The following is a 144179-nucleotide window of genomic DNA, read 5'->3' on the forward strand; positions in this document are numbered from 1 at the left end:
GGTGCAACCTATTAGTGTGCATATGTAAAGTGTGATACATCATATGAAATTATTTTTTTTCTACAGCTTTATTTTGCCATGTTTAACACATTTATTTCCTTGATGTGCTTTTGAGGACGGCCAGTTTTGGATCCTATTTAAGTTTTCCTTTATTTTCATATGTTAAGTATGTATTATTCTTGTCTGCTTGATGGGGGTGTTTCATAAGACTCAGTTTGAATTTCTGTAAAGCACACAAGTACAAATGCTAGTCTATTTCATTAAACGTTATCATGAATAATCAATACATTTGAAACTGAATTAGTTTTAACGGTCCATAAACAAACAATTAATATACTTTGAATTGCAGCAACAAATTCATTTGACTTTTCATATGTGTTTATTGTTAGGCTCATTCCTTGTGGGAGATCATATATAAAGTATATAGAGGGAAGTAAAACTGTGAATGTTATATGTATGATGCATCTCAACTGTTAATTAGAAAATTCCCTCACAGAAATTTTGAGAGCTAAGAGAACTGTTATGGCCGCTGCTGGGTCTGCCATCTCTGTCACCGTGGGAATCAAACCTACGACCTTGAGTTCAGACAGAGGTAATCAGACAGACACATAATTATCTTTGTCTGAGCACTGACATTCAGGTGACGTCATCCTGACTGTGTCTGCAATCACATAAAGTTACCTGTGTGAGAGGTAAGAGTGCACGCCCGCAAGTGTGTGGTTGTGTTTCACAGAGGCTTCAAACAGAAGTATGGGAGATATGGGTCAGAGGCTGATTAACTGCAGAGATATCAGAGGAGAGCCTCATTAATAAATGGGCCTCAGCTGTGGCTCTGCCCTGAGGCTCAGAGGTTGCCACAACGATAGACGGAGCCACGGCTGAAACTGACAGAAAAGTCGAGAAAGAAGACGATTTTCTACCGCGGCGCTGGTCTCACATTTGGGTTTATTCTGACAAAAAGGTATCTCGTATCAGAAAACGAAGCAGACTGTGAGTGTCCAGAGGACTTCCCCAACGTGTTGATGTATTTTTGGTGTTTCTAGAGTAAATATTTTGGAAACCCTTGTGAGTTAACTACATGTGTCCCTTCTGCTTGTCTCAGAAAATCTTTGTATTGGAGTCAATAGGCAGCAGGAATGGATCTGGCTTTACATTTTATTTTAAGTTCTGTATGTTGCCTGGGTCCTCTAAAAGCTGTAAGAGGAGTAGCAAACTGAAATTTGACCAGGACGATGAATAATAATAATAATAATAATAAATCCACAGGATAAAAATAGTGCAGATATCACAAAGTCAAAGGAAGCAGATTTGTTGAAGAATTTAATGATGATATATGTCAAATGATTAGAACATTCCTTTGAACGTAACTCAACTGAATCATAAACAAACCTGCAGTAATGTAAACTGTTGAGAGTTGACCCAGACTAAAAGGCCAGGCTGTCTGCCAGGCCTGGGCAGTAGGAGTGGGTGATATGCAGAAGATCTTCTCTTACACCATACCGTACATGATTTTATATCGCGATAACAATAAATATGGTGATTACAATGGATTTCTTGGAACTTTAAACCATTTATGGATAAAATATGTGGATGGGAATGCCTGTTTTTGGTTCCTCCAGTGACTTAAATACCTGACAAAACCAGATACATCATCACATTGATGCACATTGATTTGCAATATCATCTGCAAAGGTCTTATACAACAAGAGATAATTAAAGGCATAGCTACCTCAGTATAGCAAAGTCTCTACCAGCTGGCAGAGCGCTATTGTCTCACAGTACTCATCACATCACCCACCCCTACTGGGTTGATACAGTCAATATACAGTATTTTAATGGATGAAAACACATGCAGTGCATTTCATTTCATGTGTCTTATCAAATGGGAGGGCTTAATGTTTATACACCCTTAGTTCCAAGAAGCTAAGCCAATGAAATCAAACTCACCACAAGCATTTGGAAACAAAATCAAACAAAACTTCAATCTTGGTCTACTAACTGTTGGGGTCGAACAGAGTCTCTTCGGGGGATGATGGAGGGACGGGGTGAAAGGCTGGGTGAATGAGTGGAGAGGGGGGATGAGGCTCGGACAGGGGCAGTGGGTGGTTAGGTATGGGGGATCTAGCCTTTCGGAGCGGTGTACTGGCGCAGGAGAGAGGAGATGGCGCTGGATTCGGTGACCTCCTCCGGGAGGGAGCCCTCCATGTCTTTGATGGACGGGTCGGCTCCAGCGTTCAGCAGGAGCTCCACGATGTCGGCAAACTCGCAAGCGGACGCTATGGAAAAAAAAGAAACAACGGGAAAGGACAAGTTAAAAGGAGATGAACGACACGGAGAGGAGAAATTAGGAAAGGAATTAATGGCTACAGGAAAATTGGCAGATATTTTAAGCCAAGCTTTCGATACGGCTCTTTGGATGGTCAATCTGATGGTCCACCATGTTGGTCCAAAAACAAACATATCACCCATCTGATGGAGCTCCTTCCAGGCTGTTATGACAGTGTGCACCAAGTTTGCAGCAACGTGTCTCCTCCCTTTCTACATACTGTAGTCCAGTACGTACAGTGCTTCAGTTAATGAAAAGCCCATTTACAGGTCCAGTACTGACACTGGCCTGGACCTGTGGTTCCTCCAAACACTTCATTTCTGCCCCACTGGCAATTTGTGCCCTGCTAAAAGGGTCTTCTCTCTCTCTCTGTATATGGGGAGATAAAGGAGGTGGTGGTGGTGGGGGGGCTTGCACTTTCTTAACCCAGTTAGTGGGTCTCTACGTTCCTGATGCACCTTTCGCCCCTCTGGCACCCCACCCCCCTCCCCCCCTCTCCTCTCTCCCTCTGAGTGCTCTCCTCTGTCGGTGTCACTCGCTCGCTCTTTTTAAAGAGCAGACTCGCCATGCCGCGCCACGATCGCTGATGTCAGCAGCCGCAGTGATTGACAGCCGGGCCTTTTAACCTCTAGCCCAGGGGTGGCTGGCGGGCTGCGTGGCAGGGGTGTGTGCGTGCATGTGTGTGTGTGTGTGTATGATGATACATCGGAATGCATGTGTGTAGCGTGTGCGTGTGTGTGCATATGTTTGATTTGTGTCTATGAATGAATAGTACGAGTTGTGGAGGAGTCGAACCCTACAAGAATCACTTATCTTTCAGCCAAATCAGGCTAACAAAGCTTGGCTTATTTTTCCAGCCACGCTTGCAGTCCTCCTCTTGTTGATCTAAACAGTGTTTTATTTAGCCAGAGTGTGTGTGTGTGTGTGTGGGTGCACGTGGCGGCGGGTGTCTCGCCTGGGCCTTGAGCTGTAAAAAGTGCCTGGCCCTCAGGGGAGCCGTAGAGGAGGAGAACAATTTATGGTGAGCAGTAAACCCTCAATTAATCACTTGCCAGCCACTGTGGCCCTGTGCAAAGAGAGGTGGGAATGAATTTTCATTCTCTGCTATTTGTCTCTTGGAGTTCATCGCTTATGTTTATTAGTCATCTTTTTATGCCTCATCCATGGGGCTTCCTCTGCTGAGTGTGTGTGTGTGGATCTCTGGTAGTGGGTGATGCAACATACCCACTTCAATGCCACCAAGCTGGGGGACAGATGGTGCAGCTATCCACACACACACACACACACACACACACACACATACATGTACACACACACAGAAGCTCAGAGGACGGGGGAACCGCCCCTCAGGGACACGTGTGTTGGGGCATGAGAGGGTCAGGGGAGTCTGAGGACCACTGCTGATTTCCTCTGGGAGGCCGGGCGATTATTACACACACATACACACACACACAGACACACAGGCGCAGAACAGAACAAAACTAGGCACGTGCACACATACATACCAAAGGACACACAAAGACACAACACTCATCAACAGAGAGTAATGAGAGTAACTGGGTTAAAACCAACTGTAGAAAGTAAAGAGGGGGGGAAGAAAGAGTGAGGGGGGAAGAAGGACAAATTTTAAACATACGTGTGGCTGAGGAGTGTTTATAGGAAGAAAGCTGAATATAAATTGTTCTTTTAAAGCCAGTGTATAACATTTTGGACTGAATAAGAGAGGCCTCCTTACCATAATGTAGTGCCGTCTGTCCTTCGTTGTCCTGAAAGAACAATAACAAGTCTTTAACTCAACAGGCCGGTGACTGGGGGAAAAATAAAGTGTTCTGGAGAGTGCAGGCTCTAAGTATAGCATCAGGAATAAAACATATATATGCAAATCACTTTGATCATACTTCCAAGAGTCAACAGGAAAATGTCAGCTGCTGGAATACCAATTACCTCCGACGTGTGAGCTGTGGACAAAGGGTACCATGTTTTCATTGTACCGAAGGGGGATCATGAGATGATGAGATATTGATTTGAGGAACACGTGACCTGCAAATCAAACCTTTCAACTTGCAGGTGAGTTCCAGATCTGATCAAGCTGAAGCTAATAAGACTCAATTCATTGAGGTGAAGAAGCTGCTTCCATGTCTGTAACATGCAACTCAACCTGACGCTCATTCAGTAACTAGACGGTCTCGCTCTAAAAGAACTGGGCTGGTGTTATTTCACATTTTTCCTGTTGTCAACAAATCCTAGAAGAAAAAAAAACACAACAGTGCAGTTTGTTATATTTGTGCAGTTTCAGCAGAAAGGGAAGGAAAGAAAAACCTCCTGTTAATGACTCTGTAGTGTTCATGCTTTTTCCAAATAGACTAACTTAACTCAAGACTGCATCCTTACAGTTCAGCTCTGATGGATTAATCATCTTTCTTTGTTAATGACCAGAAAAAGGAAATTTGATACAATTTTGAATTAAGAACAATGAGCACAGTAGGAATTAAAAAGAGATTTGGTGCCACAAGATAGAGGACGGAGGAGCTGTCAGAAAGAATACTGTATTTCAAGAGTTATAAAATTGTGATTAATCAACATATGTAGACGCTAGGCCTCTAGATGTCTGAGGCCCCAGGTTTAATTGTGTTAATATATTCTTTTTTATAATAAAAAACTTTTATGTCGTTGTTTTTATTGTGGTATCTTAAAAATTGATGCCATAAATTGTTTTATTTTGCCATTTCATCTCCTTTATAAACTTCTTTAAATTAGTCGGCAATGGAGGCTTTGTGACCATGACGTGCAACAGCTCAGGGACAATAGAGAGAGGACCAGAAAATCTCTTGCGTGCACGTATGAGTGAGTATATGTGCATGTGCACATGCACGTTTGTCCTTTGAACCGTAAAAATCATACTTGGGGTCAAGGTGTCAGTGGTAAAGATATAACTCTTGTCAGAACTGTTGGATTGGAGACAGGGACAGGGCAAATGTGTGTGTGTGTGTGTGTGTGACTGCACAGGTATAATAAGACACAATATATGACAGGCATCATCAACAGGAGATTCACTTCTTAATCACTGCTCAGACCTGCCTTTGCGCCTCATAATGATGATAAATGGTCAAACTGTTGCCTCCACTCTACGAACAAGAGCAGCTGTTCAGCCAACTACAACGGCTTCAGATGTTCGGAGGCAGATTAAAAGCCAGCAGGCTCACTGACATTTGCTTCCATGCTGTAAAATGTCACCGAGGTGGAAATACTTCTAAATTACTGAAACTGTTATGGTGAAATTAATCATTAGTCTTTCCACCTTTGCCCTTATAAGAGCAGATCCTCTTGTGCACCTTCCTGTTGTGGTTACTTCCATGTCCTTCCTGTACTTTTAACCAATCCTTCCTCCCCTGTTTCATCTGACCTCCAAAGAACACCTCCCTCATCTCCCTCCTTTCATTACCACATCCACCTTTTCCCGCTCTCTTTCCCGTTCAGTCTTCTCTTCAATCTTGATCCCTTTTTCCTTTTCAATCCCTCCTTCTCGTTCCCCTCTCCTCCTGCGTCTCTTTTTTTCCCGTCTTCCCTCTCTGGCTGGGCCCAGCGCATAGTGATCCTATTGTTGTGTTTCTCTCTCTCTTTCTCTCAGGGGCAGCACTTCAGGGACCTGCTGATTGGATTAGAGCTTTCTATTCCCTCTGGATGGATCACAGAGCACAGATGCAAATCGCCACCAGCGTGGACAACAATGCTGTCTGTCTGCGAGTCGAATCGCAACCTGTGATGTACTGCGGACACTGTGTCTGTCTCTCGCAATGATGTAGAGCCTAGAGAAGAGCTGGCACAACTGAACCAAATTTAAATAGAACTGCTGAGGGGTGAAAAATTTCATCCTGGCGTTTCCCGTAAAATAAAAAGGGGAATTCTCCAAGGAGGAAAAAATATATTCAACTAATTTTCTCTTTGTTTTACTGCATAAAACACAAATACACAAACACACTTGGCACAATGGGACGGTGACAGATGTTTATAGCCGGGGCCAAGTGAAGACCTTGATGCACGTAAATACATACAGTTATAATTAAAGTGTAAGGGGTTTAAGCCCTAATCTGCAACGAGCGTTAATCTGCAGTTAGCTGCTCAACAAGCGCACACCCGCACTTGCACAAAAGCAAGAATGAGCGACCCATAATGCACCAGCAATAGAAGATAGCACAAGTATCTTTCTATTACTTTACATTACATTGAAAATAAAGCGGCAACTTTTTTGATGGCTAGTTTAACATTTTTGTATTTTGAAGATTTTTCTTTTGTTTCTCTCTTATTTCACATCACTGTGGAGTACATTTTAGCTTTTTAAAAAAATGATGTCTGAATAAGTCGGCTCACCCGTGACTGATATTTTCACAATTACCTACAATACTGTAAGTGAAAAAGAATTTCAGACATACAAGTCTCGTTGCCTGTTCATGTGGATGTCTGCGAGGATGCTGGTGCATGAGTGTGTGCAGCCTACATGCTTCTTGCATGTTCATGTGAGGGGTCAGCGGCCTGTCCTCTCAGCGTTCCCTAATGCCCCTGGATCCAGGACGCAGGCTTGATGGAATCACAGGAAATTGGATTGTCTTCCATTTGCTTTGGAAGCAGCCTGGAAGAGACACTCCTCCCTCCCCAGCTCCGACCCCCCCCCCCCGTACCTGAAGTTAGCTACCGTAGCCCCCCCCCCCCCACCTCCCTGGTGCACCCCTGTTTCCATCCCATTACCGAAGCATGTCGCACTGAAACCCCCTGCTTTTACATGTCATCCAAAGTTTCCCCTTGCGGTGCAGAAATGCTGGGCTGGATGTCAGCAGAGTGCTCAATAAAGCAGCTGCTTGCACAATACCAGCAGCAGCAGATCCAGCACAGTGTAGTGTATCACCCTAATGGGGTGGAGCAATATGCTTAGGAGCAGCATGGATAGGGATTGATCTATTAGTACTATTGCAGTTTTGCTGAATTTAACTCACACCGATCTATCATTTCTATCACACAAATGATGTGAAGCAAGATGGATGAAAGAGAATGAAAGGCGAATCCCGGATCTATAGAAAGAAATGGCAAACAGTCTTATTTCTGGTGTCTTTACAGATCTAAATAATACTGTAACAAGTCCAAAGAGAGAAAGAAACATCACAGACTAAATGTTGGTGTGTGGACGCGTCTGTGCAAAGATACATTACACATTTCCACTCAGATGACCCTGTAGTAATTCTGAAGTAAGAGTTCAAGATTGTCCAGATGACTCAAAGTCAGACTGAGGCCCAAGCAGGAGCAAATAAAAAGCTTGTCTGTGGCTCTGTTTTTCTACACAAAGGGACTGTCACAGATGTTGTGCTCATTTCTGGGGAGTGGTTCAACCCGTTTTCTCTGTCAGTCCGCCCCCACAGATCTCGGACACTGGGACCATCATACTCCAACATTAAAACAAGATCCGTTTATACCAGCTTTAAGAGGAGGCATCAAGGGCACATCAGAGGCAGAAACTCAACTCAGTCAGGGACACAAATAGGACACAGAGGTCTCCTGAGTCTGTGTCCACTTGAAACTAGGTTTCAATCTGTCTGTGTTTCATTCTGTTTGTCTGTGGCCGAGCCAGAGGGGAGATTGTGGGTAAAGGTTAAAGGTCTAAATCCACTACCAGCTGTGGAGTCTGCAACAGAGAGCAAGTGTTTATAGGACAGTATTACTCTGTAGAAGCTTTCATGTTTGCATACTAAGCCAATCCAAATGCCAACAGGGCTCAGTATATGGTGTGTCCTCTAGAAGCCGTTTTGCAAAACATTTTTTTCTTTACTACAGCTAAACACGTCTTTTGTTTGTTTGTTTTTTGTGTTTTAAAGAAGACGGATTTGCTTCTTCTTCGTGCTATCTTTTACATATCTACTATAAAAATTGTGACATTCTCAAGGAATTTACCATTATTGATTCATTATGACAATTATTTTGAATAATTAACTTACAGTATGTGAACAAACATGACCTTAGCTGGGATGACTGGCAGCTTTGCTAAGCTAAGTGCTTTAAACTGCAGTTCCTCCAATGGCCACAGGAAAACTGACTAAGGTGAAGGGCCTGTGAAGACGAGTCATGTTTGAAGATGTGGTTGTATCTTTCTGTTAAAACAGTTCCTATCAGCGCTGTGCAAACACACTCTTAAAAAGGCAAAACACGTTTGTTTTACCTGACACACACCATCGTATCTACTTCTTTGCCCCCGTCACGTCCTCTCTTCCTGCACCTCGCCACTTCTACTACCTCATTCTTTAACTTCTCCATTTCTCAGTCAGCTTTTTTTATTCCTCATCTTTCCGCTGCACTAAACTTTCTTTGGGTTTTTCTTCCTCTCTTCCTTTCCCCGCCTTCCCCTTTTCTCCCCCCTACTGTCCCTGACAGCAACATTAAACAAGTAGGGATAAATGGACAAGCAATTATGATTTATGATCAATGCATGCAGCAGCTGCTGACTTTTATAATGACAGTAGTTGGGGGAGGGGGAGAGGCAGAGAGGGAGAGACAGGGTGTATGTGTGTGTGTGTGTGTGTGTGTGTGTGTGTGTGTGCGTATGTGAGTGCGCAAATCAGTCTCAAGGGTGTGTGTTGGGAAGATGAGGGGTGAATCGATAGGCAACTGGGATCATTGGTATGCAGATTCCAGTGGATAGCATTATGATGAGCAGGTGCCATCAATCAGGAAGCAGGGCACAGATTTGAGCAAGATGGAGGAGAAGAAGACCGTCTTTCAGCGGCTCCCATATCTGTAACCAAAGCAGCTACGGCCACACCTCACACCAGACTTTACACACAACTTTTAAGTTCCATACTCCAGGTCTTTTACTTCTAGACCTCTAATTATTGATCACACACACTTTACTTTCTTTTTTTTTTTTTTTAGCCTTTTTGAAAGTTGTAACACACTTCATTTAAATCCCTGCGCTCACAGACGCTGTGTTCGAGAGCATCCTGCAGTTTTATGGTACCACTATCTGGAACCTACAAGGGAACAAGCTGAGAGTCGACTGGACTAATAATAAAACCTGAACCGTAGAAATACTGATTCTGATTATCCTGGTGAAAAAGTAACTGATAAACAAGAGAACTGAGTGGCAGGTTTTGAAGGTATAGGCCTTTTGCACTTGAGTTTTCCTTATATTTGCCCACTGGTGTTTTCATTAAGCTGCCCTGCTCTCATGGCTTTCCCAGTATGGCCCAGCCTGCCTACCAGAGCTGCCTTCATAGGCTCGTCCTTGACCGAACAATCCCCGTTTATCCCATATTCCATGTTGTAAACTGTTTTCTTGTCTGTGCACAACATCTATTGCACGTCGTCTGCCCGTCCTGGGTGAGGTACAGAATTTATCCTCAGTCGATGTGAGGGTCTAAGGGCAGAGGATGTTGTTATGATGCTATGTAAAGCCCTTTGAGACAAACTGTTTGTAAAAGTGGGCTATACAAATAAACTTGCCTTGCCTATGGTCCTGGTCCCCCCTCCCCCCTCCCACCCTCCCTCCCTTTCCCATTGTTAAAAGGATCTAGCGGCCGGGGCCAGCACTAATTGAATCTGGGTCTCCTCTGTGAGCAGGGAGAGGTAACCTTGCCACTCAGCGTGTGAGCACTGCCACCCACGGTCAAATTAGCCTGACGCCAAACCCACTGCCCTTCACACCTCCTGGGAGTGTCCTTCAGATGCCCCGGTGATTCCCCTCTTTCCCCTCCATACCTATCTGAACACCACGGTTTGGAAGGAGGGGTTTAAGGTACCAGAGCTGACAGGGGTCCTGGAAGATGCCAGGGATTATAGATATTTATTGTGTCGGTTCTTGCTGAGTTGGAGGAGGCCCAGAAGTGTAGTACACCTTAAATGTCATCCATCCTAACACACAGCCTACAGGTTGGGGGCAACGGTAACATGGGCATCTAAAGCCACAGCCAGTCTCAGTGTGAATGTGATTCTGAAAGGCTGAATATTCTTTTATCCAGGATACTCTGATATCCTCGCTTTCTCTGTTACATCCTGGCGAATCTTGCTTTTCCCTCCCAGCCTCCTTGTTTCTCTAAACCGCCATCTTTTACCCTGTTTGCTTCACGCACGTCTTCCTCCCCTCCACACTTCCCTCCCCTTCCCATGCTGCCGAGCTTGCTTGTTCCCGTGGGACACCTTAGCCTCCATTAAAGCCATCAGAGAGGAGGATAAGGTTGAGACTGAGAATTAACATCGCCAGAGGCCCCGTCTGTCCTCCCATGGCTCATCGATGATGTTTAAAAAGAAATATATGAAATAAATAAATACATAAAAGAGTGTAATATGAAAATCAATGGCCAGGCAGCAGGCGCTGCAGCTGAGGCATTTGGAGTGAGGGACTCATAAAGCTGAGTACTGCGGGAGACTGATGGAAGGCAAAACACTTACTTTGTTTATTCTCTCTCCTCACCCCCGTCCCCTCCCCTCACTGTCTGTATCCAGCTCTCACTCTCTTACTCTACCCTTCCTACCCCCGACCCCCATATCCACCCCCCACCCCCCCTCTGTCTGAAACGGTCGAGGACAGCTTTAATGCTCCTGACAATTTATGTGGACGGTTAAGAACGATGGAAATCAAATAGTTGAGTGTAGGCAAGGCCCAGTGAGTGGCCAATAAGAAAGAAACAACAGCTGATGATGGCAAAGAGGACTGTTACCTGCTGGAATGGCTCTTTAGGCTGCACTATTACTGTCAACTTGCTGGCCCTTTTCTGAGTGCTCATATTATAGATTCATAACTGTATCTGTGTCCGATAGGCCCTTTTAACACGGCACGGCAACAGCTCTCATTTCATCGAGTCCAGCTAATGTGCAGCAAGTACTAAATATGAATCCTATAAGAGCTGCTTACACCGCGCCTTGTAAAATGCCAAGTGCTGTGTGGTGTGTGGTGTCTATGTTGCCTTATGTGTGTGTGTATTATACTTCACCAAGGTGTGTGTTAAGATTAGATCAGAAACGTTAAGTCGATTTATCAGTTAACAGAATTAACAGGCAACTCTTGTCTTTACAAAGATAAATCATTAATCATTTGAGTCAAATATTTGCTTGATGCATCTTCTCCACTGAGAGAATTTGCTGCTTTTATCTCTTTTATAACATTGTTAAGTGAGTATCTTTTGGTTTTGGACTGTTGGTTGGACAAAACCCAAGGGGAAAGTGGGATGGGCATTTTTCAAAACTTTTAAAAGGCCTCTATCCATTCAACAAGTGCTCATCTCCCAAAAGAAAATATTAAACATCACAAAATGTCATAAGAGACATTACTCTCCTCTACATCATCAGCTGCACATACAGTTACACTACTATGCCATATGAAAATGCAGGAGCAATGAGTAATGCTTGTGCTGTCACTGGACCCATTACAGAGGAAGTGAAGGATGTCTTCCTTAAATATCTGTATTAGTGTGTGTACTCAGCTGTGAGTGAGTTTCGGAGTCCGGTATAAATCTGCACAGACATGAGTGTGTGGGAAGTTGGCACCTTTCTCATGCTGCAGGATGTGGATGGAAGGAAACATGCATTCACCCATTTACTCTGCCTTAAATAACCGTGCTTGTGTCTTCTCTGCAAGTGTCTGCAGGTGGCCAGTCTGGTTTAGGGCTGCAACTAACGATTATTTTCATTAACGATTAATCTGTTGATTATGTAAACGATTAATCGATTAGTTGTTTGGTCAATAAAATGTTAAAAAATGTTGAAAAATATCAATCAGTGTTTCTCAAACCACAAGATGATGTCCTCATATGTCTTGTTTTGTCCACAAACCAAAGAGATAATCAGTTTATTGTCATATAAGAACAAAGAAACCAGAAATATTCACATTTAAGAAGCTGAAATCAGAAAATTTGGACTTTATTTTCTTGAAAAACTACTCAAACCGATTATTCGATTATCAGAATAGTTGACGATTAATTTAATAATCGATTATTGTTCGATTAATCAATTAGTTGTTGCAGCTCTAGTCTGGTTACATTGTATTTGTCAATTTACATTATAGTGTCAATAGAAATTGTGACTATTGGAAAAAAAGCAGTTTAAAAAGCAGAGAAAGAAAAAATAACCAGCATTTTGTACTATGAATGAAATATCTGAAGACCACGGATGAAACAAAATCATATCAAAAGATCTTAATGCAGTCCTACTGACTGATTTACAACGTTGCCAACAATGGGCGACAGTAGAACAACCGGGTGTGAACAGGACGCATACAACACTACAAACGAAGGAGAACAACCACTGACAGTAGTCAGATTTATATTATCACTATGCACTGTATATCAGCACAGCATATCACGCAATTTTACAATAATCTTGTGTCTTTGTTTACTTTGTCCTATTTCTCCCTCTATCTTATTTATTCTCCGTTTCAGTCTTTGAATTCACAATATATTCCTTCTTCTTACTTTCCCACCTCGCTGCATTTTCTTCCTTAAAGACCCATGTATTCTGGGGGTAGGTTGCACAATTACACACACGCGCGCACGCACGCAGATAAACACGCGTACACACATGCGCACACACAATTATGACAAATCTTGCTGAATATTTGTTATGACTGGGCTGACTGAGCCATTAGTTATAGGAGGCAGTGCTGGGAAAGGGGAGGGATACAAACGTGTAATAATGCCTCCACCATAGAATTTCAATCAGCCACCATGGTGTGTGTGTGTGTGTTTACCGTTTTGATCACACAAGTAGTTGACACCACAGTAGAGGACAAAGATGAGAGGGTTCAGTGTTCTTTGTTTGCACCAACAGCAGCTTCTCTGCAAAAAGCTCAAAACGTCGACAGTAAAGACGCATCACATCCACAAAATGTGATTTTTGCTGAATGTTGCTGTTTCAATATGAAATGTAATAAATATTGGTACTGGTTTTTACTATGCCTTTTCATGAAAAATGTACATGAACAGATGCTTATGTTTACGATTTGTTCAGTTTGATTAAAATGGAATATTTTCTCTGACGGGCTTCTTGATTTGTGAGCTGGTGATTTGGCACGAGCTGTCCAAAACACTTTTTCTTTTGAGAGAAATCTGGAGCTCTTTGCTATTTGGTAAATTGCAGCAGTTCCTATTTGCAAGAGAGTCTGACTTTTTAGATTTTCACCATTAATTCGATATGTCTGCACATCTGCGTTACGTTATGGAAGATTCAAGGAATAGCAAGAGACAATGGTTTCCATTAAGAGCTGTACAAAATTGTCAGTGACTCTATTACCCTAAAAAAGGCCATTCAATGCTGATAAAAGAGCTGAAACCTTTGGTCTAATCACGGAATATACTCTAATGATAGAAAATGAATCTGGAACATTTTTAGAGCTGATTCATAGTTTCAGTCATTCATCAAATCAAATGCCAAATATTCTTCCACCTCTGTTTCTTTTGGACCCTTGGGTTTTAGGCCATTCAACAAAATCAGCAATGAAAACAGCTTTTTTTTTTTTTTTTGCCAACTTCTGATGCCTAATAGTTATAGACCAACCATTAATTATTAATATTAATAGTATTAATAAAACCATTAATAGCATAACACATAGATTAACTGCTAATGAAAATAATCATTAGCTGTAGCTGTAACTGCAAAGCAATGCCTTTGATTGTTTGAGACAAAAAGTCATAACAATCTGATCAGAAATAGGTTTTTATACTTGGATGCTTTACACTTAACGCACCACATATTTTCATTCTGTGCTGCATTGTCTTGTTATCAGCTTTCGTGCTGATGCTGAGATATCTACATCGTCATTATGACTTGTTATGTCAGCCGGCCTCACTTCTGGAGAACATCCCTTTGTTTCCTATCATTTGTCCCAACTTCATCACCGACAGCACATACAGATCAGTCTATTTCAAGTTTTGCGTGCAGTCATGAATTCACTGTTTGCCTCCCTTATACAGATAAATCAACAGTCCAAGTCCACCCACACTGCTCGCATCAATATCAAATCAATGGGCGCATATCCGAGGAGAGACGATGCCTTCACACATCAGCCAGACACTCTGACTTTGTCCTGAACACAAACTGCCCAGATACCGCTGCAGGTTCCTCATGCAGACCATGTGTACAGGACTTGTTGTGTGCTCTCTAGCCACCAATTGTAGGCCGCCCAGTCAGATATTTATTACTATTGATCTAGCTGGTCCTGGCTGGAGACTTTTGTTCTGCTACTCGAGGCTCTGACCTCAATTAAGTTATGAATTTCTATCTGATAGACTGGGAGCGCTTGGGGCCTGCCGTGGCCGTGCTACCACGCTGGATTAATTAGAATTAGCGGTGCTGCGAGTCGCCCTCCCCGCCTCATGGATCATGTTGTTTTAATACCAAGTAGAGGCGGAGAAGGCGGGGAAGGATAGAGCGAAGGGGACGGGAGCTTGGGGGGAGGGGAGAGTGATGAGGAGAGGGGAAAAAGAGAGAGACACAGATAGAAAAGCAACAAAAAAAAAGGAATGAGTCTAGTAAAAGCATGTGAGACGCAGCCATGTGCTTCAAACCTGTGCTGCCTCGTCCTCTAATCACCTGCTGTTACTTTAAGCCTTACCGATGTTTCCTTCCTGCCATTGTGTTTTGTGTTGTGCTAACCTGCATCTCACCTGTCCCTCCTCTTTGTCAGCCTAATCCCACCACCGTCACTTACCCTCTGAGTAATTGCTCTAAGTCACACATTGTGTACATCGACTATGGGCCGTTCCTGACCTTTGTTGTAGTCTGAGAAACACCTCTGAACCAAAGCCGGTGTGTTTTTCTGACTCTAGTTCCCACAAATGGGTACAAATGCATTTCCATGGCAACCTGAGAGCTTGTTGGGAGGGTCAGAGGAAGGTTTGGGATTTCCACCTGAAAAACAAAAGTTGTGTGTGTGTGTGTGTGTGTGGGATGGGGCTTAGCTGTGGGTTTGGGATTACAGCGTCTGGACAGGGAATGACCACAGGGAGAGCAGACACACACAATCACACACACACACGTCTAGACCCCTGACATGACACTGACTGCAGCCTCTGGTCATTTATTTGTCACATAACTTCACCACATTCCTGAGATTTTACCCATTTCCTAATGATCCATCTTCAGTTTCAGTGATTACTCTTTCAGAAGTTAACAACAGAAAGAGACAGGAGAAGTTGGGATGGTTCACACCAGGACACAAACCTACTTCCAAAAATAGGATCATCAAACGTTAATACCAGTTCCTTATTTTCCTTACTTGTCCTGTTGTTTAGTGTCTGTATTGTGAATTATGTGGATATGTCAAAATTTGTCTTGGTTTTCTATACGGCACACTAGGTCAGGTACAGACTAATATTTAATATTTCTATTACTGTTCATAGCACTAAGCAACCTTTACCAAACACACTAATGTATTAAATTTGTGACATTATGAAAAATATATATGAAAAAAAGAACAACTACAACTCAATTTTATTCTACTGTATCTGTTGTAGACACATTCAGTCTTGATGTAAAACATTTTTGATGAACCAGTTTAATAACTTTGAATTTGTGCCCCGAATCAGTTGAAATGTTTAGACTTTGTTTAATAAAGTAAAGTGTTAAATTTGCAACGTTAATTAAAGTTCACTCTTCACCTGGAAAAGTGCTCACAGAAAACAGAAAGTTGTAAGATCATGTAATATGATCAATATCTCTGTTACTACTGAGGGTGAGATGTTTTATCAATAGTAAAATAATGATTCAAATCAGAAAGTTTCTAACTAAATAAAAGTAAGTAAACTGAAGTGTAATAGAAAGCCCTGTTTGCCATTTCTTCTGTTTAAACACTGATACATTTATTTTGTTGAATTTGTTTCATTACTGTCATGATATGAAGGAATGTCCTAAACTTAAGCTTATTCCTCCTTAATGCTCTTAAATACATTCTAGCACATAGAATATAAGTCTGGTGTTTAAGCCTTAATTTCCATTATTACATTAAGTGAGGTTTTATTGTCATCTTTCCCACAGTTGCTGCTGTCTGCCCCACTTTCTCTGGATGTATTAGCTGAGGGAGCAGTGATAGGACGGGGGTGGGGGGAGTGGAGGCGGTGGTTAACCTAAAGTACCAACACCAGGGCCTGATCTACAGTTGGCAGGTGGCAGATCTGTGATCTGTGTATTCAAACACACACACAGCTACCTATTGTAGTCCCACCCTGCCTTGATCCAGGATTAACTATCAAACGAGCCTTTAATGCAGGTTACCAGGGTTTGGGAACAATTCACTAAAACAATCAGTTGATTAATTTCAAACGATTTTCCTCCTCTGCCAAGCAAATAATAATACTTTTTGTTTTAACTCTCGAGTCCCCCTCCCCTTTTTAATCAACAAATTAAGCATAAATCATGTTTGATCTTTATTTACTGGTCGCTCTGCAGTTGGTAGAGGTCAAGAGAGATTACTGGTCGCTCTAATAGCCCTGCAAACAAACCAAACATTCCTCTGTTCCTCTCACAATCTCCCATGCTCTTTGTTTCATGTGATAGCGGCTCTGGGCAGAAATAACAGACAACATAAAGCTACACATCAATTTATTCGTTTTTTTTTTTATAGTTTTCCAATACGGTAGAATTCCTTCTTTCATTTCCCTCTTCTCTCTCCTTCGCTCCTCTCCTCACTGACTTCCCCGGGAAGAAAAAAAAACACAAAAGGATGTTCGAGCAGGTTCTAATGAGAGGCATATCGCTCTGTAAGCTCTACATAGTGAGATAATTTGGCATTGCGACAGAGTGATATGATTTAGCTGACTATATTTTTCTCTCAGCCACCTCTTTGCCACCTCATAAATCTGCTCCCAGTAACGGCTGCTGAGGTCCAGTTTCTGTAATATTCAGTCTCCTCCACAGGCCGGCTTCCTCTGACACCTGAGAGACTGGCAGGTGGAGCAGTCCCAGTGGCCTGAGTTCATGCACTGATGTGATGTCTGCACTGTGACTGGATAAAAACCCTGCCTCTAACTTATTATTTTAACTTCACACACACTTATTTGGTCAAAAAGTCTCATTTTAAAGCAGAACAGGATTTGAATCATTAAAATCCATTCAAATCTCTACATTATACTCATCCTCTCTCTGTTATTCGTTCATTACATCGTCTATAACAAACCAAATAAACATTGTTTTTTTTCCCGGTGTGTTTTGATATGAAATGTAGAAGAATCAATCAAACAAACAAAAACATGTGCTGGAAATGAATTAGCAGTCTGTATAAATCCAGCTGTCCAATCTCACTACCTGGCCAGAGATTTATGTTCCCTACTTTCACTGCTGAAAACTCTTGGCACCTGGAGAAATCAATTCATATTTTAGTGATAGATACATGACTGTAAATATGCCGCATCTTACAAAAGGACAAAAGCCTCCATCTATACATCAATCCTCTCCCGTCATTATCTTGATATGGCTCTAAATCATCAGTGAAGTGTTTCGTAGTTATCCCACTGTTAAGTCTTTTATGAACCATTCGCCACAAATCCGCCCCCCCTCCCCGCTGCATTCAAAACAAAAGGGGCCACGCATGACCACAAAAGAGAAAGTCATTTGTGAAATGTCCTGATTATGTGGGTTGTGCAACGTAAAACAATTTGCCTGATTACTTCCAATTGATTCTGCCTTACAATTAAAGCCTCAGTGTGCAGCCCCCGTGTACTGCACTGTGTCGTGCCACTGGGCAGGGAAGAGGAGTAATTTCTCCGATGTGCAGCTGAGCCAGCTTACCGCCGGAGCTAAAGCCTCCTGAATGCAGCTAAACCTTGGGAAGGCTAAACACTCGGCTAGCTACCAGCTAACTCTGTCTGCTAAAGCCCCCGGGGGATTTGTCTGTGGCACAAAGTGAATTAAAGGTGACCTTCTGCAAAGGGATGGAGAGAGGGAAGAGGAGGGCAGTGGTGATGCTGAAGATGTCACTTTATTTGCCTTCATTCATTTTACATGTGGGCTGAGCAGTGGGACTAGGAAGTGTCATGATTTCCTATTACAAACACTGGAACATAGTGACGGTGCAGCGTGTGAATGTGCATGTAGCTGCATGCATGAGAGTCACGCTCCTCCATCACCACAGAAAAGAGTCCCTGCGTCCCACTCTGAAATGAAGTGTTTTATGCAGTCGCAGGGGTCGGAACATAATAACAAAACAGAGATCTGAGTTCTGGGACAGTTTCTGATCCACTCGCCCTCGATCCACAATATATTTTCCCCGTGGAGGGTTCCCGTCATCGATCTTTTGGAAGAGCTAAAAAGATACTACAGGCTGTTTCTGTCTATGTACTGTGCAGAAAACACTTCTGGGAGGAGTAGGTGTTGACTGTCCACAAAGAAACCGGTTGTTATAACTTTGTCAAATATGAGACATGGAAAATAAAAACTGGAAGATAAAACAGCCTGAGGTCAATACCTCCAAATGAACCATCACAGAGGAATATCTTGGCTTATTTGACTTATTTGATTTCACCTATATGTGCTAACTTGTTGTAGCTGGCATATCAAAAATCAAACTTCAAATCAAGGTTTCACCTGTTGAGGAACTATTTGCAGAACAATTTCATTTGCCAAAACCCTGGAACACACACACACACACACACACACACACACACACACACACACACACACACACACACACACACACACACACACACACACACACACACACACACACACACACACACACACACACACACACACACACACACACACACACACACACACACACAGCTCACCTGGCCGTTGATGTCTGCTTTGTGCTGCAGTAATACAGACACCAGCTCTTTGTGTCCCCTGTCACAGGCCCAGTGCAAGAGAGCTCGACCCTGCAAAGACAAACACACACATGCATGAGAAGACTCAAACAGAACCAGATTACCTTAATAAGGTGTGTAGAAAAGTCTGAAAGTACGATTTACACATTTTACACGATTGGAATGTTTAAATTAACTTTACTCTTTGCAACATCGTGTCTGTCCCATGTGAACAGTTATGAATGCCCCCCCCCCCCCCTAACTCCTGTGCCTCAAACTAAGCCAGACTTCAATCAGCTTCTTTGCTTCTAGACAAAATAAATTATGCACAACCATTCAGAACTCAGAGCCTTTGGACCAAAGCTCCATAATGATCTGTGGACAGAGTGATGAGATATGTGGACTGCCCGGTGTGTGTGTGTATGTGTGTGTACAGATGGAGTTGTAGGTGGAGCAAATTCAGACTGAAATCTTCAGGACAAATTGCAAAAGAAACCGGCACACATTCTGTAAATCTTGATTGATGTACCCAAAACGAGAGCAGCTGATCAGTCGCCCCTGACTCTATCCCACATGGACAGGGACACACACACACACACACATACGCACACATACGCGCACATACGCACACATACGCGCACACTCTCTCTCCTTAGGTCCAAGATCCTTGTTCTAATAAAACCACACAAGCTCATTTTTCAGTGAGGCCAATTAGGTAAAGCAAACTCTCTGAGTCCAGTTCTGTTGCTTAAATCATATTGATCACCGTGGCTGCATGTTAAAATGGATACTTATGAGCCAGACCAGAATACCAATAAGGTGCACTCTCTCTCTCTCTCTCCCTCCCTCTCTCTCTCCCTCCTCCAGGTGTGCTGCTGTTGACTGCTGCCCACATTTTCACTGAAGACCAGAGTTTTACTTCTTCCAACAGGACACCACACTCAGTCAGTGTTACTGAGCTATTTGCGGTGTTGCAGTGATTATTAAGAGCCTGACTGTGTCAAACAGAATAAGTGCAGCATTCAAAGTTGGGAACACAACCTTCACGGAGACATTCAGAGTCTTAGCCAGCCTCTGTATTTAGAAGAGAGGACATTAACAACGGTGTCTTCTGAGCAGATAGCGCTGCCTCTTCAGGGCTGAAACAGCCTTTTATCAGGGAGAGAAAAACCTCAGGTAACAAAATGTTAAGCACTCTTCTCAAGTGGGTTGAGTGTAGGCTTCTCTAAATTTGAGGAGGTTTGGAAAACTCCCACTTGCAGTAGCATTGCTATATAGACAGACTAGAAAATTGTGTGACATACATACGTATATGTACAGTACACTGTATGTGGAAAACAATGCATGAAGGTGTGGAAACCTCAATGCCTCCACCCTCTGCTGTATCTTCTGTCTCATCCTCTCTCTCTGGCTCTGTCCCGATATGCAAACTTGCGTGTTTGACTTCATGATGCAGAGGAGGCAAGTATGCAAAGATTTAACATCGTGTTTAACATCTGAAAAACGTTACCATGTAAAATATTTTCAGTAATCAATCTCACTGGTATGGTGCCCATCTCTTTAAAGCTTTAAATATTAAAGGCATCATTAAAAAGGTGAATGTCAAACTGTTTATTAATGGAACACAGATAATGTCTGGGATGATATTTAGTGGCAGGTTGTTTAGTTTTAGTGCACAAAACCTGAAGGTCGGCTCTTTGGGCTTGTTTGTCTTAGCTGCAGATACATTTAAACTGCACTTGATGAACCTGTCTAAGAAAATGTGCAGTAATGATGATGACAGTTTTTGTAGTTTGACTGCTGAAAGTTTTTCTTATTTATGATCTGAAAGGATATATATTTACAAAAGCTTTTGAGCTTACGCAACCAGGGGCGACATAGACTCACCACGGGATGAGTTCATTAACCGTGCAAATCATAATGAGTTCTCAAAGTCTTCTACACACTTGTAATCTTAATTGGTATTTAATTAGCATTGTTGGCAATGAGTTGACACCAGAAACATGTAACACAGGTGGACAACTGGTCACACGCCCCCACAGAGTCTAATGGGACACAGCCTCAGTCTGGGTCTGTCTCTTCTGCAGACCAGTCGCCCGTCGCTGATGTGGAACTTCACCATTGCCCTCTGCTGCTGAGCGGGCAGTACTGCAGGCGAGCTGGCGACCACACGCCAGGACAGACAAAAAGCTTTCTCTGCTGCTGTGGGCCCACAACCATCTGGTCTTTGACTGGAAAAAAAAAAAAAATTCACGGGCCGTCTGGCTGCTTATCTGAAGAACGGGCTGTGATGAAAGAGAGGCAGGGAGCGAGCCATTTGGCCTGGCCGATAATGAATCCAGGACAGAGGGATGGATTTCAGGGTCAATCCAGAAAACACCTAGCGATGCTAATAATAGGCTGTTCACACAATTCACACACCTCGGCCTGAGGAGCGGCGCCCCGTGCGTTTGTGGCTTCAGGTCACTGGAACCATTATGTAATGACTGCAAAAGACTATCCCCCAGTGACCTGTATTTTTCCTGATACTCCTCTGATCATTTTCACCTGCCCTCATGCACAAAGGGGGTCAGGGCGCAGGACACCCAGTCTTTCTACTGCTGAAAACAGTGAATGCGTCTCGTCATTGTCGGTTGCAGATGAATCCTGTGGTGAACAGTTGATTTCCCTACTCTACTTCTGCCGCGTTACCTACACGGTAATAATCTTTTCAAGTGGCACTATAAAAATTGCAACTCTCATAACGCCACCAGGACCATTTCACTCTGCATACTGGCTCAGTGCTGTGCTGTGCTGTGCTGTGCTGTGCTGTGCTGTGCGTGGTTACCTCTTCATCTTTAGTATTGACATCCACTTTCTGGGAGCTGATGGCCTTGTTGACGTGGTCGATGTTGTTTTCTCTGCAGTAGTCAAAGATGTTCTTATCCTCTTCCCTGAGAGACAGAGAGAGAAAGAAAGTGTTGGACCATCATTCATAGTCAAAGAATCACATGACTTCCTGACTTATATTTTAAGCAAATTCATCAGTATAATGTAGGTGAATTGAATTTTGTTTTTGATTTTAAAAGTTTAAAAAAAACAACAATTTACAACAACATTTCTTTCCACATGCAGTGTCCGTGTTATGCCAACACAATCACAAGCACTTTCTACAGAAGAAATACCCCCATGAAAAAAGTCTGCATGTTTAGTCTGTTATGCAAATGTCAAACTACAATCATCTCTATTGTACAGGCAGGCAGATGTACGCTGTGGCTCAAAACCAGGGCAGAATAACCCAAACTAGACGGCTAGAGAGCGGAGGGGTGTGTGGAAAGCACCTAGGTTACTACGGTATTTAGTCATCACACACACAAACACACACACACACACATAGCACCGTCCCAACTCTGATTATATCACTGTGTCTCTAATCACCTCCTGGCATTGGGGACAGGAATGAGTGGTGGCGGCCGGGGGAGAGTGGGAGGGGGTGAGGTGCAGCGGTGGTGGTGGTGGTGGTGTGGAGGGCTGCAGGGTGAGGGGGAGAGAAGGGGCGAAATCTCATTTAGAGCTTTACGCCTTCCCCTCCCGCTAAACCATGCCGGCCATTCAGATTAATTGAATTTAGTGCTCTATTGTCTGACAGAAAGCCCACATACCCGCCACTGTACCACTCCCACGCAGTAAGTCAGCCCCCCCCCCACCTCGCCTCCTCCAAGGCCAAATCCCCCAGTTCCCGTCTGTGACGCCCTCTAGTTCTGCCGCACTGGGCCTTAAAAGTGCCACACACCTGTCTGCAGCCGCACAGGGGCCGCAGAGGATTGTTGCCACATTAGGACTGAGGATGTTGTTTGGTTTGGTGGGGGGGGGGGGGGGGGGGGGGGTACAGTTTTGATTGCAGTGGTCTGGCAACAGGTAAATGCCAAACGTTCAACAAAACAGTGGACTGCAATCATACTTTACAGGTGCATCTCAATTAATTAGAATTTCATGGAAAAGTTTATTAGTAGTGTTAGTAATTCAGTTCTAAAAGTGAAACTAATACATTTTATAGATCAATTACACACAGAATTAAACATTTCATGTCTTTATTTATTTAATTTCTTTTAATTGTAATGATTATTGCTTACATTTATTGAAGACCTATAAATTCAATATCCTAAAAAATTACAAGAGACCAATTAAAAAGAGCATTTTTAATAGGAAACGTTGGCTGCAGATAACTATGTCCATCTATAATAGATGGACATATAGATTCTATGTACTCAGTTGGGGCTATTTGACTTGAACTACTTGAAATTGACTTTTCCATGATATGCTAATTTATTGAGATGAACCTGTACACCTCTCTGGAGGGGCTTTGTCAAATTTAAGAGAAATAAGTCATAGTAATGTTATCGGGACTAAATGTGTTGATAATCTAATGCAGCGGTACTCAATAGGCGGCCCGCGGGCCGCATCCGGCCCGCCGAACCTTCCAATCAGGCCCGCGACTGAGTTCTACTAGTTTACATATTACTGTATTTCTCGGGCTCCGTGCGCCTGTAAGTCAATGCGCTGGGACATGGAAACACGTGCGGAGCGTTTGTGTGTGCCTGTGAGGCCCTGCACTGGGATACAGAAACGCTGACGAACCCAAATCACCATGCGCGAGTGTTTGGGGAGCGGGCTGGACTGCAGGGTTTTCCCTGCCTGTCTGCAGAGACCGTGGGTGATTTTCACCGCCGTCTTGGTTCAACTGTGTGTGCATCATGCATGGGGGGCCGTTCAGATGAAGCGTCTTTTGCGCGCGCTGAAACCCATTCAATGTAGCCGCGCGTCATGCACGCTCACAACTCAAAAGCCGTAGCCGCGCGCATTTGATGAGACGCGATTGTTTTTGCGTGCACGTCAGCGGTGCACAGCTGCACGACCTGCCCCCCCCCCCCCCTGGTGTTGTGTCCCGGTGCCTTCGGCCTGTGTCTCTCCTACTGTTTCCCACTGAGCTCTGCCTCGTTTGACAGGTGAAGGAAGCCCGTGTGTGGAAAGACGTCGCCTCCGAGATGTAGAATGTGTATTATAGAAGAGAAACACACATTTCAGGACCAATGACTTGTATCCTCAGAACAGAGTCAGACATGTCCTGTGATGGTCAGCCTCCTTTCATATTTAAGCTGAAAATCACAGGGCATGTCTGAGGATACAAGTCAGCAGTGTAAAGCTCCAGCATGATATGTAAATGATGATATGATAATGTTAAGACATTTACAAAACACCGTGAAGTATATAAATAAAAATTATGTGCTTACAAGTAAAATAAACATATTTAAATTATTAGACGAAAAAGGTGAATTTAATTTCAATCTAGGCCTATTTGAATGTTCGGCCCCCAAGGTGTCTGTTAAGAAAAATTCTGGCCCTTCGACAAATGTATTTGAGTACCCCTGATCTAATGGGCCGGCTGCATTTCTTCATGCAGCCCCTGTTTCCAAATTGTATATATGCGTTATTAGAGGAACAGTGATAGGCAAGGCAGCTTTATTTCATACCAAGGGGCAACTCAATGTGCTTTATAGTCCTGATAAAGGGTTGGGTTTATATAATTGTGTACTTGATATATATATATTTTTAACATAGTTAGCATTGTTCTGTTTTTAATTGTTTACCATTTCATGACGTTTAAAATACATTAATTCATACAACCACCGGTTTGATGCCAAGACGACCAGTTAGCTCAGAGAATCCCAGTCAAGCTCCTCAGTGAAATCCTCTGACCTCCAATACAAGGCCAAACTCCATTCACATCTGGATCAACTATGACTTAGTTTAAACTACACCCACGAGGAGATAAAAACCTTTCCTGCCCATAATTGGCACAAAGTTCTTCACTGAACCTGTGCACTTTCTTCTCTTCATCTTTTCATCTGCGTGGCTCCTCTCTCTCACCTCGATCTTGCCTCCCCACTCCCACTCCTCCCTGCCATTTCCTCATCAGTCTGTGATGAATTATGAATAACTCATTACACTTTTATCACAGCTAGGTTATGTATGAGCACATTCATTTACATACTCCTGATTACCAGCACTATGTTTATTCATGAGGCCCCACACTGAGCCACACCCACTCCGTGTCTGATGGCCACGGTGACCCCAAGTGTCCCTGACGTGTGGCCGCCATCCGTCTCCCCCGGCAACTAATCAATAGGCCAGCTCATCAGTCTTTCATTGATGATCGGACAGGGCTGGCCTGACGGGCACATGACACACTCACATATAAAAAGCACACATACACACACAGCTAAGTATGTGATGTAAAGGTTATATAATATACACAATCACTACAATAAGCTCACATATGAATACACACACAGGTCACACCTGTATACAGGCTGTAGAAACACACACACACACACACACACACACACACACACACACACACACACACTCTTACACACAGCGGCTATAAACAAACAAATGATTAATGTGGCTCCTATAAACGTTGTGACATCAACAGCGCCGCAATGCATGCTGGGAAGGTCACAGGCTACTCTGTCTTCACAACAGCTGGGGTACCAAGGTTTTTGTATGTGTGTGTGTGACAGTGTGTGTGTATATATACATTATATGTGTGTATGTGTATGAGTGTGTGTGTGTGTGTGTGGAAGAGAGAAGGTGTTACGTGCTCACATGTGTGTGTCCAGTCTGGTGTACTGGCAGATATGTCCTTCATCCATCAGGCTAAACTGGCCACAGTAGTGGAGAACACTCATCTACCTGGCCTGAGCTTCACTGATCAACACCACGGCCTCACCATCCATCACACACACACACACACACACACACACACACACACACACACACACACACACACACACACACACACACACGCACACAATCTGTCATCACTTCCCCTATAGGACCCTGTTGGTCTGCACTCTCAACATGGCTGAGATCCATGGAAGTATGAGAAACAATGAGAACTCAAATAACTCAGCCGGCGGCTTCCAGCAAAGTGTCCGGACAACAAAACCTCCAGTGTTAATCAGAATGCTTTTTCAAGGTGGGTAAGAGAATTACAAATGTAGCTTTCAAAGCCTCCTCAATCACACACTGATCAGCTCAGTAGCCCAGGGATATTGCTAATCAATCCTGCTTTTGTCGATACACACGCCATCCACACACACACACACTCTGAGCCTGAGATGAGCACTGTGCAATGCAATTAACTCTCTGTCTGGTTAACAGGTGCTTAGCTGTTTAATATGGAGTGGGTCCGTGTGTGTGTGTGTGTGTGTGTTTTTGTGTGTGTGTGTGTGAAAGAGGAAATTGAAATGCAGCAGAGCAGTGAGTGTGACAGTTCCGGCAGGTTGTGCATGGATTTGGATGCAATCGCGGCGACGTATAGCGGCGAGTGTATGTTTATGTGTGCACACGTGTGCATAGGTGTGTGTACGTGCCATGTTAATGACTTCCTCCTTTGCCGGTTTCCCTCGGGGGCGCTCGCTGCAACCGGATATCACCGAGGGGAGCGCCGTTCTGGGAAACCTGCTGTACCCGCCTCCCTCTGCCTTACCCGGCCTGTCTCCATCGCCCCCCTGGACTAACCCTCCGAATCCTAACGTAATTAAAAAGGGAGAGACTCTGGCCGCCTCTTCCCAAGACTGTGCATACTAATCACATACAGCCATTTAGGAGGAAAACCTGCAGGATTCACACATCTCATTTTCATCTGCAAAAGAGCTCTTTTTTCATTGAAATGAAGATGAGGTTTTTCAGCTTGAGTAAGTCTGCCAGGCAGAAGTAAATGGAGAATATATTTCATTAACATAAATCAGAACTGTATGACGTCTCCAGACCCTAACTGCGGTTACGGTCTGTTGAATATAATCAAATACAGCGTCAAGACCATTGGTTAACAATGCCAGACTCAGACTGAGTTTACCTAAGCATTAAATAAGTGGTGATTCACAACTGGAGGAAAAAGCTGAGTCTGTTCGAGCTCCCTGGAGATCTGGTGAAGGCTTTTAAGACGCTTTGGCATCGGAAAACACAAACGAGACTGTGAGGTGTGCCCAGGTTCAACAACACATAAGTGTATGTGTGTGTGTGTGTGTGTGTGTGTGTATGAAACTCTTTCAGATGCTGCTGTCAGCCCCCGCGTAATCAATGCCTTGTCTGCGTGTGTTTGTGTTACTTCTGATGTACATACCTGATCATCTCCTCCTGGTATAGAGAGCTGACTGCTGCTCCTCCGAAGCCTGTTCTTCTTTCTGCTCCTTGTCTTTCCTGTCAAAAAAAAACAAAAACAGTCAGACATTAAAGCTCAATGTCTCCTCGCCGTTAAAACTCGCTCAGTGATAAACTGTGTCACAGACCTCGTCTAGTTTGGTTTATAGTTCTGCAGCCTGTGTTGCCGTCCTATATTGACAGAGGCACTGACCTTGCTGTTTTGTGTGCTTAAAGCAACACAATAGGGTTGGGTTAATCTATTCACCATGAATGGCTTTTACCTATAGACGCTCCCCTATGGGCCTTTGCAAAACTAATGCACAACAGACGCAAACTTCAAAATGTGCAGTTTTCAGAAACAAGCTTTAGACATGACCTCATTGGCAATAAATAACCAATAACAAACATGCGAGCAAACATCATCAAATATATTGCGCCTTCGTTTGTGACTGTTGTTAATCTTTTGTATCTCGATGGAATCCCATACTTCTTTGAGTTGGGCCTAGACTTTATTACCCGGCCTATTCTTCGCTGACCAACCTTGACTCACAAAAGAACCCACACAAATCTGATTTCAGAAAATGGGGGAGAGTGGGGAAGAACATGACAAGCGAAGCAAAACAACTGTGTGTGCACTTTTGGGACAACCTAATTCACTTCAGAAACTCAGAATATTCGCTGATGCACTGGCCCTGCTCCTCTGCAGTGTAATGTAATATAAAGCCAGTGTCTGCTCAACAATTGAGACAGGAACAGAGGTCAAATTCTGGCTATTATTCTCTCCCCTGCTTCTCTGTCTATGCACTCCTACTTACACCATTTTAACTGTGCCTCCGAAAGAATAGGCGCTGCCATGCTAAGGTGCTTTGTTAACGCTAATACAATCAGCTTCTTTTCGAGGGGGTGGGACAGGCGGGCGGGCGGGGGCATTTGCCGGCACTGTCTGCTGAGCTCTCTGCTGGCATTGTGGAGCGATGGGGCAGAGTCAGCGAGTACTGCCCCGCAGCATGGCTGAAGATAAAAGAACGTGTCAGGATTGGACATGCGGTCGACAGTGACACTATTAACGTGACACAAATATGGACGGAGAGCAAAAAAAAGAGGAGGGATAGAGGTAATAACAGAATGAAAGGGGGAAAGAGGAGGGTGGGGTAAAGATTAATAGAGGAAAAGCAGGTAGCACAGAGGTGGAGAACAATGTCGAGGGAGGAAAAGGAGAAGTAATAAGGAGGTGAGGGAAACCTCATGGAGACAAAAATGTGTGAGCAATCAGACACTTCTGTAGGTCACACAGAAATGTATTCTTTGGTTTTTCAATTATAGAAAAAACACAAGCTAATTTCATCCTGCTGGAGCTGTGCCTGTGAAGCATTACGAGAGTGTGAATCCAGCCCTGTCGGTTCGGGGACTGAGGGAATCCACAGAAACTGGTCATGCGTATGTGGCAGGAATCTTCAGGTGTGACGCTTTAAATATACAAAGTTACATGGCAATTAAAAATGGTTAACAGTTGCACTCATGCGAAGGAACATTTTTTTGTTATTTGACATCAATACTTAAAGTATTAGCATGTACTTAATTTTGGAAATCAACATCTATTTATTGGTTGCAACAACAAGATCATGTTGTTGAGACTTTTATATCAACCCTGCAACTTATATTAAAGCTTCAGCCTCAATTCTTCAGTTTCATTTTGAACGCCACAATTGTAATCTCAAATATAAATGATGATAGACAAAATTTAGAAAACAATTCCCTCAATTTTTTTTGCCTTCTAGCAGAATCTTAATTTGTAGGACCAAAAGTTTGTAAATTAATTATTTCAGACTTAGATCTGACACCAAGTTTTAGAGAGATGCTAAACTCCTACTGCTGCCAGCTTCAGTCAACTCCATTGCAAACTGAGCTTTATTTGGCTCAAAGCTGATACTCTCAATGACCAGCACCTTCATAATCTTACACAGCTCTCTGTTGGCGTTATTCAACACAGGCCCATTTCTTTAGCACACATTTTGGTGTTACCCATCATCCATGACAAGTCTGTTCTTCTCGGTGTTCTATTTATAATAATACTCTTCCCAGCTACACAGACGGCACAAAGTTGTTGTTGTAACTGAACGCTTGTGCCCCAAAGGACAGCCTGTCCATGGCAACACAACTCTCCTGACAGTCCGACGACTCAAACACAGGAGTGTGTGGAGATGTAAACAAACCCTCTTATGTCGCCATACACACACGCACATCTCGGCAGCCGTCATACTGTGACACTTTCTTGCATTATTCATATCCCAAAATGTCAGCTATTGAGGACGACAACATAATCTCCTCATGTATCTTTCATTCTACATGTACAGAACAAAGAGGCACTAAAATCCCTGAGACAAAATGACATAGTGACACTGACCTCTACTGACAAAAACACTGCATTGCATCTTAAAAGGCCAAAAATGACACTGGATGCCTCTAAATTTCTCTTTTTTTTCTCACCACGGGCCAGAGATGAGTTTTGTTATACTTGTACTAAGCGTTTATTTCAATTTTACATTCAATTCAAATGCTATGGCTGGTTTTGTAAATATGAAGTGCTAGGTGGGTGGTATTTCACACAAATTTTCATTTCATTTTCATTTGCAGGTATGCTAGTTCAGTGCAGGTTCTAGACAATATTCTCTGATTGAACAGAGTTGAACTTCTGCTTTGTCTCATCTCATGATATGCAGCAGGAGAAAAAGATTGCAGTGAGTGAACAAGTATGGATTTCATTGAGTCTGCTAGTTGCTTATCATATGATGTTTACATTACTCATTTCAGACGGTTTTATAAACCCTCCTCTTCCTACTCATATGAGAATGAGTCATTATTTTTTATCACTCTGCTTAATTGTACAGTTCTTCTATAATCTACTGTATCACAAGAACAATACTAAACAGCCTTATTACCTTCGTTCTGCCTTCAGGGTCCAACACATTGACACAGGAAATGTACTCTTGCATCGCCTGCTCTGCCTCCATGTCTCCAAGCTGCTTCCAGGCCTGCCTGTAATTACATGATCACAATTATCATCCTGATCATCATCACAGACATTTACATTTGCTGCAAATTTTTATTTGTAACATATGTTGTAATGATTTACAAAGTGTTTCAAAGTGGGTGAATGCAACAAAATAAAATGTGTACAAGACATTTGAAATGAAATTAGAGCATTTGATTAGTTCCTAGATTCATTTTATGAATGAGATTTACTAATGCACTTACTAGCCCACAGTAACAAACTCACCCAGTTATCACATCTAGCCTACAATATGTGCACAAACCTTTTATTGCAACCTGGTCACCAGGGATAGGCTACATACCATTTTCTCTGTCCTTCAAAATCAAAGAATCCAGGTTTTGGAGTATTGCACTTTCCCACTTTGGCCTGTGAACACAACGTGTATATAAGTTTATATGGTTCAGCTGGTTAACGAGGCCTAATAACATAAACTGGCAACAGTCAGCAGTGGGCCTATGTCATCGGTGAAACACCAGTGATTAATTATTAATGTTGGGTATTCCCATTCATGTCGCTTCTTCCTGTACACTGGTGCTTTAGCTGCACCCGATGGTTTAATACATAGTGACCAACGCCATCGCGGCGCCCTTCAGTCCGACACTCACCTGTTTGTAGCGCGCATACAGGTAGAGCAGCTGGTCCCTGCTGGCGGTCTGGATCAGATCCCGTACGCGGTCCGCTGCGGACTCGAACTCCGTCTCCAGCTCCTCTCCCTCCAGCCGATCCCCCATCTCCACGGCGCTGCAGTCAAATTTCCCCAGACCCAGGTCCGAGTCCGAGTCCGAGCCCGCTCCGCCGAGGGGCTCCCCGGTGTCAGGCCGAGCCGGGTCCGTACCTGAGCCCGTCGCAGTGTCCGGGGAGGACGACGGCGACCCAGAAGCCATTGTTATTGTTGTTGGTGGATGGCGAGCGGCCAGACACGACGCGCGCCCCGGGTCCGTGTGATAGACGTGAGACACAAACGGACGGCAGCGACCGGATAAAACCGATTTAAAGTATTTTAGCAACCGTTTCGTTAAAAAAAAAAAAAAAAAATCTGTTATCGCTGACAATCCGTGACAGTCGGATCTGTTTCACCCCATTGGTCCGTCTCTGGTACTGTCGACTAAAAGCTCCGGGGAAAAAAACTCCTGCTCGCAACAAAGGTTCCGGCTGCATGCAGGTTCCTATGGGTAAGAAAAATACACACACTCTGACACTATTTTTTGGTTTGTAGCCTTAAAGTGTAGCCTACCTACGGCCTGATTTTTTGTTTGTTGCTGCGGTTAGTTGCGTGTTGGTTTTTGGTTAAATCTGCAGCAATGTAACGCAGGAAGGCTAAGTTTTATTTGGACTTTGGCTAGCTGGCTTTACAAACAACTCCATCATTTCCTATCGAGTATGATACCAGTTCGTCTCATTTCAGTGTTTTATCCATTTAGCCTGTTCCTCTCCTGTAACTGACACGATATGTATCTGATGTCTGCATGTAAAAGCTTTAGTTTGACATCTGTCATGAGATCAGGCGTTTTGGCGGCACAGTGCATTAGCGCTATTTGTCCAGTAGATGCTACTATTGGCACAACGATGAGTTATCACATGTTGAGTCCATGCAGCAGACCAAGAGGCTGTTTCGCCATCACTCATGAGATTCACCCAAACAAAACAAAAGTGGACTAACTCAACATTCAACTCTCTGGGATGAAGTTTAATTCAGACAAGATGAAATCAAATCTGGAAGCTATAGGCTATTCTTATGACACACACGCACAGAGTGGCCCGATCACGGATCTTTTTAGTTTTGTCATTCCCATGCTGTAACTTGGTTGAGCGTGGACAGTTACTATACAATAATCTGCTTTTTCAGATCATGAACAAAAAGGCTCATCCTCCTTAAAGGTATTAGAGTAGGCTATACTTGTATCAGTAAGAATAACTTACACAACAGGGATCACAGTTGCAAATAGCCTAGAGAAAAGTTAGGAGAGAGATGAGTCAATAATAATTCTTAAAAAGCACATTTTCTGTCATTAGAGGTTATGCAATAGGGTAGCCTACTTGTTTTAATCTACAGTGAGTTGGACACTGGATATATTTGTGTTGAGCCATAAGATTTAACTGGATCTCGTTTTTCATTGCAGAGGCACAACAGCAGAAACACAAGTTCTTCAGACAGACAGCAACACCTCAGACAAAAGCTTCCGATTTATGAAGAGGGAGGGGTCGTGTCGTGGGGGTCCTGTCTGTGGTCTATGAGTAGAAGGTGAGGAGGGGGGGATCCCTGGTCGCGGCACTGCCAACACTTTTCGCAGGAGGTCCCATCACCGCCCGGTGCCAGTGCGCGCTCTGCTGACGCAACCACGTCGCTGTGGCTCAATGCGATGGCGGACCGCAGTGTCCCCAGACCTGCCCAGGGAGGGACGGAGCAAAGTCACTGAGCCACTTCCACCGCCGCCCGTCGACCACCTGTTAAAGAGAGAGGGGCTGCGATCGCTGGCGTCCCTCCCGTGAAATAGTATGAGGAACGGGATCTACTCGGAGTGCACTGAGCGCGACGAGCCAGAAGTGGAGTGAAGACAGGAGCGGAGTGCGCCGGGCTGACGCGCCGCATGTTGAAGCCAGCAGCAACTTGACTGACACAAACTAAAGTCGCGTCGACGGGCAAGGGGGGACAGCCGCTCTCGGATTTAACGGAGGTTTGAGGGGGACATTTGTTCCGGCAAAATGAAATTCGCGGAGCATCTTTCGTCCCACATCACTCCCGAGTGGAGGAAACAGTATCTTCAGTATGAGGTAAAGTGAAACTGATCTTCTATCTGGAAAAAAGAAAGAAAAAAAAAATCTTATTAAGGGTATGGACGAAAGTAGAAAATACATCCTATTTGCTCGGAAAGTATTCCAGGAAACTGGGAGATAACAGTTGATATTAACTATGGCAACACTGTTAAAAGCCTTTTTTTTTTTTTTTTTTTTTTTAAATGTACAGGTACTATATATTTTTTTCAGCCTCAGTGTAGCCTTGTCTTGAGAGCAATAAAGGACCGGGAAGATAAGGGATGCCCTATTGTTTATGGAAGGGAAATTGACTGCGGTTGTTAAGAGCCACAGGGAGCATTCAGTGTTTATTATTATTACTGTTTGCTGAGTTTACAACATCCAAATAAAATAGTTTACTGAACTAATGAATACCTTTTAATATTGGGGCAAAAAAAAGAAGATTTTTTTTTCTTTTAGCAATTCATAGCATTAATATCTAGAAAATGTTATAAATAATTTATTTGTCTTTGTGTGTGTTTTTTTTCTTCATATTTTCATTGAAAAACAAACATTGGTGTCTTTTGACTTTACATTTGTTTGTCCCATATTTTTTATATTTTGGCTCTGGTCCTCATATAGGAAATAAGCAAGCACACATAAAGGAAAGAACTGAGCCCATTGTTTTTTGCAGTAATTCTAACAAAAACACTTCTTATGCAATTCAGCAATGGCTGAATTAAAATTTGATTTTCATTATCTGCAGAAACCTAACTTGACACAAGGGCAATGTCCCCGGATTCAATTATTCATTATTGCATATTTCAAATTTGCATCTGTAATTATTCATCGTTCATTGAGTTTTGAAAAATAAAAAAGACAGTTTATTATATTTTTGCAAGATGAAACTGTGATTAACATTTTGCACAGGCTAACAGAAATATTTGTTTAAAAACCAAAGATTTCATCCACCATGATCTTCTATCTGGTTTTCTGGTGTCTGTGGATTTAGAGGGATCTTTGTGTGCACACATGGTCTTTGTTGGGTGCTGTACAGTATTTTATTTTCACACCCCAGTTCTTACTGGCTCTACATTAAGAGCTTTAGTGCAGACATGCAGTGACAGGACAGGCTGCTCTGTTCCATTTAGATCTATGAATTATAGACAAAGACCCTGTTCTCTTCAACCTCAGCAGCCTACATCCCAGACTCAACAGAGGCTCACTGGATTGGTTTTATTTTGGAAACTTGCCCTTCATATTACTCTAAAGTTATATAATAATACAGCAGACATTTAGATCTGTCCAGCCTGACATGAATGCTATGTTGTCATCAGCATCTAATAAAATCATCCTCAGGCAACATCATTCAAGATCAAAAAAATGAAAGAGATGTCTGATCATGCAGTGAACATAGTAGGAAAAGGACGGCTCTGCAGTATAATTTTATTTTAATTGGTGGTTAACACACATGCAGAGCCTTTTTGGGCTCTTTGTATGTACAGACTCCCGCACTGTGAGCCCAGGGACAGATGCATGGCCATACCAGCCATTTTACACCTCCAGTTTTCTCCTCTCACTCACTGACCTGAGATGGATGGCGATAAATTTTTTGTGTCATCTGCGTGTATTGATGTTCTTTGGATTTATTAGATAATAATCCTGAAGTGTCATCAAAGTTTTTATATGGTATTTTTGCAATATATTTGCTGGCAACTTCCATCCAAGGAACTTTAATTATTAAAAATGATGTGGATGATTACATGTTTATCCTTTTTTAAATGTCTAAGGACACTTAATAATTTTTTTTATCAGAAAAAGTGATTTTTGTGAGCAGGAAAGATTGATGAACAGTGTGAGTCTATATCTATGTATTTCTATGAGAAATGAAAGCAAAACGAGAAATCTGGTGTGAACACACACTTGATTCATGTAGCGGGAGGCGACGCATTCGTTTTTCTTTTTTCCTTTTTAACCATACCAAAAATCCAGCCTGTATAAACATATTGTTGTCCCATGTGTAGTCATTATAGATTTGTGTCGAACTGCAGGATTGCTCTCCTGTCCACACACTTTGTATTCTTCCCCAAATCAGAGAGTTTGCAGTGAGGTTAGGTTGTATATACAGTATTGGCAGCTACCTTCAGTCTTTGTCTGACCTCTGTAAACACCATTACCTTCTGAGTGGGTGGGTGGGGCAGAGGGAGCGGGGGAGAGAGCTCTCACCTACAGATGATGGACGTCTTATTCAAGGCTTTCATGCTTTGAGGAACTCGTCAAAAGACAAGGACAGCCATCAAGTTATTTCCAGGGAGTAAAGCCAGTTGACTTTGTTGAAGTGGGTCACTGAGACAAAACAGACTTACACCCTTAATGTCTCTCTGATGCGAAGCCTACGTATATACATCTTGAAGTACATTCATCAAACATTTCAGTTATTACATGCAGCGGTAGCCATCACCAACAACCCACTATGTATTTATAATGCATTAGATGTTGCAGTGGCCGCTGCAGCCAACACAGCTGCTGTTTTGTAATTCAGTTGTCTGTCTCTTACATGACCCAGTGACACATTATTCCATCGGCGCATGTTGTTTTTACCTCCATGCAGTAAAATGTGACTATTTGACAATTTCTATGTGTGGTCCATCCACATCCAAACTGAATATGATTTCAAGTGATATTCTGGTCTTTGTGTGCCAGTTGGATTAATTAACCCACTGACCACTTTTCACTCTCCTATTTTTGTAGCAGGCTATTGTGTGGAAATGTGTGCACTGCCCATTCAGATTGGTCAGCTGGTTTCTATGCAGATGAGAAGGATGCGGCAAAGTGGCTGTTCCAGTAAAGACAGGCTTTAGTTAGTATAAGGCACTTCATCGGAACATGTAGGCATTGACAGGACGATTGAGTGATCGAGTAATTAGGTGTGTGCTTTATCCTGTGGGATTGCAGTTATAAACCTTTATGCTAAACAGCTGTTTGGTATGGAGATGTGCATGTCCTGCTGATTCTAGTGGCTTGTGCCAAAGGCCAGGTGGTGTAGGTTAATAGGGGATGTAGGTGATAGTTATTAGTAAATATATATATTATTTTGTAGAAACTCACTAATTAACATAATTCACTTTCTTCTTCTCACTTTAATTTCTCTACATGCCCAAGGGTATCTCACACAAAGCGAACCTGAATGCATAACAGGATGTAAAATGTAAGGTATAACGTGGTAACAGCAGTATTTTAATGTGTGTTGTATAACGGAGAGGTAGAGCTGCAGGTGTGTGTGTGTGGGCGAGAGAACAAGGCCACTAATGCATTTATGTCTGCAGTCTAATCACTCGTGTAAGCTTAGACGAGGAGGAGGAGGAGGAGGAGGAGGAGAGTGAATGTGGAGACTCACATTTACAATTCAAAACCAGCAAAGCAACATTTCAGTGTGAAGATGAAAAGCAGGTGCCTGTGTGATTCCAGTGAGTGAGTGAGTGTTGTTTGTTCAAAGGTGAAGCCTTGTCTCTCCCTAATTAAGTTAAGTGATGTAGTATAAATGTCTAAACAAGCACAGTGAGCTTTGAATTGTGACAGACCTAATGGAAATGATAAACATAAAGCACGGCACATCATCTAGAGTGTGTACGGTGAACGTGTGATTTATCAGCATGTTCTACAATATGAACATTATGTATACAACAGGCATGGCAACTGCTGAGAACCCCCCCTTCCTATACCTCCCCCCTTCCTTCCATCCTCACCTCATCGTTCCTCCCCCACTGGGAGGACATCTGGTCCCCGACCAGACCTGCCCTCTGCTCCTCTCCTCCCCTCCCTTCAGCCTCTCCTCCCATCCTCTCCACTCCTCTTCCTACGTGCGGGGATCCACTTAGATACAGAGCCAGGGATTCAAGTGATCCACCATTGATTTGCTTTCTGTGCGAGTCAGAGATCTCTTCATAACAGTGCACACACACCGTGCGGTCTTCTCAAGCTCAGGATAACGACCTCAAGCATCGTAGAGAAAGACTTTGGCCATCTTGAACGTAAATATTTAGCTTAGTGTCCACTCGACATGTCACAGCGATCAGAGGATTGAATTCCATTAACAAAATTCAATCGACTGCACGCTCCGCAGTGTGAGTCTCGGTTGGACATAGTGACATAAGTGTGTATGTTTGGTTTAATGCATGGTCATTCAAACTGATGGCCCCATTAGGCTTGGCTTAGTCACTGTCTACAGGTTTCACCCCTGATTATTGCCAAGCCTGAAGGTTTGTCCCGATTCCCCAAAGAGCCACCCAGCCCTGCTTTCCCATCACTGCCATCACCATGGCAATGCCTCCATCTTAATGAACGCCTCCCTGTCTGGATCTGAATGTCTATTTCCCACCTATTAGGCAAGGGGGTGAGAGGGTGGGGGACTTTTTGTTCACCAGAGATTAGCTGGGACTGGGCCCTGCTCCAGAGCTGAGTGTGCTCAGTGGGTCTCCTCCTGCATGCGATCTTTATCAGACAAGGTAGAGACAATGCTACATGCACATGAAATGTTTACCTCCTGGATTCGGATGCAGTGTATGAGTCTTAAGTATCAACAACCCAGGCTGTTACTAATGCACAGCAGTTTCTGAGAGGTTTCCACCCACACAGAGAATTACTCACTCACTGTCATGTTACAACACCAGCAGCATCTATAGGAACCTGGACTGAGATCAGTTTAATATGCACAAAGGATAAGACAGATAAATATGAAGGCCATCATATATGTATAATTCATTTCCATGCAGGATGAGCTGATTGCTGTATAGAAAATTACTTGTATTATACAAAATACTGAGCCTTGTAAACACACTGACTGATTCAGAACATAATTAAACTTCATGAAGCTTAATAGACGGACATTTTTACTGTTTTGCTGGGGCAGTTTAGTTCCAAATATTCTTCACCGAGAAAATGGATTCAGCTCCAGTCCAGTCTCTGATTACCACTGATATGTTCAGATGAGCTAGTGCACAATTATCTGTCAGTTTCCATTATCTTCAAGATCAGTCTTATTGCAGAGAAACAACCTCATTTAACCACTGCAACTATCTCCTGTGTGTCTTTCTTTCTGTCCTTTGTATCTGCCAGTTTTTCAGTCGTCATCTTCCCCTTTATCTCTTTTCTCAGTCTGCCAGTTAAATTAGAAAGATGTAAGCTGTGATAAAAAACATTGTTTTCAATTAAACTCGACACCAGTCAGAGGATCTTTGACTCTATCACTGTTCAGTTCAAAAGTCCAAAAAACAAACGGTGTTCTTGTTTTGTGAGACCTGCCGTGTTGCTCCTGATCTGTTTTTCTGTGTCTGTAACAATAACAAAGAAATAAGGAACAAAGATGGCCCATATTTAATGTGAGGATAAGTACGGATCTGAAATTGATTTTCTGTCCAATATAAAGTCCATAAGTGTTACTCTGAAATAATCCCGATTCCTATCAACAACCTATTGTTTTAATTGTTGTACGTTGTTGCACAGTACTTTAGATTATCTTCATTGCTCTTATAAGTGATGATCAAAATGCCAGAGTTTGGTGTTGTTCATTATGTTGACAGCTGTGTGTCCGTTGCTACAATCCTCCCATATGGAGAAAGTGTTTAGTGAATGGCCCTTAAATGGCTTAAGATGGTTTGAATGCCACTGTAAAAGCAGATGGTGCTAAGTAACAGTTGTGTAATGCCTCATGGCCCACTGTAATCAGGTTTTATGTAATCCGCTATACAATAACGTTGTAACGATTCTCCAGATCCACAGTTTGGTTTAGACTTTTTTGTCTTTTGTTGTTGTCATTGTTGTTTGTCTTTCTCACACTGTTCACTTTAATGTGTAGGTCATTATCCATCTTGATCTAATCAAACCAACCTAACTTGTATTACAAGTGTAATAAAATACACATTTGGAAGACAATGGGTGTAATGGCTAATTCTAATAGAATAATAATTTACATTTGTTACATCATTAATTGTGAGATGAAAAATGAGATTTGCCACTTCATTAATATAATGATAGTATTGTTGCACCTGCAGCTGTGGCAGTGGGTTAGGGTAATTAAAATACACTGCTGATCAGTGAGTGTGGTTTGGATACTGAGGGTTAGTGCTTAATCAATCTATTTAAAAGTGCTTTTGGAATTTTTTAACACCTATTGAAAAGTGTTTTATTATCTCTTGTATAAAGCTGCTGCTGCTTGGGTCTATGTGTGTGTGTTTGTAGTTCAGCTGCAGAAGTTCTCACCGTCTCACTGGGTTTTCTTGTTTCCTCACCAGGCGTTCAAGGAAATGCTGTATGCTGCCCAGGACCAAGCTCCATCCATAGAAGGTAAGAGGACTTCATCTTTATATTAACAAACCCAGACAAACAAACACATGCACACACCCATATACATGTCTGTACCCACTGCCCCCTGCTCAGGGCCTGTTTGGGCATCCCCAGAATAACAGCCCCACATCCACTAAAAATAGACAATCACTGCTAACTTGCTGCCACTCACTCACCCCACAGCTCCTCGCCCAATGAGGCTGCTGCCAGTTACCAAATCATTACCTTCAACCTCACTATCTTCGTTAACCTGCATGAATAGAAGGAAATTGTATAGATTGAATTGAATAGAAGAATTGTTGAATGTTGAAAAGTGGAAATGCTTACGTTTCTGGTGTCGTTACTGTGGCTTATAAGATGTTTTCATTATGGAAATTATCTGGATGAATTAACCTATGTGGGTTAAATCAATATCTAAATGATTTGCAGCTTAACAGTCCAGAGCTGGAGTCTAGTCTGGAGTGGCGCTACTCAACATAGTAAAGATAAGGAAGGCCTATGGCTATAATTAATCTTTGGCATTAGACTACAAGTGATGTGTAATGAGGGAAAGAATGTTAACCATTTGTTTTTGTGGAAGTAAACAACTTTATTTAGATGCAGGCTGGAGACGTACGTACATTATGATGTGGTGACGTGCAGCTCCATCTATATGTGACTGAGAGGGTGTCATGACGGAGTACAGGAAAAAGTGCTTGTTCTGAAATATGGCGACTTGAGACGACCTCTGCCAGGCTTGCATGTCTGTCTTAGAAGGTGGCAAGCATGAGTGCCTGTGCCCAAATTGGTGTGTGTGTGTGTGTGTGTCGTGATAGATTTCTCAGTGTTGTGCAACAAGCCCCTCACAGAGCTGAGACTCCCTGTGCTCGGTTCCAGCTGAGCAGGCTTGATGTGGATGGGAGTATGATGTGTTACCGAGATCTAACACACATTCATTGAGTGTGTGTGTGATGACACAGCCCTGCCTCTGCATGTGTTAGTGAGCTTCAGGCACAAAGATCAGTTCCAGCCATTTGTTAACTTCATTTTAAACTGCAGTGGGTGAGAAAGGAGACCTTTCTATGAAGTGTGATTTACGTGTGTATATAAATGTGCTGTGTATCAGATCTTGTGCATGTATGTTTGTATTTCTGTTGCTTTCATACGTTCCTAAATATTGCAATACCTCCACAGAGCACGTCTTGTTCATTGGTAACATATGAGCTGTCTCTGCTTTGAGCGCTGTCTCCAGAGGCTGTTAGTCAGGCCAGGGAAGCTCAACATGGATGATAAATCATTTCCCGTCTCAGGTCTGAGCTGTGCTCATGGGTCATTGCTCTGCCTCTGTCAGCTTGTGGCAAGACAGGTGAGCGTGTCTTATGAATAGAGACGGGATCAATCAATCAGTATCAATCTGGTATTGTTGTGACGTTTCAACATTCCTCAGTTGTATTTGATTTGTGAGCTTCTCACACTTGTTACATAGGACAGAATGATAAGGAAACACGTAAGTAAGCAAATGCAAAGACTGGAGTATCAACAGTGGCATGTGGTGAGAAGAAATCTTTTAAGGAGTCAGACAGTTGGCTGCACTTGTTGGTGAATTTATGCGGGATAATAAAAAAACCGCAGCAGAGGCAGAGAAACAGCTTTATTGAGTCATGTCTAGAACACTGTGCTGTAGTTGAGGTCTGTTGACTCTTCATAAGACAAACACGATCAGCAAGTGCTATAAAATCTTCGCTTACTGCAGCACTTCCTCTTCAGACCTGGTAGACTTCAGTCTTTCAAATCGGATTGAATTTAAACTGGACCAAAAATATATTTCATTTATACTGTGATTTCCTACCTCACTTTACAATTTGCTTCCCTCTCCATCACCTGTTTCCACACACATGCACACTGACGGCATCAGAGCTGCTGTGCAGAGGCATTAAGCCTCAGGAGCAATTTGGGTTTAGTGTCTTGCTCAAGGACAGTGTCACACATAGTCACCAGAGGACTGAACCATCAACACTCGTTGACAGACAGCGTGCTCACATCATATTTCACATCATCGGATAAAGTACAGATGAATACAGATGATGCTGTGTGCTTTGTGTTTTGTGCAACAGTTTAAAACACAAATATATCCAGTTTACTGTCACAGAAAATCTACACAAAACTTGTGAGTGTTGTGTGTTTTTTGGTGTCATGAAAACTGACGTTTTATGTCAGAGTTGCACGTATAAATTGTGATGTCAGTGTCGGCACAATTCACTTTGAGACAGATTTTAAACCTAGCCTTCAGTGTATGACTTCAATTATGAGGATTTGATTCAAATGTAGCTCCCCTCTCTCTCTCTCTCTCTCTCTCTCTCTCTCTCTCTCTCTCTCTCTCTCTCTGTTCTGTCTGGTACTTCACAAAAAGCAAGGTTTTTGGTATTCAGAAGATGTTTCCCTTGCCGGAGGGAGACCGTTTACTGTGTTATAACTACTTGCTCAGCCACTCTGCTGTCTCACTGGAAACCCTGCCGTACAGGATAGAGCTGTCTAGTAGATAGTAGACAACACTGAACAGGCAGCACTTCAAAGCCTCTGTCAGGGCCTCGGCACGAATGCCACTACACATGGCCAACACCAAAAAAAATGCGTAATGTTTATGGTTTGATCTCTTCACAAGTACATAATTGTCTCCCATGCTGTGTTAAGAGTAGCACTACAAGTGTAGCTTTTGTTTAAACAGACATTACCCCATCAACACCTCCCCACCACAGAGCCTCTGTGGGAAAATACCACAGAAATACACTTCAGCACCATTTTCCAACAGATTTAACCATTCACTTTTGACAAGATGGATGCAGAGTAATTACAGGAGCTTGATGCAAACAGACATGCACCAACACATTCACATTATTGCGCCTCTGCTGCCGCATGTGACCTTTCACCCCTCGTTAAGATCCTTTGTTCTTGTTCCCTCCATCCCTTCACCGGTCCTTGTGTAATTGTAATTAAAACATGCTCATCCCTGTTACAGAGAACAGCAGAGAGAACAGCTGGTTGGGTCTCTGGTTCCCCTCTGTCCCAACCATTAGAATGAGTTACACCACAATGTAATTCAATTAGCCCGTTGATGACTACAGATATCTGAGAACAATGGCCCCAGAAAATAAACACACAGCTTTAAGGGGAATATACGAGTGTGTATGTGTTAATATTTGTATTAATCAGTTTTCTAATCCTGCAGTGGGGCGAGCTCTTACAGTGCAAATCATTCATTTGCAGCCTCATTCATTCAGTCATTCATTCATTGTGTCCCTCATGCTGTTGCTCTGTAAATGGACAGTTACTGTGATGGTATCTGTGTCAGGCTGTGGGAAGATGGTAGTGATAGTACTGTTAGATTCAAGCAGAGAGTAAGGGTGGGGCTCATGTGTACTACCATGAACACACACGCACATGCACACACACACACACACACACACACACGCACATGCACACACACACACACACACACACGGTCCAAGGAGGGGGATGGGGTGACAGCTCAGAGGCCCAGGGATTGGATTATCGTCTGAATCACAAGGAGTGGATTTCTGGACATGAATGAATCAGACCCCCAAAAAGGAAATCAATGAATGAATAATGAATGGATGATTTCTCATGTGACACAGTTTATATATATATTTATAGTAAAGTAAATGAAATAGTAAAGTAAAAGCCCACCTTACTTTCACGGCTGTCTTGTGGCTTGGGCGCCAGTTGCCATATCCCTTTAGGGCTTTTCATGTTTTATGCAGTCAAATCAATAATGTTATAAAAGCTGTAGTGTGAAAACAGGATGCTTGCAGTATTTCTTTGTGCACTAATAAGTTGATTTACCATTTTCATTAATAAGAAATGTGAAGGTATTTACAAAAAAAAGTTTGTATGGCCTCTAATTTTTATTTTTATTTTTTTGTAAAGCTTCAGCAGTCAAGTGTTTTATTGTGTTGAAGTGCACGATTGTGCAAGAATAGTGAAATGCTAAAGGAAATTTCATGTCTGTGGCTCAAAACAATTAGACACAAAAATAAATAAATTTACAATCTCACATGGAAGTCACAGTATGAATTATATTGCTTTATCCTTCAGCCATGTCTCTCAAAGAAAGACAATCCCATTATACAGAAGAATAAAAATGGTAACACTGCTGAGATAAAGATGTTTGAATGTACATATGCTATATCCTCATGTCCTTATGAATATGTTTTTGCCTGCTATGGGGCCACGGGACACACAAGCTTCACGTTTACACCTTGTTTAAATACATCTTGGTGTGTCCTGGTCCGCAGCTGCTGAGCTGCGATCAGATTGCAGAGACAGAATAGAGCAATTTCTTCAGAGAGCAATATGAAACCACTTGTCTTCACAGTTACATGAGAAACAGAGAAACAGAATAAAATTGAACAGAAAGCAAAAGTACCTCTCTGTAGAGCCGTATAGATGTATGATCTGTTTCTTATTGAGTCAGAACAAGACAACCGCAAAGCCAGATGTTCATTGTTTCATCCCAGACACCTGTACCACTCACAGCCCCCTGCTCTCCACTGTGTGCAGCCTGTCAGGACTTTGTTCCCTTGTTTCTGTCAGTACAATATTGTCTCCTCTCATCGCCTCTTTACGGCTTTGATTACAGAGGAATATACGATACTGTAACCCTGCAAACTGTAGGGCCTTCCTCTGCTCTGCCAGCGCCTCTTTTAGCTCTGACCGAGCTTGATGAATATTTTTGTTTCCGTGTGCGAGCCGTTGTGCTTAATCTGCTTAATGAAAGCAGCAACATGATTCACAGCCACAAAAGATCTCAGCCTCACCTTTCAACCAGCCAGCACTCGTTCTGTAATTTTCTATAGCCGCTCGCCTGTCCGCCATTTTGTCTGCTGTTGTTGACGAACACGATGAGGGGTTAGTTGGAGGCTGCTATAGCCTCTGTTGTACAGCGCTGATTGTTATTCTGCTGGCGTATATGATGGAACAGCAGCTGTTATTACTGGTGTTGGTCCCCCTTGGAGTCAGTCCTGATTTCTGTCATTTTCCTTGCTTTGCCATGTTGATTTTGAAGTTTTTCATTCAGGCAGGTTTCAATATTGATGTAGCTTTTTCCCCCCTTTTCTGCTGTGAATGAGACTTGTGTGTTGCATGCGAACAAGCCATCGGATCTCCTTGTTGCCTTTGTGTGCCATCGGTGTTTCTTTGTTTTTATTGCTCCTCAAATATAAGTGATAAACAAAACAATAAAAATATTCTATCCTCGCTGCATTAACTATGAACAACGTTGTATGGGTTTCTACAGTAGATAAATAAACGAATACACACTGTGTCTCCCTCAAGGATAACCCCAGGTAGAAAAACATACATGTTGGCTCGGTGTGTGGTTAGGAGTACAGGCAGATGCTGGTAGGGTGGGGGGAGGGAAGGGGAGGGGAGGTGTATAGGGTTGGGGTCAGGCAGACATTCAAAAGGTGATAGAAGCAAGAAAAAGCAAAGGAGACAGATGGACAAGCAGGCAGACAGGTAGACCGGCAGGAGGGTTCAGCAGGACAGTAGTGTGGCAGCCAGGGTCTCCCACCAGCCTGCATTATTGATGGGCTCTTTGACAAGCTGCTGCTGCTGCTCGATTCCCAGCGCTAATTGTTGGGTTTAAGTGGGGGTTGGTTCCTTTCTTTTTTCTTTTTCTTTTTTTTCTGTTCTTAATGTTGCCACCTAGAACATAAATATAGAGAAAATCCAAGTTAGTCCAAATGGAGAAACAATGAAAAACCAGAAGTAAACAGGAAGAATGTATTGGCTGAAACTGAGCGCTCTTATATCTGTAAGTCAGACAAATTCTATTGTTGCTGCGTCTTGACAAAACCTTATTTACTGCCTGTAAGAATTATATCAGGCTGTATGTCAACGCCTGTTGCCCTGCTGCTACACAACACCAGCTTTTTATCCAGTAGGCATTATTGGTCTACAACAGACTGGATCAGCATCAAGTTCTTAAATATTTCAGGAAATTTCCTGAGCTCCTGCGATTGCATCCATAATCGTCCACGCAGTTTTAACTTCCACAGTGGATTGAATCTGGCCTCGATCTTACAAAACCTGGATGGTGAGATTGGTCCTTTGATGAGGCTTCTAAGGGTATTAGAGAGAAGAGAAGAGGAGGAGGGGGGGTTAGGGTCAATACAAACCTGGGATCGCTTTCCCAAGGTCATGGACTAATCGAACTGAGATAATGAACAGTGAAAAAGGTGATAGGTAATTGGATGAAGTGGGGGGTGAAGAATGAAGGCCAGCAGTCTTCACGTTTATGTTTGATGTAATAATTATGGCAGGATGAAGAACAGGAAAGAGCGGGTTTGAAAATAATGATAAATGCATGAAATGTGGTTTGTCAATGACCAGTCTGAAACAGAAAGAGGTAGAAACACAGAGAGAGACTGATCCTTCAGGCAGCAGACAGACAAACAGACTGAGTGGGAGGTCCCTGGGCTCATCTCCAATGCACGTTGCCCTGCATTAGCACTACAGCCATCCCGCAAGAGAAAGACAGAGAGAACCTTGATAGATAAAAGTCTTCTATCCATCCATCCATCTTTCCATCCATCCATTATTCATCGGTGAATTTGATCTCGCCTGAATGAAGTGAAGGAGAAAAGGAAAGAGAGGGAGGTGGAGAGGGGGATATAAGGAGAGAGGGAGAGAGGTATGGGTTGATTTTTGAGAAAGAGGGATCAGGATATAGCGACTGTTGTGGTGTTGGGGAAGGGCGAGGAGTTCAGACGAGGATGTGGCTCCACTAGAAGAGGTATATTTTTAGATTTGGGGCATTTGACAGGACTCCTGGAGGATAAGATTTCTACTGGTGCAAATGTAGTGTTTTGGGTAAAAGGATCTGAGGTGTGGAGAAAGTGGGCAAGGGAAGAGCAGAACTCGAAGGCAGCGGTGCAAGCAGGAGAAATGATGGCGATATGTTTGTGTTTTTCGGGGAGGGGTTAGATAAAAAGGAGAGGGGTGAAGGATAGGTCAGTGGTGCTCAGAGGGGTTGAGCTAAGGCTTTAGAGGGTTTCTGTACTCAGTGGCTTGTCACTACTCTGACTCTCTACCCCTGTATGAGTGTGAGCATGGCCATATGTGTGCTCGTCTTGGCAAAGATCTCCTGATTTCCATGTCTCATGAGCATGCTGTCACTGGTATGCAGATGACGGGGACAGGCTGTGATCTTACACCTTCAAAGACGGACAGTGGCCAAATACTAATCCTCATGATGAGCACTAAATATGTTCCTTAGACGGACCGTCTTTACTTGATGAGATTGTGATCTTGTAGAGGTTAAATGAACAGAAAGCGTAGATCATATGATCTGGCTGTTTGCCAGGTGCACAACTGGAGCTCATATACATAGAGCACCAGCAGTGATCTCAACAATGTCAAGCACGAGAGGCATGTGAATGTAATGAGATCTGGCTCTGTTGATTAGAGACCAGCGGTCCCAGGTCTCAGGGGTTTGGTATATTTGTTCAGCATTAGCAGAGCTTCCAAACCATAATCTAACCCCTGTTATGAGACAAGTTATTGTTTTTCATCTGAGATGAGCTGCCTAATCAACAGCTTTGGATGTCTGCCAGCAGATCAGCCAGGCTCTGCTGAGTGTAGCCAATCAGTCACAGCTGACCATGTGGCGTTTATCTAGCAAGGATTCACACGAAGCTGTTCTCATGGATTAATTTGAATAGTTTCCTTTATTGACTGCATTGCTTCGCTGAAATTGAAAAAAGGAAAACTTGATTTGGATGTCACGCAGACTCAATATGTCATCACCAGGGCTGAATTCAGAGATTAAAAATCAGCAGCCTGAGTGATGGAAAACAACGATGCAAAGCAGGGAGGTGGTGATGATGGATGGATGCAGAGAAGAACAGAGACATGCGACCTTGTCTCTGCTGTGTGTGTTTTGATGTTTTTATCTTCTCACGCTGCTGCTCTCTGCTGCACTCACATACTGTACAGCTCACTGCAGGAGAGGTGCTCGACCACAAACAAAAACACACATGCACGCTTTCACACGCTCACACACATGCGCACACATGGACACATAAGGAGTTGTGTGCTACAGAGGGTGTGGGTGTGATTGTGAGCTATAGATGATGACAGCAGGGCCATATGCTGATGTATTTCAGTTTTTTCATAGTTCTGCAATTAGAGGACAACCAATGAAACATTACACAGTGTCCACTCTAATATCTTCTGTAAACACTATAAATGCTGCGGGGAAATGAGGAAAACCTTCCTCGCTATACAGACGTTTAACTGTATTATACTGTATTATTATATTACACACAATGATTTATATCTTTACTGTCATGGTCTGATCTTAGATTTTTAATGCTGCTTCTTTAAATAAACTGTTACTTGTGTTATTTTTCCAAGTCAAATGATATATTTGTGGTGGATGTGTGTCATTTTGGACGGTCTGATTCATAGTGGCTGTATGTGGGTGTGATGTGTTAGTGGGTGAGAAGAGTGTTGCAGAAGACACAGTGTCCTTCACTGTACCTGTGTGCTGCATCGCCCCTCTGGAGAGACAACCTGAATCCATTGGCTCACAGGCTTGAAAATGTGGTGAAACGACACCTGGTCACATGACGCTCATGTTTTATCAACTCTATATTGCGATATTGACTCTCTCAGATGATTGTCAATGTCAACACAATTACATCCCTCAGCACTATGAGTTGTGGGCTCTGTTTCAGATCTGATATTTGATGGAGGCATTTCTCTATCAGCAGAGAGTTTGACTTTAAATTGAGTCTGTTCCCATGGGGGTCAGTGCCAGTGTGTGTGATTGCATGTGTGTCTGTGTGTGTGTGTATGAAAAGTGGGCTAGGTGGCATATATTTGTGTTTGGTGTGGTCCCCTTATATTTTATCCTTGACTTTACCCGTGGGCAAAACGAGAGTGAAACACACTCAGAGAGAAAGACAAAGAAGTGGCGGTGGAGAGTCAGGGGCAGCGAGGGCTGAGAATGGCAGATAAAATGAGAGAGGAGGCATGAAAGAAAAAAAAGAGAGGTGACATTGGTGGTAATTGGAGGAAAGGAAGCTAAAGCCTCGGGGAGCCTCCTCTCTCAAACGTTACTGTTACAAGAGCCTGAAAAGAAAGTGATGCAGGAACAAGATGACAGCCTAGCTGGAGCTCTTTTATTTGCTTCTTCAATAAATTTGGATTCAAAGTACATTTTAACTGACTCCCCAAAGATGGCAGCAATAACGAGACGCAATTCAAATTTAATACGTTTGAGGTCAGGGGATAGTTCTTTCAGGGGGCACAAAAATATTGGTCCAGATATAATTTCTCTTCTTATTTACTCTATATCACATTCTTCTAATCCAGAGACAGGATGAAGGAAAGGGAGGAGACATTAATAATTTACAGGTATTGTTCCCTCCTGGACAGGCTGTTTTTATATTAAATGTTGAATTATTAACAGTGTGGGAGATTGAAAGTAGCGGTGAAAATCTTCTGTGTGATGCCCCAGAGTCTTTAGAAACTGTCCTGTGCCTTCACTGGCAGCCAAAAATGGCACCAGAACAGGTAGATGGTTAAGTAGACAGTGATGAATTTTATGGTTTCATGGTGTATTAGAGAAGCAAGGAGGAAGGTGACAATGTGACACACACACACAAGCACGCACGCACGCACACGCTCACACACCTCAAGTGGCTCAAGCTGTCAGTTTAAAGTCACCATGTCAGGACCGTTAGTGCTGCGCTCATCATTCCTAACACCTCCTCTTAGCCATGCCTGCTGCTATATACTGGCCTCAGGGAGTATGCATATTTCATATCCTCCTCAACATGTGTCTAATGTATTCGTGATGTGTGTTAATAATGACCAATATCTCCGATGCCGGCAGCGCTGGCTTACTGTTTGGGTTGCGGTCTGTGTGTACATTACATCTTTACTGCATGTTCTTGCCTCTGTCTTCCTATTGTATCATTTAAAGAAGCATCACCTTGACTCATACGCAGTTATGTTACAGAGAGGCCCCTCAGTGGCTTTTCAGCAGAAACAACAGTTTGTCTCTGTTTTGCATTTCGTCCTCAGGGCAAACTGCGCGGTATCTTCTTGACAAGTGCCATCTGATAATTAGGACTCATAATCACCCTATTAGTATGCAGCTCAATTGAGCAGAGAGCATCTTATTGTTCCCCTGGCATGAGCTGCAGCCATTTATAAGAGGATTATTGTACATTTCTTGTTAGTATTTTTAGGGAATGAGTCACATGTGTAATGACTTTAATTGTTGCGTTCTTAATCTCAGAAGCATTTTGTTTTTAATGTAGCCAGCGAGTGGGGATACAGTCTTGATAAATCCTCTATTAAGATGCATGGTAATGTTTCTGAAGGCATAAAAATCACTGGTGGTGGCAGGAGTGGCACTGTGTTTCAAAGTTGGCTTCTCCGTAGGATCGTAACGTTATTTTCTGTACCTTTCTGAGGACACACAAAGCCCAGCTGAACTTTCTCCATCACTGTTACCATGGCTTCAAAGAAAGAGACTGGAATCACTTGAGCCTTGTTTTGTTCCTGTGACATTCAGGGCCCAAACACAATACGGGTAGAACATGAAGAACTAACCAAGGGCTGAGGTGTTAGGTTGAATTTCAATACTGTCCTGCGAAAACATGCTGATACTTCTTGAGAACACAAACACATAGGGTGAATTAACTTGATTCTTTGCACTAGATGACAAAATGTTCTCCAATGCAAGCACCTTTGTATAATTGGATGCCACCTCATGCTGTATGCAATGTAGGTTGTATGTACATGCATTTGTGATGGTTTTTCAGATACACAAATAAAAAGTGTTTAATTATTGCATACACCTGCAGCAGCACCCATGAACACCATAGTATATTCACCATGGTATATAAACAAACACATTTTAATCTCTTCATTTGGCAGTGGACATCTCACTTTTTGCATTAAAACCTATTAAAGGGACAACGAGGAGTTTTGGAAAAGTGAAGCGTTTTCACACTACATTTATGAGCCTCTGCGCACCGTGAAATTCTTTGACCGGCGCAAGACAGACTCATGTTTTCATTCATCAATAATTAAAGTCAGAGGTTCAAAGAGGTTCACATACCGTTGTAGTTCCGACCATAAACGGCGATTCCGCGCCGTTATTCTCATGACTCGCCACGAAGGAAACGCTGGTCGGCTTGACCAGCATTTCCGCCACCACTAATAATAACGATAGAGACAGAACGATATATTTATCGAAAATGGGCCCATTAACAAGTGTGGGTAGCGGAGAGTCATCCACATTAACGTGAGACTTTTTTATAACCGAATAGAAACTCCTCGTTGTCCCTTTAAAGATGAGTGACATGCAAAAAAATCACAATACTTCATTTTGACACCTTTATTCTTCAAGCCATTGCATTTTTTACTTTACACTCAGCCACACTGTGATTTTGATAATATTTTTGATTAATTGTGCAGTAAATCTACAATATAAAGGTTCTGCACTGTTAGGAGACTCTCCCTGTTCTGTTACTCTCTGTCCAGCCCTTCACCTATTCACTGTCTCAGATAATGCAGGAATCTAGACTATGAGTCTTCCAGAGTTATGTCTGCCAAAAGCTTATTCCAGCTTTAAGCCTCAGTGAGAGGAGCAGTAGAGCAAAAAATGTGTTCACATATCAACTGACAGCCAGGTGCTCCCACCTCTGACTTTGGCCTTTGGTTAAAAGGGGCAAAGTTTGCTTTAAAACTTATGTAGGAGATATCTCTGAGCTGCTGCCAGGCTGCACGATGCCTTTGACAGCACCTTTGCACATTAAGATATGGTGTGGAGGAAATATCAACAAAGATTATTTGTTACATTCTGCATCTTAATTTATAGTAGTTTTCACTTTGATGAGTTTCTTTCCTTAATTTTATTTCAGGTGCTTCAAATCTGCTCTGGATTGAAAGCAAATCTTCCAACATCTGTGTCTATAAATATTTATAAAGCACAACTGGATAATCTTTACATGCATCTTAACCAGGGCAGTTGTAGTTGTTGTAGTAACCTGACTTTCATGCATTTCATTATAGTATGTTGTTGTTGTTGTTATCCCGGCTTGAGAGGTGGTGTATGTGTGTGTCCTTTACAACCCAGGTTAATGAAGAGCAGGCTAGATTTTCAAGGGCCGATTTACCCTGAAAAATAGCAGCCAGACAGTGTTTGCTGCAGGCCTTCAGGAGGCTCAGTCAGTATGGTTCATCCTCAGAAGTCCGACACACACACACACACACGCACGCCACTCTGAAACCACAGAAATCTCCGGCTCTGATTTGGTGGTCTATTTGTACCGAGGCCAGAAGGGGATCAATGGGAGCTGAGAGCCCCGGTGCTCACTGGTGGTTGACAGACAGTGGCTGCCTCTCCTCTACACGCTGCTCTTTAAACTCAGTTGGTATCTACCCCATGCTGCTGAGTGACACACACAGACACACCACCACAAATGTCACTCACAACGGACGCCATTCACTTCGTATGCCACGCATACGTATTCTACACAGCATGCTCACAAACAAGCCTTGCGCCCCATATGCTTGTCAAGCAGTCCCCGAAAACACATAGACACACACACAGATGCCTGTATTTATGAGGACCTTCACTGACATAATGCATTCCTCTGTCCTTACTCTAATCTGAATTAAATGTTTATTCAGGTAGGCTGAATAGGCGTGAAGCGTTCAGTAAACCTGTACACATCCTTCAAAAAAAAAATCTCAATTCCAATAGCAAAACAAACTTGTTAGACACTGTCACTCTACTTCTTGTACAAAATCCTAACAGTCCAAAAGCAAATTGAAAATGGAAAACTACAGTCATCTTCAGGAATAACTCAGCTGCCATGATTTCTGCCCTCTGTGTTTTTCAAAGGTCATGACTGGTGGCGAGATGACACTAAACTGCTCATTTTTATGAAACGCTTCATAAGAAATCTGGGAACTTCCTGCACATTTAAATCATGTTAATGATATGACTCTCAAGCACCGCAAGGTCAGTTAGCTCCTAATCAGATTGAGTCAGGAAATTGCTCCTAATCTAATAACATCAAGTATTGGATTCCTTCCTCCATGCCTGTATGGCAAAGGTAGAATGGGAAGTATGATGGCAGCAGCTCATTCATAAGTTAGAGTTAAGGTATTACAATGAGGAAACGGAAACAGAACGAACTGCGAAATTGCATTCATCTTAAACCTGGATTAACTCTACCTGCAACAAAATCCTCCTCAACCTGAGTTTACTATGTTAGTAGCTGAGCTCTGATAGTGAATTTAGCACTGCCAGTGAGTGAGAATATTGCCAAAGTAATACAAGTCTGCTCTGCTCAGTGCAATGTGTTTTTCAATAGGAATACATCTGTATGTCTGAGTCTAAGGTTGCATCACTTCAACGAGACACATCTAAAAGGCCAAGGATACTTTGTCTGATGCTCTACTCTCATACACTGTGTCTTTTTATTGTATTATATCACTCCATGTTACATCATCACTTTTTCATTCTACCTCTTATATCGCTCTCTTAAAACCCTCAGACACCTTCCTCCTGCTACCTTCTTGGCTTTTATTTTGTATGGACTTTATCTGCCACCTGACCGACCCTCAAGTAAATTCTTCTCCATTTGTCTCGTTCCTCTCGTCTAGCTATTTGCTCCTATACATCCATCCACATAGAATAAATATGTCATCAAGTGTTTGCATTTAAATGCTACTGTCATATGTCTGATATTTGACATAATATTGGGTCGTTTAGATGTGTTCAAGATGTTCCTGGCTGGAAACTTAACTCTGCCTGACCAGGTTTCCAGACAGTACAATTTGTTTTTGCACTATGAGGAAAATGGCTTGTTTCATGTCTGCTAGCTTCTAAATATCTGCCAGGTTACAGAAATATGTGTGTGTGTGTGGAGGGGTGTCAGTGTGGTTTTTCTAAATGTTTTTCAGTTCATTTTGTCCTCAAAGTGGAGCTGTTTAGTGTGACTCTTATCGAGAGGCTGCAGCTGCTGTTGTGAGAATACCACTGCAGCCTGGAGGGACGTCCTCACACAAATGCACACACACACACACACACACACACACACACACACACACACACACACACACCTTGGTTTACCCACACCAAGCTGACTAAGGCATCCACCTCTAAACGAGCATGAATAATAGCATGTAGTTATATTTACCTGCAACAGGATATGAGAGAATAGAAGAGCACCTCATTTGGGTGTACGCTAATTAAATTGCAGATGGATAGAGGCACATTTATTCACACGGTTTTGCTACAAATTTGAATCTAAATAACAATTTTCTCTACACTGAGCAGAAGTGACCATTGACCATGCAAATCAATGTTATAACAGTCGTAAATAGTGTTTTGACTGTATGCCACCATCACTGTTACCTGTTTACCATTATTACCTGTTTATCTATGAAGCACCTTATGTTGCCTCTAAATTTGAGAAGAGCAGCTGTATTGTTCTCTGTATAAAAACAGTGTGCAAAATAACAATTGTGATTCTCGGCATAATGTATCATGATGTAGTATCTCAGGCAGCGTACTCGGTCTCATGGGTGACGATGCATTTCAAGCTATGCCACATCTATGCTGTTGGCTATAATATTACCTCCCTGACCTCTTCTGTTAATGGCATGGCCACCCTGTAAGTTAATGGATACTGAATTTCCTCCACCTCTATAGCCTGGCCTGTCTGCGTCTGCCACGGCTACAGTAGTAGGGCCTGGGCTCTTATTCTGCTCAGATTAATGGCTCCAGCTTGGACTATTGACACAACACTTATCTTGTTTTTATGACTCCAGCAGCTTCTATCTATAAACCTTAGAGGCACACATGTGCAGAGTCACACACTAAAAACTGCACACACAGAGAGACACACATCTCACTGAGGCTCCTACACGTGCTGTTCAGTTTCAGTTACATCTGTGGTTTACTCTTTGAACTCAATTGATGTTTCCAGCCCAATCCTAATGGCTCTGAGCTGAAGATGAAGCAGCGAGCTGAGCCTTTTACACCCACAACACGGTCGGAGGCGCAGCCTGCAAAGAGACAGACAATGATGTTTGATATCCTGGAAATGGAAGAGGTTTTCAGAGAATTACACTTTCCTTTAACCTTTTTTGCTGTTGGGACATCAGCTCAGGTTCCAGTACAGAAGGAAGCTCATAGACCTCATCTTTTCTTATCCATCTAAGAGTTTCTGTCTGACTGACTTTTTCTGATTGTTTCGTTGTGTTTGTGGAGTTCAGTTTTCATGTCACCCAGTCCTTCGCTGAGGTATCATATAGGATATCCATCTTCAGCTCCATTTTTTTTTTTTGGAGGATGTCCTGTCCAACCCTCAGCCTCTGGATCTGCTCCTCTGACAACCTATCTAAGTTAGACTTTGTTTCTGTCTCTTGTCACTGTTAAAAGGTGTCACTCCTTTGTTTTTCAGTTTCATACCTCTGGTGGATCTTCTGCTGTGAAACTCTCAGTCGTGCCTCAGATTCTTTCTCTCATTCCCTGGCAACTCCTCCGGGCTCTTCTGACCAGCAGTTGTTTTGTTTCTTCCAGTTGTTGACCAAGTTTGACCCTCAGTGTTTGCTTCACTCTCTCTTAGTCAAACAGATGTGTGGGGGCTGTCGGTCAAATATTCAACCTTGATCCTGAGAGACTTGTTTTCATTTCCTTCAGGTTGATAGCGAGCTCTCAAACCATTTACTCCTGAAACAAACTGTCCAGTGTCTGCAGGAGTTAAGCCTCTTATGTCTCACTGAAAATGTTGAAAATCAGCTGTTCAGGTTACAGGTGCAAATTCTCAAAAGTCTCAGCATCATGTTTTACAGTTTTACCATCTGATGATGTACAGTGTCATCTTTTTAAAGAGCTGTTTACAGTTATAGGATAGATTTAGAGCCGTAACAAACTGTGAGTTTAACACCTAAATGTTCACAAATTATTAGTTTTTTTGATCATTGATTAGTTGTTAGCAAAATAAATCTTTTTTTATGTAGTAAATCTAAATTTAATGTACATTTTGGATAGTTTTGCTGACATTTCACAGGCCAAATGATTAATCAATTAATCATGAAAATAATTATATTATTGTTATATAATTATATTGGCATGTTCGTTTAGGAAAGCAGACAACTTCAGTGAGCCCCTAACCTTTACTCTAAACACCACCATGAAGTCAAAGTTAATAAGTCCAGGAATATGCTCAAACACTTGAAAGTAATGGCGTTCACATTAGCTTCTGCTGTACCTTATATTTAGTGCCTAGTCAGTGGCATTTTTGGCACTGTCATCATGAGCATGTCAGCACAGCACACTGATCTAAGCTGAAAGCAGCACTGTGCAAAAGTACAGACAAACAGAGCCTTCAGTGCTGAAAGACTGGATCAGAAGTCATTTAAATGTGGCAGAAAGAGAGAAAGACGTAGCTTGTTGAATGCACTGAATTACTGAGACTGTGCGCCAAGATCTGTGTATGGGTAATGTTTGTATTGTTATGCAGCTTTGTAGAGGATCAGAGAGAGAAAGAATGAGAATGAGCGGATGAGAGGTCCCTGTAGACTTCACTTCCTCTGTACCTGGAGGATCAAACACAAGGAGTGAACCAAACATCACAGGAACCGTCAGCCACAGTTAGGCTAACAGATTGCCTTGCCTAAACTTATCTGTCAAAGTGAAGGGGATGATGTGTGTGCGTGTATGTGTGTGTGGTGCGATACAAATTACACCTACGACAGATACAACCTTTCTCACCCTATGCTGTGATGCCTCTGTTGGCAGATGGCACACACACACACACACACACACACACACACACACACACACACACACACACACACACACACACACACACACACACACACACACACACACACAGTAATAAAAGTAGTAGTTATAATACAGTCTAATAGAAACATGTTTTCATCCATCAGATCTCCAGATAGCTCACTTGAATCAGCAGTGGAAGTATTCTACCTGGTTGTGTCCTTGGAAATTGAACATGTTTGGTGTCATGAGATTTTACACTTCACAGCTCAGAGATCATGTATTTTTCCACAGGGATAAGTTAGTTTAACTGATATTCGCCCCAGTCTGAGGGAGAAATGGCGGCGAAAAACACGCAATAATGCTGCATTAGAAAGAAATGAAAATCAGTCATTTATGGAGAAGTTAATGGAAATTTAAAAAAAGATTCACCAAATTATTTTCTGTGATGAGCTGTTAAAATAGTTCACCCAGAGTCACATATTCATAACAGCTGTATTAAGAAACAATAGCAGTCTGTAATTTGTTCTTTTAGCCTAGGCAGATACTATACTATGCCGTGGGCCATCAGGTGCGTTTTAACCTCTCAGATCCACAGATGGCACTCAGACAATCGGGCACGCACCGAGCTGGTTGGCGGTGATAATAGCTCCCCGCTGAACAGCATCTGCTTGACATCAGTCATGATTGGCTAAGGTGGGAGTTGATGCTTGCGATTGGTTGATGGCGGTTAGATACAAGCTGCTGATGCTAGCCGCCCGGTTGCCTGGATACAGCCATCCCTCACTGTGTTAGTGGCCTTGGCAAAGTGACGGACAGCATAAGTGCTCTGCAGAGAATCTGTTGATTCTGCTGAGAATGTCTTTATCTGTGTATCCGTCTATGTAATGGATCTGTATCGTTCTCTGTGCCACAGTATCTCTTCATCTGTCGTTCTCATTCTTTTCATCACTGTGTGTTTGTGTGTGTGTGTGATCTGCATTTGTCATTGCATCATTCAAAAGTGAAGTAAATAAATGCGAGTGGACAATAAGTGGGTTTCTCAAATCCTTGTGATATTATTTCAAACTCAGTCACTTTGGTCCAGAGTAGGATACTATGACCTTGTGCTATCGTCAGGTGAAAATTTACACTTGGACCCTAGAATAACAAAAGATGAATTTTCATTCATTTTTACAATGGATATTCATGGCTCTCAGAGGATGAATCCTTCTATGTTTAAAACCTTTCAGAGCTTATTTTTGCAGTAATGACCAACTGTAATGCATCTTCATTTCGTCACTTCTGTTTGTTAAGACCTAAATTAGTGAGAGAGATGCAGTAATCTAGTTGGACCAACGGCCGTTCGCTGCACCATGTGATTCTCTCTTCATTTCTGCATGCTCTGGCTGCGCTCCAGACCCTGAGCTCAGCAGACCGCCTGCTAATTTGTTTCTCTTGGTGGTGAGACGGACTCCAGCACTGCACATTCTCCTGGACACTTGAAGACTCTTAGGGCGTCTGTGTATGTGTGTGCGGTTCCTAAGAGGTGGCCCCTTTTCGTCTCTCTGGGAGCTGGCCGTGGAGCGCTGCCATCCTGTAAACGTATTCGTATTTCAAACACACTGTTAATCATGCGCACACGTACACATAAAATAGCCTTCTAACCTTTTTTAGCAATGGATTACTCAGAGAAAAATGTAAACCTGAGATAAAGACAATAAAAAACAGAGAGTGCAAGTTAGACATTTGAGAAGAAGAGGAGGAAACGGACAGGGAGAAAGATTTACGCGAGAGCTCTGCAGTCATTTATCTGTGCAGACAAAGCAGATGAACATTAAGCAGATGATCATTAAACTTAATGTGCTCAGTGGTCGGTTGAGTGACCAGCAGAGCATAAAAAGACCTACAGTTGGTTCTCCACAGCTGGACCGTAGTTAAACAGAACCTTTACGACGTCCCTTAACCTGCTAAATCACCTGGGAGTTGGATTTGTGCGCTTCACAGCGGCAGGAGCATCGATGTTTTTTCCATCCGTGAAAATTTTTCGATCTGACCTCTCCTACCTGCACAAACACTGAACTCTTTGACTTCCCGTCAGCTCCTGTTGTTGACATCCCCCCAGCCACCTCAGCCCCTCCCTCTCCGAGCGTCTCTCAAGGCCAGTGACATTCTCCTGTTGAACCCTTGCCTCAGTTGCCTTGACAACAGATCTCTCACTGGGCGGAGTACCACTCACTTTCTCAGCGATGGTGCAATAAGTGCTACAATTATGTAAATTCCATTCAACCAAAGTGTTTTTGCAGATCAAACATAGCTGGTTGAAAAGCTTCAGGCCCGATGCTTTCAGCTCTTAAGTTCCGCAGCAAACAATCTGTGCTGCATTGTTGTTTTACCGCATGACTCTGGTCCTATCCTTTGTTCATCCTCTCTCTCTTTAACACCTGGTATTTGGCGTGAGGGGAGTGATGGATTCAGGAATACCATCGGTCTATGATCTAAGTAGATAAATGTGCAGGCACAGCGTTTGACAAGTACAGACCCAATTTTAGTAGACTGATCATTCTGAAAATATTAACATTTACTTCAAGTACATGTGACATCCCCTCTGTCTCCTATCTTTAGTTGTGCAGAACCTTGTTGTACTTTGCAGCATATCTAAGCCGTGTTAGAGTGACGAATTTCCTCACTTTACTTATTCATGTTCTCTTTTTTCAATCACCCTCTACGCTTTTACATCAACTGTTTACAACCAAACTCTTGTGTTTACCACAATCCTGTTAGCAGAGCTTTAGTTATGGCTGTTTCTGCATGGGCTTGTGTGCATTTTGGAGAGAAAGTCTTGTTCTCGCTTTCAATAACAACCCGTCCCTAAGGGGGAGACTCTCAGGGGCTGACACAGTTACACCAGCAGTGTTTGCGGCAGAATTTGGCTTTGGCACGAGCTCTATGCTGTTACGAGACTTGAAGTGTATCCCTGGAGAGCTAGGAGCTTGGATCTTGGTCTGTCACTGTGTTGCTATCCCTCTCCCTGTTGTCTCTGTGCAACCTCTCCACTTATTGTAGCGTAGTAAGTAGTAAACTGCATGAGTGTACTGTCTTTTCATTCAATAGAGGAGGGACTGCATCAGAATGTCATCTATATGGTGAATCATATTATAGTTATTTGGATCATGAGAACGGAGAGTGGATGTGTATGTATGTATGTGTGTGTGTGTGGGCTTGTGTTACTTATGAGGATGAAATGGACTGGGCATGTACATTACAGATAATTGTTGTCCACAGGGGGTAATGCTGCAGCTAAGACCACAAAGCTGATGCCACCTGTGGAGCTTTGCCACTTAGGCTCTAGTGTTTTTCAAGAGAGTTGATGCTTTAGCGTCATAGTGTAGAAATGCCTCTGTTTTAACTCGACAGCTCCTCATTTATTTCATCCTGAAGGTCATTTTCACTCTCCAGTTCTGCTGTTGCTAAATTGTAATAAATGAATGACAGATGTTCCATAGACAAAAATTACATAATTTTCAAGCAAACATCAGAGAGGATGTTTGTATTTTTTCACTTTGTATGTAGGGGCATTTGTAAACTTGTGTCTTTATGCATTCATGTGTGTCCTGTTGAGAAGATGTCCACATGATCCTTAAGAGAGGAAAAGCACCAGTGACAGTGACTCTGGAGTATGTCATGATTACCCGATACAGATGGATAAAAGATTTTGAGGACTCATAAATATAATACACATGTCCTCCTCAGTTAATGTCACTGTAGAGCTCCACTTCACCACAAACACAACAGTGTGTGCAAATGCAGCTCTACCAGTGGATTAAGGACGATTCAGTGAGACCGTGTTTGTCGGCGTTTGCATGTGTGTTTGTGTAGATGCTTGCTTGAAAGGACTCTTTTGAACTTCGGGGCAGTGCTGGTCTTTTGTTGTCTGTCTGTCAGTCGCCCACGCTCTCTCTATCTCTACACCCCCTCTCACTCACCCAACATCCACCCCATCCTCCCATCCTCCAACCACAGCTACACACTCTTTCATCTCCCCTCTGTTGGATGAGGAGTGAAGGATATGTGTGTGTGTGTGTGTGTGTGTGTGTGTGTCCCTGTTTGTGTATGTCAGAGTTCTTGTGTGTATGAACGTGTGTTTGTGTAGGTCTTCACAGTTGGTGAACAACAGCAGAAATACGAACATTTCATCAGCAGCATTTGACCCTTCACCTTTTGTATTGTTGTCATTCATTGTGCGACTCGCTCATTTTCACATTAGCAGTCTGAACACTGGCGATTGGAGGCTGCTGCTGCTGCTGCTTACACACACACACACACACACACACACACACACACACACACACACACACACACACACAGTGACACAGTGACTGTGGAGCAGACTTATATCGATTGTGCCCCTGGTGTCCTCCTCCTCCTCACTGGCATTAGAATGACATTAGAATACTAACAACCCCGATATTGGCCACAAATAAAGGTCACTATAGACAGGCCACAGCGGGGGGATGTGGCACGTCACATAAAAAAATATATATTGCACAGAAAGCAGTGTTTGTGTTGAGATGAACTGTATTAGTGATTATTATCAGATCATCTGACCACTTGACCCACAGAAAAAGGATTATGAGCATTTCTTCTCAATAAAATAGTTGTAACTGGATCTAATTTCTCAATTTTTTTTGGATAAACATTGTAAATTATAAGTCAAACCTTAAACTCTGAGCATTGTGATGGGTACTTTTCATTTGTTCTGATTTTTATTTATTTATTATAATCTCTAAATTACATTTTTTAAAAAGTCTGATCAGTCCTAGAATGGCTGCTTTTTAAATTTTAGGCCCAAGCAGTGAATGAGTGGAAAGGCCTGTGCTCTTTTGCTATCCTCTGTTTATGTGCGTAATTAGACGTGAAATGGGCCTAAGGATTTCCTTGTTAAGGATTTTCCAGAGGGACAAACGGGACATAATAGAATTCTTTAGATTGACATCTAGCTGTATCCATGGTAATGCAGGCAGGCAGCTGCACCCATTACCGGGCCAATGCATTCAGTAATGTACACGCACGTACATACCACACAGAAAAATGCACATGTGCCACACACACACACACACACACACATACACATACACATACACATACACACACACACACACACAGAGCCTCATTAGGGATTGCAGAGGAGGGGCTACACCTTCCTCCTCCGTGAGCTGAACAGAGGAAAAATGAGATGAGAGGTGGATGGAGACAGAACAGCAGCATGTCACTACAAGAAACAAAGCACTGTGGTGGTTTGCTGTGAGTGCACATGAAAGAATTGCTTCTAGAGGTCAATATACGGCAAAGGAATGTATTATAGCTAATAATTTATACTTTGACTGTGCAATGTCAGAGGTTGCTAAAGGGAGAAATGGCCGTCATCTAGGTGGTTGAACCTCCAGCTGTGTTTTCTCTTTCTCAGCATTGTACTGTCGCCCTCTCTGCAGAAGCCTTGTTTGTCACTAGCTCTGTTTTCTGGCCTCGATCCATCGCCTGCTGGCCCCGAGGCCAAAGTCCACTCAGCTGTAATCATTCCTCTTTAGCCTGCCAGCCCACACAGGACCTTTGCACTGTCACTGCTACTGTTGATAGTTAGGAAACACTGCAACAGCTTCAGGTCCGTCACAGTGCGGTTCATAGGCGGACAGACAGCTGAGGGAGGGGGGACTGTTATGTAGAGGTCTGGTGCTGTGGGGAGACTAATATAATTCAGACGGAACATGCTCTCAGATAAAGTTACAGGTGCTTATTGCCTGAAGTCTATGTTTGCCTGAAGCACCACACAGGCAAAAACTGTGAAACTCTTTACAGGCTGAGATATTAGCGCTGGACATGTGAGCATTCATCAGTTAGACAATCATGTAGACGCACAAGTGCTTGTATGTCTATAAGTATGTGTTTACAAGTGCATTCATGTATGAGGATTACATATCATTTCCTTGGAAGAGGGCCCCCACAGTGCCACACACACACACTTACAAGCACACACATTCAATGCTTCAAATAGGAACAGATATGAACAACATGTTGCACAATCACACACACACCTGATGAGTGGCTAAAACCATTTGAAGCAGTGACCGTGTGAGCTCGTTGTGGCTTTCTCTGTAAGACATTAACAGTCTTAGTAGGGGAGGAGTCAATCAACTGTTCTATTAGTGTATTACTGTAATAAAAAGAAGAATTTAAAAGCCAGGAACATGCTGCCTGACCCAGACTCAGTCTGAACTCATCCGAGTTCAACAGTAAAAGCATTTTATCTCATTACGTATGAAAAAATTGTAAATTTCTTGTGTGCCAAAATATAAAGTCTGAAAAACAGAATAAAAATACTTTATTTGTTCAATGTGTAGGTCCCCTCTAGAATGTGTGTGCGTAAAAAATAAATGCAATGAAAAATGCATAGTTGAATTAAAATAAACATTCAAATTAAAGTAAAGTCAGTGGTGTATATTTTAAGTGATAAAGCAACTACTTGATTTGTAGAACAATAGCACCAATACTGACTGAAACCATAAGCACTTTAACAGGCTTTGCCACTAAGTGTGTAATTGACCAAGTGTGATTAATTGCATCCACGTGTGTGAGAGATCACCAGCCTGCATTAAAAAAAATCCAACTCTGTCAGAGGTATGAACCCAGCTGCTCGCCGTGGCCTGTGCCGCAGGGTTGATACCTGTAGATCCAACAGGCCACATCCACAGGCCCCGCTGCCTCATCCATCACAATGAAGGTGTTTGTGTTGAGCACTGCTCTGCTCTGCGGCATTTTAGGGCCCTTGAAGGACAGTTAAATCCTGCTATAATGAATAACCCATCAGCTAGTCTGGGCCACAAGGGCCCTGCTTGTCTAATCCATCATATGCCGGGGGGTGCTGCTCTGCACAAGGGGGGTTGTGGAGCCACAGTAGTGGGGTACAGGTGTGTTTCCACATACAGTTGTTTTTGCAGGTGTTAAGTCCTGGTGTAGCTGCAATGATTTGAAAACCTCTTCTTTGTTACTTCTTAAATATAAGTGTAGGAACTACTGTAGGAAAACAACAGAAAGGGTGGAAATATGGAGGCAAATATGGGATGTGCTTTAAGTGGGGGTGGGGAACATGGTGGTGTGGGGGTGAGAGGCAGAGGTTGCCCTGGTCCACAGGGGTTTGAGAGACACAAAGAGCTGCAACTCCCAGAGGACACTCCTCCATCAGCCCACCCTGCTTTTATTACTGGCCTGATTAAACTCACCCGCCAGCCACTAATGCAGCTATAATATATGATCTCTCTCTCTCTCTCTCTCTCTCTCTGTCTCTCTCTCTCTCTCTCTCTCTCTCTCTCTCTCTCTCTCTCTCTCTCTCTCTCTCTCTCTCTCAGGTATTCTTAGATCTGTAAGGACACGCCCCTGTGATCTGTCACATGACTAGCTCCTGAGACAAAGACTCATTAGCATATTTGATAAATGTTGTATCCTTTGCTATACCTTGAATAACTGTGCTGTCAGTGTATTTTACATTTTGTAACCTGTGATCCAAAACAAGAAAATTAATTTCATCATATACAGAATCAAATTGCTAAAGTCCTGAATGGCTCAGCCAATATTTGTGATCATCAGCTACTCTCCTCCAAAATAAGGCACATTTTGTGGGGCTGTCTCTGAACACAGATGTTTTATGAAGCTGTGGAAACATTAAGACAGTAAGACATAAATCTAATGTTGTGTTTTCTTTCTTCCACATCTGCGATGATATTTCCTGAAACACAGCTATAGATTCCAGGCCAGACAGAGGAGGAGAGGAGTTCTTTTTATGAACACACACTCCCAGCGGGGCCTTCAGTATAAAAGGCTTTTCATGTTACTGTGCCAACAAGTGCCTGGAGTGTTGACTCCGCTACGCAAAGGGTCGGTGTCAATCTAAAGGTTAGAGTAGTGCCAAATCTGCGGTTTGTCTGAGGGAGTCTAGACACAGGGAATGAATCCTCAACAGCTGTTTCTGAGGTGCCTTTGAGCAAGAAAGTTTATTAATTCTCTGCACTGAGAGAGCTTAGAGCTTCGTTATAAACAACCATTGTGACTGCTCAGTGCTGTTCATCATGGGACATAATGATTTTGCAGCTGTGTATCTCCTGCCTTTCCTCTTTCGATGCTTGACTTGAAGCTGAAGTAAAGGCAAATACCCCATCCACGACTAAAACGCTCTCCTCTGGTGCCTTTTAGGAACATGCATAGGGCTTAGTTTGTGTTCTGGGAAACTGTGACTCTGATGTTGTTTTATTTATCCATCTATCATGGCCTGGTGCTTTTCAGTCTCATTTCACAGGCAGTTGGTGTGTACCGCGCCTTTTCTCTGCTCAGTGAGATGTGCAGCCCGGCCTAAACAGAGATCACAGTATTGATTGCTGCCTGCACAGAAAAAAGGGATGTTGCTTGCCATGCAATACAAAGGTACTGAGTAGGCCTAATCAACACCTATTGATTCTTTTCCGCTGACCGCTTCCTCTTGGTATGCAGTTTTTTGTTCGTCATGCCTGCTGTGAATTGTGTGTGTGTGTTTTTTTTCTTTTTTTTCCTGTCACTGTGGGGATACATTGCTGCTGGGTATGGCCTTTGTCTTAACATAGGAATAAATTAGGAATAAATGAGTAACAGTGAGGCTGCATTTTATCCCATAATCAACCCTGATGCACCCAATCATGTTGCTATCATAGAGCAATATCCAGATATGGGTGCACGCACACATACACACAAGCACAGAAAAGGAACACCTGCTCATTCGCATGCATGCACACAGTGACACAGTGATGGGAAAGCAATTGGCTGCAGCAGAGGAGAGGCCAACTCCCGGAGTTGGTTGCTAATGGCTACAGGATCCTGGGGAGCGGGTAGAGATGTCGATAATGACAATGTCACTCCCAGCCAACCAGCTCTCAAAAATGGAACGGGACACACACGCTCTTACTCAAACACAAATGCAAGTCTATTGGTGCATTTATGGTGCACGCATGCGCACACACACACACACACAAACACACACACACACACACACCTAGACGCTGTAATAGAAGAGCAATTTTCTTTCAACCTGGTGCCTGTGTGTTATTATAGATGTCAAAAAGCAACGCTGCTCCAGAGGGCCATTTTAGCCCTGTGTGCAATGTTTGAATAAAGCCCCCCCCCCCCCACTCTTTTACACTGTGGGTCTTCTAATCAGTGTATTTTCTCCATAAATGTTCATTTAAAATTCAAGGTCAAGCTATGACTTTTATTGTTTTCTGCTCTGTTTCTCTTTTTGTTTGTCCATCGCTGCTTTTGTCTCACATTAATGGCAGTGATTTTTACATTTTATTGCCAGTCTGCCCTTTTCATTAAGTGTGCCCTGGTCATCCAGTTTGTTATGGATGCTTCGGCGGTTGGACAGTTCATTTCCTTATTCTATCCATCAGTGGTGTCAAGTGTTTCCAAGATGCACAACAAATCAGATGGCAGCAAGCGTTAGTCTAACGATCTTATCGCAGTTTAATTTTCCACTTTAAATACAGGTGCCTCATTCTGCAGTATATGACTTTTCATATATTAACACACTGGTGTTAATAGTTTTTATCGCGCTATTTTTATCGCTCTACTGACCGGAGATCTCCTTTGTCTTATGACACACTGTGTGTTTCCAGTGTAACGCCAAGCCAACCAGATTACTATGGTGCTGATGTAGATGATGTAAGGTCATGCAAAACCTACAGGACAGCTACTGTTCACACAGACAGTTATGTCGAATGCCAGTCATCACCAAGTGAAGTGTGCGTGAATGGAGAAGTGGAGCAAGACAAGATCTATTGATTGTGAAATTGTAATTGAAAGCCTCTATAGCTGTGTGTATCTACTATAAATACAGCTGGGTTAGGTTTGTGTTAGATACTGAAAGGTAACCACGATAAGATCAGCTGTGATATTCTTTATTTCTTTTGAACAATTTGATTTTTACAACTTTTCCTTCTGACAGTACATCCCTGCTACAAGCAGCAAGTGCAATGCAGCTGCAAACAAATTTCCTCTGTGGCCTCCCAGCACAGGTCTGGCCCTGTTCTGTGTTACATGCACTGAGCCATGGATGCTATACCCACCCTTATTCCTTCCACGTGGCTACATATGGATCAGTAGGATGAGCTTAGAGAAGAGAAAAGATGGGAAGAGGAGGAGGAACAAGAAAGAGAGGTGCTAGCGGAAGAGGTAAACAGACATTCTTCTCCAAGAGGAGCTGAGGGAGTGGTGACAAAGAGGTGACAAAACAGAAAAGAGTTGTGAAAGAAAAGAGATTAGAGCATCCAGTCCCCCAGCAACACCACCACTACCAGCAGACTGGTAAAATGAGACATCAGCAGCACAGTCAAGCATTCCTTGTGCTCTCTGCTCTCTGTGCACAGACTAGATGATGATTAATATCACTCATGTTTGTGTAACACCGAGAGCAGAACATGAACCTTATTGTTATCTTAATGAGGCATGACCATGTGGAGCAGCCCTGACTAATAGGGTTAAAGCTGTCAGTTCACGATCCCGAGGAGAGACTGGAGACTATCTGTATCTGTTCACACCACGGTGTTCATACCATGTTATTTAGTTTCCTGTGCTTTGATTATCCAGAGGAGATACTGTGGTGATGACAAAATTAAGTAATAGTTTACTAGACATGGAGAAAGCTGTAGTTTCCTTAGTCAGTTCCTCTTAAAGATCTTAAATTGTACTTCCAACTGTATTTGTAATAGACTATAAATTATTATCATTAACTCCACATGGTCATTAAACTGTAGATAATGACTCACCCCCTCTCTCTAAGATAATGTTTAACATTGTAAAGTGGTTATGGTCCAAAACAAATCAGTGTCCGCATACAACCCCTCTATTGGTATGTGCTACAATCTCTCACTTATCCACCAGCCTTCCTGCTGTCTCCGTCGTTCCCTCGCACTCTGCACTTTCTCTGTCTCCTTGCTCGCCTCTCCTAATTTTTTAATTAGGTTTTGCTTCATATAATCTTCATTTTTCCTGCTCAGTGAATCAGTGAATAATTTTCCCAAGAGCAGCTTGGCATGTTGAGTCCCTGAGCTCTGCGCTGCCATATTGTCCGGTCACAGTCATAACAGGCTCATAGTGTGTGTGCATGTACGAAATTGAAGTTCTGTGATTTAGAGCAACACCTCCAGTACCAATGTTTTTACAGACCTCTAGAAATGAATGAAAGCTTTTCTACGAAAAACCTGCCATGCACTTGATGGTTCACCAGGCTTCCCTGGAGCTTTAGAAAAGTTGTGTTATTGAGGCTGAATTTGTTTTCATCTCAGCCACCCTGTGCAGACAGATGTTCATGATTAGCACAGATGTTTCATCCACTCTCCTTTGAGTCCTGACTTCTTTCACCTTTTAGGGCGCTTTGCTTGCAACCGTAACTAAAAGATACTGTTGTCGCACTAGAGGAAAACCAAAACAAGTAAACACTTTCTACATGTTAACAGTTTCTTATGATTCAGAGATGCAGTTACATATCTCTCTCATTGGCCATTCATTCATAATTCAACTGTTATATACAGCACTTAAAATAGTTTTGTGTCAGAGGAGGTGAAATTAAAAATGGAAGCATCCATGAATTGTGTACTGTATAGTGCACTTGAGGTTGTGCAACCATTGTAACACACTGGCCCTCCAGTTTCACTAAATTTAGTTTTCACTAAGTTTTCAGCTTTTGTAATCAGGGCTGAAGTATGATCATAGTCAGGTGTGTGTGTGTCCATCATGCTGCCCTCTGTCTCTGACCATCTGATCAGAACAGTGTTTCAGACTGCAAACTTGTAAGATAGCCTGGATGTTGCAGTGAATACTGAGTAACTTTGATTTAATGATCTAATTAATTAAAGACTAGCCAGCCAGTTATCTGCGCTATTTTGCCAATCAGATCAGATCAGATTGAATTACCTGTGATTCAGAAATCAGAAACTGCTGGATGACGTTTGTCTAAAATAAAGGGGAGGAGTAACAATAATGTTTTAAATTAAAAGAGCTATTTCATATTAGCATTCAGGCTTAAAAAGTTATGTAGTTGCTCTCAGAGGAGTCATCTCACACTCACCTTACAGGCTCCACAGTTGTATGAAAGAGTCTCGATGAAAACAGACTTGATCGCTCAAGATTAGATTTGCTCCAATTATTGTTGAATGAGAGATGTTTGCAGTGCGTGAGTTTGCATACTGAGACATTGATACTTGCCCACATCCTTTATTGGGCTGCTGCCACATGAGAAAAGTCGGCATTATCTGAGAGATTGCAGACAGCATGAAGAAACGTGATATTAACAATAACATCGTATTATGGGAAGTATAACACATGGTGATGGAAACAAAGTTTGTTCAGAATAGACAGCAGCACTCAGACCGCAGGTTTAACGTGTGCTTCATTTCCTGATGGACAAACATGTCTTTAAATATTCTGGATCTCAAAGGGCTTAAGATGTCTGACAGAGTTTGAGAGACGTGATTGAAGCTGCAAAGTCCAGTGGAACATTTCCCCGGATGAGATGAATCAGACGGCGTTCTCACACTGTTATCAGTTTGCTTTTTTTCCTCTCTCTCTGTATCTACCTACGGAGAGATACAGGGAGTCAGTTAGACTCTCTGAGAAACTGTGCTGATCTTCAAGGCCATGCGTGGTGCTGGGAGGAGAGAGAGAGACAGAGAGGGAGAGAGAGAGAGAGAGAGAGGTCTGGGCCAAACTTTCCCTCGCTCTGACTGTCAGAGATAACACTTCACAGCAGCAGCTTAGTTAAATAAGAAGAGGCTGGGAGGAAGGAAGGGAGAGAGAGACAGGGAGAGAGAGAGAAAGAGAAGCGATAAAGACAGAGAATGAGGGAGGAGAATTGTTTAGACAAAGACACACAGACTGACTTTGCCTTTTTTACTGCCCTATAAAGAATAAAGAGCGTGAGTAATTAACTTTCCCATCAGCCCCTGGTCAATAATACTGCTTTCTGTGGACCCCTTGGTCGTCCAATTGGAAGAATCTGTGGCCTATTTCTCATCCCCGTCCAATTCCACCTCATCTAACTCATTCCTCCGTCTCCTGTATTCCTGTTTAACTTCCCCTGTGCTTTGGACCATGCCCATTTACCCCTCCACTGAACTCCAAATTGACTCAGCAAAATACTTTTTGTTTCTTTGGTGTGTCCTGCAGTCAATTGGAGAGTTTACATTTCGGCCTATAGGGATCAAGATATATCAGTATAGAAGCATGCTGAAAATAGAGCAAAAGGCTAACTACAAGATCACAGAAGTCCTCACACACATCCATTAGCACATCAGTGGGCTCTGTCTGTTGTTGTTTTTGTTATTGACAGAAGTCTTAGTCTGTATAACAACAAACATGACCCACTTACTGTAGCTACTTCACGTGGGTCTCAGAAACTTTGCCTGTTAGCGTGCTTTCATGAGCTCAGTAGAGTTCACTCAGGTAATTGCTGCGCAGTGAAAGGTTTTCAGTTTCTACCTATTATATTCACTGAGTCTCAAAGTTACCTTCATTCAGATAAAAGTCATTTTCTGTCTCTGGTTCCAGAAGCAGAAGAAATTATCCTAAGCTGAAATATCTGCTTCCACATAGGACATTAACTAACCCACTGACTCATAGATGTCCTCTACAACAGGCCTTTCTCATGAGTCATGACGGACATTAAGACTTAATATAGTAGAGAAGCAGGTGTTACTAATAACAATAACAACGTCTCTGTTCAAATATGTCAGTGAGCCGTGACAGTGTGACAGTCAACAATACCAGGACATGGAAAGTAATTCAGCTGCGATTAATTTAGGCCTGTCACAGTTATTACATAATCGCCTGATGGCAATCATTTGAGCTGACCACAATCATTTAGCTAATTGTTAAAATTGTTTCCATTCATCTGTATAAAAACAGCTGGATGAAACTAACAGAAATTTCATATTTCCATCACTAAGTCCTCGTCGTTTTTCACTGTTTGAGGTTTGACTGGTGCTCTTTTGATGACATCATAAAGTGGTGGTGGTCGAGGTGACCACATTTTAACGAGCATCTATTGACATTAGCATCATGGATTTGGTTGCAAAGCCAAATGGCAAATAGAAATTCAGTTTTTATTTATTTTTTTCCAAATTTTAATGTCAATAAATCACTCTTCTTTTTCATAAGTTGTATTAAACTATGTTTAGGCTTATATTATAATGGTGGCATAAAATGATCAGAAAAAAAAACTCAATTATTTGTATGGCAATTACTCGTCACTAAAATTTTATGATTGTGACAGCGCTACATACATTCAGATTTTTTAAAGCTTTGATTTACGTCAAACCATGTCTTGTACACAACATAAGAAAAATGGCACCACTAAATATAACCTCACAACATGACACAAAACTGAGCAGTTACTGTATATGTACACTCACCTTTCAACCCAGATTGATTGCTAACTCTCATATTTACTTTCTTTATAATGAAAAGGAAAACTCTCCATGGTGAACCAAGAGGTGAATCAGGTGAAGTGCTCCTTCAGTATCTGTTTATGTGCACAGAGGATATAGTTACACACAACACAACACTCATGTGCAAGTGACATCCCACTCTAATTCACAAACCACCTCTCCTCTACACCAGCCTTTGGTGGAGATACAGGAACGAAACACCAAACAGACAGTTTCTTCTTTGACAACGCTCTTCCTGAGAGTTTCCTAAGAAGAACTGATGCTTTTACAGTAGTTTTGCCTCCTATCCTTCTTCCTTTCTATATCATATCTTGTTATTTATCCCTCCATCACTTCTTCTCAAAACCTTTCCCTTTTCCTGCTCTCTCTCTTTCTCTTTCTCTTTCCTTACGACTCTCCCATATAAATTGTCCTCCAGTGTGTCTGGGTGTGTGTTTTCCCTCTGGTCCCCAGGATCATCTCACACCCCATCTGGCCTCTCACACGCACTCTTTCCCTCTCATCAAGTATTCACTTGGCTGCTGGTAACATACCCATCACATGTGCCTCTCTGTCTCTCTCTCTTTCTCCCTCCCACTTTCTTCCACATGCAAACGTATACACTACACACACACACAAATATATTAACACTTTGCAGAATGTGTTGAGTGTGTGATTCTCTCCATCATATCATTTTTGCTACTCTGCACAAGTGTAGTTTATTCTTTTTGTTAGCTGCTTAGCTTGCAGTCTAGCAGTATAAATAGTACACAATAGATAGGGGGGCTTCACTAGTTCCTCATCCTGCCTCCGGTCCTCCCAGGCAGGCAGTCTAGCCAAGTGAGTGTGCATTCTTAATGCTCCCCTGGCCTCGATGAGAGAGATGATTGGTAGAATTAATTGTGGCTAGAGGGCCGAATGGGAATAAGTGAGGGAAAAAAAAAGGCGAGAAGGAAGGAGGGCGGGGAGGTGGTCTGGCTGGTTTTAGTGTTGTGTTTCCCTCTTTAAAGCATGGGACTGGGGGATGTTGAAATTGTTCTTATGCTCTCACTCTGCTCGTCTCTCTAGATTAATATTAGCCCAGAGTTAAGTCAACCCCATTCTCTTTTATAGCTCTGTTTGTCTCTCTTTTTGTTTGTGATTTATACCTGTGTGTTTGGTGGGAACAGATAAGAGAAGCTAATACAGCGACAATCATAATGTAATGGTCCCCTCAGCTCCCCAGACAGTAATGCTATCAGAACATAGTTTATACCCCACAGTGAGGTGTCATTAAATGGGATAAATGGAGCATAAAAATAGGGACATCCAATTTGTGTGTGTGTATAGGGGTGAACAAGGCGGGGGGGCTGTTTGTGTGCCTGTTTGTTTTTGGAGACTGTGAGGAGATTGATGCTGTGTCCTCACCTTCTCTCCTGGCTCCACTGTAATGACAGATGATATCTAAGGTTCCTAACACAGAGGAAAACCACCGCTCCCCCTCTTCTCAGCACCCTCACACCTTCCTCGTCTCTCCCAACTTAACCCCGACAGATTTCCAGCACATAACAGGTGTTATAATAAAAGTGAACCATAAATAAATGAATAGAAAGCCAAATTGAAAGCTCAACCAACACACTCTGTCCTTGCAGCAAATCCAAAACAGTTAGGAGTTGTGGGGGGGATGTGATACAGAGCGTCGTTTACATGTTTGTGTTGGTTGTTGTCGTCCCTCAATCCTCCTCTTACCGTCAGCAAGTTAGAGGGTCTCCATGAAGGATTTATGTTCTGGTTTTATGGGGTCGCGTCACACAGTGGCTGTATGGGAATATAAGAAGTTGGGGGTGGGGTGTGTGTGTGTGTGTGTGTGTGCAGGGTTAGAGAAGTAGGGTTCAGGGGAAGCTGTCTCATCATTTATTTATACAATCTACAGAAGAAGGGGTTAGTGGAGAGAGGGGGGCTGCCTTCTACGAGCCGCCCCGGGAATACTGCAGGACAAGAGTTGTTTTTTTAGCTACAAGCTCAAGTCTTTGTCTGAAAAAGTGAAGCCAGTGAATGAACACATAATAGCAACTCAGTGTAGCATGCTGTCGTTAACTTAAACACAAATCCCAAAAACCCACGACGCACCTGCATCTCATGTTGTTGTTTTTTAGCTCTTGGTACTAAATTAATTGAACACCCTGAAGAGATTACGTACTGTAAAGAGTAAAAACACATCTAATCTATTTACTGGCTTTGCTTCGTTCTATGTAACTAAAGCCGTAGTTCTTATTAATTTATTCTTACAGTAATCAGTATTCAAATGAAGCATACAGTACAATATCAAGTCACTTTAGGTTCTCAGAACTTGGACACAGTGGAGACAAGTGTTATGTTTCTAATTATTTGTTTGATTTAATTATTGTGTATATTTACTGGTCATTTTTAAATTGATTGTTTCATCAGTTGGTCTAAAAGTGTGTGTGTGTGTGTGTGTGTGTGTGTGTGTGTGTGTGTGTGTGTGTGTTTGGGGGTGAGAAAACATCATGTAGACTTAACTGTTGCTGCCAGTCACTGAATTTATGGTTGTGATTTACAGTAGTTGAATGTCTCTAAATCTAATCAAACCACATTGATTTTTTTTCCTTTATTGATTAGCTGTAGAGATTAGATCTTTGATAGTAGTTCCAGTTGTATGCAAAAGTTTGGGCACCCCTATGCTAATTCCATCATATTTGCATGAATGGAAAGAAGTGAATATAATGCCTGCAGACAGATATTAAAGGGATGTGCAGTTTTTTCCACACTGTTAGTTTTTATGCTCCAAAACATGAAATATCTTCTTCCTTCTGCCTGTGCAATGTTTCCTGTTCCTCTGGCTGCTACATAACCCTAAAGCAGAATATTTCCATCCCCCATGGAATAATTTTTGGGCAAATTATCAACATTTGTTTCCAAAACGACTCTGGCTTATCCAGATACTGCTTCACACACTTCAGCAGCTGTAAACTCAGTTTTTTCCCAATACAGAAACATCTTAGTTACTGACCTCAGATCTACCGAATAGGCCCAGAGTGAGATATGAACTGTCAGGTCTAAAATACTCCACTAAACATGCAGTTTAAATACACACTCACACTCTCACACACACACACACACACACACACACACACACAGTGAGTAAGCGGAGGCATATATCACCTCATGCAGCCCTGCAGGGACAGAGCTATTATTCCCTACTGAAGCGCTCCATCATCATCCCTTGGTCACACACAAACACACACACACACACAACATGACACGAATGCCAGAGCATTTCTGGCCGCAGGACACCTTTTACCATTGCTGAATGAGTGGGTGGGCAGGTGCTGTCTGTGCTGTGGTGTCTCTGCATTTAGCAAAGAGAAAGTGATGCACCAGATGTTTTATGTTTATCTTTCTGTCACAACTTGTAAGAATGATTTGAAAGAATACTAAATCTTTTCTATTTTGTTAAAGCTCACATTTCCCACAATGTCTCAGACTTTTCTCCTTCTCTGAACCCCTTTGGTGAACGCTGTTGGACCCTGGGAACCCATCTCTGTTATCATCTACACAGACAAGTGATAATGAGAACCCATACTGTGTCGCCGAAAGAGAAGCTGTCAGATTTACAGCAGCACTGGCACCATAGATTAAATTAAACATACGCTGCATGCATGCCACAATATTTGACTACAGTTTTTATTTCCCTAAATTAGATTTCATTGCATCTGCAGTGTTGTTCAGCTCATCCTAGGAAGCAGATAAAGAGTTGAGTCGATGTAATTATGAGATGCTAATGATGCTCATTGGTGCTAAAGCTGAATGATGGTAAAGTGTGAGGCAGTTTGAGACGAGATGGATGACAGAATTGTTTCCGCAGCAGCAGAGATTTTTTTTTAGCAAAAAACCCCACTGTGAGCACCGGCTCTGCCTTTGTTCTTACACATCACACGCCTCATGCACTATAGTATATGAACAAAAGCAGATGTGAGTGAAACTATTGATATGTGTAGCCTATGTGGAAATGCATGCACACACACCTACACTAGTGTGTGCAGCGGTGCACCAGGTCAGCAGGAAACAAAGAGGCGAGCAGATGCAGGGCCATTTCATAACCCCTCTTCTCTTCTACCCACAAACTGCCGTCACATCTACACTTTCATCCAACACAACTCCAACACACTCCATTAGTCAGAATCCAGGTGGGAGAGGAGGAAAATTCTCACAATAAATATTCATGGCATATATCCTTGCAAATGTAATTTAGTGACTGACAATCTCTAATGAAATCAGAAAACCACACGAACAGAGAGATTTATCCACACAAATTGCAGATAATGTTGTTGTTGACATTTTCCTGATTCCGGGATCAAATGCCACCTGGCATTTCCAGGAAAGAGCTGCTAAAAATGTAGAAAAAAAAAAGAAAAAAGAAAAAAAAGAAAATATTTTACCTGATTAAATTACATCAGGTGTTTCATGTCAACTATATTAACCATCAATTGTTAACTCTAAGTGACACTGACCAGATTTATTTTAAAGGTAATGTTTGGTGCAGAGTCAAGGCAGCCACAGTTCGTCTTGATGTTTCCCTCCTGCAACTCCTTAGTGCTCTTTCATTAGCAGTGTAACCTTTTACTTTGAATTACAATGCAACTCTGTCTGCTGCTCCGGTCAGACTGAAGAGGCGTATCGGACCATTACTCACTCTGTCCTGACACACTAACCAGCCATGGTGCTCAGTCATTCGGCCGACCTTATAGCCAGTCGATTGGTCAGCAGTTCAAGCAAACAGACAGTCGTCCATCCGTCTGCAGCAGCCAGCCAGCCAGTCCGGCCCGTCAGCTGCAAGGTGCTGAGGAGGCTCAGCTCTGCATGGTTGTAGAGCTGGAGGAGTTGTGACTGCAGCTGAACTGTGCAATGGGGCAGAAGTGTGAAGCAGATTGGAGACCATCTGCTTCCTTCTCTGTCTCTCTCTTCTTTGTCTATCTACATCTCACTTTTTTCTTTTAGTAGATGAATCTTTTCTCTCATCTTTTGTTTTTTGTCTTCTCATTTGGTTGCTCTTCCATCTCTCTCATTCATAAACTCTTCTTCTTTGCTATTGCCTACAGTAATTGGTTCATACTGGACTAATCTCAGCTGCTTTTTCTTTCTTTATGTGTAGTATACACAATTTTCTTTTCTCTCTCTCCCTGTTTTGTTTTTTTATTTGTTTAGACCTCACCACTATCATGTCCCCATCTGCTATTAATGTAACTCCATTTCTTTTTCCTCTGTCTCTCTGCATCTCCTGTCTTTCTCCTCTTTACCCAGTTAAAGTCACTGTTGATCTAAGGTGGAAGTTTTCTCCTATTTGCAAACTACATGTTCATATCCATAAAGTGAGGTTAGATGTATGCTGGCCAATTTTTCAGTTTTTTTTCCCATGGCTGTAATGATCTTGTTTTGGATGTTTAATGAGCACTACTTTGATGCTTTCAGAAGAGTTTCACCAACAGCAGTTCTGCTGTAGGAAATGATTTGTCCTTCAAAGGTATACTTCAGGCCAAACAGCATTTTCACGGTTTAATTAACTTTTTGTTGATTAATACATGAGGAGGTAGTCTCTCATTTATTTTCCCTGTAAAGCTGTTGGGTTTCGTCAAACATCTTTTCACCTTTTCATCACAGTCTTACACACCCCTGCTGCTCATGTGGGCTTATATATAGTTGTGTGTGAACAGCGCTGTGATATTGGCAGGCTGCAGCCTAGGGCATCACTTTCTTATTACTGTGTTGAATAGAACAGCTCTCCATCTACCAGTTTGTAGTCAGGGTTCACTTTATATAATAGCTAATGTTTACACAGCGATATCACCATTGGATCTGGAACTAAAGGACAAGTATCCTGAAAAAAAACAAAAACCTGCATCTCTACTGATGCTGCTTGGAATGAATCCTCATTTGACATTTGGGTCCTGGTGACACTGCAGGTCTAAATGTTAAGAATGTCAAATATTGATGTAATTTAAATGAAAGGCACATGCTCTGGGTAGATCATTGGGTGATATATGTCTGATCTTGCAGGGAGCTGTTATTCCTGTTATTATTATGTTGTTGTTATTATCACAATGTTTTGTTGTTAACTTAATTGCATACAGGTAAAGAACTAAAGTGACAAGCAACCGTGTTTAGTGAACATAAAACTAGAGCTATGTAAAGTATGTGGACCAGACCGGTGCTGACATGTCGGGTTGTGTCAAGTGTCAGGTAGCTTGCTGTGAATCGGACAGAGGATTATTTGAGACAGAGCATCAATGCTGATTGAATTGGCTGGTCCTGAAAAAGACATCCAGGGTTTTGTCTGACAGAAGAGAGACAGGAGGAAGCTGTTGATCTAATTGTAACTCTGAATGGATGTCTGTTCACTGTGGTGCAGACAAACCCTAGAGGAACACACCCACAGGAAGAAGTTTTTTGGAAGATTGGTTGGAGTTGGTTAGGACACCTGTCAGGTCACAAGAACATAGACACCAAAGTGAGCAAATGTTTAGCGCCTGAGCTCAACCTGCTAATCACATTCACTTCAGTTACTGATAATAGTTACAAATCATTCACAGTTATGAAGTTTGTTTTTGTATAGCCTTGGTAAGGCAAATATTTTCCTTCATTATTGAAAATACGACTGCAGAAGCTGCAGTAAATTTACCAAGATTAGTGTTTCTTTGACAGTAAACCAAACTTGAAGACTTGCACTGTAAAATGTCAAAGCAGGAACAGGAACAGGAACGTCCAGGACCAGTCCAGGAAAACTCTTGACATCCTTCAGTGCTTCTCAACACAATATAAACCATGTTTTGGCTTTACGTATTAGCTACGAGGTGTGAGCATATGTGAAGTTATGAATGGGTATCACAGGAAAAAGCATCATAATCAAGAAAGTCTTAAGTGAGTGAGCAAGAAAAAAATGCTTTATACATGCTGGAGGTAAATTTGTTTCCTGGGGCAAACAGATAATCACAATTTCCGTATCTGTTTTCTTTTCTTTGTGCAGTCACAGATGAAGACACAGTGAAGAGATACTATGCCAAGTTTGAGGAGAGGTTCTTCCAGACCTGCGAGAAGGAGCTCCTGAAAATCAACACATTCTACTCAGGTATTTATTGATTCTGAATATGCATGAAAGTGATTGGTGCAGACTTTATCACATCACAGTCCAATAAGAAAAGTGGTTTCAGATGAAATAATTGAAACAGCTACAGTGTTATTATTAAAAGAGCTGTTGTATTGATTGTACTAATCGATTACTTGTAACAACAGTGGGCTAATTTCAGTATAATTTAATAACAGCTATGGTTTATGATTGATTGATTTTGCAGATTTGCCCCATCTGCAAGTAAACTCTGTGCCACAACTTAGTTAAATTTATTTATCTTACAACGAATCTGCATGAGCTGCATATTAACACATTTTATAGGCAACAGATTAAAAAATAAACAATATTTTGAGCAAGGTTTATTTCTCTGTACTGAGTTGAAGAGACCTGTGTTGCAAATTTCAATGCCAAACAACATTGCCTCTAACCTTGACCATTTGATTGAAGTTGCCAGTGGTTGGTGTTGTTTAGGGGAGCGTCCTGCCTGTGTGTATTTCAGGGAGAGAGGGGGTATGTGTGCCATGTAACATGAGATGGAAGCCATAATATATTCTGGTATTCTGCTACCACAAGGTTGCCTTCTGGTCTTGAACTTCAGCTGGAGGGGGAGTTTGGGCGACTAAAGACAGAGAGTGCCTCCTCTAGAGGCCGTTTGTGAAACTGCAGCCTCTCGGGGTCAACAGAGGGCCAAGGCTGATTGGCAAGGTTGTTTTAGCTCATAACGATGGCACATTACTGGCAGATGAACGACTGGAGCAGCAGAGAAACAGGGCATAAATCAGTGGAGGCCTAGTTAGAAGGAAGCCGATTTACTAAAGTACAGAGGAAACTTTGAACCTTTTGAGTTTTTTTTTTCATCTTGATCGCAGACATAAGATTACAGTTCACTGCTCCAAAGGCCGTATCTTATTTAGTAAGTAGGCCTTCATTACCCTTATCATAATGTACTGCTGATAGTGTCAACTTATTAATTTTGGGTAGGAGACAAGGGGGTGACTGCAATTTTTCTTGCAATGTTATCTAAATAATTGTGCTACCCATCGGGTCTTTGATTTTTTTTTTTTCTTTTTTTTTTGGGGGGGGGGGGATTTACAGTGTGACTAAAGTATCAATAAAATGATAAACAAAATCATCCATCCATCCATCCATTAGCTATACCACTTATTCATGCAGGGATATGTGGTGGGAACCAATCCCAGCTGACCCTGAGAGAGGGCGGGCCCTGAACAGGTCGCCAATATATCACAGCGCTGACATATGGAGACAAACAACCTCACAGGCTCACAGGCATTGACACCAATGGGCACTTTGCCACTGAACCCAGTGTAGTGTGCATGTGTTACTTTGGACTGTGGGAGGAAGCAGGAGAACCTGGAGGGAACCCAGAGGACATGCAAACTGCACACAGATGTATTCAATGCTACATGTGATGTGTAATGTTCACAGCACAGTCACATCACATCAGTATTACAGTGAGTGAGTCATTCTCTCTTTAGCAGATGGGAGGTGTGAGATTGCTTAAATGTTGTGCATCAAAACATTAGTGTCTCCTTCCTGTCTTGTTTATCCTCCACACACACACACACACACACACACACACACACACACACACACACACACACACACACACACACACACACACACACACACAGGAGGCAGAAACAAGACATTACAGAGTTGTTTCCAACAGGCAGCTCTATCAGATGCCAGATAGTGTGAGTTTGTGTGTGGTTTGAAAAAGCCAGTTGTGAGAGAGCGAGTGGAGAAAGTTCATGTGCTGACTTTACACAAGACGCTTGCCTCCACACAGCTTTTTCCATCCATATCTCTGTGAAAGGGGTCCTTGACCTCTGGAAACCATTCCGCTGTGCTGCACTGAGATCCGGCCCGTTGGACAACACTTTCATCATCCAGGGTTAAACACACACCAAAAAGAGATTTTTGCAGACTGTTGGTTCAACACAATGTCCCTTCATCCTCTCTGTTTCTGAAATCTGAGGAGGAACAACGGACAAACCGCCCCAGCCACCGACACCTGTCTCTTTCAGGTTAATTAACCCGACACAGATGAGCTGTTCAGCCGTGTCCTCTGCTGCTAAGTGCCACTACACTCCCAGACTCTCAGATTTAATCTTAACCCACTGTGACAGGTGTCGGGGTCTTTACTTTCTCAGGCCTCCTCCTGCTGTTGCAGTCACGTCTTAATCCCTGCATTGTCATGACGGACAGTCCTCGTACAGTAGGATAACAGACATGTTTAGATGTCAAAGGAGCAGTGGCATTCCTGCGAGGCATGTAGTGTGATATCTGGAAATAGGTGTGTGGGTGTGTGTTCAAGCTACAACAAAAAAAAAAATGCCTCCGGGGAGCTCTCCACATCACCACTGCTGCTGGTTTTCTCTGTTAAGGACAAGAGGAGCAGCTACAGGAGGCTCAGCTCCCCAGACTGTCAGACTGGCAGGCAGGTAGCATCGAACCAAGTCAGATTTGTTTTGTTATCAGACTGCTGTCACGAACAATACTGCAAGGAAATCTCAGCGTGCCTTATCTCCAGGTCTGTTTTTTTTAACGGTTTCTACTCCAGGAGCAGACATGACTTGCTGGTTTCTCTAAAGAAGTAACAATATAATGCACTAAATCAGAAAAGGGAGTGTAATTCTCTGGAATTAGCCATTATATGCACATCCTTTACCAAAGGAGAACGTAATGGGGAAAGAAAAGACATGGGCTTCATTGGTGAGTGACTGAACTTGGAATGACCTTAAAAAAAGGTAATAGTAGTAGTAGCAGTTGGAGAGGGAGGGCTAATCTCTGTCAGAAAAGTAGGTAAAAGTGCAGGAGAAGTTAATGAAATGCAGGTTACTGTCCAGGCCCGGTGAGTGTGATTCCCTCCCCTCCTCTCTCCGTCTCGCGCTGTGGATATATTAACCTATGTCTGACCCAGATAATGGTTCCTCACTGTGCAGCATTTACATAGCTCAGCCCTAATAGTCTCCATGTTTCAGCACCAGGGAGAAGAGAAGAGTAGAGGTACATAATGTTTTGTTTTGTTAATGTTTTTTTTTCTTCTTAGTTGTCACCTTCTCTTCAGCTTGTTACAGAAACCCGTGCACTAACAAGATCATCAATGTGAAACTGAAGAGTTGACATTTCTGTCAAAGGAAAATTGAAAGATCTTCTCTCCTTCCTCTCTCTCTAATGATGTTTACAGTAAATGAATTCACTGGGTCGGACTACAAAGGATCTAAGTGCAGTCATAAGAGCAGCATAAGTCCAGTGGTTAAAAGAACACAGAACACTTCAATTGCAAAGCTCCTGTGTATAAGTGCAGCACCCAAAATGTTTGATTATGTTGTAGCGGTATGCAAATTCCTCTCCTCAGTATCAAAGTGTTCAAAAACCCCAACAACTCTCATCCTCTTACCCTCTGTAGAAAAGCTTGCAGAAGCCCAGAGACGTTTTGCCACGCTGCAGAATGAGCTGCAGTCTTCGCTGGACGCTCAGCGCGAGAGCAACGCACCGCCCGGCCTGCGCAAACGCAAGACGATGTTCCACCTGTCGCAGGAGGAGCGCTGCAAACACCACAACATCAAGGACCTGAAGCTAGCCTTCAGCGAGTTCTACCTCAGCCTCATCCTGCTCCAGAACTACCAGGTGGGACGCACATTGCTTGCATTGCTGCACCCCCATTTCATCTATCCATCCCTGACAGTTTTTTATTGTGCACTGTAGCACTTTATCACACTGTACTATATTTTGGTTTCGTTGTGTTCCCAATCTATTCTAGCACAACTCCATCAAGAAACCCTGTCCTGGTCTTGCACTGTTGCATCTTCATCCATCTTATCCATCCATAAACAGTCTTTTTTGTTTTTTCTTTTGTCATAGTAGCGTCATGTTAATTGTCTCTCTTTGTAGTTTTTTTTGTCTGTTGGTTTCTGTTGGATACATGTGTGTTCTTCCTGTTTTATGAATTCTGTTGTTATGTCCTTGTGTTTATTTTAATGGCTTTTAACACCTTGCCAGGAGGTTATCAGTAACACTGGCACTTTTACATTTTATTATGTCCATTAATGTGCATTGGCCTCCTTAAATAAAGAAAATAAAAAATAAAAAAAAAATAACAAACACACACACACACATGCAGTTAGAGAGAAGAAAGTTCTTTGTCTGGTGTAGATATATAACGGTTGTTTCCTTGTCACTGTCCACAGAACCTGAACTTCACTGGTTTCCGTAAGATCCTGAAGAAACATGACAAGATCCTGGATACTCCTCGCGGCGCCGACTGGCGTGTGGCTCACGTGGAGGTGGCAGGTTTCTACACCTGCAAGAAGATCACACAGCTCATCTCTGAGACAGAGGTGCATGCTTACACACACACACAAACACACACATTAAACCAGACCACACTGAAACTAACTGGCTGCTGTCTGTGTGTCCAGGCCCTCGTCACAACAGAGCTGGAGGGAGGAGATCGTCAGAGGGCCATGAAGCGGTTGAGAGTTCCTCCACTGGGGGCAGCTCAGGTCAGAAATGCTGCTCACACTGGTTATCTCATGGTGGTATCTCATTGGGGCTTGACTCGAGACGAACCCTTATCTCTCAGTCTAAGTACGAACTCCTTGCAGCCTGGGTTGATCAGTTAATGTTTATCAACTAACAATCAGTTTTCCTCTTGATTTCATGATGGATGTTAACAAGGAGGCCGGGAGGCTGCAACATGAAATGAAATAACAAAATAATCAACAAAATGACAATAAATGTGTATCCAAGTATCAAAATGTGTGTAGATAATACACAAACATGTGTGTATATATATACAGTATATAGTATGCATGGATATATCATTAATTATAGCACAGTTTCCAAATCCCCACAGCATTAAATTACACATGAACAAATGTGGTGTCTGTGCTTGAGCATGTACCACCAAGTAGGACTTTTCATTTCTGTTACTGTAATGTTCTCTGTTGGTGGTGAGCACAGGTTAAAAACAAACAGTGAGAAGCTTGCCATGAGAGGTATAGAGACAGGAAGGAAGATGGGAAGAGACAGAGTGAGAGAAACCATGAGAGCCCTTAGTATTGATTTTATAAGTGCCTTTCCATCGTTGAACAGACAGGATATCTTTCAGGCTAGTGGCACTTTACCCCCCTACGTTATATCTACCGTTATTACTGCATTAATTACTGTCATGTCTGACTTGAGTTGTGCTATGTGACTATTGATCTCCTCATTTTATCCCTGCAGACACGTGTATAACAAATATAGATAAAAGGAGCCTTTTTGTGGAGATGCAGTCTATAGGTTATTGTTTTTTGAAGTTTTATTGTATCTGAAGTTGGAAAACAACAGGGTTCTATACACATGTACAGCGAGTATCTTTGAACGTGTTAATATATACAGTACAGTTGCCAGGTGTTTGTATTAATGTTTTTCTGTTTGTCTTCGCCCGACTCAGCCTGCTTTGGCCTGGACAACCTTTCGTGTGGGTCTCTACTGCGGCTTCTTTATCATTCTTGCTATCGCCTTTGTTCTCACTGGTGAGTCACATGACCATTTGAGTTCATGCATTTTTCATATCCTTTTGAGTCCTGCACCATTTGTAATGTGTCAAAGATAACAGGAAGTTTGCTAGATTGTTTATGATTAATAGGGAGCACGACTGGCAGACTTTTATTGTTGTTTCCCCCCCTCAGATTTGTTATGAAGCAAACACTCAAAAGGTTTTTTGTGGTAATTATTCACAAAGAGATCTTCTGTGGTTTTGTCAGGTGCTGTGTTCATCCGCTACGAGAACATGTGGCCTCTGGTGCGGATCTATCGGGGCGGTTTCCTGTTGATCCAGTTCCTCTTCCTGTTGGGCATCAACACGTACGGATGGAGACAGGCTGGAGTCAACCATGTTCTCATCTTTGAGATCAATCCCCGCAACAACCTCTCACACCAACACCTGTTTGAGGTGAGAATGAATCAAACAAATGGAAACAGTCTTTTCTCCTTTCTCTGTAATGAGGAAAACAGCTTTGTTTTTAGATTGATGACCGTGCATTTGTAAGAAATGCAACAGAAATGAATGAGATTGTTTAGTCATTAGGGTAATGCATATTCAAGAAATATGTATCATTCAGCAGAAACGATACATACCTAATGTTCACAGGGTTTTATTATACAAACAAAACAAAGTAATCAGGACTACATTATTCAGATTATCTTATTAACTGCGATTATGTGTCAGAAGAACTTTCCTCTAATGTCAGTATCTTGTGTTTCCCCTCTCTGTGCTGCAGATCGCTGGCTTCCTGGGTGTGTTGTGGTGTCTCAGCATCCTCTCCTGTCTCTACTCAGAGTACACCCTCCTCCCCATGCAGATCAACCCTCTCATCCTTTATGGCTTCATGGTGCTTTTCCTCATCAACCCCTTCAAGACCTGCTACTACAAATCACGTTTCTGGCTCCTCAAGCTGCTGGTCAGTCCGCTAATTTTTTTTCAGTCTTCTGCTTCATTTGAAAGAGTTACAGTGATGCCATTTGAACTGTGGTGTCCATTAATCATTCACGTTAAGAGCATCCGAAAACATTCATGGACACACACTGAGGCTAATGCTGACAACTGTGGGCCAGCAGGAAGTAATGCTTTAGATGGACTGATTTAACAAGGACTGAGCATTTGTAAGTATTTACATTAATAAATAAAAATATATTTGTATGCATACACTCAAAACCAATAGTGCACCCTAACCTATCACAACTACAATTTATGAATCCCCCTAAAATTTCAAGAAAACAAAACCATCTATTGAAATATGTTGATTTATTATCTCTTTCAGAATATCCTTTTATCTGCCCTATAAATATGCCGAGTCTGGATAGACTAGATAAGGTGATACTGTAGTTATCTTCAATTTTCTGTAGTTATTTTTGTTTTAACTGCTTTATCTTTCATCTGAGGGATAAAACACCTTATGAGGTATTTTTCCGTGGGCTGGTTCTTTTTTATTTTGGCAATTTGAGCCTGAACCAACATGAAACAATGCTGATAGAAAACATTTAAATCTGACTTTTTCATGAGCTATTTGCATTTTTATACCACCGCTACCATATTATAATGCCCACGCAGGGTGTGTACATGTGTGTGTGTGTGTGTCTTTGCATGTAAGATTCAGATTCAGATTCAGATATCTATCTCAAGTCTCATGTGTACAAAACCCTCCTATGTTACTCTGTTCTTTGTCTAAGCACTGTGCCACCAGCCCGAAGGTGTGTGTGTGTGCATGTGTGTGTGTGTGCGTGCAGAGAGACACAGGGCGGGGGGATAATAGAATGCAGCCTCGTCTCAGGGGAGGTGGAGGCTGTGACTGTGCAATCATTACAGGCATAGATCTATCAGTATGCTGATGCCCTGAACTCCTCTATCCCTCCTCCTCTTCCCCTCACACTTCAGCCCCCTCCCCTCCTTCCCTGTCTCTCCCCGGGCAGCAGCAGCAGCAGCAGCAGCAGCAGACCCCCACCTCATATTCTTGTCCTTTCCTTCACAGCTCCCCGTAGTCCTCATCAACACTCCCTCTCCTCTCAGCCCTCCTTCACTCGCTTGGCTCCCTAATCAGCCTCAGTTTTTTGAATAGTCTTGTACAATCATAACAACCTACACAGAATTAGTGCCAATGTGGTTTTCATGATTGTCCTACAAGTAACATCGTGGAATAGAAGATAAAGACATTTCAGGAGAAATTGCAGTTTTATTAGCACAAACAATCTTGTTTTATTTCTATGAAAAGTGTCCATGCAGGATGTGTTAATTTCCTCTGACAATAAACACCAGGCAGAAGACTAAAATTTAATTATAAGACAAATTGCCGAGCTGGCATCTGGATTACTAGTGTTTGCTCAAGAAATGAAAACCTAATCACATGACTGCAGCGGGCTTAGCCTTGAGACATCTGCAGAGCGGATATAGGTGAGATGGACATTCGATCAATACATGCTTTGATTGACAGGTTAAGAGAAATATGTAATGAGCTGATGTGTGTAAAAAAAAAAAGCAAGATCATTATTCTTTGACATTTGCAGTGCAGAGAAAGTGCATGTATGGGAGTGTAGACGGAGGGAGGCATACAGTCGCTCCTGAATGTCACATGTGGCCTGGGGGGTAAATGGAAAGAGTTGAGCAGCGTTGTATCGTTTTACAAAGCGTGGTCAATAACTGAGCTCCTGCCAAAAGTCAGATACCAGAGAACATGCCCACAGAAACCCCCCCGTGCACCACAAAACTGCCAGGTTGTGTCGTGCGGTTGTGTTATGAGCAGCGACAACCACACAAATAAACAAATAACATGCACGCGGACACAGAGCGTGACTCATTAGGATGTCCTGTAGTGTGCTGATAAGGTAGTCTAGAGAGTCTTTATCCCTTTGTGTGTTACAGATCATTAATAGAGGTTGCTCCCTGCTTCGCGCCCCTCTACTGAAGTACTGCGACAATTACACACTAATTAATTGTTGACTAATTCAGCTTAGCGTTGAAAGCACTGACACACTATCAGAACTTCCTTTAACATCTGAGGTAAATGCCAAAGCATACTGAAGAGGTCAGCCAAGGTGCTTTTTGAAATGCACCAAACATTTTTTTAGATGCTTTTATAAACTCTGTGAGATTAGAACGAATATTATTACAAAAATTTGCTCTCAACACAAACCTTTGCTCTCCCTTTTTCTTACAGTTCTTCTTACCTGGTCTTTTCTCTGTTTCCAGTTCCGTGTGTTCACAGCGCCGTTTCACCGCGTGGAGTTTGCAGACTTCTGGCTGGCTGATCAGCTCAACTCTCTGGTGGTCGTTCTGATGGACCTGGAGTATCTCATCTGCTTCTACATCTTCGAGCTGCAGTGGGGCAACAGCAAGGGCCTGCTGCCCTCTAAAAGTGAGATATTTATTACTATTTATTTATTTATTATTACTATTATTACAACTTTATGTCCTCTGTCTGTTGTTACTGTGTCTGTTACGAAACATAAACTGAAGATACTTGAACACAATCGAAGAGTAATGAAGACTGGTTTGCAGTCCCACTTTGTTTTTACTGTACACATAAAAATGTCTAAAGTTGAAAAGAAGAGCTCAGTTATTTTTTGACTTATTATCTGAAGACAATGCTGGGTTTTATTTATTTTTTCCTTCACAGGAAATTGCTCCATCTTGTGTACACATTCATACACAAACAACAGCTGTCCACATCTGTTCTCAAGGGACTGTTGAAATGAAAGACTTAAAAAGAAATTTTAGTAGATATAGCTACACAGACGATAATGTGGAAAGCGAAATACAAATATTACAGGCGTCACACATTTTAAAAATGATTTCCACCAACGGGGACATGGGTGTGGTTTCACATTATTGACCTGCTCACTTGTATTGCAGGACAGAGACAAAGAGCTAGAGATTTTCTATTGATCATAATGTCTTGCTGTAAATATTCCACAACAACTATTGCTTAACAACACCTTTTTTTAAGGAGGGTATATCTGAGTATCTGAATGTCAGTATAGATCTGAATGAATGCATGAACTCACAGTTACCTTCAGTAGGTAATGGTATAGAGACAGATGTGAATATAAACCTCAAATTTGTTTTAATTCTTGATGGGTGATCACAGTATTTATTCTTAACCCACGTCCTATCTTAATGTGAAAATTAGATTAAGTCTCAAATCTTTAACTCGTAAGTATGACAGACTAAGTTGACAGTGTGCCAGACACTTTCCTGACATGTGACATGAACAAGGTTTTAATTGCTGTCCATCGACTCCACCAACAGTGACACCTCGGCTCCTATGCAGCTAATTAACATGGAGCTAATGGAAGGGAAATGTTTGGCCACACGGAGGTCGCTGTGTGACGCTCATAATGATGAGCTTTTGTGAGAGGAGAGCATTACAAGGAGAGAAGGAGGACAAGTGCATGAGATTATAACATGGTCTAACATGGTACTTTTCCATCCTCTTCTAGGCCCTGAAGATTACGTGTGCCACAGCTACTCGTACGGTCTGCGTGCCATCATCCAATGCCTGCCCGCCTGGTTCCGCTTCATCCAGTGCCTGAGGCGTTACCGTGACACCAAGAGGGCTTTCCCTCACCTGGTGAATGCTGGGAAATATTCAACCACCTTCTTTGTCGTGACCTTCGCTGCTCTCTATGCCACACACAGAGGTACAGCACCGGACACACAAACACATCTACGCTCAGATGATCTATTTTATGTCCCAGGAAATAAGTTGCCGAGTAGAGATGCTCAAATGTTTTCTGTCAGTTTCAACAGTATGAGATCAAACAGAAATAATCCAGTCCGAAGCTGAAGATCTGCAAACTACAGCCACAGTATCTGTGTGCTGCTGTGTCACAGGAGCACGTCAACAACACGCAGACCTTTGAGTCGTTATATGGAGTCGTGTGTGTGCTCAGAAAGTAGAGGTGACCTTCAGTGCAAATGCTAAAGCTTGGCCTTGGTTTCTTCGCCAGTGCCAAGAGCTTTATAATGGAAATGAAAATGGGAACGGTTTGTCAAACACAGGCATGGATAAACAAGGTTCTGCTCTCGCAATGAGACATTCAGTCTCAGCTCAGGAGGAGAGGAGTAGCAAAATAAGAAAAGAGAGAGATGAAAAAGAAATGTTCCTATTTGAGATCTATCAGAAACCAGACTGGAAATGGAGGAAAAGAGAGCGGTTGCTATTAAAAGTCAAGTCACTTTCCCTCTGACAGCTTCACAATTAGCCTGCAATTACTCTCATTCAGAAGCTGAATCACAAAGGAGTTCATGTTCAAAGAAATAGCACCCAGGCAATAAAAACATCCCTTCAACATTCAGCCTTTGTGTCTCAGAAATGTGTCCGCACAACTCCTTTCAAAGGAGAGATTTTTTTCAGCTGCTCATATTTTTTAAACTGTTGTCAGATGCCATTTTATATTTATTTGCTGGTGAAATGCCATCTATGAAACCGCTAAATGTTATTTCCCAGCTTGGCTTTATTCTTTTCCAATATAAATTCAAATCAATACACTTGCCTCCCGAGCTGACCGCCAGTGATCTGATATCGAATGAACCAGGAAGAGAGACAAACAGACAGACAGACAGACAGACAGTCCTGTCTTTTCTTCCACAGCTCTGGAGGAAAGCGTCCATTAAACCATATCCTCCTTCCTCCTCTGGTCTGAAGCCCGTAGACCCGTAGACTAATGGCCTCTCTTCATGTGTTATTCTGTATGAAGTTTTCTTTCATCCCGCGTGATAATGGAGACCAAGACCGCTCACTGGTTAAGTGAAGGATGAGGGCGGGAGGACAGACACATACACACGCGTACACATGGGGGTTGTGAATGGGTGGTAGAGGAAATTGCCTGTTGCAGAGATATTTGAATTATCTCCGACAGAAATGATTGTTCTGGTAAATATTAAAGCTTTTGATGAATGAGTACAGGCACTAATGTCAGAACATCCTGCATCTAGATATGGAAATCGTGCATAAACATCCCCCCCGAGCAATAAAAGTACAAAGTGCAGGTATGAAACAAGCCATTTCCCCTGATGCTCACTCCAGTCTGAGTGTATACACAGGACACATGACGCCCAGTTTGACTGCATTTCCCAGCATCTGCCAGAGACGGCAGCCGGCTGGTGTCGTGTTCACACTGCTGGGTCCAGCTGTAAAAGGTGGCGGGAGCGTCAGTCAGTAACTGGCAGCGCTCCCAGCGTCTGTGTGTGTGTGTGGATGTGTCACCTTCATTGTTAGCCCAATCACAGCCATGACGGTCACTGTGTGACCTCATCGCCTCTTCACCTCACTCGTTCCTGGAACTGCCCATATTTAGCTCCGGGAAAGCAAAATACTTAAACCATAAATTCAACAAATGAATTTGGAGGACTGACTGGTGTTTAGCGTTTCCACCTGCAGATCTTAATCTGTTAAATAAGGAGCCACCATTGCCTCTGGTCTACAATATATGAGTCGAACTACAATATAGTTCAGGTAAACTTTCTTTTTTCTTTTTTTTTTTCAGCTGCATTGTGTCGATGTGGAATTTGAGGTTGAATCATTTTTGATGTGGTGCAGCAAATGTAGTAGATTCCTCCCCTCAGAGAAACATTCACTTCAGTGCTGTGAAAAACTGATTGGATACTGTTATGAAACTAATCTCCGCAGATGCTCGGAGGCCTGTAACCAGAGAGATGAAGGAGGATTTCTTAGTATCAGCAGAGTTTCCAAAGCCAATAACATACAGTGTGAGGCCTTACACCAATAAAACAGATACTTTGCTCAAGATCGATACAAGCCCTACTTTATGTACAATGGCTTAAGACCTATTGGAGTTTTAGATGCAGGGCCGTTGCTGATTTAAGCCCTTGTGATTTGTCTCATGGACAAAGAAAGGCAGGGGAACAAGATGTTACAAGAATAGTGCACTCATCTGACAGACAGAGAAAAGTTGTTTGGAGGTAGAAGAAACAGAACACACAGGGTAAATTACAAAATAATAGATGAGGGAAACTGCAGAGGCGTGTTTGTCAAGTCAGTGCACAAACGGTTTCAAAGACCCCCCCCCCCCCCCATCTGTGGCATCAACAACAAAATCTCCAGCTACAAATAACCAAAGAAGAATCTGCAAAGAGGAGTTAGCCCCTGCTGGTCTCGGTGAGAGGTTGACTCTGGTGCTGTGGGGTGTAAATGAATTGTATGAAGCTGCAATGGAGAGTCAGTAAACCTAGGGCTGGGAGATGAGAGGAGAGGAGAGGAGAGGAGAGGAGAGGAGAGGAGAGGAGAGGAGAGGAGAAATGTGTAATTACCAGCCCACAGCTGAACACATGTCTGCCGGACTCAGCTGGAATAAAGATGAGTGTAGAGCTGACAGCTTTTATAACTTCATTTCATGTACTGACCCCTCATTCATTATCAGGAGAGGAATTGCAACACACACACCTTCAGTCAAACTCACACGTTAACCAATGAAGATAAAAGAGTCTGCTCTGAGTCAAATCTCTCTCTCTGCCGGCTTGAACTCTGATTCACCCTGCTAAGGCCAAACAGACTCTTGCCACAGCAGATACGTTCACATCAGGAGCTACATCCACGCTGAGTTTACCATCTGAAGAGGGTGTATCCTCTGCATGTGAACAATATCTTTGGACATGTCAGAGGCAGAGCTCATCGTGTTGGAATTAAGATATTTCCGGGCAGTAAAGGAAGGGTCCACTGAGGTATCAAAAAATTCAAGTAGCCTAAAAAATACAGCCTCTGTTACTGATTGTTCATATAAAATACCTCATTAACATTTTACCCCTGCAGCTGGATGTAGTGGAGTTTTAACTACTTAATATACAGGTCTGTAGTTCAATCCAGTGGTATCCAAACTTAAGTAGTTTGGGTTATTGTGTGTAATCACTACACTGTGACAGCACATATTGAAAATATTTTGTAGATATATAATGTAATGCAGTAAAGATGAATTATTCCTCTTCAAAATATAATGACGTAGAAGTGTTTTGTATCAAAATCTGTAAATACTCGAGTACAATTACCTCAAAACTGTACTTTAGTGTATTCCCTGAGTAAATGTGTGTCTGTGGCTGGGTGGCCTCCAGGTGCAGGATACTTCATTATTCTGTTGACGGACTTGGTTGCCACAGCAACAGATGAGAAATGGCTCTAATAGCAGGGACCGATTATTCTTGTTGTAAACTTGTTTCCATCAGTGAGTAGTGAGCCTGTTGCATAAAATGTGCCTGTGGATGTGCTCTGTCTTTAATAGCATTTAACCTCTTGGTTGCCCCTGGACAACAATAGCAACTGCATGTTTGTGTGTGTGTGTGAGTGTGTGTGTGATCCAGGCTGCTAGAGATTGAGTGTTTGTGACAGGAGCCAGCGACCAGCGTTGGCCCCTGACTGAGCATCCAGTCGATGTGTATCTCACCATACTTAACCTCTTAATGGCCCAGTGGTTAACCAGCGTGGCAGAGAGACAAACGTCAGCCGTTGCAGAAAACGAAAGGGTTAAATACTGCATCGCTTTACCCGCCAAGGAAATCACATCAGCGGCTATTCTCCAGTGAAAAGAGTCTATTGTCCAGGACTAAGTTTAATTTACTGCTGGGAAATCTCAGCGTGGCCGCGGGGACTGCTTCCATCCCATCGCTCAGCTGAAGAAGCAAACAGCACATTGGACGCAGCAGTTAACAGAGCAGCAGCAGTAATTCTGTGTTAGAAATGTCCCCTCGCTCTGCTCCCCGGCGTCTCGTTGGCTGGAAGCAGGAAGAAACAGTGACTATGACAAATGGGAGCGAGGCCAGTCCCTGTCTGGTGGCTTCTGTCTGTGTCTGCCTGACTCACTGCGTTAGACCTCTGGGTGCTGATTTATATCACATGTGGAACAAGCAAATCTCGCCCACAGTGATCACACACACACACACACACACACACACACACACACAGGCACTGCTGAGCACCAATGATTAGACACATTTTAAACTGAAAGCTTTTTGATGCTCATCAGCCGCGGGCAGATCAACAATTTATTATTGTCATCATTACTAAGCATAATCTGCTGCTGTCATCAAATGATGCGTTTATGATGGGGTGTGGCAAACAGGGTGAAACCAGAGAATCTGAATCAATCCTCTTGTTAGCGTCTTGTTACCAATCAAAGAAACTGGAAATGTATACGAAAAAAGAAAAGTAATGTTCCCATAGAGCAGCAGTTAAAAGGGTTTACAGCACTGGTACATGTGCTCACCCTATTGTGAATACTATAAACATTTACTGAGCTGTAAGTGTGTGTGCAGTGCAGTGTGCAATGTTTGGAGATTAGAATTAGCACACGAGCTGACATTTGTTCTTCTCCACATGCTGTCACCGCTCTGACACTGAGCCACTAGGTCAGGTCATTTTACTCAGGATTAATCGTACTGAATAAACCAGTGTCGCACGGATTAGTCAATTAATCAATTAGGTTATTAACAGATTACTGTCAAGAATGATGATAATCAATCGTTTAAGCATTTTAAAAAGAATAATGACTCTCCAGTGTGAGGATTTTCTAATTTCTCTGTTTTATACCTTTGTGATTTGTTTTTTTTTTTTGGGGGGTTGGTTGGTCAGACAAAACAAGAAGTTTAAAGATGTCAATGAACCATACAACATATATATGCACATTTAGCATAATAGGCACACAGTTTAGTACCCTAACATCGGAAAAACCTATAAATGACACACACCCACACTATTGTTCCCACACACAGAAATATCTTTTGTGAAAACACTGAGGTTAGATTAGTGCACATCACAGATTAGTTGCACATCACAGATTCCCTTCATAGTGCCAGACAAATAAAACTACTGTTCAAGTTTTATTGCTTATGTTACTCGAGCCCCTAAAGCTCCACTACATCCATGTGCAGCTGCTTGCTCGGCTCACTAAGTGAATGAGATATCACATATTGTGTTGTGTAGAAAATATTTAGTTGTAAGTGGGAATTTAAGTCTTAATGCAATAACAGTCCACAGGACATTACAGTAAGGCAAGTGACTGCCATTTTATTCTTGACAGGAGGACTCCCTCTAGTGGTGGAAGTGTTGATGGAAAGGTTGCACTGATACTGTAAATGAGCAGGTGTATTATAACAAATCTACAGAACTAATATATGATAATAGCTAAACAAACAAATAAAAAAAAGGCAAATAATTATTTCAATTTTACCAGTACATTTCTTTGAGAGGATGAATAACCATTTATCTATGTTTGTCCGTCTACTGAAATCAGTCATCTGACATCAGCCGTGTTTGTGTGTTTATTTCAGAGCAAGGACACACAGACGCCGACATGTTCTTCTACTTGCTCATCGTCTTCTCGACCATCAGCTCCCTGTACACACTGATCTGGGATCTGCGTATGGATTGGGGTCTGTTTGACCGCGGAGCCGGAGAAAACACCTTTCTCAGAGAAGAAATAGTTTACCCCCACAAGGTAGAAGTCGCATGCATCTCTCTTACACACACACACACACACACAGGTTTGAGCTGAGTAACTGAATCCCACCTCCTCCTCTTTCAGGCCTACTATTACTGTGCCATCATAGAAGATGTGATCCTGCGTTTTGCCTGGACAATTCAAATTTCTCTGACCACAATGACCAAGATCCACTCTGTGGGCGACATCGTAGCCACCGTGCTGGCTCCTATGGAGGTCTTCAGGTGGGTCTCATAATACTCACTGTTGTCCCACACATACTCACTCACAGTCACACTGACAGGATAAGGGATTTACTGTAATAGCCCCCTGTGAATTCAATCAAAACTCAAGACAGCACTGGCTATCAAGATTTTTACATTTGCCCTCCTTTCCCATCCTCCCTGCAGACGTTTTGTGTGGAACTTCTTCCGTCTGGAGAACGAGCACCTGAATAACTGTGGTGAGTTCCGTGCGGTGAGGGATATCTCTGTGGCGCCGCTCAACGCTGACGACCAGACGCTGCTGGAGCAGATGATGGACCAGGATGACGGCGTCCGGAACCGCTCGGGCAAAAAGACCTGGAAGAGGTCTTACAGCCTGTCGCTCCGACGCCCCCTGCTGTCCTCCTCACAGTAAGGACAAACACAGACACTGACGCACACATTTTACTTTGATTGTCAAAAGATTCAAGATGTTGTCTGCAAAATTAAATAGATTTTTATAATATTAACAAAACAATGTTCTGGAAAAGATTTGACATTTCTCTTCTAGAAAAAAAATCCCTACCACGCTGACAATCTTTTTGAATTCTAGATACAAGATGGCAAATAACTATCAGAACCATTGGATTTGTATGAATTAAAATATCAGATTTAAACCTTGGATTATGATTTATCCATTTACCAAGATAGAGACAGGCGCTCAATGTCTGACATTAAAAATATTAGAAAATTAAACAAAAAAGCTATAAAAATTGAATCACAAGAACAGACACTTTAAATTGTTATGGATTTATTTTCAGGAACAACGCAAGTTAAAAACTTCAAGATGATGTTTGTTTGTTTGTTTGTTTTCTATATATACTCTTTTATTTTATTATTTTTCTTCTCTGATTATGGTGATCATGAATGGTTAATTTTGTGGTTTTGTTTTTATTTAGTAGTAATTAACTGTTCAGTGCTTACACATGTTTGAAATAAAGATGTCAAATCAAAATGTTAATGACTTAGCATTAGTGTTAGTACTGTTGCCAGATTCATTCTTTTAAATCTTTTTTTTTTCTAGATCAAGAAAGGACACAAAGGTGCTAATTGAAGACACGGATGATGAGGCCTTCAGCTGAGTCCACAATGTCAGATACACACGCAAGGCGCACATCCACAGACACACACACACACACACACACACACACACACACACACACACACACACACACACACACACACACACACACTGACATACTATACTTATATGGACCTCATTCTCTTTAACGCCCAACCTCAACCTGTCTCCTTTGTAGTTGTTTCTGTGCAGTAACCCTTCCCCTCAGTGTAAACCTTTAAGTCAGCGAGGACTGTCCTCACTTTGGAGAATTTACCTCATCTTTACTTCCTTGTGAGTATATTTGGTCTTTATAAGTATAGAAACACACACACTGTAATGTAGAAACACACACACACACACACACACACACACACACAAACAAACAGATAAACCTGCTGAAGCACAAACATAGTGTGATATTACTACAGTTGAGGAGAGAGCTAATAACCACAGAGACAGACAGATGGACAGATGTCATGGGAAACCTGCACATAACTGGACACACAGACCACACTGCCCTGGGATTTACCCTCTTCTTCTGTACGGACTTTTTTTTAGTATGTGTTGTTTACTTTGAGATGTTTCTCTTTCTTTAGATTTTCCTTTCATTTCTCTGGTTTTTACGTAGGAGAAGCTGCATAGATAGAGGCTACACACGACTGTTTACATGCCTTTTAACTACACTAGGATCAACAGGGAGAAGATAAAGCCAATCAAAAGACTAAATATCAAATCAATAGAAATCTGAGGAAGGACTCTACACACATCACAGCATATCAAAAACAAATCAACTGGTTTCAACTTGTTGATTCTTTTTATACTCCATCTTTTTGATTTCCTCTTTCTCTTTTGTTTTGTTGAGTTGTAATAACGTTAGTGTACAATCACAACCCTGGAGGCACTTGCAGGAAAAGTGCATTTAATACACAAAACACAAGAAAAAACCTACTTGTACACAAAAGGGATGTTTTGACTCAAACATTTCTAGTCTGTGAAGTTCCTTTGTAATATATTTAATATATTTTGATGTGCATTATTACTCTATTGTAGTTGTTCAGTACTTCTACATGTGTTGTTTATACTAGTGAGACTAGTTAAAGCATCCACACGATGATTGTTAATGTATTTTATAATGTTTGGAATGTTTTTTCTCGGTTAGACTCGTGCCATATTTTTAATAAGCTCATTGTTAGACCTCGATTAGACCCCGACCTCCAATTAGTGCAAAAACGACCTGTGAATCATCGCACATAATGTTGTCGTGTCTTCTCAAAGTGCCCTGCTAGTCACAGTCTGTTGTATGTGCATTGCTATTCTTTGCATTAACTACCAAAGCTTTGTTTTTATGAATGTGTGTGTGTCTAGAGTATAGCTTTGTACATTCAACCTGCCTGAGAGAGTCAAAGGTAACAGAGCCAAAGGCTGATTTCAGCACTGGAGTGTTTTTCTTTCCTTTATTGGGCTGTTTTATCAGGTAGGTTCTGTGTTGTTGGAAATCCCAGTAATATGAGTAGAGGTACTAGTATTACTGTCACTGTTTGTGTGTAATAGAATAACAGTCAGAGCTCTGTGTGTGTTTAGAGGCCGGTGGTTCTCAAACTGGGAGCGGGAACAAGGGGGGAAACATGGAGCGTTTCTGAAACTGCATGAATCTGAAGGTCCAATAACCAAACAAAGTGTGCTCCGATGCTCGGCAGAAAAAGTTCGGGAACCACTGGCACAGTACAGGTGCATTGTGGGGCAGCGCTAGATGTTCTCTCTCACAGAAGATCAGTGTTGCCAGTTTGGATGTTTTTTCCACCAAAGTGTTAAAAGGGAAAAGGGAGTTTGGAGCCATTTGTAGTGAATTTGTGCTCTTTTCAGTCAGATTTACCCCAAAGAGCAGCCAGACTTTAAATGTGTGACCAGAGGTTACAACTCATTTTATAAAAATACCATAATTGAAGCTTGTGCACCCTCTACTGGTCGAGCAGTCAGACTACATCATCTTACTGCACCACATCTCCACACAGGAGGTCAGGAGGATGACACCAGTATTTTATATTTAAACATGGTTCCACATTAATACTGCCCACTAAACTAAATACAAAATAAACTAGGGAAAAAAATGGGCTATTGTAATTTGTCACTGACTGACTGTAATGACTGACTGAACCGCCGACTCATAATGTGCAGCATCGACTAATTTATCAGTTATCTGCGTTTTCCTGCTCCAAATGATTATTATTATATCAGCCCTTAAAAATCCACTATCAATTGCCCTTTAATCTGGAATAACTATTTATACTGTATGATGGTGGCTGTCAGATCTGGCAACACTGCATAGAGAGTCAGGCTTCACCACATTCACCTGTCAGCAGATACATGTTTGTTTTTACTCTAATGTTCAGTAACGCTTCAGTCATTTCAGCACTTTTTTAATGATTCTAAGCGTGAACTTGTGATTAGATTTCATGTAATCCACTTAATTTATATGAGGGAAGTTAGTAACAACTAGGAAAATGTGCTTTACATGACATCCACCACTCGCCTCTTCGTCTTATTGTCAAAGCAGCAGCTCACACTGCTGAAGTAACTGCTGGTTAACATTTAAAAGTGTGTTGCTGCTGCTGTTTAATGCCCCCCCCCTGGATTTCAGTGCTAAACCCTAACGGTGGCGTGTGTGTGTGTGTTACACTTTCTCTTCTTGCTCTGCTCTTCCTCCCCGAGGCTCCACTCAAGTCTCCATCAGCCAGTCATGAGACAGAGCCCAGAGAGCTACGAGACAAATGTGTTACAGAAAAGTCTTGTTACTGCTACTTCTATTTCTGTTTTTGTTTTTTTTTATTTTTTATTATTAATTATTTTTTTCCTGTAGCGGTTTAACGACTGAGATGTTTGTCTGTGTGTGAGCGATGAGCTAAATGTGAACCGCAAAGCTAGAGAGTAAAAAAATGTTCTGTTAAAAAGTTTAGAGGATGGGTAGCTTCCCTGTCTGTTGAATACACTGGATACATGTCATAACTGTAAAGACATAAGACATGACACACACACATGCACACACACACACACACACACACGGCCTCTCTCTCTCGAGTCAGAGAGCACAACACTACAGCAGATAGTTTTGTAAAAAGGCTCTGGTTTCTCGCCTGCATGCTGCTTTTATTTGACATTGTACATAGATCTTAATTTATTTTACATGATGTGTATATTATCATTGTAGCCACTGTAACAATGACTGATTTCATACGTTGCCATTTTTTTTTTTTTTTTGCTCAATGACAAGCAGTATTTTCTAGGTGATCGTTCACAATCCTGCACTCTTTCATGTGTAAATCTGTTGAAGATGTGTTTATATCAACATGGGGAGGGACACACAAAAAAAACGGAGAATGTGATTGGTTGTATCTTGTCGGTGATTCCTTCATATTTCAAGGCTCCATCATCTCCAAGGGGAGGGAGGGAGGGAGGGAGGGGGGTTTTACATCCAGGGCTCATGGAGGAGGGCGGGGGGCAGATTCCTGTGTCCTGTAATCCTGTTTTGTACATTTTGTGAACGTGCATGAATCAAATATTGTGGACGTTACATCTGTTGTCGTAAAAAAAAATAAAAAGTAACTGCCCTGCAGACAGAAGCACTTTGACGTACTGTAGTTGGGCGCAGGAACAGACCCCAGTCCAGAGAGGACCCACACCATAACAAGATACTGTTAAAAACCGACCCGCCAATCTACACAACGAGATCTCTGATCTTTTCTTTTTTGCTCGCTTGAAGCATCTCTGTTAGAAAAACTAACGTTTTAGTGACCAGAGTCTCCACAGATGCTCAGTGTGTGTGGAACCTGCTGACAAAAACAAAAACAGGGTTATTTTGTACAGTTGGATGAGATGATGATTATAGCTATAAGCCCTGACATCCCATTTTCCTTTTTATTTTTTTTATTTTTTGTTTCCACTGCTTGCTGTAAACCCCCATGATGTTAAAGTGCTTGATATGTGTGCATCCTCCCCCTCTCCCTCCCCCGCTCTCTCGATGTTGTTCGTACCCTCGCTCTAACCTAGCTGAACGTAATAGTACCTGTAGTTTGGTAGATGGATGTTCCACTTTAATAAGATACGGAAAAAAAAATAATAGAAGAAAATACATTGTGGCTAAATGTGATTTTAAGAGACATAAAGAAAGGAAAATGTCTTACATTCTGAACCATCCTCTCCTGAGTCCCTTTTACAGAGTAGTTTGTACATGTCGAGTGTATAACACTGTTCTATGATGGTTTTCCTGATGGTATTTGTATTTCTGTAAACACTTTGGTGATCCTGTCATATCTGGGTTTTATAAACCACGATTATTTTTAAAACTCGCTCTGCCTCTTGTCTCTTTTGTCTTTTACTTTTTCAACTGCTGCAGGCAGCAAACGCAAAGTTTAGGTGGTTGACGTCTGTCCGGCACGAGACGCTTTGATGAGAATCTTCCCCATTACTGCAGCTTTGATGTACGCCTGTGAATTCAGACACACACACCAATGCACAGAGCCGTTTCAGTACTCGATTGTTGTGGTTGATGATGCGTCTGCTTCCTCTCGTGTCTGCACAGGGTTTCTTAAGAGCTTTATAACACCTCATGGACTTATGTTTTTTAATATCAATTTTAATGTCATTTCAGAACATTTCATTTTTGCAAAGATCCTGACCTGCCTGTTGTGACACAAGAACTGTAATATAATTTATCTTGCTTTATGCACAAGACATTTAAAGACTTCCTGTATCCTCTAACAATGTTTTTAAAGTCATTTACAGACCTGTAGGTTCCCTGCTCTATTAGCTCACTTGTTACGTCTTTTCCTCTGTGGTTTTGTGATTGCTTCATGTTTGTGCTGTATTTTGCAGTTCACTTCAAGACTAAAAGCATGTTTACACTCAGTCTGGGTGTTCGCCACACACCACCACCGCCACTTGTGCCCCCCCCACTCCTTTACCTCTACAAAGACATGCATCCTGGTGGTAAAATGCGGCGCTGCGGGTCCTGATGAGATTGAGCTCTTGCGGTTGAGGAACTCGTCCAAAAGTACTGGCAGTGTTTAGGGATTTGATGGGTTATTTTTCCTAGTTTCTGGTGGGCAGACTGAGTCTGACGCTGTTGTGTTCAATGTGCCAACCATGATAAATGAATCATCCTGAGGAGCCTGAAAATCTTCGTTCTTGGCAAAGAGGAAACGCCCACAAAAATCAAAGGAGAACACAGCTAACTTTGTGACAAATCACCTTCCAACAAACCCGCATAATCCGACATAAAACCACAACAGTCTTTTCTGTTTTAAACGAAAAAACACTTTGGAGCTTGGAAACAGGTGTCAAAATAATCTCGCCACACAATGGATTAGTGGCAGTTCTGGGGCTTTCAGTTGCATCACATGAGCTTCCTCAGCAGAATGACTTTGCCTGTCTCAGTCTTAACACTAGAATGGCAGTGCACATGTGCACCAAGACCAAACAACCCCTCACATCTCTCAGATCCAGATTATCCTGTGGACACAAACTCATCTCAGTGTATAAACATAAATATGTTTTTCATATTAAGATTCATACATTCGTTCCTGAGAAATGTGCAAAAGTGTTGGGAAATGCACAATGTTAAATTTAATTGGTTCTTTTCTGGCCCATCCTTGCACCAAGTTTCAGTGTAACCCTCCTGACAAAAAATCCAAACAGACATGGTCTAAACATAAGCTCCTTAGCAGCTGTAACAATCCCAATCTCAGTTTTTAAATCACCAACGTGGTAGAAAAGTCTCAGGAAAAAGTAATCTGAACATCTGTCTGAATGATTCCAAACATGGTGGAGAGAAGCTGCATGGACCAGAGAAGAACCAACTCACAGACTCATTCATCTACCATGAATGTGGTTTTCTCTGAAATCTGGTCAATGTCGTTAAACAGTGACCCAGCGGAGGTCTGAACTCTACTGAGCACACACTCTAGTTTTGCATGTAGCCACTTCACTGACTGTTTTATTATTAACATACTGACAAACTAATGCCTCACTTCAGGGAGTTGCTCCCAGTGAGTCTGTCGAGTACGTTGAACATCATTTTAGCCAAAAAACAACCTGCCAGTCGACATCTAAGAAGGTCACAACTAGGTTGTTTATTTTATGATAACTGATACAGGATAAATGTTATACATTCTATTTTAACACTGATATTTTGCTTTTATTTTCAATGTCAGTATGCAAAAAAAAGACAATGCAAAGTAAACATTTGGTGAAATCATGAATATGATACATAATTTGACTGCTTTATCAATATTAAACCAATTAATTTTAAGGACTCTTTGTTGCCCTGGTGATAATTTGTTTCGCTACAACACAAAAAAGGGAAAGAAAATACAAAAAACAAACTGCAAACATCAAGAGTTGGCCGACAGCAAACACTGTAAAGAACCACATGATCTTAAGATGTATCAATCAACTCATGTAGATGCATATATATATATATATATATATATATATATATATATATATATATATATATATATATATATATATAAAAACAAAACAAAACAGGATCCCTGTTGTATATATGCACATACAGTAATGATGCAATTACTAGAGTTGTAGAGCCTGTACTGGACATACAAACAGACAAAATGAAGAGCAGGATACACATACATACACACGTTTACCATTATCTCTCCATATAAACACGCATGAACCAACCAACCAACCAACAAGCAGAAGGCTCTCTGGCTTTAGAAGCTAAAAACTACACTTGACTTAAAAAAGAAAAAGAAAAAAACAGACATTCACATTTCTGAAACAAATTTCATGAAAGCATAACTTCTCGCCTGATCAACTCGTCTCTGTCCATCAGTCTTGTCAACTGTTAGTGCCGCCAGAGAAGCTAGAATGATGAGGATGATGATTTCCGTTTGTGCCATCGGGTCCAACTCGTGCCGCCCCTCAGGGCCGAGTTCACTCTCACTGATCACTGCACTGTCTGTGTTGGTCCTTTTCTTTTTCCTCTCTTTCCTCACACTGTGCACTCATTCACTGACTCACTGCCGTTTTCTGTTAGTTTCTTCATCCATGAGTGAAAGTGAGTGAGTGGACATGTTGTGGAGGGAGGTGGAGAGGTGGGACTGCAGCTGTTTATGTCTGTGTTTAGTGTATGAATGTCCTGTAAGTCCATGCATTTACCTGTGTGTGCGCATACTGCACGTCCATCTGTACGCGGGCCCCTACGGCGAGGCCGGGGCTTTGCTACCGCTGTAATGAACCTGGTATCTGTTGACCGATTGACCTTTCACCTCGGTCGACAGGCAGGTAGTCTTGCAGGGGATCATGTCCTCCTCCTCCTCGCCCAGTAGCCAGTTCTGCACCGAGCGTTCGGCCGAGGACGTGACGTGATTGGCCAGCCAGCCCTGGTGCCACTTGTCAAAGCGATCGTGCTGGTTCGCTGCCACTCTGTGCTGTGACTATGGAGGGAGAGGAAAAAGCACAGCAGTGTTACATTTTCCAGATCATGTCACCACAACACTTTTGACACATCACGACATTAATTAACGTGTGAAATAAAATGCAGACTCCACTCTACCTTCCTGGCCTTGACCAGTGCTCCTCGGCGGTACATGTAATCCTCAGAGTTCATGACAAACACCATCTTGTGAGTGTTGAGTTTAAAGCGACAGTCCAAACTCCCGGCGTTTTCCACACCCAGCTGGCGGTGCCACTCTCTCCTGCAGCGCATCGCCTCCACCTGCCGCACCTGCCAGCGACGGAAACGTCGCAAGTTCCTGAGGAGGAGAGACATATTAGAGACGTTTATCACCTCGTAAATTGTTAAGTATCTGTTCCACAAGATCTAAGAGCGACTGGATGACATATGTAAAACATTACAAATGTTATCCGAGAGGACAGTGGAACTCGGTGACAGCAATATGACACTGAAGTCAGACGTATGTGGGAACAGGTGATGGCCCAACGGAGGCATTGTATCAAGTCCACCTTAAGCAGATGTTTTGAAGTATAGTACACTCAAAGTATATTACAAGATCTGTGAAATTAATGAGGCCTGTACAGATTTTTTCTGTGTCATATTATTTTGTCTTGACCCCTGTCAGAATCAGAAATATGTTGATACATAAATGGATATATATAAATATATTTCCCATGGTCTTTTTGCTGGTGGTGTTAAATTTTGTGCTGGCTATTGCATGTTCTGTGGGAAAATGAAATCCTGCAAAAGAAACTTTGGATTCCTGCAGACTTACATCACAAACATTTTGTGTAACCAAATCATTTTATTTCAAACTAAATTTACAACTGACAGTGCAGAAACTCAATCTGTATGTGTTATGAGTATTATGCTGAAAAGAGTATTATGCTGAAAAATGTAAGAAAGAGAAAAGAAGCCCAATTGGATGGGATCCAGGTGCGTGGTTAGTTGGGTCACAGTGTGAAAATCAAAATGAGAAGTGGTTTGGTCAAAGTGTCTTTGAATCAGATATGATGTTAATACCTGGGCAGAAATACGGGTTTGAAGAAGTAGCCCTCTGCTTGTGAGCACAGACTGGACTCTGTTCCTACAAACTGCTCCATGTAGCTCGACAGGCACTGAGGAGGGAAGAGACCAAGTTGAATGAGTTTGGGGCAACTTCAATCAGAAAAGAAAAACAAGAATTTAAACAAGTTTAAAGCTGTGTTTACCTGTACATCTAATGGATCATCGGCCTGCGCCTCTTCAGTGTCCAGCAGCTCAATGGTCATCGTCACATGACCCTTGTTTTGGAGAAACATCACCTGGTGACACGAAAAATACAGAGAAAAATGTGTCAATCAACCAAAATCAAGCCCAGTGGAATAAAACCAGGGTTCATATTCAAACAAAAGTGATTTAAGATGTTTAAATAGCAGTAGCTACTCCAATAATATGTGTAGGCGCACTGACAGAAACCCTGTCCACATGCTGTTGTAAAACTGGCTGCATACAGCTACGGTAACTTCTATGTGCAAATAAATACAGATTAATTCCTGATCGAAACACTGGAGGTGAAACTGTGACTAACTACACCAATAGCGCTGAACATCCTCTGAAAAATGAAGAGAATGAGTTCTGAATGATTGAAAATGATTCACCTTCAGCAGCTCCCTTTTTCTACAGTCATGATTATTGTTCCTTAAACACTCCAATATAAAACACACATATTAGTGGAGCACTTATCTGGGTTTATTTATTGTTTGGAGAAATGAAAACCCCCCCTCTAAAGTGAGTGGACAAGTGTATACAGCATATTTCTACAGTGAAGGAAATGGAGGTTGATAATAGAAAATGATTGGACTGCTTCAAATAGCAACAAAATGTCAGGGACAAATATATAACTCATGACTACATTCATCAGGACAATGTTCTCACCTTGAAGCAGTTCTCCTCTGCCATGACTCTCTCAGCTTTCCACTGGTAGCTCGTCTCCCAAGCTGCTCTGACACACTGTGAGGACAGGTTCCCCCCGGCCGCCCCCCGCTTCCTCTCGGCCAGGTAAAGATCAACCACCTGCAGGCACACCTCGTCGCTCACTAGGTGCTGCAGCTGAAGGAGAAGAGGAAGAAGGAGGAGGAGGTGAAAAGTTGGAAATGGACACATGGCAGGGAAATGTGGAAGAGGTCAGCCTTGAGAAAAAACAAAAACGAGTAAAGTTAAGTTTTGCTTACCTGCCGGATTATGTTGTGGATGACCTTGTCAATGGTGAAGCCGATGTAGGCGTGGATGGTGAACATCTCTCTCAGTGTGTCTTCATACTGCGTGGAGTCCAAGTTGCCGTCCAGGAGGCTGCGCACCATGTCCAGGAAGGCTGGGTAATACTCCTCTAACTCCACCTCGCCTGTGGAGACAAAGGGACGTCAACAGCTTTTAATTACTATGTGTTTGATCATGCAGCTATTGTGGGAGCTGTCAGTGAGGGTCTGCTGTCACAGCGAGGACAGGTCTCAGACATGCTCTGCTCATCTTTAGCATCAATTACGTTAAGTTTTTTTGTAAAAGTTCAGCAAGAACATGACTGATCAAACCTTATGTCCGATATCTGTGGTAGAGCAACAAAGATCGGACTGCTAAAGAAAATCAATCTGCAGCTATTCTGATTATTGATTAAATGTTAGAAGTAATTTTTCAAGCATGAATACATTTCATGGATGTGGATTTTCAAATGTGAGCGTTTGCTCCTTTCTTGACCTTTTATTATAGTCAAATGATTATTTTTGACTGTTGGACTGTCAGTTGGCGCTAAAACACACCTTGCAGCAAGTCATGACATCACCTTGTATTTTATGTTTGAGGTAAAAAGTTGCTGTCACCGAACAACAGTTCAAGGTTTTATTTGTCGCATGCCAAGGTTCAGTGTGCACTAAGTAAATCAGGTGACTGAAGGTCAGGCTTGGCACCAGGGCAGAAAAAAACTCATATAATGAATAATATTATTGAGTGCCGTAATTTGATATTATTGAAAATTGACCCCAGCCCCCTCAGAACGTTAAACACAGATATCGTCCTGCCCTCTGTCTTGTCAACATTAAAACATTTTTAAATCAAGTATTTCCCTTTATTACACAGAACCATATTATGACTGTGACTCAACACCGTGAATCTCAGCAAAATTTGGATAAACTGACATCACCAACAGTTTGATGTAAATATGCCTTCTGAATCATTAATTAAAATTCATCATCTCCCTGATTAGGTAATATGTATATTAACGCTCTTAATCACAGACCAAGGACCAGAAATAAAACAACCTCCTCTTCGGAGCTTATTGGTCCTGTTGTGTCACATGACAGCCGTGACCAAACTCAGGTTAAAACTTCAGCCTTTACTGAAATTTCTATAAAACCAGCAGCTGGAACTTACTTGGCTGTTTAAGGCGGAGCTCCATGGCGAGGTCACATGCTTTTTCTCTGCGTCCCTCCGCCATCAGAAGCCTCTCTCTGCTCTGCTCGGCTCGGTGCTCCAGCAGCTGCCTCTCTGCCTGTCGGTAAACCCGCAGCAGCCGCGAACACAGAGTCTGGTGCAGCCGCAAGAAGAAATACCAGTTGTTGTTGACGAAGAAAAGGTTGTAGACGCCGTCCAGCTCCTTCTGGTGCTCCGCTTCGGGGTCGCGCAGGTCCACCTTCTCCCCGGGCACGCCTGGACCCGTCTCCATGGGCGTAGATCCAGGGGTGGATGCGGCCGTCCCTGCAGGCTGATTCGTGCTACTGGAGGTGGTGGAGGCGTCCGTGTCTGCAGGTTGGGTCGGGCTGCAGCGCCTTCGCCTGGACTCGCCGTTGAGCTGCTGCTGCGGTTGGGACTGGGTCTGGGACTGGGCCGGTTGGGGTTGGGACTGACTACCTGTGGCTGCCGCTGCTCCTGATGCGTTATTAGGATTACCGTTTCCTCCTCCTGCTGCTCCTGCTGCTCCTATTGCTGCTGCTGCTGCTGCTGCTGCTGCTGCTGCTCCTCCTCCTCCTGCTCTCTCTGCTCTCTCTGCTCTCTCGCCTCTCTCTGCTCTCTCTCCTCCCTCCTCGGGATCAGCCTCCTCATCCGTCCATTCTTCAGTATCGCTGAGCTCGCCACGGCGGGAGAAGAACAGGTCGGGGACAAAGTGCTGGATGATGCGCTTGATGTGGTCCTTGTCGTCTTTGTGGATGGTGGGCTGACGTTTGACGTGGTAGATGATGAGCGAGGCGGCGTCCTCCAGGATCTGTTTGTCCTCGTAGGTGAACACCATGTGGGGCTCGCTGGTTGCGGCTGCACCAGAACCGTTACGACCCTGCTGGCCGACGCCACCCTCTTCTGTGCTCTGCTCCTGACGCTGAGTTGAACAGGAAAACAGAGATGAATATTGGGAAAATTCAGGACACACTGCACCAGGACGAAACTGAAAATCATTGATTCTAATGAACCAGTCTAATGGTGTTAATGATTTCTGCGAAATTAATCTCCTGTCAACAGATATGACATTTACCTCCAACAGCAGAACAACACAAAAAAGTTACAAAAAAACAATATACAATGAGATGACAAAGAACATTTCATTCTCCTGTTTAAAAACGGTGCCAGGTTCATTAAAACATAATAAATTATTCCAATGACTACGTTTACATGCAGTCAATATTCGGGTTAAGGTCAATATTCCGGTTTCTTGGGGCGGTGCGTGGCGCAGTGGTTAAAGCGGCCGCCCCATGTAGAGGCTACAGTCCTCAACGCAGGCGTCTCCGGTTCGAATCCCGCGTCGGGCAGACCTTTCCTGCATGTCATTCCCCTTCTCTCTGCCTCCCCCTTTCCTGTCTATCTCACTGTGCTATCAAAAAAAGCCTAAAAATATACTTAAAAAAAAAAATATTCTGGTTTCTGAAATATTTGGGTTAACCCGTTTACACACATCAGCAAACAGGGTTATTCCTGTATACATGGTAATTGTAATCAACTGGTATATCAGATATCCCGATCAAAACAGCGACACACAGAACGTCATGACGCAATGCGTGTCATTTCCACTTCTTCCAACAACAACAACAGCAACAACAGCAGCAGCAACACGGCGATCTCGCTATCCCGGTACTTTCTACTGTCTACAAAAAAGACATGATGTTCATGTCTTTCACCACAATTATTCAGAAAAGAAAATTGAATTTGAGCGCACTGTGGGTCTTAACATTAGTGTAATAACTTATCTATCAGACGATGTAGCCCAAACTTTGTGCAAAATTTGAGTAAATCCGGGATGAAAGTGGGGTAGTTTTTTTTCGCATTGGATAATGCAGGCACACGTGTTATGCGTCACGCTGCTCACGATTCATCAGCCACTGATATTGGATCCGTCAATCAAACGCCTGAGACACACACACACACACACAGAGCTCGGTCTCGCCCCAAAACATTGAATATCCCGCCCATTCAATAACAACCAATCAAATTTGTTTTCCTTACTCAGGTAAACTCGTGCGGCAACTCGTGGAAACTCGTAGAAGGAGGCGCGACAAACAGGACAAACGGCCATTTCTAAACACCTTTAAGTGATTTGTTTCCTCCTTGCTCCAAAAGTGTGGTGTTATCTTGCGTTTCGCCATGTTTACAACAAGTAGTTCATGTACTCAAAAGACCAAGAACCATAGAACATGCGCAGCACACAAATTAATGTTCCTTTTGATGGGGATATCCTGATAGGCGTATACATGACCAAATATTCGGGTAAGAAAAGGAGTAACCCAGGGGTCATTTTGGGGTTTTTAAAAAGGGTTATTATTGTTTACATGGCCGTGCGCAACCGGGTTATTGCTTATATTCCGGTTATGAAAGGGTTATCGACAGCATGTAAACGTAGTCATTGTTTGTTGTTTATTTGACCTCTGGAACGACAACAAAAATGATACAGGAATGTCATCTCACTGCACACCGAATTATCTTTTCATGTTACAAAGGCCCTGAGTTAAGCTTGCAGATATGGTGAGAGGCTTTACCTCATCATAGACGCTCTCAATCTCATTTAGAAGACTCTTTGAGCGGAGGGCCTTCATGTCATTCTGTTTGAAGTTGACTCCTTGGTGGTCGAGGGACTTCAGGTAAGCCTTCTCATACTGCTCCCTCCATATCTTATTGAAACCCTGCTGGGCCTCTCTCCACTCCTCCTCCTTGGCTTTCAACCTGTAGAGAATGGCACAACTTTCATGTAGACATCACAAAGCACAGCCATGTTCATGCATTTGTCATGTTACCACGTGTACTGTGCCAGGGCATTTGCTTCTACAAAATGTGCAGAGTTTCATTCTGAAAAACAAAGTGTGACTGAAAGGAAACATTGATTCTTTCCATGAAAGCCTGCCACGTTTAAAACGCACACTTCCAAGTGCCTTCGTGGAGTACACTGAGCAGCACACAGAACATTTTAACAGCTTTTTCTGATATGGTTCACCTTTGCTGGCAGGGAACACAAAGATCAGCGCCTGCTGATAGCAAGGATACCATTTACGCTATCACCAAACCAACATTTCCATCATAATGTCATTTGATTAAACCTTCCCACTGGTAATGAAAATGTTCACCTGCGAGCAATGATGTTTTTTTTCTATCAAAGTTAAATTTACTGAAATGAAGGTTGATAAGTGTAGTATTTCGCTGCAATATAATGTCAATGCATGCACACATGAAAGCATGAAGTAAGAAATAGTTTATGTGCTAAACATATCCAGGCAACATGTCACTGCAGAAGCTGTAGAGGTCTGAGATGATCCATAAATAGAAGAGGTTTAGCCTTTGTACTTCTTTCACTGAATGTTTAAACCTAAAAATAAGAGAAAAAGACAGTCCTGACCTCTTGAGCACCACAGGCACAGCGGTGGCGGGACTCCTCTTCAGTCCCTCAATGATCTCAGGGGCTTTGTCGCCATAGATACGATACACAGCACGACGCTGGATGACCTCAGAGGTGCCGCCCAGGCAGTCATCTAATCTGAATCGGTCTTGGTCCTCTGGCGAAAGGCGGGACAGCTTCTTCTGGACGCTCTCGAGCACCCTGATGGTGGCCAAGTTTGTCTCCAGAACCACATCCAACTAAAAGTTAAGATTTACAGACACAGTTGTGTTAAACATTATCTTTTCTTTTGTAACAGCAGAGCTTGAAGAAAACAAAACAAAACAACATGTTGACTAACTTGTGACGCTTAAACAAACCTCTGTGCTTTAAAAATTGCATAGACAGAATCTCTGTTAGGGTGCACATACCTCAAATCTTTCATCCTCACAGCGATGCAGCTGCTCCTCATAAGGAGTCTTCTTTGAACTGACGAAGGTGGAGTCCTCTGACCAGGAGGGGAATGACACCCAGGTGTCATTCAACACCTAAGTACATACAGACACAAACCTCATGGATTAATCTAATCTACAGATGGCCCGTCTGACAGGAAAATATTTAACTGTGGTGCTTTAAAGAACTGTTTTTACGAAAGGTCCTTGCTTTGTTTGTACATGTGTTTTGTGTGTGTAACTTCTGAGTTTACAGTACTTTAGTGAGCTACAGGTGGCGATAATGTGCTGGAAAACACAGTCATACACAAACAAGTGGCAGTGAAGATGAAAATGTCGATGTGAACAATTAACTTTTCCAACTTTCAAAGTGTGTTAGACCTCGAGGATATGCACAGTGTGTTTTACTGAGAATCACTGAACGTCAAAAGAATCTCTGTTTACAAAGAAAACTCCACAGGGCACCTTTAAGCAATGCACTGATCTAGTGATAACTTCGTAAAAATGTTTCAGTGGATGTACCTCCTTGCATAGGGCGGTGCGCCCGCTGCATTTAGGTTGCTGGTAGGTCTTGGGCAGTGCTCTGTAGCTGGACCCCAGGCGCTTGCAGGAGGCATAATCCACCTCCCTGCCCCCTCCCCCCTCCATGTAGCGATCCGACAGCCCTGACACAGCATGAGAGAGCTCTTTGTCCCCCAGAAATGACTTGAACTGCGTGTACAGTTCGGGAAACTTCCTGGAAGGAGATGGATGAAATCATGAATGACAGATAAACTAGGACAACAACAGCTGACCAAGAAGCAAGTGATTCCCACAGAATGACTTCACCAATCTGAATGTGAAGAGGTATAAAACCAAAAACTTAACAGTTTCAAATCTGTGTAGTGTCCTTGACTGTAATAGCCTATCAATACTATTTGGATGACGATCAATTTTTAAATAGACCTGAAGGTGTTTTTTTAAAATCAGCTTATTGAGCAGTAATACAAGCAAGCCTCTTCAAGAGAGCCAGGCATTAACATCCATACATCTGCCAGGCTCTCTGCAACTACTGTACCCATTCATTTGTGCATCAATTTTCTCATTCTCTCCAGTCATTTCACACTGTCATCAATCCAGCTCCATCATCTTTCCATCCACTCACCCCAGGAAAGGAGTGACTAGCTGTAGCAGCTCTGCTCCCGAGACAACTTCCTGGTTGAACAAGGCGATGCAGCGCAGGAAGTTCTCATACACTTCCTGGCTTTTAAACAGGCGACGAACCTGAATGATGGGCGGGTTGATAAGGAAATTAAAGCAATCACATTATTAAACTTTTAAAAAAATATGTAAAGACAGCAACACAGGAAAGAGGAGGAAAAGGGAAGTACCCTGGCAGTCGGTCATAATAACAGTATGAACAAGGGAAAAAGGAAATCCAGCATTGCGGCAGAGCAAAATGATGCCTCACCTTATCAAAGAAGGAAAATTCTCTTAAAACTCCATGTTTGCCAACTGAAGCAAAGGACTGATCTTTGGTACAGGAATACTTCATTTTTTTCTAAACAGAAGAAGGAAACATTATTGTCACAAACAGTGTTTGTTATCTCAGTTATTGTACTTCATTAGAACTTTTGGGATAATACAAAGTGTTGTTGAACCTTTTGGAGATAAAGGACGTGAAAATGCAGTGGTTCATTGCCCGAGGCAGATATTCAGTACAGTCAATTTACCTTCAGCAGTGGGGACATGTGCTGCAGTAAGATGGGTCTGGGCCTCTTTTTGTTCTGTTTGGATATCGTGTCATCTTCCTCCGGCCTTTTCAGCTGCTCTTTCCCCCCTGTCAGAGAGCTCCCTGTGAACTACAGGATGAGAGGCATATACGAGTTACTTTCCAATTTTATCATTTGATGCATACAGCGTCGGTTCACATAAAAATCTTAATTTTACTTTCACTGACGACAAAACCATCCAAGTGTTCAAATAAAAAAAGGCAAAAACCATTCACCTTCAGACTGTTTTGTTGAAAAATGTCCTTAACTAATTGATATCAATAATAGTGATTAATTGTTAAACCCATTCAGGTTCCATTTTGGACTGATTTGTGATGCCTTGTCAACATAGCTCAAATTCTATTTCTGAAGAAGAAACACTTGTTTTGCACTTTCATTTACTATTACATGTGAATATTATCAGCGTGACATTTCTGAGCTGCAGCACAGAAATATAAAATGTCATAACTGTGAGGTGTGCTGGAAAAAAACTGAAAGGGGAAAAAAAAGTACAAAAAGTACCAAGACTGGGTGCTAATTGTTCACACCCCAACCTTTTCTATTTGTCATCTGTTTTGAAATGGGAACATCGCCTGTTTCTGTTGTTGTGACTGACCAGTGATCTCTTGGCGTCAGGCAGGAACTGTCCAAACTCAGCCAGCAGGTCTTCTTGCCCCTTAAACAGACTGGCAACTTTAGAAAACACCTCATCCTCCGTCATCCCACTGCTGCCTCGGCTGCCTCGGCTCTCCTTCACCTCCAGCTGCTCCTTCTGCAGAAGTAGGTGGGAAGTGGTGATCAGAGATGAGAATTCAAACTCATTGTCAAACCAGAGAGCCAAGTTGAAATTCTTTGGCCTGGCTGCAGATGGTCAATATTAGTGCAAGAAACACAATCACGGTCAGTGTCCTCAAAGAACAGACAGCTATGGAAATTTGAAACTGGACGATAATACTGCAATTATGTACTTAATTACTTGGAGGCTTCTTATTCAAAACATCATGAAGTGATTTAGCAAAGACTGGGCTTCGCTAAAACTCTACAGCAACAGTCAAAATATTTTAAATGATTTAAAAGTAGTAGGAAAAACTACAACTCGATAACTAGAACCTACATTACGCCATTACTTACATTATATTATAATACACAACTAAGAGTAACATGAATCACAACATTTTATATTCACAGTACCTGATACGTATGAAGAATCTCTAGGAAAGCTCTGTAGATCTCTGGGTGATCCAGAAAGCGATTTTTGATCTTATTTACGTAGCTGATGGCACTGTCAAACTCTACTGGACTCGTCTCTGAGGCAGGTGGTGATACAGACGACGTAGTGGCCTGATTCTGACTCTCTCTGCTCGCCAGGGGAAGGGAAAGTCTGCTGGGGGGCTCTGGGGGTCCTGCTGAGGTTGAAGAAGGTAAGGACTCTGATGAGGCAGCCTTGGCTTCACTGGTCTGGGCTGGTCCAGCTTCGGTGTGGGCGGCAGAGGCACTACCTGAGGTTGCAGGCACTGCAGAAGTGGTGAGACTCTTCCCCTGCTGGCCTGGGGATACCTGCACAGTTAAACAAATAACAGGAGAAAGACATTAAGCTACATGATTAGTGGGGCAGTAATTGTAAAGAGAAATCTTGTTAACTTCTGTAATGATTTTGAGGAGAAAACTTGCCAGTAAATGTAAATTCAAATGGTGGTACTACTACTACCTACTGGTCTCACCTTCTCCTTCATTACTCCCTATAAAGACTTGAAATAATCAATTGAATATTCAATGAGGTGAAATAAGATGGAAATAAAGAAAGACTTTATCTCTTCTTTGCAAAAAATTTTAAAAAACCTATCGCAAACCTCTTTTTTTTAGGAACCTTTAACACTTGGGATACAGACGCTCAAATAAAATGGCTGATGGAAAATGTGATGGACTAGATAATAAATAGTGAGTGTTTGCAGAAACAGAAAAGTGTTTGCGATTTTGAGGTCTCAAGCTAAACAAAGAATATAATTTTGCTCTATGTTGTGTCCATTTTAGTAATATTATACCGAGTAAACATGCACATCTAAGAAGCCACTTTATTATCGTAAGACTCAGAGTTGCAACTGCTTTGATACTAACTCATAAATATGAACTATTTTCAGTGACAAATTTTAAAATCAATGTGGCTGTCAAAAACATATTTGCTGCAGAGCTTCCACTGCTGCTCTTATTGCCCACCCAATAAAATTCTTTAGTCAAGCAATCCACTTCTCAAACAAGAATGCCAATTATGTTTTCTCTCCCAGAAGAAAATGACATTGGCATCTATCTCTTAGTTTGTTGGTTGCTAATGCTTGAAAACAAGTAGTTGCATATGAAACTGACAGTACTGAAACTAGCCTCTGCATTCCTTCTCGCCTATTTTGAGCTAAAAAGTTGCAACACTTCACTTCACGCAAACAAAATATGAAATCATGACAAGTGTGAACTGAGTTAAAACTTTAGCTGCACTGACGCTACTTGTATCTAACTAGGTTTTGAATGACAGTGCATCAAATTATGCTTTTTGTCACACGTTTTGCATATGATTTCAGGCAAGATATATATATGTTTATCAAACTGTGCAAGATGAATAACGCTCTTACCCTACCTCATAGATTGCATACATTACTTACTATGCTAATAATCCTATGTGGCTTTGCTAAAATCAAAAAAAAAAAACTTAAAGTGCAAAGTGCTTCTTCAAATCATATACAGGAAAAGGAAATGCGAATGAGTGGATATTTCTGTCACTGTTCTATTCAAAAGTAATGAACTGACAAGTTGGCTGCCCTGTTTTCATGTGAAGCTTTCGTTGGAGCGATATATTTCAGACAGAGCACTGAACTGATCTTCTGGGTGCAGAAGAAGCACACCTGTTTCCTCTTAAGAATGAAAAACTTCTGTGGGTTCAGAGTTCTTCTCAGCTCAGGGAAGTTTGTGATGAACCTTGTGAAAATTTCATGAGTGTGAGCATGAATAAAGCAGTAGTTTTTGAGGAATTTATTGACTTTGCCTATGAAGAGATCGTCTCACCTGTGTAGAGAAAGGAGATTGGAGGAAAGCCATTCCATTCTTGGGGACCTCTATCCGATACCCCGGTGGAAGGAAGGCATTGAAGCCCAGGACTAAGTCTGGGTGTCCATGGAAGAGCTGTGACACACGGTTTATCACCCCTGGTGTGTCGATGCTATTCGGGAGAAGAGACAGAAACAGATTTTAGCAATGTAGTTAGCCTCTACTCTTACAACAACAACCTGCTAATCAAAGAGTCTTACGGCTTAGTTATAAGAACAGTTGGAGTAAGTTAATTCCTCATTATAAATTCTGACATCCCACATATTTTACATTTCAAGATGATATGAACTATTGCATACTTACCGCAGGAAGCTATCTACAGTTTCTTACTTATTGATAAAAGCTATGAAATGTGTAGTTAATCCCTGGGTGTTGATGTTTTGCAAACTAATCAAATTTCCACACATAAGCTCCACCATCACTATCTCAAGAGTCTGTATGAGGAAGCACGCCATTAAAAATGTATAACTAAAACTCAATAACTTCTGGTACTCTTGGGACTAGTAGTGGGTGAGTAGCATCTGTTTCTGTGCATCTCTGTATTGCACTTGTTATGCTCTTTTGTTTGCATAAAAATTGCCATAAATACCTCTGTGACTTGAACTCTTTCATGATGTCGAGAAACTTGTTGTATATGCCAGGATCATTTGCAAAACGGATTTTGACTTGGTCCAGATATGACAGGGCATCTTCAACCTGACACAAAAAAGGGGGGGTTGAGGGGGGAGAGAAAAAAAACACACACACACAAAAGATCATTAATGCAGCACAAAACACAATCAGCCTCATCTGGTGCTGTGGAGAAGCTTTTTGACAAATATCCTGCTGTGGCGTTGATGAAGCAGGATCTTACAAAGACACAGCTCTCGGCTACTTTACGTGTATAGCAGGACAATGGTTTGTCTACACATCAATGCTGCATCGTGCCAACCTCACTAATAATAGTATATATAGCCTACACTGGAAAAACCTGCCATCGCGTTTGAAGTGGTGGTGGCACTACACAAAACGTGCACATTTGAATTGTCTAAGTGGACATTTTTTGCTAGCTTGAAGTTATATAAATGGACAATGTTTGCTTTCTTCATTGTCAGCTGAAGTGCTGCTGTATCAACAAATGCACTAGTAGTTAGCTGTACAAGCTGTACAAGTATCGCTATATAAATAAATAAAGATATAAATATATAAATAAATAAATAAAACGGGGGGTGAATACAAGAAACGCCAAGCTGCTGCTTTTTTTGTTGCTTTTGTTCGCCGGATCATGATCATCTTCCTCCTTTTTTAATCACAACATCGTACGTAGCTCGGCTGGGTTTCGACAGACAAAACGACGTGTTCACACATACACACACACACACACTCTTCACACACACAAAGCATTGTCAGAAATAATAGTGCACACATCTACACAGGGTTGTGTGTTGTAGCTAACGTTAGCCACAATAACTCCTCTAACACTTACAACACCTAAACCTAACCTACTACCCCCCCCCCCTCTCTCTCTCTCTCCATATAAAAGCCCATTTATACAATTAGCTGTAGAGTCACAGCTGGTCCGTGGCCGACAACAACAGTGTCGTGTTGGCAAAAACACCAAGATAATATTCAAACACAAAGAAAATGTGTAATAATGAAGCTGCTAATGAGCTGAAATAGCCTTTTCTCTGCTAGCCTGAGCTGAGCCTGAGCTGCTGTGCTGTCGTCCTCCTCCTCCTCCTCCTCCTCCTCCACTTTGTTCAGGGTGGCTGAAAGAAAAAAAAAACCCGAACAAGGAGGAGGAACAACTTCCCACCACAGCCGAGGTTTGTTGAGTTAACGCTGTTAACTCGCGGTGCAGCCTGTTATTATTGACACCGTAAATAAATAGGAAACTAACTAACTACCGCTATAACTAGTGCCCCACTCGACTCGACTGTCACTCAAGACACTCATTAATGAAAACACAGCTCACTCACACATCTAACAAATACAAAAAAAAAAAAAACCTTTTAATGTGTCCATGTTGGGCGGGTTTAGCCGTGAATTTTACTTTTAACAGGGCCACAGAGCTAACACTGGTTAGCCAGCCCAGCCATGAAGGCAGCCAGCCGAGGAGAGGAGAGCAGAGGAGGGCAGAAAGAGAAAAGCCTCCGATGCAATGATCCGACCAACAAAATGGTTGTGACTCTCAGGGACTTTTCCCCTTGGTCGTGTCGTGTGTGTGTATGAGTGTGTGTGTGAGAGTGTATGAGTGTGTATGTGTTGTCTTCTTCTTACCTTCAGCTTCTGGAAGTGCTGCTGCTGCTGTTGCTGCTGCTGTTGCTGCACTTGCTTTTGTGTTATAACGAAAGGCTTGTCTTGAATTTGGTTGATTTGTTTCGCGGTGCTGTGCGCCGCCTGAATCTTCGCCATTATCCCCGGCGACAGGAGCAGGAGCAGCCGGAGCAGGAGGAGGCTGGAGAGCCGCCGCTGCTACCACCACCACCACCACCACCACTACAACTTGAGAGAGAGGGGGGGACGCAGCTTCGGTCGGGGTTGCTCCTCCAGTTGTTGGCTAGCCGACAAGCCTTCCTCTCGGTCGGGAAGCCAGCCTGCCTGCTGCCTGCCACAGCAGCGAGCAAACCCTACTTTGCCTGCCTGGACAGTGTCGGCTCGGCGCAGCTACGAGGACGGAGTGGAGGCTGGTGACAGACAAGCTGCTGCTGCTGCTGCTGCTGCTGCTGCTACTCGCTGCGACTTTGATTCAACATCACCGAGCGGATTACGCGAACCGAGCCAAAACAAACAAACAAACAAAAAAAATAAGCAAAAAGGGGGACAATGGTTGCCGTTTATCTTATTTAAAATAACTATCGCCTGTCTCTTTAAATTCGGCGGCAGCGGTCTGTCTTGGCGTCCGGAAGCCAGAGTAGGCAGAGTGAAAAACTGAAAAAAAAAAAGAGTGAAAAATTGAAGTGCGCAGCCGCAGCGATGGGAGGAGCTGAGTTCACAGGAATCAGATTGCTCCACTCCCCCTTCACTGCTACAAAGAAACAGCGTTACTCCATGCAAACCGATAGCTACATACTTCACACTGTAACCCGCAACTACAACAACATCGACGGTGGACCGAGCCGCCCGACCGTGAGGGGGGAATCGATACTGGGCCGATGATAATCTGCAGCACATCTCTAACTGGAGGCTTATATGAGCGAAATGAAGCGTGGATTCAGCTTGGTCTTCACTTACTAGAGCTGGAAAGAGGGTGGGGGGTGGGGGGCAGTTTTCGACAACTTCATTGTGTGTTTATTTCAAGGAAGAAAGGAGGAGGGAATAGTTTTAATAAAATTTATTAGGAAATTACTTAAACGTGCTAACATATCAGGAGGAGTAATAATGACTGTAAACGGCTGGGATAAAGCATGGGCTTAGTTTACAACCACTGCTGCTTCACAGTAGGACAGCATATAATGATTTTCATTTTCAATCAATTGAAAATAATAAAAACACCCACAAAAAAAACAAGTGATAAATGTGCTACAGCAGCTTGTGCCATCACCCGATCCAATCCTATCTGATTTTGTCCAACCAAGAGTTACAAATCCTAAAACAATACACAATTTATTTAGAGCAGCGAAGTTGCATGCTCAAGCAGCTGGAAACAACAAATGCTTGGCAGAGTTTTCTTGAAAAGTATCTAAAGCAATTGATCATCAAAACAGGTTAATAAGGTTACTGATCATTGCAGTTGTGTTTAACACTACAGTCCATGTGTTTATTTGTTAACTACTGCAGCTATATCCAGATTAGCCTGTTCATTTATTGTTGGTTTACAAATGTTGATCCAGGTCACCACCCTGGGACAGGACCAGACAATTAGCAAACAATGAGCTAAAGTGTACTTTTATCAAAAATATGTGATATCGTCTTTATTGGTGAAACTAACTTAACACATGTTAATTAATCAAACCAATGAAAACAGATGAAAAGGTGGTCTGTTGGCCATCTAGCCTTGAGTGCAGCATGGATGTTTTGCAGCCAAAAGGTGCAGAGAGGTATCCCCTGTACGTGGTCTGTTAACATGCGTTGGCAGCTAGTTTCCATCTCTGTAGCCACTGCTGAAAAGTCAGGCCCCCTTTACTGACATCAGGAAGGACATGTTGGACCGGTTGATCCCACCTACAAGAGTGAACACGCCAGACAGTAAAAAAAAAGTTATCCAGAAGCTTAACATCTGTGCAAAAATACAAACAGATTTATGTTCAGAATAAATCTACACACAATCCAAGTGGTAAAGGCTAAAGCCTGACTCAACTATTAAAAAGAGAATGGTTTTGTCCTGTTTTTCATAGTTTTGACATAATGTACAGTTACTCAAATAAATGTAGTCTCACATTTGCATTACTTTACATTAAAGAAAACTAATGTCCATAGACCATAATTGCATCCTGCTCAGACTCATTCGCTCAAATTTAGTAACACAATACATTAATTTCATTAAAGTATGATTTCACTAAGACACAAATCGTAATAGTGAATTATTAACTAGCAACAACTTGTCAGTCACATGACACTTCTACTTCACAATGCATCTCATTCAAGATGAAATGCCAGTAGTTTGATAATCAGACAAATCTGCAGTTAAACATAGCTGTCTGAACAATTTATCGTAAACACATCATAATCCACTGCATTGTAAAATGGTGTGTGCACAGTTACTGTAGGCACAAGAAGAAAGGTGAACCAGTAAGAAAGTGTTGAAAATCGACTGTATATTCAGAGCAGGCAGCGTGAAGGAGAACATGTCATGTTTATAGATGTAGTTCAGGTAACAGACTAGTTTAAAACCTTTGCTATGATACTGTGAAAGTAGACTCAGTTTGAATTGTTCTTTGTAGACATTTCTAAACGCTTTAAAAATGCAAAATGTGTCGCATCAACTGTGCAGCAAGTTATCTGCTTCAGAAATGTTCCTCACCAGTAAGAGATGGCAGTTTTGACTTGGTCTCCATAAGAAAGGCCTTGAGCACAATGTTGGGTGAGGCTTCTGACTCTCGGTACCAGAGACATTAGAAGCTTCTGATCCTCCTCCACAACTCTGGACAGCAAGGCTAAAAAGCACAGCGGACAGAGGACAAACAGTACATTTGTTGTTACTACAACTCATGACAGTTTCTAAAACATATTCTCGACAAGTTAATACTAAATACACAATCTGTCCAAACGGCCAAAAGGAGCACTTGTTACTGTATCCTCTGAGCGTGATAAAAGCCTTTCTCTTGATTAGTTCCTCTGATTACCTTTCTGATCAGACGCATGCAGCATTTTCGCTTCCTTCTGTATTTTCTGCAGGGTAACAGAGTGAAGTTTCAATAGCTGACGGAGAAAGCGTAACTCAAGCTGCTGGGAGTGCGCCTGGAAACACAACTCTTCGGGAGCCTAGGAAGAAGAAGAAAAAATTGTCTGTGTTAAAATCAGAGAAAGGGACAAAGGACAAGTAATTTAATATGAACATTAAGTTGCACGGTAAGAGTTTGTAAAACTAGCAGATGTACCCAAAGAGAAAACTCACAGCAGCCTAGAAGATACAGGGCTATTGATGCTCTGCATCTGTAGATACACTGATTTTCATGGATATTAATTTTATCAGTTGTTAGTGAGAGGACTGGGGTCAAGCGATGGCGGTGAGAGCTGGTTAATTAAAACACTGTGGGCAGGTAGAGTTTAAGGAGCAGTGTGAAGTGTGGGAGCTGCTAAAACAACTTTTATTCCAATCCAGGAAGTGTTCACGGGTAAATTTCACATGCACAGTTTATGCGTCCATTTTTCATTTCATTTCAATGCATAGTTTAAAATGTACAGTTAGCTACCATGTAAGATTGTGAGAAATGATAATGGCACTGGGGCCCAAGGTTATAAATAACTGACCCACAAGTTCTTCAATCATTGGTTGATTCAAAAGATATGTTGAAAAAGACACAAGTGCAAATATGAAGCAGAGAGTTTTGATAGGAAGGACAAGCTTCTTGACAGAGCAGTAGTTCACACATTGTGCTCACTTGACATTGTTATATGCATATTTTTTCGATTCAAGCAAATAAGTTCATAAATTACATGGGAAACAACTTGTTTTGATTTGAATCATCTGCAACTGAATTATGGATCACATGGACATTACCGAAGGTCTGACACGCATGTATACTGCTGCTCTGGCCAAAAGACAATAGAGGAGAAGATGTCACCATTATTGCAAGAGAGTGATGCATTAACACTCACCTTGTACAGTGGGAAAGCCAGACTCTGACACATGCTGCTGAAGGTTGAAGACTGCAAGCGATGGATGGACAGGCACAACACAGGGATCCTTTGAATTCTGAAATACAAGAAGTGTATTTTTTCTATTTTTGTTCAGCACTCGATCAATAGTATGATTAAAAATTATTTTCTTGTGTTGCACTCTCTAAAAGAGAGTCAAATGCTTCAGGCCACTGCAGCCGGAGCCTCAGGTGCACCACTGATGCAGTCAGATCATTTTCTGACAGATATTATTGCTCTGTCTCTCTCATCTCCCTCCCTCCCTCCGTGAATTCATAATTCATTATTAAATCCAAAAGAACTCAACACAACTGAGGACAAAAACTGTTGGCAGCCTCTTTTGTGTAAGCCTTTTTGATTTATTAACAAATACAAATTTTTCTGGCAGTGAAATATCTGCTCCGTTATGAAGTCCTCAGTTCGGGTGTTGATTTAGGAAGCGTTTCCTAAACTGGAACAAAAATAAAATTAGATTGGTTATGTAGTAATGGCAACTTTCTCTTACTCGTCAACAGTCCTGCGGTCCAGAGCGGGAAGGGAAATCACTCCAAACTGTCTGGCATCCTTAGAAATAGAGTTCCTTAATCTGTTGGCTGCAGTGGTGACATCTTCAAACTGTGGCACCAGCTTACCCTGGATGAATTCCTGTAACTGAAGCAAAAAAAGAGGCAGAGAAATCCTCAAGAGATGCCCAGAAATTTGATTCTATATGACAAATGTTTTTTATTATTGTTTTTTTTTTTAGCTTAAACAAACCAAAACATTTCTTTCACCACAGCACAACGCAAATGTTTGTCTACTTAAGAGTCACAGATGGAGAACAACCACACCTGTCTGTGCAGATGGATCAGCTCCGTCTTGGCTGTGGAGTTGCCTTTAATCAGACCTCTGATCTGCTCCTGTCTGAGAACCTGCAAAGACACAACAACACAGCATGCTCTACGGTATATGTTGCAGAAATATTGACAGCTCTTCATTATGAGTTCATAAAAAATCTGGCAAGTCAAGATGTTTATCTCCAGACAGTCAACGCAAGATATAACCAAATCCTCTCAGACCACATTTTGCTGAATAATCACTGATATAATGTATCTGAATGTGTATGAAACAGTAAGGTGAAGTGAATTCCCTCTCACCACTAGCTGCCTGAAGTCCAGGATGCTTTTCCATTGGCTGTGGAGGTTTCTAAGAGCCTCCTGTCGGCTTCTGGCATGTTGCTCCAGCTGGATACACTGCTCTCTGATGTGATCTCTGGCTGCTGCCTGCATCACACACTGGAGTTCCAGCTCTAGGGCCGACCTGACAGCAATACAGAGAGTTCAAGAAAAAAAATTAAGGCATGGTAAATTCTAGACAGTAATTTTTTTTATTTGACAAGAACTAATAAATATATACCGGTACTTGTATTTGAGTATTGGTTATCTTGGCAATAAATGTGGAAACAACACACAACACATTTCAACACTAACATACTAAATGTTCTTCCGGACTTTCGTTTTCCATCATAGGAAATTACTACAATATCAATCGTGGGATCCACAGAGTACAGTGTCTGATGCCCCATCCAGCAGAATATAATTTAGATAACACTTCTGTCTGAATTTCATGACCTGATTAACAAACTCTACAGTGAGTTGACCTACTGTGCCAAGGTGTCATTATGGAGTCCATCTGCAATTCCAGACACCTCCAGCTGTGCCTCCTCCTTGCAGGCCTGCAGCTGGTTTTTGAGCTGCTGGACTCTGGAACGAGTTCGAGCCAGTTCCACTAAACTTTGCTCCACCTCTTCCCAGGCATCCTAGAAACCCCCCCAAAAATATACATTTGTCACAAATGCCAGAAAGCACACAGACCTGTCTTCTTTTTATATAATTTCATATGGAAGTGTCAGTGAGTGTTTGTGTTTAGGACCTGTAAAAGGCTCTGAACTGGTGGTAACTCATTATCCTCTTCTGCTGACATGTCTAGTAGGTGATTGCTTTCATAGCGGAACCTGCAATGAACACGTAAAATGCTGTAGCATTTGAAGATTTTGAACGAAACCATCATGACGTGAAAAACAAACATCAAAATAATGTGATGGTATGCCTTACCGCAGAGCTGTCACATCCTGGGTCACATCCAGAGAAGCCAGTTTGTCCTCTAGTTCCCTCTGCTCTCTGGAAGCTAAATACTGTAACGCTGAGAGGATATGATTTGGAGGATAACCACCCAACAGGTTCTGATGCAACGACAAGCAACAACATGTTAATTCAAAGTGAGACTTCCAGCTAATATATATACACACACATGTAACAAAATATTCAAAAAATGTTGACAAAAATACACCAACCTCCACAGCACTCAACCAGTATTTAAACATGGTAGTCCTCTGCTGACGGGTCATACTGAGAGCATGGAAATTCAAGAGTGAAAGTTAACAATAATCTGTTATATGATTTGTTAATGGTTGGTTGATATAAATACTATGCCCACAATAGTTCTTACCGTTTGACTGTAGAGTTTGTCGTTTTCAGTTCACTCTCTTGTAAAGACTGATAGAAGTGGACCCTGGCATCACACAGCTCTCTCACCTCACGCTGACAGGGGAAAATAAAAGAAATGATGATTTTCTTTAATCAGCCTGCCACGGCAGCTTGGACTGCATTACTTGTACTCTAAGTAAGTGTTTTTATTTTATTTATTTATGTTTTGCTTTCAAATGTGCAGATTTGGATCACAAAATTTCCAAAAAAATTGTCAAGACAACATTTGTCTCAATCAGCTTTTGAAGTAAATATTCCTTAAACAGCAAAACACAACAAATAAGCTAAGAACCTAAGAAACCAGAAGATGGCATTCGGTACATATAATTTTGATGTTATTTGTCTCCTCCTTCAATATACACTATATATTAACAGTATCTGCATGACAACCGGAACTGAAGAAGCCTTTTGGATGTGGGTCTTTAAGCAACTATGACCAAGTACTGTTATTCAACTCAACCCTTCTTGGATAACTACAGCCTGGGTGACAGTTTTGACACACAACACATTAAAATCTGCTCAGTAAAATACATAGCAGGTTTAGGCAGCTCTTACCAGGACCTGAGCCTCTGCTGTGGTTTTGGAGTTTACAGTGTCCGCATCACTGCTGCTTGAAGACTTATCAAACAGCACTTCAACCTCTGCTTTCCTGTGAAACACAATGCAGTAACTCCTTTTAATATCTCGATGTCATTCGCATGGGTCAGTAAATAGGCTACATTCATTTCTATTTATTTCAGCCTTACCTGGCCATCTGCTCCACTGCCTGGCAGTGCCCTCTGATTTTTTGTGCATCCTCAGATAACATCTTGGAGCCCGCGATGCAGTTCTGCTTGAAGGCCTGGAGAAGCAGCTCTCTGCGCTGGCTGTCCTCCACCTGGGCCCAGGTACGACCGATACACTGTTCTGTAATGACAGTAGAAAAACACTGGTATGACATCATTCAGCATATTTCTGTGCCAAGAAACCGTTTATATTGTGTACACACACACAGTAGTCAAAGTGTATGACTGTAATTAAATACTGTGAGTGCAGCTTCCCAGCCCTCGCTGCATGAGATGAACTAACCTTGTGTGGCCAACTGTTCCTCTGTTCCACTGATCTGAGAGTCCAGGTGACTGATCTCAGCTCTCAACTGCTCGATCTTCCTCTGAAGCTCTCTCTGTTTAGCAGCTTCACTCTGGCCCTCCGTCTGCTTCAACTGTGAGCAAGCAAATACACCACCATACAGAAACATATTTCATCTCATCAGTAGCTTTCGTAGTGAGATGACCAATTCCACCTTGTGTATGATATTAAACCATCAATACTACAACAGGGAAGAATACAAGCTGTGTCCTACCTCTTTGTCTTGAAGAACTTTGTACCTTGAAAATTACAGTGCTAAGGAAATCACCCAATGACATGATATAACATGATAAATTGGAAATGGCTGTGGTAGCTAAGGAAATTCAGCATCTACTTGAGTGATAGTAAGACTTGTGTACAATTATTTCTAGGGGTATTTGTAATAAGATAGCACAGCAGATACTTTACATAAGGCAGAGAGAGAGAAGGAACGGTAAAGGTCCCTGAGATTTGAACCAGACACAACCAAGGACCCAAGATACTAACTCTATTCTGTCTCAATGATTTTAGAGTGACATCAGAAAAAATCCAATTATATATCAACTTTCTGAACACACCATTGTACAGTGCATTTGGAAAGTATTCAGACCCCTCCATTTTTTTAGACTTTAAATTTAGCTCACGTCCCTCCCATTTGGATAATCAATGAGAAATTTCTCCATCTGAATTGAGCCTTTAGGACTTGTGTGAAAGGATACCACTGCAGGTTGCCACGCATCATCCTCACGTTCCTGGAAAAACAGACACAGTCAACATCTGTCCAGTCAAAGAGTGAATAGTGAATGTAGAGGCTGTGGTGTACTTTAGGGATCAGGCCATGTATCAGTCGTCATGTTTTCCTTAATGCCGAGCAGACAAATATGGGCTGAGTGGGTTATTGGTTAACGTATAAGAAAATCAGTAGTACTCTAAGCATACGTTATCAAAAAGGTTAAAAAAAAAATAGAAAGACATCGTGAAGGCTAACCTCTGCTGGAAAACGTGCTGGATGACATATTTCCATATGGACTTCCCTGTCCCAACACAGAGCCTGGAAAACAAAATGACCGACGTTAACGTTACTTCACCGCTGCAAAGTAACTTAAGCACTGATTGTGAGGGCGTCTACTTTTTCAGTATTAGTGAGTAACGAGCCGATACCCACGTTTTAAAGTAGCTGTCATTGGGCAGGCTGTCCGGGGGCAGGTTGAACTCCTCCGTGGCCCACCGCTTCAGCTCCTGCACCAGGTTTCTCTCCGCCATGGTGACAGACAACAACAACAAGCAGCCGGGGCGGCGGTAACGTTAACCTGTCAGCTAACCAAGTTTACTCGACTCGCTGACCGCATTCAACCACAAACCACGCCGATTATGATCGATTGACTTTATCTGTTCGCCGAGAAAAACGAAACCCTATTTTATTACACCAACATTAATTTAGAAACTGTATTTTTCTAAATCTGAAACTCTAAAAAATTTCAACTTCCCGCCCGTTTATGACACTTCCGGTCTGCACATCCGCTGACACAGCGCCGCCGCTGGTTGTTTTCTGTTATTGTTGCTGTGACGTATTATAAAAACCAAAGTAACATTTTGTTTTATTTTGGGGAAAAAGAAGAATAAACCGACAAAACATTAATTTCATACAATTCTGACGATTATTTCACATAATAGTTACATAAATAGACAGATAAAATAAGTAAAACAATAATAAAGAATAATCAAACAAATAAATACAAAGCAAGAAGATTGTGATGGGTGAAATTTATCATTTTTCATACCTTTTATTTTATCTATATTTCAATACTTTTGGGTTTTGTTGATACCTTTTGTCACTAAATTGTACATATTGAGTTTAGTGTAAATGATTCAAACAGAAAAAATATGTGAAGTCATTTGAGCAACAAGCTACACTGATTTAAGAGTGAAATAAAGTATAAGGATGTTACAAGCAAAGACACCACTGAAAACGAAAATTTTGCTTGACAAACCACGATATTATATTGTTTCATATAGCTGGATACACTTTAGCCTCATCATACAATCTAATTTATCTTACTTATTAACTTTCTGACAGACAGGAGGCAGCAGGTGACACTGGGGAAGATCACATCCATCCAGGATGTGCTCGCCACTGCTTTTCTCCGTCTACACCAATGACTGCACTTCAAGAGACCACACGTCTGTTAAACTGGTGTGGTCAGAACAACCTAGAGCTGAACCCTCTTAAGACTGTGGAGATGACAGTGAGCTTCAGGGGAGCCCCCCAACACTGCCCCCATCACTATACTCAACACCACTGTGGCTACTGTGGATGCTTCCAGGTTCCTGTGGACCTCTATCCACTATCTCCCAGGACCTGAAGTGGACATCAAACACAGATAGCATCATCAAAAAGGCCCAGCAGAGGATGTACTTCCTGCTGATCCAGTTCTACTCTGCAGTCATCCAGTCGGTTCTCAGCACTTCCCTGATTGTCTGGTTTGGTTCAGCCACCAAACAGGATGGACACAGACTGAAAAGGACTATCAGGACTGCAGAAAGCATCATTGGTGCCAAACTGCCCTCCATCCAGGACTTATACACCTCCAGAGTCAAGAAACTGGCAGCAAACATCACTGCTGACCCATCGCACACAACTTGTTCACACTTCTCCCCTCTGGTAGGCGCTACAGAACACTGTACACCAACACAACAAGACACAAGAACAGTTTCTTCCCACAGGCCGTCACTCTGTTGAACACCTGATTCTGTCATACATCCTCAATAACCATCTATATCAATATCACCCACTTCCTCATCGCTGAATAATTTCATGTCCCACTGTCACTGCCATATCCTGCCTACTGTAGATATTGCAATACAACCCTGCTGTAAATAACATATATACTGTATTTATCCAGTAATTATTAATCTCATTGCACTACTACCTCGTTGTTTATTTGCACTACCAACTGACCGCCTTAATCCACCTGCCACTTTACTTATCTATGTTTGTACTTGTACGTGTTCTCTGTTGTATTATGTTATTGCTCAGTTGTTGCTGTCATCATTCTGTATGTCTTCTGTAAGTCAAATTCCTTGTATGTCTGCACATACTTGGCAAATAAATGTGATTCTGATTCTGATTAATTGTGCTCTAAGTCAATTAAGTCCCAAAATAAACAGTAATGGTATTTTTAATTGGAAAAATCACAATCACTCTTCAGTTCTATAGTTCCATCATCTTTTATTTCTTCATTTACTACAAAGAATCAACCATGTAGTATATGTCTAGATGCACAGCATTAGACTTTCTGGCCATAACTGCATTATTTCAGCCAATCACTCTTCAACCTTAGTAATCTAAGGATCACTGTAAACATGGTGCACATACTGTAGAAGCCTTAGCAGGTGATTATGTTAAGTTTTATGTCTCATGTCATCTTTTCATCTGACAGATGATTCATTCATTGAATGTTTTACCATATAACAAGTATGTTAAATAAATTAAACCTGAGTTAAACAAAAACTAAAAATGTTCCCTCCCCATCCAGATTCCACAAAAATGAAAACAGGATCATTTAAAAGTAAGGCCTATGATTTCTTGTAGTGAATACAAAACAAATGAAAATCAACCCACTTGCACGTTTTTAAAAAGTAAAAAAAAAGAAAATTACAATCATCATGAAGGCACACACATCAACAAAAAAAATCTCCTCAACAACTCTTAGCATTTAGAAAAAAGACTATCTCAGTTGTTCTTAATGTCATTTCCTATATGAGAAAATGTCACAAGATGCCTTAGATTGTACTGTATTTTCATAGCACCAAGTTTATGAACCACCAAGTGATGACGCCCTGGATCCACTCATACTTTAATTTATTTAAGTTACCGTATCCTGGTAAATAGATTTAAAACTGATACAGATTCCTGGAAAAAAGAAAAAAGAAAAGAAAAGAAGAAAACTAGATTAATTATTATGGAAATGTAGAGAGTTTGGTGAATGCTATACAGTATTCCCAAACAAAAGTGCTTTCTCACCTTTGTTGACCTTGTTTTGCTGAATACGTTCCAGAAGCGAAGCGTCTCATCTCCAGCTCCTGTCACTATCGCCTCGCCATCCGGGGACATCGCCTTCAAAAAAAACATTAAACATTCATGAGGCTGCTGCCAGATATTCTGGCAAAGATGGCAGGTTTTAACATCACCATCACCATCACTAACATCACAGAAATGCATACTGACCAGGTAGAGGACTCTATAGGAGTGTCCTGTGAGCTTGGCCACCTGAGTGAGAGCCGGATATTTCCACACCAAGATCTGATTCTGTGAGTAGCCGTGTGTGCTCACCTGGAAAGAAAGGCAATAATTATAAGTCACAGTGCCAGGTAAATTGTGCTTTGTGTTATTTAATATCATTCACATTGTGCCATAGAAGAGGACCAGCTTCTCCCAGAGCTAACAAGTTCAACTTCCTTGGTAACACCATCTATTACATCACATACTGTAGAACAGCATTAACATTATTTTTGAGGAAGTTGAAGTTAAACATTTAATTAAATATAAAAAACCTCATTGTTGTTACTATAAAAACAATAGCACTAGATAGTGGCTACAATCATCTAACAAATGATTTAAGGGTGAACGGAAAAACGCCATGATAGCACAACTCACAAGATTCTAAAACACTTGTTATAAATTACACTGGATGTTTCATAGAGTTAAAGGGATAGTTCAACATTTTGGCAAATTGGCCCATTGCCATAATCGCTATAGTCATAGCAGTAGGTTCGTTACCTTTAATTGTAGGTGTAAGCTATTTTCAGTACGGCGGAGCGCAGCAGCTGGCTGCTCAGAGCTACGCTATGGAGGCTAACGGAATTTCTTGGTTTCCCTCATTAAACTCATCAAATTCAACATCCCAAAACTCCACAGCGCTTTTGTAGACAAGTTGTGACCTGCACAACCACCACGCTATGAGATAATGACGGAACGATACGAAACGGAGCCGTTTTCGAGGTAAATACAGGGTAAATACGGAGACTGCTTGCTGAAAAACTGTCCCTGAACGCAACGCGCATCAGCGGTTTTGTATGTATTTACCTCGAAAACGGCTCCGTTTCGTATCGTTCCGTCATTATCTTATAGCGTGGTGGTTGTGCAGCTCACAACTTGTCTACAAAAGCGCTGTGGAGTTTTGGGATTTTGTATTTGATGAGTTTAATGAGGGAAACCAAGAAATTCCGTTAGCCTCCATAGCGTAGCTCTGAGCAGCCAGCTGCTGCGCTCCGCCGTACTGAAAATAGCTTACACCGACAATTAAAGGTAATGAACCTACTGCTATGACTATAGCAATTATGGCAATGGGCCAATTTGCCAAAATGTTGAACTATCCCTTTAAGAAATGTCATAAAAAAGACTAATGTCAAAGTAAAACATCTTCACAAACTGATGTAAATTGAGGTCAAATGTCTTATAACTGAAATGATTAATTACACAAGTATTCACTTCACTTAGTATAACACAGGCAAAGGGCTGTACACCAGCTGTGCACAATATGTTTCAGAGGTGACTCACCAGCTCATTAGCATGCTTGGACCAGGCCAGGTTGCAGACCTGTGAGCCCGTGTCCATACACTGCAGCGGCTGCGATGTCAGCGTGTTCCAAAATCGGATGCAGCGGTCGGCAGTGCCGCCTCCAGAGGCCAACAGGCCGTGCTGGTGGGGCGACCAGGCGATGGCTTTGACTGCTGCCAGATGATCCATGTACGTCTGCACTGGGCTCAGCGAGGAGTGGTTCCAGACCAGCAGCTGAGATGACAAACACAGTCAGTCACCCTCATCGATGAGCACGGCGGATGTGAGTGGATGAACAAAGGCAGAGGCAGGTTTGATGAATGTAACAACTGTACCTTGTTGTCATTGCCACCAGAGGCGAGTAGCTGATGGTCAGTGCTCCACTTCAAGCCACACACTTCTTGTCTGTGCCCCTGCAGCCGCCTCTCTGACTGCAGTGGAGGCGTCCGTATGTCTCTTTGAAGAATCATACGGTCGCGGCTTCCCGAAGACAGCTGGTCCGCGTTCCACGCTAACGCTCCTGTAGGACAGAGTAAACTGTCTGTCACATTGTGTCAGAAGGAAACTATAAAACATGGAAAGCATTACTTCAGCCTCGCTTTAATCTACATTGAGGGTTTAAATAAAGCAAGTGTTCACACCAACTCTAGCCGTGTGTCCTTCCAAGGCAAAGAGTTTCTTTCCAGCACCAGCATCCCAAATCTGAACATATCCTTTATGAGTCCCCACTGCCACCAGGTTACCCTGAAACATGAAAAATAATTTGATGAATAAAAACTAACTAACTAAAAACTAACTGTCCTCACAGCTCTTATTGCTGTATGATATGTGTACTTACCCTCTCAGACCACCCAACTGATGTGACTGAGTCTCCTTCCACTGACAGATCACACAGCCTCGTTACCTGAGAGAGAAACAAAACAGTTAGAGTTAGAGCGTCACTGTGACACTGTGTATTAATTAACGCTGCAAAGAAAAACAGAGACACAGAGTGTAGTACCTGACTGGTGCAGGCACTCCACAGGTACACACATGTACCCAGCCCAACACTGAGCACATTGAGAGAAGACCAGTCCACTAAGTTGAGGTAAAAATCATCCTGCAGCTCTGGTGCATCAAGCACTTTAAACGGGATCTTTGAGATCTTGCGAGTTGGCTTCCTTGGTGAACGTAACAATTTTTGACTGTAAGAGGAAAAAGTCAAACTTAATAAAACATTGATATAAAAATGTACATTTCTCTTTATTCACAGTGTGACAACACAGTATTGACTGATCAATAACAACAGAACTACGTATATAGAAAAATATTTTAAAGCATGCTTCTACCTTTTGTTGCTGACAGGTGACAGGGAGTAGGGGGATATACTGGTGCCATCATCTGGAGATGACCTTTTTGTATTAAGTGAATACTGCAAAGAAAACAAAAGCAGACACATTCACATTATCCACCAGCTTCAGGAAAATAACATAAAACCCTGAAAACAATCTGTGCACATAGTGAACTGGGGCATTCAACTTTACTTTCGCTTTTCTGTCCCTGCTAATGACCCAAGAGCATGTTTTATACGTCTCTGTTCTAACATGACATGATAAATGTGTTATATTGTTCAATATTTAAGGAGTAAGAGACAAAATGTTCATACAGTGAAGAGACTTCTCTTCTCGGGAGTGGATGGCTGTAGGCGCCTGTCCTCTGTCTGGGGGTCCTGAATCTTTTCTATTCCTGCTCCCAGAAGTTCATTTTTCAGCAAAGCAGAGTAGGCCAGCCCATCTGCTGCAGACACACAGATATTACAGATTCATAAGACTGTTAGAACAAACATAAAAATCACAAACCTAGATGCACATACGCAAGAAATTAATTTTCAAAAATTACATTTACAAAGTGCATTTACCTTTGATATTATCAGTAGAGGCGTCCTTTGTTTTTCTGTTCTGACTTGGTGACTTCTCATTTTCCTAATCAGAAATGACAAACATGCTGTGACTGATTCTAGACAGGCTACATAAAGATTCACAATATTAACAACTTTAACAGACTTTTCTTTTTTTATTTTACATTTTGAATATTGTAAAACACATTATATAACCACAGTTCAGTACATTAACCTACATTGATCCTGTGGAAGTTGATGTTCCAGTTGGCCCCTGCTCTGGTTGGGATAAATCTGTCTCCAAGCTTACTGGGTGAGGATAATGGGGAACCAGTGGGTGTTCGACTGTTGAGACTCCGTGTCAATTTCTGCAAAACCAACATATTAATTTATTTTATGGACGTTTGATCACCCTTTTCACCAGTTCTGTGCAAAGATTATAAGCACACTATATGTTTAGATTCTTATTCATCACATAGGGGGCCACCGGGGAGATGATTAGTCTTTAAGAAATCCAAATTCACTCTGCAGGATGACAATGAGCTCAGACTATCACAGTTATAAAGAGCTATGTTCCTGAACAAGATGAACTAGTGAGGGAAACCTGCAACAGATGGTCTGGCCTCAATGAGTCCTGATAACAATATCCGACAAGTCAATCTGAGATTACACAAAGAAACCGAGGACACTGAGACAGCCTGAATCCTCAGAAGGACTGTGGCAAGTTCTCCAAGTTGCTGGAACAACCAACTTGCCAAGTACCACAATAAACTGTGCAGCTAGGCAACTAGTTTTTTTGTTCCCTGCATGTGGTATAAAATGATCTGGTAAATTAAAAAAAATAATAAAACATTTGTGTGTTGTATCCTCAGCCCTTACTTTTAGTCCCTAAAACCTTTTATCAATACTGTAAATCATCTGTCAATCATCAAGGTTAGCATAGTGTAACATAGCGTAATAAGTAAGAGAGGAGAAAAGAAAGACTCACAACAGGACTCAAGTTGTCATTCTGAATATTGATTTGGCGTAGGAGGCGATGTTCATATTCTGGATCCATCCTAGTCCCTGATCCTCCAAACTGGGAAGATGGACCTGCCAAATACATGAATGAAAATGTCTTCTTTTTTTCTGTTTTTAGCATACATGTACTGTAATTCTTTTGTTGTAAAATCTATGTCATGACATAAATTACTCAAGATGAAAACCAAAATTCTATCTATCTATCTATCTATCTATCTATCTATCTATCTATCTATGAATAAGAATTACTTTTAACCCACTCCTATCTATCATTATTGGTGCTGTTTAGCATAATGAAAGATTATAGTTAGCCAAAAAAATTATACTTTGTTTTAGTATGACTGGCAGTCTGATAGAAAAAAGATAACATTTCACAAAATATTTCAAAGGTTCTTCCAGCTACATTTATATAAAACTTGGTTTAATAATATCCCTTAATTTTCTGCATTTCATCTGTGACCCACTGTGCAGCCCATTCACTCAAGCCTCTCCCCTCCTAAGTAACAACAGACTCATCCACTCAGTTATGACACGACTAACTTTAAACTGTTCAGCTCGAAGAAACACGACGTGAAAAGCTTTATCATGTATGTACATTTACTGTGTTTATGATGTTTATCTTCTTCGGCCATGTTTGTAGCTGCTAAAAGGGAGAAAAGCTAATGATAATAACTAGCAGCAGCTAACTCGGCTAGCTGCTAACTCAGTCATATTTCAACAGACAACATACCAGCAACAACCGGTCAGTGTGTACGACGGCAAACACCAGCGACAACACCCGTCGGAGAGAAATATGAGGTGAAACAGAGCAAGAAACGCTAAGTTATTATTGTCTCTCAGAGGAAGGTTAGGTTGTTTGGCTCAGTCTCACTGAGGAGGAGAAGTGCATTGTGGGGGTTTTGACACTCCGCTGTGACGTGTGCGCGTGTCAAATAAAAACACGGAAACGCAACTCTGGTCTCCCAGGTGGAGTATCTTTGGTGGAGTTTAGCAGATGTTTTTAACAAAAAAAACATCTCTGGATGATGTAATTGTATTTTTACAGCACCACAGACTAAAGCTTTCATCAGTTGAATCAACACCTCCCCCTGAAACTTTCAACACAAATTCAACATTAACCTTCACAAGGGAATATTTAAAACAGGACTGTTGAATTAGTTTTGACATGGTGCAGTAGCCTATTGGTAGCCAAATATTTGACATGACAGAAATAATGTGTGAGTTACAGTTAGCCTATTCTCTCTCTATTTCTTTTTACTGTTCAATCTTCTATTTATTGCATTGTTATAATAAAAAAGTTCCTGTCATGTCCAAGTTTAAAATACAGAGGGCGCAATAGTTCCACTGTCAATCTATCATTGTGCAACGGTGAAGCTGATAGGCTACTTTACTCATGGGCCCATGCTGTAGGTCTCCTGATATCTAAATTAACTTTTTTTAACCATCATTTATGTTGCTGTCAAACATGCAGGCCATAACTTACTGAATTCAGGACAGCAGCCACAATGATGAAAGAAAAATCAATATGATCAATAATCAATAGCCTATCATTCAGTCTTTTGCACGGAAATTCATGTGTACAAACAAAATTATTAACCACTAAGATTGAATACAAATTCACATTGCACTTTGTCAGACCACTTGGGCCAGTGGAGAAAAAGCAGCTTGTAATGTAATGTAGCATTTTGCTCAAAGACACTTTAGCAAGGTGAAGTCAGCCTTCTGTCTGTGGGATTAAAGAATCACGCAATTGAAAGTCCCGCTGAAACTATGGAAATCTATTTAATATATTCAAATTTATCTATGAGAAACCAGTGGGAGCCGTTTAGAGTATCTCCAATAGAAACGCAATGTGCTAAATTAAAAACATATTACAAAACTGATTTCAGAAGTAGAGAGTTTAAATGTATGAATGGTGTGCATGTTCAGGTCTGAAATCTAAACTGTTACATTGTGTTGTCTGTTGTTACAAATAAAAGATAATTAAATATATATATAAAGGAACTAAACAGAGAAATCAGTGAAATCCTGACTGTTCTGTGACAAAACCTGCTATCTGATAATCTAATCAGCTGCACAGGGGTATTTTTAGATCTAATGGCCTTGCATGCCTCCCCTCCTTCTTTAGATTATACTGTAACAGGATTATAAATTCAAATGTGTGTGTGTGTGTGTGTGTGTGTGTGTGTGTGTGTGTGTGTGCCTGTGATAAATGTTTTCAGTTTGTTTACATGTTTTGTGCCGATCCAAAAGCGCTGCCAAATGTACTCTGCCACCACCCTCCCCTGTACAATAGAGTATAGTCTCTGAAATGCACTGCTAATGACCATGTAGCTATGACAATAGACTGAGGCCTGTGCCTTTAATGTTGGCAAGTGTAGTGATGATAATCACACACACGGAGCGCACAGAGGGCCCCCTGTGAACTTCGCTGTGTGTTTTCTGGTGAGTGAGCCTATAGAAATGTACCACATCAGACACACAACATAGTTCTGCAAGTGTGAGGAAGCAACCACACACACACACACACACACACACACACACACACACACACACACACACACACACACACACAGTCTGTCTATCTGTCTCCTTCACACAGACACACCCACACAGCACTGGCGCCAACTACCAAATCCCCCTCCTCCTTAACTGACCTCTAATTATGTCATGCGAAAAAGCTGTATCCCATTGAAAAGCTCTCTTAATCAAACCCAATTAATTCCGCTATTTTCCCTTATTATCCTTTGCAAGGAACGCGTCTTTCCAATAAGACTGTTAACTCCAGCCATGGCCCTTTCAGATCTGCTGGGGTGTAGTAGCGAAATAATAGAGTGCACAATTAATCAATTAGTCATTAGGGGCTCAGTTGTTCTTAATGAACACAGTAGCTGTGTTTTGGAGGTGATTCAGTGTTTCCTCAATCATATAGGCTACTATCTTCCCCAACAACTTTTAACTTTAAGGGCCGGCATCTTCCTCTTGCGACCTTTGCAATGAGACTGTGTTTTGATCAGTCTATTAAACATTTTCTTTGTGATACTGTTGCTCTGCTCTCATGATTCCCATAGTCCACCTGTGATTTTCATCACTTGTTTGCAAGTGGGAGTTGGAGCTCGTGCAAGCTAAGTGAGCAAACGTCAACAATCCAAAAGCAAAACATAATGCATAGTGCAGAGGAACATCTTATGAGAATTTTCTTCACACTGATCTACCGCTGCCCAAGTCTCTCATTGCTAACCATTAAATGATACATCATGAACAAAGCTGTGTTGGTGCTTTTATTTTTTTTATTTTTTTATCCAGCTGAAACCAAGTCCATACACATAGGCCTAACCATAAATTATTAAAAGTGTGAGGCAATGCAAGCAAGGTCAATGAATTTAAGTATAAAGACCAGTCAAATCTTCAGGCAGTCAAGTCTCAATGAAGTCAGATCTCAAGGTACTGTGCTGAAGACGGGCAAAATAGTCAAAATATCACATGTTGCATATTTACCACATAGGCCTATGTCCTGTCCTGAAAGCCAGGAATGAGTGTACATGACCATGTCTCAAGTCTTTATTCGTGTTTTTCTAATTATATGTAGCATGTTGCTTCTCCTACTTGCACGTGAATGGCACAAGACATTTATTGGTCATGTTTCAACAGCATTCACTTCACTGTTGTGTCAAGAGATGGATTCATGTTCAGATTGTGTTTGTCCCAAGTATCAGGTCAGGAGGATTACCGACTGTGTCACCACAGGACTCAGCACCATCCTTATTCTTTGACAACAAGCAATATGACAGAAAATTGATTTTTCTGTACAATCCACATGTTGACATTGGATTAGGATATGCTTTTGGATGATAACATATGTAATACTGTAAAAGAAAAAATAGTGTACTGTAGAAAAAAAAGTCACTCAGGATATCTAGACTTTGTTAGAAGAATGTATTTGCATTCATGCAAGATTTGGCATTTGAAGCAATAATGGCATTTTTACATGTGCACAACCTGCAGACTTTGTCTAAATGTTGAATCATTTTAGAAAACAGGCAGATTTTAAGAGAAGTTCAGGAACTTGATGGTGAGAGAATAACTTGCAAAAACAGCTTCTAAAATGTATTTTTAGCACTTGTTTGAATATATATTTGGTTATTGCATGGTAGGGCTAACTCTCCATCTGAGTTTTTTCATGTTGATCTGCTGCTGCTCTTTTTCCCATGCTTTTTATTGTAGCACGCACTCCGGCTCAACGCATGCTTACCCCGGCCCCTGGCTGTGGCTATAGCCCCGACCTGGCCCCAGCTGAGCAGTGCCAAGCTGTCCAGCAGTTAGTTAGTGTCTGTTCAGGCCCGGCTCGGCCCGGCCTGGCCTGGGTACTAATCCCTGGGCTGTCAGAGGACCCCGCTCTGAACTCATCCTGCAACACAGGAAAACGCTCTAATTGGGGGATTTTCTACATCATTAACTCTGATGAGCAGCCATCCCACCCTCCCTCCCCTCTCTCTCTTCCTCTCCACTTTTACTTCCCCTCTCTTTCTCTCTCTCTCTCTCGCTCTTGCTCGCTTTCTGTTTCTCTCACTCCCACACTTTTACTCCAGCTAATCTCTTTCTTAATGTTTCTTTTTTTACTTTCTCCCACTCTGACTTCCTCACATTCTCTGTCTCCCCTTTCATCCTCTCCAGTCCAAAACATTTTTTTTCCTTTTCATCCACGCAGTGTTAGGGTTAGCCCTGTTCAGCTCTTTGAAAACACCTTTGAGATATGACCCCAGCCTTCACCAACAGGTTTGAGTACTGACCTTGATGTAGGTCCCTGTCATGTGCAAATGTCATAGTCATAAAAAGCAGTGCTATTTCTATGATGCTTGAGAATTGACTTCAAATATGGGGTTTCTTTTTTCTCCTCTTCACAGATAAGTCATGTCACATGATTCATAGCTGGTATTACTTTTGTTTCATGCCAACAGGTTGCTTGGTTTGGTGCCTTTAATATATCACATTTCAGAGTTAAGCATCAGATTTTCTTTAATAAGATGGATTTCTGAAAAAAACAAAATCAAACTGCTAAAATACTCCTACAGATGAAAAAACAAAACAAAATTTTGTCCACTGTATGGTCTTATTATATTATCTATTCCAGCTTGTTACTTGAAATTGTATATATATGTGTAACAAAACTGCTACATTAATTAAAAAAAAAATGTTTGTAATAATCATTTACTGTACATTTACCAGTATAAATCAAGCGATGAGACGGATGTTTGAAAAAATGCCCACTCTGAAAAACAAGGTCAAAATTTTTACACTGTGAAGCAGACAATATTTTCTGATCCAGATGTTTAGGGTGCATCTGTAAATGCCTTCAGATCAGCAGTATGTGTTGCTAAAAACCTTCTGTGCTTCCTCACGCCAGTGGGTATTTATTCTTGGCCTAATTGGATGCTTAACCAACAACACACCACTGTTGTGTAATGCAGTATCTAATCACTCCAGGACGCTGGCCTGTTACTTCCACTGGCCTACCCATATGGCCCTTGAAGTGAGGTCCTTCCAGGCCTCCATCTGTCCAGGAAAGTGATTCACACGCTGAGGAGACCAGCTAGCATGGCGGCACCGGTCCCTCTGTGAACATGTGTTGCAGCGGCTGAGCCTGACGGCCCTGGGGGCAATTAGGGAGCCGGGCCCTGCGGTCAGAGGCCCCCCTGGGAAGCCCTGATTGATTGGAGTCTCATCTTCCTAACAGGCTGGCACCCTGCCACCAAGCCATGGAACAGAAGAGAGGATTGGGAGGGGTAGGAAAAAGAGAGAAAGAGCTCTTATATGACAGGAGGAGGGAGAGAGAGAGAGAGAGAGCACAAGTGTTAGAGGAAAAGAAAGAAAATGTCTCTGCTTATGTATGTCAGATGATAACGATTATACTGTCGTAATCTTGGATTGCTCTTTAGACTTAGTGGGGTAAAAAAAAAAAAAATACGGTGACTATGTGGGAATGAGTGCACAGGTCAACATGAAAGCACTGCAGTGAGAAAGCGGAGATACATTCTACCAAACTATATTTATTTTCAGTAGATCTTCATTCTTTCCAGAATATGGGCATCAATGATCCAGACAAAAAAAAAATCAAAAAGAAAGAAAACAATAATATCACTAAGACAGATATAACTACAACATGTAAGAAACAAAACAGCCATACAGGGAACAATATCCTGATTTTCACATTAAAAAAAAAAAAAAACGAACAACAACAAAAAAAACTGGCAAATATCTAGTGCACATTTGTCCATTGTCTAACCTTTGGCTTATTCTTGGTCCAAAATCACATAGCATCCTAAAGAAGCTCTTAATGTGCAAGGTAATCCTCATTTCCTCTGTGGCCCTGGCACTGTCCAACAGGGAGTTTAAACATCACTTACCAACAACATTATAAAAAGTAACTACATGAGGACTGATCATGAGCAGCAGATGTAACACTATATTTTCCCTCTCTGAATAGTACAACAACAGATTTTCCAGTGATCCAGAAATGACAATACGGTATATGTATTGCTGTTTTTGGAGTTGTTGTTGTTGTTGTTGTAGTAGCTGTATTCATAAGTTGCTGTCAGCACAATTTTCACATCATATTCAAGAGAAACATCACAACCATACAAATGGGCAGTCATGGGGGAAAAAAAAAACATAAAAAAAGATATAAAAGACACTACAAAATTGCACTTAAATATTAAGGATTGTCCCTCCTTCTTGCTCCAAAACCAAACACTGCTAAATTTAGCTCTAGTCAAAAGAAATATAAGCTACTGTTTAGAAATGATCCTCTCTACCTTTAACACAATTGGAGCTTAACTCTGTAACAGATGGTAAAAAACCAATATTGTGTCACTAATGACCGTAGCAGCTACAATCCATGTTTCTCTTCCTTTGATTGAGAAAGAGAAAAAAAACTTCCATGACAAAATGGTTACAAGGGCCTATTTAGTGCAGCCTGAGACCGTTTCCCCCCCTTCGGTTTCAGACAAAGAGGATACACTTGGATCAATTGTGCCGAACAAAGACTAAACTATGTGGGGTGACGCATCACACAGGGCTCTTTCTGCTGCCCTGCACGTACACGCAGCCACCCAACACTGAGCTGCCAACAGGTTTTCACCTCCAACAGCCACTCAAGCAAAAAGAGGGTTACTCCACTCACTGCCCTTCCTTTTATCCCCCCTTCCTTGCCTCCTTCCTTCCTACAGTAGCTTCCTTCTTTCCTTAAAGCATCTCAAATCAGAAAAGGATTATAATCTTGCAGGATTATTTATTTGGTATATTCTCAGCCCTGGTCCATTCAGAAGGTGCCATCATATCTCTGACTTTACTACAATCATCTATTTTTAAACTCTGTGACACCGTAAGTGTGAGAATTCCCCCTGCCTGGATTCCCTCCCACTCCAGTTATACCAGGGTAACTATAAACTATAGGCTCAAATTTTTAATGTGGGCAGCAGGTAGCAACATAAACCATGAGTGTGAAATGAACTGAAAACCAGTAACACAGCTGTTATAAATCAAGAGATGAGTGAGAGAGGTGCATTTACACAGTCAGAGACATGAATTGCCTCGCCTTGATTTTCTTTAAAAAGCTGCTCTGACATTAAACGCGGATCGGGCCTTCATTCACAAAGTACTCTGAAACTCTGATGAGCTGACCCATGAAAATTCGACAATTGGATTAATTAGTAAAAACACAAACTTGCTGATGAAAATGGGAAAAGCAAAGAATCATCATGAGAATGTGATGCTCTGTCAAAATCAATCAATCTGATGGTTGACTCAGGTAGAGGAACAATCATGAGAAAAAGTTGTAATACCTACAGCAGTGATTAATTTAGGTGTTTTTTTTTTATATTATGGCAAGTGTTCCTTAACTGCTGCCCTCTGAAGTGAGCAGTCACAATGGGTATTAACCATGCTAGACATTGAGATGATGATTTTTCTCACAGAGGTTCAATTACCCCTTGAAAAAAAAACAATATGCCAATATTGCCAATATCAGAAGATGAGCTGATGAGAATTTGATTAAATCTGTGGACTGGTGAATCATTCCCGTAGTTTGTATTACAGTGGTCTATATGAGTTGTAAATTGTGATTAGTACCATGGAGAAGGGCGCTGACAGTTGACAGTTGGCAGCAAACATAGCAACATATGACAGCTACAGCTTGGAGGGAGAACAAGGTAAAGTTAACAGTTCAGATTTTAGTTGTCTGCTTCATGTCCTTGAGATGGAAAAAAAAAAAGAAAAAGTAGAAAGAAGGTCCAAACTAAAAGTCCTAAAATCCCAAGTCTTCACAGTTCAAAATCCATTTCCTGTGATCCATGTGTAACGGACACGTCACTGCAATTTTTCCAACATTGTACTCAATGTTTGCCACCCCGAAATGCAACTTCAGCATCTCCCTTTCCCTCCGTCACTCACATGGACTGCCAGGTTTGTTAGTCACATGGGTTGCCAGGTCTTGTCCATAGACTGGATGTGTTCCTTCGCTTTCATTCTCAGTGCAGCGATACTAGAGCTGCGCTGGTCCACGTCCTCCAGAGGGTATTTATCAGGGTACGGTGCCGGACACTGGTAAGGAGGAGGGGCCATGCTCTGCATCCCCTGGCTCATGGATGGATGGGGATGAGAGTGAGGATGAGAGTGAGGATGAGGATGAGGATGAGGAGGATGGGGAGGATGAGGATGTGGAGGATGAGGAGGATGAGGAGGATGAGGAGGATGAGGAGGATGAGAAGGATGAGGAGTGGAGTTGAGGAAGCTGTGGCTGGGGTAGCTGGGCTGGAGGCCTTGAGGTGGACCCATGAAGCCTGGGATGCTGTGGACTGGCGTGGCACTGGACAGGGGAGAGGTCAGCCAGGGGTCCAGAGGGAGGGAGTTGGTCATTGGACCCATGCTGGTGTGAACTGGTGCCGGACGGTTGAAGGAGAGCATGGGCGAATCATGGAGCTTCATTGTGCTGGCATCCATTTTCTCCTGCCGACGCCATTTCGCTCTGCGGTTCTGGAACCAAACCTGGACGACAAAATCAAGTTATTATTGACTCAACCTGGCTATATATCATCTATACTATATTTCTGGATCTCACTCAAGATCAACTGGGAAATAGATTAGGATTCTGGGGATTCTCCATTGGCACAACCCTGAAGCCAACATCTAAATGTCAAATTCAGGTAAATTCTACTCAAGATAAAATATATTTGTAAAAAAAAAAAAAAAGAAAGAAAGAAAAGAAAAAGAAAAAAAAGCATGTTTTGTTGCTTCGCATTGCAACCTGCAACCTAGCTCAGCCCTTCAGTCCCTGCTTCTTGTTTCAATATGCTCAATACGACATTGGCACAGTGTATTCCACACTTGGAGACACACATTCTACCTAGTGCAATCTCCTCACCTGAGCACTTGCAAGCCTATAAGCCCAAAAGCTTGGCAAGTTTGGAACCACAACCATTTAACTCTAAGAGTAAAAGCCAACATGTAAGATCATTACTTAATGAGAACAATAGCACAAAGCCAGTAATATAATTTAGGCTACTATACCTGCAGTGTTATTGTGGTGCTGCTCTAAAACATAAACTGAAAAAAACTGAAAAAATATCTAATATGAGAACCCACACAAGGTAAATATGGACCTGTGTTGTTATAGACTCAATATCACAAGAGGGCAGCTACATCATAAACATCTCTGATGACACTGCCCTTGACTCTTCTCCAGGGCAGAGGTTCAGATCATGGTCAGGCCTTAACTGCTTTCATTAAATGGTATGACAATCATTTTTTAGACCTTACTTTGTCAAAAACTAAGGAACCGATCGTCGACTTTAGGCAAAGTCAAGACACGCCGAGAGCAAGCACCATCCTGAAGAGGCTCAGATTGTTGACCAGTATCTGTCTTGGCACTATATTTGATTCACAGCTGTCTGTAATATCATTTTGTTCAACTTTTATCATTCTTTTATTGAAAGCCTTTTAATGTTTTCCTTTATCTGCTGGTTTAATGGGTTGACTGTGAAGGAGAAGAACAGTTTAAACAATAATGTTAGTGTGTTCTAAGATTATTGGTGTCCGGTAGAGGAATCTGTGCACAATCTGGGAGAAACAAGCAGCCTATTAAGCAAAAATACTTATCAGCCAACTAGACCACATTTTGTCGACTGCGTTTTTAATGTTGTCTTCTGGTCAATGCTATAATGTGCTATAATGTGCCCAATGCATAACTTTTTTTTTTCTTTGTTGCAAGAGCAAAACAAATCTCATTAAGCTTTTAAACACAGACCCCACCCATTTTAAATGAAATCGATACTTTTTTTTTTCGAATTTCTATTTATTGTATTTTTTTATGGGATTTTATTCATTGGAATTTTTATGATATTGATTTGGATTGATTTTGTGTGTCCTTATGCTTCTTAATGTTTCCTTACTGATCGTTGTCTGTATGCTTGTGGAAAGCTGCATATCAACTGCAAATCAATTGCCCATTTGGTTTAAGTAAAGACTTGTTTATCTAAGTCTGTGTTGGTGCTTCTGATGTTGTGTTTATTCCTACCTGGACTCGGACTTCAGGCAGGTTCACCTTCATAGCCAGCTCCTCTCGACTGTACACGTCTGGGTAGTGGGACTTCTCAAAGGCACGCTCCAGCTCGTGCAGCTGGTAGGTGGTGAAGGTGGTGCGGTTGCGCCTGTGTTTCTTCTTGGGCTGATCGTCCTTGCAAGGCTCTGGAGACTTGCCTTCATCACTGTCTGCGCTCTTCCTCAGCTCACTTAGTTCCTCATCACACTTATTTGTAAACAGGCTGGTATCTGTTCAGTAAAGGAGAAAAATAAACCAAGAGTGGGCATTTTATTTGTACGGTTTTCCATATTCAAATGTTCATCATCTATTGAGGATTGTACATGTTTTGCTGCTGTCTGAATATATTGTGTTAAGACTGAAATGTGGAGGAAAGGAAAAGCAGAATGGTTGGTTGAAATGAAGAATGTAGTGCCCACTTTCCAGTAGAGCAAACATTAGTTTGACACCTGCAACAATAGGCTAC

The 144179-nt window shown here is 42.1% G+C and overlaps 6 protein-coding genes across 7 annotated transcripts in view; 1 reads left to right on the forward strand and 5 right to left on the reverse strand.

Moving 5' to 3' along the window:
* Positions 1–1307: 1307 nt before the first annotated feature.
* Positions 1308–31440, reverse strand: acbd6 (acyl-CoA binding domain containing 6). The gene is made up of 8 exons (XM_085774327.1): positions 30943–31440; positions 30639–30703; positions 30225–30321; positions 27266–27342; positions 21923–22028; positions 19078–19167; positions 4062–4092; positions 1308–2276 (listed from the first exon to the last, which is right to left on the reverse strand). Exons 1-8 carry the CDS (start codon positions 31219–31221, stop codon positions 2122–2124), a joined length of 900 nt encoding a protein of 299 aa, XP_085630453.1. The 5' UTR covers positions 31222–31440; the 3' UTR covers positions 1308–2121.
* Positions 31441–32667: 1227 nt separating this feature from the next.
* On the forward strand, positions 32668–95277 carry xpr1a (xenotropic and polytropic retrovirus receptor 1a). The gene is made up of 15 exons (XM_085774329.1): positions 32668–33109; positions 39361–39412; positions 77739–77840; positions 81274–81494; positions 82055–82204; positions 82286–82369; positions 83305–83386; positions 83618–83805; positions 84134–84313; positions 86596–86761; positions 87846–88046; positions 93685–93851; positions 93939–94078; positions 94244–94468; positions 95121–95277. Exons 1-15 carry the CDS (start codon positions 33041–33043, stop codon positions 95176–95178), a joined length of 2085 nt encoding a protein of 694 aa, XP_085630455.1. The 5' UTR covers positions 32668–33040; the 3' UTR covers positions 95179–95277.
* Positions 95278–101261: 5984 nt separating this feature from the next.
* Positions 101262–117603, reverse strand: sin3b (SIN3 transcription regulator family member B). The gene is made up of 19 exons (XM_085774330.1): positions 117012–117603; positions 115342–115448; positions 114711–114864; positions 112851–113216; positions 112276–112431; positions 111621–111749; positions 111359–111448; positions 111053–111171; positions 110431–110644; positions 109888–110004; positions 109478–109716; positions 108627–108810; positions 106039–106978; positions 104847–105016; positions 104551–104724; positions 103845–103937; positions 103657–103751; positions 102733–102931; positions 101262–102613 (listed from the first exon to the last, which is right to left on the reverse strand). Exons 1-19 carry the CDS (start codon positions 117144–117146, stop codon positions 102377–102379), a joined length of 3918 nt encoding a protein of 1305 aa, XP_085630456.1. The 5' UTR covers positions 117147–117603; the 3' UTR covers positions 101262–102376.
* Positions 117604–118057: 454 nt separating this feature from the next.
* haus5 (HAUS augmin-like complex, subunit 5) lies at positions 118058–126179 on the reverse strand. The gene is made up of 19 exons (XM_085774331.1): positions 125829–126179; positions 125652–125714; positions 125383–125415; positions 124899–124923; positions 124625–124757; positions 124303–124462; positions 124112–124205; positions 123519–123610; positions 123364–123418; positions 123125–123252; positions 122943–123024; positions 122675–122829; positions 122168–122330; positions 121862–121942; positions 121537–121682; positions 120993–121089; positions 120017–120155; positions 119695–119827; positions 118058–118895 (listed from the first exon to the last, which is right to left on the reverse strand). Exons 1-19 carry the CDS (start codon positions 125924–125926, stop codon positions 118793–118795), a joined length of 1980 nt encoding a protein of 659 aa, XP_085630457.1. The 5' UTR covers positions 125927–126179; the 3' UTR covers positions 118058–118792.
* A 1699-nt stretch (positions 126180–127878) lies between these two features.
* On the reverse strand, positions 127879–134066 carry LOC146988715 (fizzy-related protein homolog). Of its 2 annotated transcripts, none has more exons than XM_085774332.1 (14): positions 133850–134066; positions 133088–133191; positions 132339–132467; positions 132121–132184; positions 131869–131999; positions 131552–131634; positions 131224–131407; positions 131062–131127; positions 130865–130967; positions 130559–130743; positions 130224–130457; positions 128892–128996; positions 128688–128780; positions 127879–128576 (listed from the first exon to the last, which is right to left on the reverse strand). In XM_085774332.1, the coding sequence occupies exons 2-14, from the start codon at positions 133154–133156 to the stop codon at positions 128535–128537; spliced, it is 1488 nt and encodes a 495-aa protein (XP_085630458.1). In that variant the 5' UTR covers positions 133157–133191; positions 133850–134066; the 3' UTR covers positions 127879–128534. The 2 variants fall into 2 exon arrangements, with proteins under 2 accessions (XP_085630458.1, XP_085630459.1); XM_085774333.1 differs by having other exon boundaries at positions 131869–131996; positions 133850–134021.
* A 7151-nt stretch (positions 134067–141217) lies between these two features.
* The window catches only part of rx1 (retinal homeobox gene 1), a 7387-nt gene continuing 4425 nt past the window's right edge, over positions 141218–144179 (reverse strand). The window contains exons 3-4 of the mRNA XM_085774334.1: positions 143690–143943; positions 141218–142161 (exon numbers count right to left, since the gene is read on the reverse strand). Of these exons, the coding sequence (XP_085630460.1) occupies positions 141589–142161; positions 143690–143943 (827 nt within the window). The 3' untranslated portion in view covers positions 141218–141588. The remainder of the gene's footprint in view (positions 142162–143689; positions 143944–144179) is intronic.

Source organism: Trachurus japonicus, chromosome 4, assembly GCF_045865225.1.
Source record: "Trachurus japonicus isolate A0001 chromosome 4, Traja_1.0".
Classification (NCBI taxonomy): Eukaryota; Metazoa; Chordata; class Actinopteri; order Carangiformes; family Carangidae; genus Trachurus; species Trachurus japonicus.

Bases quoted from the DNA above. Each gene is read 5' to 3' on its own strand.
- haus5 (XM_085774331.1), bottom strand. From the start codon at position 125,926: ATGGCGGAGAGAAACCTGGTGCAGGAGCTGAAGCGGTGGGCCACGGAG. The intron at 121,943-122,167 runs GTGAGAGGGAAT...GTGTCTTTGCAG, and splicing joins TGGACTTCAGGCAGCTAGTG to GTTCTCAGACAGGAGCAGAT. The intron at 121,683-121,861 runs GTGTGGTTGTTC...TTTTTGCTTCAG, and splicing joins TGATCCATCTGCACAGACAG to TTACAGGAATTCATCCAGGG.
- xpr1a (XM_085774329.1), top strand. From the start codon at position 33,041: ATGAAATTCGCGGAGCATCTTTCGTCCCACATCACTCCCGAGTGGAGG. The intron at 77,841-81,273 runs GTATTTATTGAT...TACCCTCTGTAG, and splicing joins AATCAACACATTCTACTCAG to AAAAGCTTGCAGAAGCCCAG. The intron at 83,387-83,617 runs GTGAGTCACATG...TGGTTTTGTCAG, and splicing joins TATCGCCTTTGTTCTCACTG to GTGCTGTGTTCATCCGCTAC.
- sin3b (XM_085774330.1), bottom strand. From the start codon at position 117,146: ATGGCGAAGATTCAGGCGGCGCACAGCACCGCGAAACAAATCAACCAA. The intron at 110,005-110,430 runs GTACATCCACTG...GTATGTACTTAG, and splicing joins GCACCGCCCTATGCAAGGAG to GTGTTGAATGACACCTGGGT. The intron at 103,938-104,550 runs GTGAGAACATTG...TCGTGTCACCAG, and splicing joins CAGAGGAGAACTGCTTCAAG to GTGATGTTTCTCCAAAACAA.
- LOC146988715 (XM_085774332.1), bottom strand. From the start codon at position 133,156: ATGGATCCAGAATATGAACATCGCCTCCTACGCCAAATCAATATTCAG. The intron at 130,744-130,864 runs GTGTGAACACTT...TCTGTCCTACAG, and splicing joins AGGACACACGGCTAGAGTTG to GAGCGTTAGCGTGGAACGCG. The intron at 130,458-130,558 runs GTACAGTTGTTA...TTGTCATCTCAG, and splicing joins CTGGTGGCAATGACAACAAG to CTGCTGGTCTGGAACCACTC.
- acbd6 (XM_085774327.1), bottom strand. From the start codon at position 31,221: ATGGCTTCTGGGTCGCCGTCGTCCTCCCCGGACACTGCGACGGGCTCA. The intron at 30,704-30,942 runs GTGAGTGTCGGA...TTGTGTTCACAG, and splicing joins TGTATGCGCGCTACAAACAG to GCCAAAGTGGGAAAGTGCAA. The intron at 4,093-19,077 runs GTGAGCTGTGTG...TTGTTCTTTCAG, and splicing joins AAGCAGACATCAACGGCCAG to GACAACGAAGGACAGACGGC.